The 136,063-nt window shown below is 36.2% G+C and overlaps 20 protein-coding genes, 1 long non-coding RNA gene and 3 other non-coding genes across 43 annotated transcripts in view; 12 read left to right on the top strand and 12 right to left on the bottom strand.

The window, feature by feature from the left end:
• The first annotated feature begins 9,673 nt into the window (after positions 1-9,673).
• Positions 9,674-13,910, top strand: LOC109172017 (two-component response regulator ARR11). Of its 6 annotated transcripts, none has more exons than XM_019321147.1 (6): positions 9,674-9,917; positions 10,091-10,284; positions 11,422-11,574; positions 11,694-12,034; positions 12,136-12,212; positions 12,805-13,910. In XM_019321147.1, exons 4-6 carry the CDS (start codon positions 11,698-11,700, stop codon positions 13,711-13,713), a joined length of 1,323 nt encoding a protein of 440 aa, XP_019176692.1. In that variant the 5' UTR covers positions 9,674-9,917; positions 10,091-10,284; positions 11,422-11,574; positions 11,694-11,697; the 3' UTR covers positions 13,714-13,910. The 6 variants fall into 6 exon arrangements, with proteins under 6 accessions (XP_019176692.1, XP_019176687.1, XP_019176688.1 ...); XM_019321142.1 differs by having other exon boundaries at positions 9,675-9,917; positions 10,065-10,284; positions 11,666-12,034; XM_019321143.1 differs by having other exon boundaries at positions 9,675-9,917; positions 11,666-12,034.
• Positions 13,911-14,274: 364 nt separating this feature from the next.
• On the bottom strand, positions 14,275-18,890 carry LOC109172015 (neurofilament heavy polypeptide). 2 transcript variants are annotated; one of them, XM_019321138.1, is made up of 11 exons: positions 18,531-18,890; positions 17,613-18,059; positions 17,176-17,538; positions 16,967-17,095; positions 16,814-16,933; positions 16,310-16,654; positions 16,171-16,223; positions 15,939-15,998; positions 15,005-15,107; positions 14,845-14,904; positions 14,275-14,756 (listed from the first exon to the last, which is right to left on the bottom strand). In XM_019321138.1, the coding sequence occupies exons 1-11, from the start codon at positions 18,603-18,605 to the stop codon at positions 14,532-14,534; spliced, it is 1,980 nt and encodes a 659-aa protein (XP_019176683.1). In that variant the 5' UTR covers positions 18,606-18,890; the 3' UTR covers positions 14,275-14,531. The 2 variants fall into 2 exon arrangements, with proteins under 2 accessions (XP_019176683.1, XP_019176681.1); XM_019321136.1 differs by having other exon boundaries at positions 16,814-17,095.
• A 1,371-nt stretch (positions 18,891-20,261) lies between these two features.
• LOC109172024 (small heat shock protein, chloroplastic-like) lies at positions 20,262-21,668 on the bottom strand. Its single transcript, XM_019321154.1, has 2 exons — positions 21,275-21,668; positions 20,262-20,815 (listed from the first exon to the last, which is right to left on the bottom strand). The coding sequence occupies exons 1-2, from the start codon at positions 21,516-21,518 to the stop codon at positions 20,355-20,357; spliced, it is 705 nt and encodes a 234-aa protein (XP_019176699.1). The 5' UTR covers positions 21,519-21,668; the 3' UTR covers positions 20,262-20,354.
• A 192-nt stretch (positions 21,669-21,860) lies between these two features.
• LOC109172022 (myb-related protein 315) lies at positions 21,861-23,932 on the bottom strand. Its single transcript, XM_019321152.1, has 3 exons — positions 23,794-23,932; positions 23,005-23,134; positions 21,861-22,428 (listed from the first exon to the last, which is right to left on the bottom strand). Exons 1-3 carry the CDS (start codon positions 23,924-23,926, stop codon positions 21,969-21,971), a joined length of 723 nt encoding a protein of 240 aa, XP_019176697.1. The 5' UTR covers positions 23,927-23,932; the 3' UTR covers positions 21,861-21,968.
• A 4,423-nt stretch (positions 23,933-28,355) lies between these two features.
• On the top strand, positions 28,356-31,083 carry LOC109172019 (cytochrome P450 71A1-like). Its single transcript, XM_019321149.1, has 2 exons — positions 28,356-29,532; positions 30,325-31,083. Exons 1-2 carry the CDS (start codon positions 28,657-28,659, stop codon positions 30,928-30,930), a joined length of 1,482 nt encoding a protein of 493 aa, XP_019176694.1. The 5' UTR covers positions 28,356-28,656; the 3' UTR covers positions 30,931-31,083.
• LOC109172023 (protein HHL1, chloroplastic) lies at positions 31,024-33,368 on the bottom strand. Its single transcript, XM_019321153.1, has 6 exons — positions 32,906-33,368; positions 31,980-32,117; positions 31,808-31,894; positions 31,644-31,691; positions 31,366-31,514; positions 31,024-31,276 (listed from the first exon to the last, which is right to left on the bottom strand). The coding sequence occupies exons 1-6, from the start codon at positions 33,185-33,187 to the stop codon at positions 31,270-31,272; spliced, it is 711 nt and encodes a 236-aa protein (XP_019176698.1). The 5' UTR covers positions 33,188-33,368; the 3' UTR covers positions 31,024-31,269.
• Positions 33,369-33,934: 566 nt separating this feature from the next.
• Positions 33,935-36,560, bottom strand: LOC109172020 (probable carboxylesterase 16). Its single transcript, XM_019321150.1, has 2 exons — positions 35,715-36,560; positions 33,935-34,896 (listed from the first exon to the last, which is right to left on the bottom strand). Exons 1-2 carry the CDS (start codon positions 36,434-36,436, stop codon positions 34,356-34,358), a joined length of 1,263 nt encoding a protein of 420 aa, XP_019176695.1. The 5' UTR covers positions 36,437-36,560; the 3' UTR covers positions 33,935-34,355.
• A 2,346-nt stretch (positions 36,561-38,906) lies between these two features.
• LOC109172018 (serine/threonine protein phosphatase 2A 57 kDa regulatory subunit B' theta isoform-like) lies at positions 38,907-42,848 on the bottom strand. Its single transcript, XM_019321148.1, has 2 exons — positions 40,794-42,848; positions 38,907-39,477 (listed from the first exon to the last, which is right to left on the bottom strand). The coding sequence occupies exons 1-2, from the start codon at positions 41,973-41,975 to the stop codon at positions 39,127-39,129; spliced, it is 1,533 nt and encodes a 510-aa protein (XP_019176693.1). The 5' UTR covers positions 41,976-42,848; the 3' UTR covers positions 38,907-39,126.
• Positions 42,849-44,990: 2,142 nt separating this feature from the next.
• LOC109172014 (probable thimet oligopeptidase) lies at positions 44,991-51,779 on the bottom strand. Its single transcript, XM_019321135.1, has 20 exons — positions 51,477-51,779; positions 51,161-51,282; positions 50,581-50,744; positions 50,278-50,368; positions 49,634-49,813; positions 49,377-49,457; positions 48,849-48,926; positions 48,669-48,761; positions 48,328-48,408; positions 47,962-48,124; positions 47,744-47,864; positions 47,581-47,650; positions 47,393-47,500; positions 46,461-46,558; positions 46,334-46,379; positions 46,130-46,226; positions 45,922-45,995; positions 45,740-45,844; positions 45,558-45,638; positions 44,991-45,295 (listed from the first exon to the last, which is right to left on the bottom strand). Exons 1-20 carry the CDS (start codon positions 51,604-51,606, stop codon positions 45,176-45,178), a joined length of 2,103 nt encoding a protein of 700 aa, XP_019176680.1. The 5' UTR covers positions 51,607-51,779; the 3' UTR covers positions 44,991-45,175.
• A 2,233-nt stretch (positions 51,780-54,012) lies between these two features.
• TRNAW-CCA lies at positions 54,013-54,084 on the top strand. The gene has a single exon. It is a non-coding gene; the product is annotated as a tRNA-Trp (tRNA).
• A 104-nt stretch (positions 54,085-54,188) lies between these two features.
• Positions 54,189-54,260, top strand: TRNAW-CCA. Its single transcript has one exon. It is a non-coding gene; the product is annotated as a tRNA-Trp (tRNA).
• Positions 54,261-55,115: 855 nt separating this feature from the next.
• LOC109172016 lies at positions 55,116-76,041 on the top strand. 3 transcript variants are annotated; one of them, XM_019321141.1, is made up of 3 exons: positions 55,116-55,129; positions 73,141-73,855; positions 74,529-76,041. In XM_019321141.1, exons 2-3 carry the CDS (start codon positions 73,154-73,156, stop codon positions 75,825-75,827), a joined length of 2,001 nt encoding a protein of 666 aa, XP_019176686.1. In that variant the 5' UTR covers positions 55,116-55,129; positions 73,141-73,153; the 3' UTR covers positions 75,828-76,041. The 3 variants fall into 3 exon arrangements, with proteins under 3 accessions (XP_019176686.1, XP_019176684.1, XP_019176685.1); XM_019321139.1 differs by lacking the exon at positions 55,116-55,129 and adding an exon at positions 72,295-72,638; XM_019321140.1 differs by lacking the exon at positions 55,116-55,129 and adding an exon at positions 72,343-72,638 and having other exon boundaries at positions 73,136-73,855.
• TRNAV-AAC lies at positions 55,150-55,223 on the top strand. Its single transcript has one exon. It is a non-coding gene; the product is annotated as a tRNA-Val (tRNA).
• LOC109172021 (glyceraldehyde-3-phosphate dehydrogenase, cytosolic-like) lies at positions 64,360-67,223 on the top strand. The gene is made up of 11 exons (XM_019321151.1): positions 64,360-64,494; positions 64,604-64,704; positions 64,789-64,904; positions 64,987-65,086; positions 65,584-65,730; positions 65,815-65,875; positions 65,961-66,058; positions 66,139-66,281; positions 66,548-66,631; positions 66,747-66,836; positions 66,931-67,223. Exons 1-11 carry the CDS (start codon positions 64,467-64,469, stop codon positions 66,974-66,976), a joined length of 1,014 nt encoding a protein of 337 aa, XP_019176696.1. The 5' UTR covers positions 64,360-64,466; the 3' UTR covers positions 66,977-67,223.
• A 379-nt stretch (positions 76,042-76,420) lies between the features above and the next one.
• On the top strand, positions 76,421-83,978 carry LOC109171803 (ATP-dependent DNA helicase Q-like 5). The gene is made up of 20 exons (XM_019320879.1): positions 76,421-77,722; positions 77,798-77,851; positions 78,110-78,222; positions 78,296-78,508; positions 78,607-78,685; positions 78,823-78,876; positions 78,980-79,054; positions 79,168-79,221; positions 79,726-79,770; positions 79,911-80,005; positions 80,081-80,210; positions 80,910-81,008; positions 81,292-81,347; positions 81,467-81,569; positions 81,873-82,001; positions 82,517-82,686; positions 82,789-82,813; positions 82,900-83,015; positions 83,222-83,350; positions 83,496-83,978. Exons 1-19 carry the CDS (start codon positions 76,526-76,528, stop codon positions 83,307-83,309), a joined length of 2,895 nt encoding a protein of 964 aa, XP_019176424.1. The 5' UTR covers positions 76,421-76,525; the 3' UTR covers positions 83,310-83,350; positions 83,496-83,978.
• A 177-nt stretch (positions 83,979-84,155) lies between these two features.
• LOC109172086 (uncharacterized membrane protein YuiD) lies at positions 84,156-87,744 on the top strand. The gene is made up of 6 exons (XM_019321256.1): positions 84,156-84,664; positions 85,175-85,331; positions 86,190-86,240; positions 86,407-86,499; positions 87,346-87,461; positions 87,494-87,744. The coding sequence occupies exons 1-5, from the start codon at positions 84,495-84,497 to the stop codon at positions 87,421-87,423; spliced, it is 549 nt and encodes a 182-aa protein (XP_019176801.1). The 5' UTR covers positions 84,156-84,494; the 3' UTR covers positions 87,424-87,461; positions 87,494-87,744.
• A 3,425-nt stretch (positions 87,745-91,169) lies between these two features.
• LOC109172026 (cyclin-dependent kinase G-2) lies at positions 91,170-95,263 on the top strand. 2 transcript variants are annotated; one of them, XM_019321159.1, is made up of 6 exons: positions 91,170-93,405; positions 93,821-93,956; positions 94,055-94,143; positions 94,229-94,251; positions 94,337-94,451; positions 94,555-94,665. In XM_019321159.1, exons 1-5 carry the CDS (start codon positions 91,658-91,660, stop codon positions 94,420-94,422), a joined length of 2,082 nt encoding a protein of 693 aa, XP_019176704.1. In that variant the 5' UTR covers positions 91,170-91,657; the 3' UTR covers positions 94,423-94,451; positions 94,555-94,665. The 2 variants fall into 2 exon arrangements, with proteins under 2 accessions (XP_019176704.1, XP_019176702.1); XM_019321157.1 differs by lacking the exon at positions 94,229-94,251 and adding an exon at positions 94,754-95,263 and having other exon boundaries at positions 91,172-93,405; positions 94,555-94,661.
• A 323-nt stretch (positions 95,264-95,586) lies between these two features.
• On the top strand, positions 95,587-96,556 carry LOC109172029. The gene is made up of 2 exons (XR_002052685.1): positions 95,587-96,143; positions 96,360-96,556. It is a non-coding gene; the product is annotated as an uncharacterized LOC109172029 (long non-coding RNA).
• On the bottom strand, positions 96,064-102,547 carry LOC109172028. Of its 4 annotated transcripts, XM_019321162.1 has the most exons (6): positions 101,637-102,547; positions 99,178-99,609; positions 98,669-98,800; positions 98,491-98,629; positions 97,739-97,873; positions 97,402-97,573 (listed from the first exon to the last, which is right to left on the bottom strand). In XM_019321162.1, exons 1-6 carry the CDS (start codon positions 102,117-102,119, stop codon positions 97,545-97,547), a joined length of 1,350 nt encoding a protein of 449 aa, XP_019176707.1. In that variant the 5' UTR covers positions 102,120-102,547; the 3' UTR covers positions 97,402-97,544. The 4 variants fall into 4 exon arrangements, with proteins under 4 accessions (XP_019176709.1, XP_019176707.1, XP_019176706.1 ...); XM_019321161.1 differs by having other exon boundaries at positions 97,402-97,551; positions 98,491-98,800; positions 101,637-102,545; XM_019321160.1 differs by having other exon boundaries at positions 98,491-98,800; positions 101,637-102,545.
• Positions 102,548-106,471: 3,924 nt separating this feature from the next.
• LOC109172025 (urease) lies at positions 106,472-115,607 on the bottom strand. Of its 2 annotated transcripts, none has more exons than XM_019321156.1 (19): positions 115,520-115,607; positions 115,133-115,288; positions 114,431-114,504; positions 113,976-114,021; positions 113,764-113,869; positions 113,398-113,540; positions 112,633-112,743; positions 111,770-111,933; positions 111,297-111,672; positions 111,098-111,206; positions 110,730-110,869; positions 110,240-110,377; positions 110,064-110,155; positions 109,851-109,980; positions 109,613-109,771; positions 109,292-109,459; positions 108,345-108,479; positions 107,920-107,991; positions 106,472-107,211 (listed from the first exon to the last, which is right to left on the bottom strand). In XM_019321156.1, exons 2-19 carry the CDS (start codon positions 115,256-115,258, stop codon positions 106,990-106,992), a joined length of 2,511 nt encoding a protein of 836 aa, XP_019176701.1. In that variant the 5' UTR covers positions 115,259-115,288; positions 115,520-115,607; the 3' UTR covers positions 106,472-106,989. The 2 variants fall into 2 exon arrangements, with proteins under 2 accessions (XP_019176701.1, XP_019176700.1); XM_019321155.1 differs by having other exon boundaries at positions 115,491-115,606.
• Positions 115,608-117,551: 1,944 nt separating this feature from the next.
• LOC109172089 (adenylate kinase 4) lies at positions 117,552-120,582 on the bottom strand. Its single transcript, XM_019321263.1, has 6 exons — positions 120,379-120,582; positions 119,576-119,721; positions 119,367-119,486; positions 119,109-119,276; positions 118,582-118,671; positions 117,552-117,915 (listed from the first exon to the last, which is right to left on the bottom strand). Exons 1-6 carry the CDS (start codon positions 120,488-120,490, stop codon positions 117,814-117,816), a joined length of 738 nt encoding a protein of 245 aa, XP_019176808.1. The 5' UTR covers positions 120,491-120,582; the 3' UTR covers positions 117,552-117,813.
• Positions 120,583-123,739: 3,157 nt separating this feature from the next.
• Positions 123,740-129,969, top strand: LOC109172030. Of its 2 annotated transcripts, XM_019321165.1 has the most exons (9): positions 123,740-124,010; positions 124,540-125,239; positions 125,596-127,505; positions 127,592-127,877; positions 128,003-128,221; positions 128,553-128,726; positions 129,011-129,202; positions 129,306-129,419; positions 129,502-129,969. In XM_019321165.1, exons 2-9 carry the CDS (start codon positions 124,562-124,564, stop codon positions 129,832-129,834), a joined length of 3,906 nt encoding a protein of 1,301 aa, XP_019176710.1. In that variant the 5' UTR covers positions 123,740-124,010; positions 124,540-124,561; the 3' UTR covers positions 129,835-129,969. The 2 variants fall into 2 exon arrangements, with proteins under 2 accessions (XP_019176710.1, XP_019176711.1); XM_019321166.1 differs by lacking the exon at positions 123,740-124,010 and having other exon boundaries at positions 124,268-125,239.
• Positions 129,936-132,861, bottom strand: LOC109172032 (OTU domain-containing protein At3g57810-like). Of its 3 annotated transcripts, XM_019321171.1 has the most exons (7): positions 132,721-132,861; positions 132,389-132,448; positions 131,682-131,803; positions 131,001-131,041; positions 130,725-130,823; positions 130,365-130,529; positions 129,936-130,200 (listed from the first exon to the last, which is right to left on the bottom strand). In XM_019321171.1, exons 1-7 carry the CDS (start codon positions 132,764-132,766, stop codon positions 130,173-130,175), a joined length of 561 nt encoding a protein of 186 aa, XP_019176716.1. In that variant the 5' UTR covers positions 132,767-132,861; the 3' UTR covers positions 129,936-130,172. The 3 variants fall into 3 exon arrangements, with proteins under 3 accessions (XP_019176716.1, XP_019176718.1, XP_019176717.1); XM_019321173.1 differs by lacking the exon at positions 132,389-132,448 and having other exon boundaries at positions 132,742-132,859; XM_019321172.1 differs by lacking the exon at positions 132,389-132,448 and having other exon boundaries at positions 132,721-132,859.
• A 1,502-nt stretch (positions 132,862-134,363) lies between these two features.
• LOC109172031 (U-box domain-containing protein 45-like) overlaps positions 134,364-136,063 on the bottom strand; it is a 4,668-nt gene continuing 2,968 nt past the window's right edge. For all 4 annotated transcript variants that reach the window (XM_019321167.1, XM_019321168.1, XM_019321170.1 and 1 more), the window contains 2 exons: positions 135,487-136,063; positions 134,364-135,314 (listed from right to left, as the gene is read on the bottom strand). The exon at positions 135,487-136,063 is cut by the window's right edge and continues 601 nt beyond it. In XM_019321167.1, coding sequence (XP_019176712.1) covers positions 134,528-135,314; positions 135,487-136,063 — 1,364 coding nt within the window. In that variant the 3' untranslated portion in view covers positions 134,364-134,527. The remainder of the gene's footprint in view (positions 135,315-135,486) is intronic.

The raw sequence follows: 136,063 nt of genomic DNA on the forward strand, positions 1-136,063 counted from the left end.
TGACAAAAGTCACTTATCATATTGTATTAATGGGTGTGGGGTCCGAAGTCTGAACTATGTTTTTTTTTTTTTTTTTTTTTGAGCAAAGGTTCTGAACTATGTTAATCAATCTAATAATGTAATAATGTATATATGCTACTTGCGTTTGCTCCACCTCATTGCTATTATACAACTTTAATTTATGCTCCCTCTATTATGTTTGTTGGATAACGAGGGAGTCTCCAACCACTAGTTAAATGTGTTGTGAGTAAATTTTACTTATGTGTAATATCTTGATAATTATATTATATATGAGAAATAAATTACATTAGGAAAATTCTGTACGACGGGTTCGATTAAGATGGTTTCTTTCTCTATTTTTTTTTTTAAATATTGAGAGAAACTCATAACTACTATCTTAGGGTGTGTACGGAGATAACTCTGTTCTCATGTAATAGTTCGCAAACTATTTTAGAGAGGTAAATTTCATTATAAAGTTAGACTTTATGTGATGGCTCGATTGAGAGGGGGTTGACAATTGTGCCCACTCTATTCTAGCTTACTAAGTCGCTATTCACATTTGCACACCTAGTTGAATTGACATGACAATATAAGAGTGACTTTGTTTCATAATATTTTTTAAAAAGTGATTATATATATATTCTCAAAAAAAAAAAAAATGATTGTATATACTTTTATCTTGTCATATAAAAAAATGATGGTATAAGAGATGGAGTTATTAATCATTGGTTAATCCCCTCAATTGTGAAAGAATCTTGTTGCTATCTCAAGCTATTTAACCCCATCGACCATCACCAATGTCACTCCTATATGGGCTGCCTCCTAAGAACCAATTTTCATGTGAGAAGTGTGGATTGGTCAATACAATATATTTTAAATGAGTAATGGCTAGATTTGAAAGGAAAAAACACGACTACTTCCTATTTATTGAGGAGCTCGTGCACAACTAAACCCTCAAATAAGGATAAATCAGTAAATGATATGCCCAATAACCAACCCAGGCCACAAAAGAAAATCTTATGCAACTTGCTATTTGTGACCCGCCATCTCCGAAACTAAAACCTACAGTAAACCACTACCCATACCCAAACTAAAAGGTATGATCAAACACAGTGTCGTCGGAAAATCATAGACAAAGACGAACAAATGAAATCGAAATACGTTGCACAACTCAAAATAATGGATTGCATAACTCACAACAACGGATTGCACAATCCACAATAACGGGATCCTGTGCAACTTGTCTTTTGCAACCTGTCATCTCCAAACTAAAACCTACAGTAAACCACTGCCAACACCCAAACTTAAAGTTATGAGCAAATGCAGTGTCACTGGAAAACCATAGACACAGGCAAACAAATGAAATCAAAATACGTCGCACAACATATAATAATGGGTTGCATAACTCACAATAATGGATTGCACTGCACCAGCCAATATTTTGCATCTTGTATAATATAAGTAATTTAATTAAATTTTGATAAAGTTTCATTTGAAATAGCTCTTTTAATGACGTTATGTTGTATATACATATATTCGAATTCATGACCTCATATATATTTAAACAACTCAAACTCCTCTCGCTTAAATCAACCTTTATCGTTTAAGCTTTTCAACTCTTTTTTGTATTGTTATAATTTTCATAAAGTAAAAGTGAGGATAGATGTAACATTTTGCATTATTAGAAGCTGACTTTAAAAGCTATTAAAGCTTGGTCTATCAATTTTTGAAATTACACGTACGAAATGTTTGAGCAGGACAAGTAACATCATTTAGTCAACTTCAAAATTTTGTAATTTACATCTTCTTTTTTTCTTTTTTGGTTACAATAATAGTTTATTTTAGTTTTGGTCAAAAGTGACCTAGCTAATCAGGGTTCATAGTATTATGAATCATACAAGACAATTTTAGTTGAGTTAATTGATTGAACAATTGACTTCATAATTATAAAATTTTAAGTTTGAATTCTTTTGAAGTACTTTTATTATGTAAATGTGTTATTAACTTGGGATAAGGTAAACAATAAAGAGAGATTTTTATAAAGGAAAATAACATTTTTTTTAATAAAAAAGATTAATATTTAGTTGTTCCTAACCAAATATTTAAGTCAATGGTTGAAAAAACTTATTCAATATTATATATATAAATTTAGTCTTTTTCTCTTCCTTTCTCATTGTTAGTTGTGTATACTTTAGGTTACATGGACATACACATTTTCAACTTTGTGTCAACTCTAGCAACATGGATGTTACATGTAAAGTAAGTTATCAGTCTGAGTCATCAAACAACCCAACTCTAGGCAAGAAAAATGCCTACACATTTTCTAGAGCACCTCTCATGTGTAATTAATGAATAATTACAAATAAAAAGTTTTTTGCACAAATAACTATAGTAATATACTTTCTGACATTTGAAGATCAATCAGAAATTTCATGTTACTAAATTACATTTTCGACATTGCAAAATTCTTGGAACAAAATGGCCTGTCGTTAACATTGTCAATAAAATTCGTCAAGGCAAGGACATTGTTGGTGTCAATAACACTTTTTGACGCACTACGACGTCAAAAATTTTTACAAATTATTTTTTTGCCAAGAAAAATTAGATTTAAATAAAGGAGAGAGAATACTCTAATTGCAAGCTAGAATGGTGGAATTTCGTTTTGGAAAATGCTTTTTAACCATCTTAAATTTTTTCTTCTGGTGTGACTGTCATTCATTAGGCGCTAGTGAATTGGCTGATCCACCACTAGTTAAAAAAATAAATTTAGTTAATAATCAAATATTTAAAAGCCCATCAAATATAGGATATGTATGTATGTATGTATGTATGTATGTATGTATTATTATTATTATTATTATTATTATTATTATTATTATTATTATTATTATTATTATTATTATTATTGGTAGTGTTAAATAAACAATTCTTTTTTTGGGTAGTGTTAAATAAAAAAAATGTTTATAGATCCAAGTTAGGGTTCTTGTGAGCGATTATGTATTATTGATTATTGGTGTGTGAATCTATTGGAGGAGTGAAGGTGGGACTTGGTGGAACATTTGTTAATTAACCATTGGGTGGAGGAAAGGAAGTGCAAAACATGGGTGTTGTGGACAATAGAGATTGAAGAAAAGTGCTAAGTGGAAAATTATTTGTTTCATATTGAGCCAAGTTTTTCAGGTCTCACGGTCCCTCTTTTTATGGAATTGACATGCATCCAATCAAAGACTACATTATATTTCAGTGGGATTGAAACCATCTTGATAGCTATATATATGTTTCTAAATGCTCACACATGTCAAGTGCACAAGTGTGAGGGACCTATAATTTTGAGTTTTCAATTTTTTTTTTATAAAGGTTGAGTCCACCTAAGAGCTCCTACCATTCCATCCTTAGTGTATATATATATATATATATATATATATATATATATATATATATATATATATATATATATATATATATAGAGAAGAGCGCTCATATGCGGTGGGGTCTTACCGTGCGGCGGTGCGGCGAAATTCCAGAATACACCAACAATGTTAACAATATGCACCAACAGTGTAATAAAAATACACCACAATGAAATGCAATAAAACATCACAAAATACACAACAAACTCAAAAAAATACACCATATAACTCACCACCCCCAATGATGTATTTTCGAACAGTGTATGGTGTTTTTACTCACACCTAATGGTGTGTGTTTGGTGATGCAGGGCTCTGTTTACTCTGTTTTGTGTGGTGTATTTTCCTAACGTTGATGGTGCATATTTGTTGAACTATTGGTGTTGCCGCACCGTAAGACACTACCGCACCTGAACCCGCCTATATATATATATATATATATATATATATATATATATATATATATATTATGATTATGAATTTTCTTAGTTTAGATATAGGTAAATTAGTATTCCACATATAGGACTGACTTTAAGTAAAGGCAGGCTGAGACCCTGTTCAGAGCTCATGCTTGAGGGGGTTCACTTGTGTATATATAATATTATATGAAGTATTTTCAAAAAAAAAAAAAATACTTCATATTTTTTTTTAGAATGCTATAGGTCTTTATAAGTTAAGAGAGGATTACAATTTTTTATTTTAACTTTTTATGGCGACACTGAAGTTTGGTTATGTGGTTAATAAAGTTTTATTCGCTATTAATAAACATGTAACCATTTTAGTAATTATCAATCTATAATTCAATAAAGTTTAAATGGCTTGACAATCTTGTGTGTTGAGAAAGATATATTAAACAATATTATTATTCTTGATGCGGTTATTTATGAGTTTGTTAGGAAAACACGTAGATGTTTTTTTTCATGATTAGTTTTGTATTTGTAAATTGTTGAAAAGTTTTTAATTTTATTTCAAGTTAATTAACATTAGCCTTTTTGTACTCATCTATTCAATTTAAAAATTGAATATGGAAATTTATGTTAACTTCGTTTACGGTATGTAACATTTTTTTTTTTACTATACCTTGGGTCTAAAAAAAAAAAAAATGATAGGACCAGTCCTGTCTACACACTTGTTCGTGTTAGGTAGGATCTCAAGCTAAGTGTGATAAAAAAACTCTCTTATGAGTAGTTTTAAGATAATTGTGTTTGCATTTTTAAGCTCAAACCTGAGAGATCTAATTAGTTGAAAGAGACTAATCCCATTTAGGGAAATAAATAGCCATATATGATTTTGGGATCTAGAGCTAGTTTGTCTAATTTATTATATAATAATGATGATGATGGTACTTGTCATTGTGTTTTATATTACATTTGGTTTTAAATGGATTGTGATACTACTAATTACTACGTAAGTAATAATTAAACAAATCCGAGACCAAATAAAGCAAGTAAATATTTCTATTGATCACGGTGAAGGCCCTAAGTACAATCTACTTGGTTGATCTGAGTACCGACTGACTGCGGTCGGGATTCTCTAACAACAACCTATCGATCGTCCAAAAAGTCCCTCACACTGTAGCTACTGTGGGTATTTATAGCCGCTGCGCCGGAGACACAAATCTGATCGTTCGGCATGCTCTCCACGTAGCCACCACGTGTCATCCTCCCGGGTGCCCTGTCTGTCGTCGCAAGGAACCGCCACGTGTCCTTTGTCAGCTCTCTCGCCAAAGGGCTACCGCTCGGTGGTTGACACTGCCGCTCGGGCAACTCCCGGTCGGACCCCGACCGGGTTCTTCACAAGAAGCCCGACCTGTTACCTGCAAAGACAAGAAGAAAAGGACAAAGGCACACCAGCCGGGGTAAAATTATGTCGGTCGGGATATTCCCTATCAAGAGCCCCCCAGCCCGGGCCTTTTTGACCGTCCGGGAAAAAATGGGACGAGATGAAGAAGCCCAACCGTCAGCCATCAAACCGACCAGCCAGCTGTCATTCCTTCCCTCGCCACGTGTCGGCCACTGCCGGCCTCTGCGACTGCAACAGTCGCTTCGGAATCAGCGCGGGTCGTGTTACGCAAGTGGACTCGTTTCCCGCCTAAATGCTCTCCTATAAATAGGCCCTTGAGGCCCTCATTTGAACTTTCTCCAATCTATTGCTTCGATCGGTATCCTCAGAGAATCCCGAGCAGAGCATTTCAGCAAGGCAACCAACCGTGTGGTCGTGGGTTCGTTTCCCACAGACGGCGTCAAAATGATACTGCTAATTACTACGTAAGCAATAATTAAACAAACCCGAGACCAAATAAAGCAAGTAAATATTTCTATTGATCACGGTGAAGGCCCTAAGTACAATCTACTTGGTTGCTCTGAGTACCGACTGACTGCGGTCGGGATTCTCTAACAACAACCTATCGATCGTCCAAAAAGTCCCTCACACTGTAGCTACTGTGGGTATTTATAGCCGCTGCGCCGGAGACACAAATCCGGTCGTTCGGCATGCTCTCCACGTAGCCACCACGTGTCATCCTCCCGGGTGCCCTGTCTGTCGTCGCAAGGAACCGCCACGTGTCCTTTGTCAGCTCTCTCGCCAAAGGGCTACCGCTCGGTGGTTGACACTGCCGCTCGGGCAACTCCCGGTCGGACCCCGACCGGGTTCTTCACAAGAAGCCCGACCTGTTACCTGCAAAGACAAGAAGAAAAGGACAAAGGCACACCAGCCGGGGTAAAATTATGTCGGTCGGGATATTCCCTATCAAGAGCCCCCCAGCCCGGGCCTTTTTGACCGTCCGGGAAAAAATGGGACGAGATGAAGAAGCCCAACCGTCAGCCATCAAACCGACCAGCCAGCTGTCATTCCTTCCCTCGCCACGTGTCGGCCACTGCCGGCCTCTGCGACTGCAACAGTCGCTTCGGAATCAGCGCGGGTCGTGTTACGCAAGTGGACTCGTTTCCCGCCTAAATGCTCTCCTATAAATAGGCCCTTGAGGCCCTCATTTGAACTTTCTCCAATCTATTGCTTCGATCGGTATCCTCAGAGAATCCCGAGCAGAGCATTTCAGCAAGGCAACCAACCGTGTGGTCGTGGGTTCGTTTCCCACAGACGGCGTCAAAATGATACTGCTAATTACTACGTAAGCAATAATTAAACAAACCCGAGACCAAATAAAGCAAGTAAATATTTCTATTGATCACGGTGAAGGCCCTAAGTACAATCTACTTGGTTGCTCTGAGTACCGACTGACTGCGGTCGGGATTCTCTAACAACAACCTATCGATCGTCCAAAAAGTCCCTCACACTGTAGCTACTGTGGGTATTTATAGCCGCTGCGCCGGAGACACAAATCCGGTCGTTCGGCATGCTCTCCACGTAGCCACCACGTGTCATCCTCCCGGGTGCCCTGTCTGTCGTCGCAAGGAACCGCCACGTGTCCTTTGTCAGCTCTCTCGCCAAAGGGCTACCGCTCGGTGGTTGACACTGCCGCTCGGGCAACTCCCGGTCGGACCCCGACCGGGTTCTTCACAAGAAGCCCGACCTGTTACCTGCAAAGACAAGAAGAAAAAGACAAAGGCACACCAGCCGGGGTAAAATTATGTCGGTCGGGATATTCCCTATCAGATGGTATGAACTTATCCAATTGTTATATTTTGTAAATTTGTGGTATTAAATTTTGTTTTGAATGATGGAACTTGACATTATTAATTTGGAGTCGAGTAAATCAGTTCAAGCGTAACTAATGAATTATAAAAAGTTTTAGTATTTAATTAGGATTTTGAAAAGCTCAATCCTTGTGTTGGTCCAGACCGGTAAAGGGGCCATGTCTAGTACTCGGTGATTGGAGGGATTATTGGGTGGGAACTGATAAAGTCTTTAAGGGTCAAGTCCAGCACCCAGCTTGTCTCAAACAATGTAATGACTAATTATAAGTAAGGAAATAAGTTACGTCTTCGCGCCGCTACTAGCTATAATTTTTTGCGTGAGCGGTAAGCGGTTGATTCTAACACCTAGTATATATGCTGCAGGGATCAAATAAACAAGCTCAATCAAAAATGTGTTAGTAATAATTGAACACATGACTTTTAGATATGATATACCTGATAATGCAGTAAATCAGCCTAGGTCGCCCGACCAACTCAAACCAATAATACTAATAGACCGCTCTTATTATGAGTCAAACTTGAAATCTTGTACGTGGTTACTAAGCCAATAACTTAATCAACCAATTGTTATATCGTGCACCAGGGCGCACAATGCATTGTGCGCCCCGCCCTGCCCAAAATGACGTCGTTTTGTTAAGTTGTGTGGGTAGTTGACGCAACGAAATTTATGTGTATTCAATTATACAATTATGTACATTCTATTATACAATTATGTACATTCGAAACATGAGATTTTTGTTTTAAGAGTTAAAGAGTTTATGTGTATTATGTTAAGAGTTTATGTGTATTATGTATTATGTATTATGTATTATGTTAGATTATGTGTATTATCTTTTCAAACAAAATTATGTGTATTATGTTAGGGGTTTACGCGTATTCTATTATATAATTATGTACATTCTATTATACAATTATAAACATTCGAAACATGTTTTATTTTAGAAGTTAACAGCAGACACGGGAATTAAAACAGAATTTCCAAAAAAAAAAAAAAGAAAAGAAAAGAAAAACAAATATAAAACGACGTCTTTTGGAACCAAGGTGCACAATACATTGTGCGTCCTGGTGCACAATATAATTTGTCCTAATCAACTTGACTAAAATTACCCCTTAAAAAGTACACATTACATTATTAGACACGATCATTATTTTTTTTTTTTTAGGATAATTATCTACATAATATTGTTGCGGAGTTCCATATGTTAAATAATTGGATTTATGTTGGATGGAATAATTCGTACCACTTGTGATGATCGAACACACACAAAATACATTAAATAATTTTTTTTTTTTGAATGCTACTAGCTCTATTACATTAAATAAATAATTTCTCTGAATTTTTAAATTTCAGGTATACTCTTCATTCTAACGTTGACTTGGGGATGTACTACACTATAACCCCCTGGCTAAGATTTTATGAATCTTTTGTTTTGGTCTTTTTTCCAAATCACCTTTGCATGTGCTAATAAATCTTTTAGTGGTAAGCGTGGTGGCTTTAGCTTTTGTATTGTCAACTAAGTATTTGATTAGAATGTTGTGTAGGGTTATGTTACGCTTGAGTTGTTCAAGTGTTGATAGATTAAATATTGAGTTGAGTTGTTCAAGTAGTGATTAAATATTGAGTTTGTGACATTGAAGTCAATTGAGTCTTTAGAAATATGTTTTACACATTGCATTGTTGGGCGTCGTCGAGTTCAGACCCTGCTTAATTTGAGACGTGGCGTTGTGGCATGGAGAAATGTATAGTTAAATAGTTAGTGTCCACCTATTTATCATCAATTGTTTTTAAGTAAAATATGACAATCAGATAGCCAAAGAACTCTGTGATTAAGCGTGCTTGGCTTATACCCATCACATAATGGGTGACCCCTAGGAATTCTGATGTATTTTTCATTAGTTCCATTATGATAGAAATACTAGATGTCACTGTGTGAAAACAAAAAATCAAATGATTTTTCTGTTCATAAACTACTTTATCAACTTAATAAAGCACAAAGAGTCAATGCCGCCTCCATTGAGGGTCGAATCCACGACCTCCCATATGGGAGTCTTGGTAGCATCGCAAGAATCTAAGCGTTCAATTTTTTTAGAAAATATAGTATAGACATATAAGATGTACTTGACCATGTTATCCTCTATTATTAATTGTAACTAGCCTAAAAATGTACACAAATATACAAATAGAAAGTTCTAGCACCCAATTAGGCACTTTGTCAAAATTCTTAACTGAGTCAACACTTGAAAAATCTTATTCTTACCCCAAGACTGAATTCTCAACCCTAATGAAAAATTTTATTCTATTTCTATTGAAAGATGGGAAAAGAGAACGATATTCTTATAATTCCTATCTTATTACTTATCCTAATTATTTAAGCGCTTAATTATATCATCTTGGAACTAAAAGTTCAACACAATCATAAGTAAATTCGCTATAATAAATTATTAGAAAAGTTAAATAAAAATAATAATACGAAGTACCTTCTAATGATAATTGAACTTATAACTGAATGGTGGATATATTTATTGGAGGAAAAGTAGAAACAGGAATAACATTATCCCAAAAAGTGGGCATTATACCAATACAAGTAGTGTAGATAAAACATACCAAAAAGTTGAAGTTACCCCATCAGCTCCAAGAATCACTAAAATGGCTAGACAGAGACATTCACCTCTCAGTGTATTCTTCTGTTGCCCAAACATCTGATTAGAACAAACAAAAGACACTTCCCACTGCCCACTTCCAATAATCCTTAGATTGAATTCTGGGTTGTGTTTGTCTGTTAAATACAAGCAAAAGAGCCATAGAGGGCGACCAAATTCCTTGCCATCTTCTCCTCTTGACCCTTTATAGCCACAGGTCTCTCAAAATTTATTTATTTAGTATTTTTGGGTTCTCTCTCTCTCTCTCTCTGCTGATTAAGCACATAATTTTTTTGTTTCTGTGCGTGTTGGACTGTTGGGGGTATCTTTATATATGTGTTCTTGATATTTATCCAATTTCCAGGTTCAAGTCTTGTCGTCTTCTTTCAGCTGAATCTGAGTTCTCTGTGGAGAGAGGGCAGCTCTGATTTTTTTTTTCTTGATGGAGAGTGTCATGGCCGGCGGGATCTTTCTCCCCAGGAGCAGCGAAACTTTTCCGGCCGGTCTCCGGGTTCTCGTCGTCGACGATGATCCAACCTGGTTGAAGATTCTTGAGAAGATGCTCAAGAAGTGCTCATATGAAGGTTTTCATCACTTGGAAAAATACCCTTTTTTGCTTTGTTTTTAACTTGGTGTTTCTGACAAAAAAGATTTCATTTTTAGCATGTAAACTTCATAATTTTGTGTTTTATGGCTGAAATCCTAGGTTGTCAACTCCATCTCCTTCCTTGATCAGTTAATCTAAGCATATCTGTAGTTTGGTTCTGTGTAATAATCTTAGCTTGGGCTTCTGTACCCTTTTTTTTTTTGGAATTCTTGGACTTTATACTCCTATCTGATCATGTTTGACTCATATCTAAGGAGACAAAAATGGCCATGTTTAGTGTTCTTAAACACAGGAACTTAAGAATCTTAGGCTTTTGAGGTTGTACTGATGGTGTTGCATATGTACAGTGCTTAAGAGCAAATAATATGAATTTAGAGGGTTTTTTATGCTATAAAATTTGGTTTCTTGAAAAAAAAAAAAAAAAAAAAAAGAATTGTCTATGAGGAATTGGACATAAAGCTTTCAAAGTCATTCTTGTCAGCAATTGATAACAGCAGAAATGTTATGTCTTCAATTCTTGCAGTGATTTCCATGTTTTACAACCCCATAGTTGAAAATTTTAAGGGATTTTTTATTTTTAAGTTCAGATTTGCATTTAGAATTTACAAACCGAATTGCTCCTGTGTAATATTGCAGCTGCAGGAGTCTATAGGTGGACCGAATCTTTCTTGAGATTATTCTTTCCTTTTTTTGACTGATGAGGGAAACCTGCAGCCATTACCCGAGGGTGTGCATTGGGTAAACCTCGCCTTGTGACCTTAGCCGGCAAAGGACCATAAAGAGGTAAACCAGTCTAGGTTGCCCATAGTTGACCGGCTCAAACCAGGAAGGCAAAAAACACCGGTCCTCCACCTGGGGGGGTGCCTGGACAATTTTATAAATATAAAAATAAAGCAACCATTTTCGGAGTATTGTTTGCTTTGTTAATGTAGATGACTAATATGCAAAAGCATTCAAAATGTGTTTGCTTTCTTTCAGCCTTGGCTGATGAGGATAACCCGTTCTGTAATTTGAGCTGTGCATTTTATTCCATTTCTACTTGGCATTCAAAGCTCGAACTCCATGTTTTCCAATTTGGTTGTGCTTCTGAAATGAAAAATCTCGGTTGTTTCAGTAACTACATGTGGCCTTGCAACGGAGGCTATTGGCCTGCTCCGAGAAAGAAGAAATGGATTTGACATTGTAATAAGCGATGTTAACATGCCTGATATGGACGGTTTCAAGCTTCTGGAACTCGTTGGACTCGAGATGGACCTTCCAGTTATAAGTCAGTTTACTATCCTTAACGCATTCTGCTTCTCTCTCCCTAGATTTGATTTAAATATTCGATATTTATAGTCCTCTTCTAATTGTTTCAGTGATGTCTGTTGATGGAGAAACAAGCAGGGTTATGAAGGGTGTACAGCACGGTGCATGCGATTATCTTTTAAAGCCTATAAGGATGAAGGAGCTAAGAAACATATGGCAGCATGTAGTTAGGAAGAGGATGCAAGAATCACGAGACATAGATAATCACGAATCAGACCAATTCGATGAAGCTTGGATGCTTAATGGAATTGAACTTCAATCGGGAAAGAAAAGAAAAGATTTTGATTACAAGTTTGACGAGAGAGAAACAAGTGATTCTAAAAGTGGCGACCCTTCCTCTGCGAAGAAGCCTAGGGTAGTTTGGACGGTAGAACTCCATCAGAAATTTGTCAAAGCCGTAAATCAGATTGGATTCGATAGTAAGTTTGTTGCACCATCACTTCCTCTTAACTTGGATCACTATGATATAATACTTGGTCGTGGTTGGTCCGAGAACATAAATTTCTTTTTCTTTTGGCAGAGGTTGGTCCGAAGAAAATTTTGGACTTAATGGGTGTACCTTGGTTGACTCGAGAAAATGTTGCTAGCCACTTGCAGGTAAATATCCTTCAAACTCTCTCACTGATAATATTCAGGAAGGCGGGAGTGGATTTTGCCAAAATAGCCTCTTCAAAAGGAAGTTATAATTGCTCACATACACTTATAATATGGAAACAGTTTCAAAACACGCCTTCCTAAAATCTTAGACAATGTTTATGATGGATCTCAGCGCTGCACTATGTTTACTTCTCATGTCTGCTGTAAGTCAAGCACGTTTAACCACATAGTTCTTTGGCTATTTGGTTGTCATATCTTACCTAAAACCAATTGGTGATAAGTAGCCAAGTAGGTGGACATTAACCATTTAACCACATCCCTCCATGGTAAGCCACAACACCACATCTCGAATCGAGCAGGGGCTGAGCTCGGCCGAAGCCCCACAGTTTAGAGACTAGAAAACAACATATAAAGTTAAGAAAATACGTAAAGTTTGAACAAAGATTTTCAATGGGCTTGGTTTTAGTTTTTATGATTTGTTTTGAAGAGATAATGAATGTATAAATCTATTGTTTTTCTTTGTGGGAAGACAAATCTATGAATGGGGATTGCACATCTCGATTTGTGAGAGTGGTCTTGTTTTGTTTTGCAGAAGTATCGCCTATACTTGACCAGGTTGCAGAAAGAGAATGAGCTTAAAGCCTCGTCCAGTGGGACAAAGCACCCGGATCTCTCTCCAAAAGAATCCTCTTCAAGTGCGTGCCTTCAGAATTTAGTTGACGTGAAACCAAGCAAGTCAACAAATGGAAAGTATTCTTTTCCTGGGGAAAATTTTTTCGTGCAAGAGGTTGAGTCCAGAAATTACGAGGGCGAGGTTAAGGCTGCTGCTTCGTTGTCAACAGCGGGCGTGAGTGATTCTCAGAAGAGTATCAGTTGTTCAAAAGCGAGCTGTGTACCGGTTGATTCTGTTGATCTAGAACACGCGGGTGAGATCCCTATACAATATTGCTGGGCTAGTGAAGTTTCCAAAACTGGTTTCAAACATGAATTCAAGCCACCGCAGATTCAAACAGAGGACAACGTTAACCATCTACCTTCACCGAAGCTTCCTCAACATGTCCAACTCGATCAAGCACAACCTCTCCTCAATCTCGCACCTCACAAAGACATAAACCCCGGGGAAATAAAGAGTAAGCCTACCAAAACTCCCGGGGTAAGAACAGTATCTCCGTTAGAATGTGCTGTAGACTTGTTGCCTGCTCAGCCTCAGAGTTGCTTGACAAATTTTCAAGCTTTCGAGCAAATTCCCAGTACTACATGGAGCATGAAGATTCCCGAATCCATAGAGGGAAACCTTTTTCTTGGAGGTGGATCATGGGACAAGGATTTTAATGCTGCTGCTCTTCAAGGTGAATTTCATTCCCCATGTGTTGTTGGCCCTCAAAGTTTAGAGCTTTTGGACTACAGCAACACAAACCTCACTGGTGAAATACAACCTTACTTGTATGACTATGAGTATGCCATTGATCCTGTGATAGATCATGGTCTGTTTATATTATGACCATGATTCTCTTCAACATTATTAGACTGTCATAGATTTCCATGAAAGATAAATCCTGCTACTGTGTTGGAAGCATGCTTTTTTGACACTGTGAATAATGTCTTGCCTGAAATATTTGTACCAAAGTGTTATCAAATAACAACCTTCTTGCTTGTATTAGTTCTGCACCAATAAACCCTTCTCTCTTTTGTTTTGTATTTTGTTTGTCTGTTTAGTTTATAAATCTTAGAAGTTTTTTTTTTTGGTGACGAGAGACACCTGTAGCCACTACTCGAGGGTAAACCCTAACCAACAAAAGACCACAAGGAAGTAAATCAGCCTAAGTTGCTCATAGCTGACTGGCTCAAACTAATAGGCCGCTTCCATTGGAAGTTGATAATCTTGTGGTTACCAAGTCATACCAAGTCAGTAACCTCACCAACTTAGCTGGAATTGTCTCCAAATCTTAGAAGTTAGAAGCATGGGGAATGACCTTGAAGATTTGGGGCTAGACTGGTTATAGTCGAAACTCAGTTAGATTAATCTTATTCTGCGGGATGTGAATACTAGTAAACTATGGTGGAAAACAAATTATATTCTACATATTAGTAAACCTCTGCAGAAATATTAATGACCATATAAGCATTACAAAATCATACAATATTGGTAAATTGGAACTGCAAACAACAGTTCATGTTTTTCCTATATGTCTGCTTGCTATGAGCATCCAGACCCTCAATATTTATAAGCTACACGTATATATGTACTAAAGATAAGTGTAGATATTAGAGAAATATCAAGCTCAGATGATCTGTAGTTCTGCAAATTCTTTTGAAAACTCATTGTTGGATATTTGGGGAAGCATTTTCATGTCTACTTTCTTTCAGAAACAATTTTGTAGAATGGATGACGGGCTTGTTAGTCTTTCCCACGACGTCTCTGAGGCTTTCAGATTTTCCTGGAAGCCGCCAGGGTGGTCTAGAGCCATTCTCCTGCACTCTCGCGTTTGGTCTAGCCCTTGGGGCACATGCACTCGATGCTGTAGGCTCGCCTGTTCTTTTACTCTGCAGAAACAAAACGAGAGTGATTAAATAAAAGTTTGGGCCAATGGAGGAGATTTCACCATCAAGATTAGCTATGATTAACACAGACCATTGCTTTGGTTTGCAACTGCTGCTCCTCTTTCAGCTTTTGTTCGAGCTTCTGATAGAACTGAAGTAGATAGAGGGGCAAAAAGTATAGCAAAGCATCAGAAGACTTATGTTACCAATGAGGATTGAAAATGCATATTTGTTACTGGTTGTTCGCATACCTCTTTACGTTTTATTGCTCTTTCCTCGCTCCTGAAGACAAATGTAGAACATGTAGTGGAAGGTTGTGTTTTACTTCCATGTGCAGCTGGAGATTTTGAATTGCTGCAAGAAACATTAGAGTTTTTTTTTAAGATTCTTACAGAATTGGACTTATTTCTATTTCAAAACTATGTTTCTGGTTTCTTCAAGTCAGGGCAATGAAGTTCAAGGAATAATAAGATTGAGAGTGATCAACTGCACATCTAAGAAGATATGACTAGGATGAGAAGCTTTCTTCTAGACAAGCAAGATGATCACCTTAGAGTAGTGGGATGCAGTCTTTAGCCAGTTAAAAAGGCCCAACTCATGTGCAGCAATTGATATATGGAGTAGTTCTTACCCAATTAAAAAAGCCCTCTAATCTGGTCAGGCTGTTGATTTGGTAACCACAGTGTTACAAGTTCGACTCCCAATGGACAACCTAGATTAGTTTACATCCTTGTGATCTTTTGCCAGCTAGGGTCACAAGGCGGGTTTACCCAATGCACACCCTCGGGTAGTGCCTGCGGCCTAACCTGGTCAGACTGTTGATTTGGTAATCACAATGTTATAAGTTCGACTCTCAATAGGCAATCTAGGTTGGTTTACCTTCTTGTGATCCTTTACCAGCTAGGGTCACAAGGCGGGCTTTACCCAATGCACACCCTCGGGTAGTGCCTGCGGCCTAACCTGGTCAGACTGTTAATTTGGTAACCACAATGTTATAAGTCTTGACTCCCAATGGGCCACCTAGGTTGGTTTACCTCCTTGTGATCCTTTGCCAGCTAAGGTCACAAGGCGGGGTTTACCCCAGTACACATCCTGGGGTAGTGGTTGCGGGTTTCCTTCATTAGCCCCTAAAAAAAAGGCCTAACTAACTCATCTGCAGCAAATAATATATGGAGTAGTTCTTACCCAGTGCTTGGTGTGGTGATTCTGCTCCTAGAAAGTGAAGAATCTGGTAGTGTTATTGTCCTGAAAACATAATATTGAATCATCATGGTAAAAACACATTGGATAATGCAAGGTGTTGCATGTAATAAAGCAGTCACCAACATCATGGAATCATTTACCCACAAGAAAAATATTTTCCAACACATACAAATTATGCAAGGTTACACATTACAGCCTTCATCAAAGCACTTACCTTCTGCTTTCTGGCTCTGATGTTACATGCTTCAATGATGAATAGCTTGATCCCTGCAATTCATATAAGAAATATCTAAGAACAATAATAACTCAAATTGGCAGAAAAGCAACTAAGGGAGAGAGGATTAGTAGTGCACCCTAAAAGGAGATTTTTGAGGTCTGCTCTCTCGAGTTGTATTAGTAATGGCTCTGACAAATTTAGAATTTACAATCCGCTGAAGCATTGGAGAAGATGGTTTGATGGGCTCATCGTGCTCAACGTTGTCAGACAAATGAAGCGATAGTGGAGCAGAATGTGATTTGATTGTGCAGCCTGTGTGCAAACGGCTTGGAGTAGAATGCTCGGTTTTCTTGGATTGAATGGATGGTTGCTTATCAGGTCTGTGCTTGGACAAGCCACATTTAGTTGATGGTTTCGTAGCCGTTGATGAATGAGTTTTTGTTTCATCTGACACCAATGAGTCTCCCTTTGTAACAGCACCCTAAAAGTTCAACATCAGCCCAAAGGGGAAGATTTGCATATTTAGCAAAGATGAAGTTTTTTTTGAGTACTATTGACTCTGTTACAAATGCAGTATCTGTTCATAACTACTTTCTCAACCTACTAGCAAAGATGAAGTAATTACTCATAATACACATACCCGTGTGTCCATCTTCTCATCTCGGTATGACATGTTCTTGTCAACGCCTCTATCAATTTCCTTCGGCTTCAGTGGTTCCACCGGATTGTTAGGTTGTTCTGTTTGCTTTGGAACAGCAGTCTCTAGGCCTCTTTGGTCACAACACCCATCAACATTAGGCAACTCTTCTCCCCGCTTTTCTTCAGTGACCACACGGTTTACATTTTCTGCTGATTCGGAGCCCATACACACACGAACATCTGGCTCGGGTGTTACATTCTTTGACAATGAAATGCCAGATTCCTGCACTTTGTGAAAGAACTTGAATCAACAGAAAAGCAAGTGAGGGTGGAGATTAGTCCCAAAGGAGAGTGAGAATATACCATAATAGGGGACTTTTGAGATCTGCTCTCTTGAATTGAATTAGTAATAGCTCTAACAAGTTTAGAATTTACAATCTTCTGAAGAATTGGAGAGGATATCATCTTGATGGGTTCATCGCGCTCAAAGTTGATTGGCACATGAAGAGGTCTTGGAGCAAACTGATTCTTAATTGCTGAGCCTTTCGCAGTGCGCTTAATACTCGTTGGAGTAGTAGAATGTTCAGTCTTCTTGGATTGAATGGATGGTGGTTTAACAGATAGTGGGGGCTTGGGCAATCCACATTTAGATGATGGTTTAGTAGTTTTTGATGAATGAGCCATCGCCTCACGAGACACCAATGAGCCATCGATTGCAACAGTTCCCTACAAGTTCATCATCAGCCAATGAAACAGATACAAAAATAATTACTCATAGTAGACAAGACAACTAGACACACCTTTGTGCCCATCTTCTCATCTTGGCTCGGCCTATTCTTTTCGACGCCTCTATCAACTCCCTCGAATATAGGCTGTTTTGCAATGGCTGTTTCTGCAGAACACCCATCAGTGACAGAAACCTCAGCATTAGAAGAAACTTCTTCTCCCTGCATTTCTCCAGTGCTCACATCTTTTACATTTTCTGCAGACTCAAAGCTCTGATTCACCCTATCATCAGCTCCTCCACTCGGCTGCTCAACCGAAGCTGCAGCCTTTTTGGCAGCAATCTTCTTGTAGCGCGCTTCAAAGAACGCTTTCTTCTCTGCAACAGAACCAGGCCTGGAGTACCTCTCAGCTTCTTCTCTGTACTTGTTATGACTGAATGCAGACCACTTCTCCCAAGCCAATGATTCTGACATGTATCTCCCGAACGAAATCGATGATGTTAGTGCCCGAAGAAGATCATCCTACAATGACAGCAGTGATTGGATCAGCAACAAATCCAAACCTCCCTAAAATCATATTCACCAAACTGGCTATTCAACAGCAAAGCAATTGATACAAAAATGTATTTGCAGGTTCTCAAATTGTGATTCAACCAAAACTGATCATCACCCAGTTCAAATTCCTTATAAAGTGGTAACAAAATCACCATAGCATAGCAAAAGAAAGTTCTGACATTAACATTTCCCAGTAATTACCAACAAAGGGATTGATATCAAAACTAAAATACCTTTTTTTTTCTTTAATTTGAAAGTAAACCTAGTACAGGCTGTAAAAGAAAAATCAATAAATTCACACTGCTAACAAAACCCACACCCCAAATTCATGAACCAAATTGAAAAAACCAGGCATTGATGATTGATGAAAACCCCAATTACACACAAAATTTCAAGACAGACAAAGACCAGTAGAGAAAAACTGTTTCTTGAACTGACCTCATGCCCGTCGTAAGACTTGGATGAAGGCTGGGAGAATGACCGCACCAAACAAGGCGAAGATGTTTCCGCCATTACACAACAACAAAGCCCCAAAAACCAAAAAAACAAAAAAACCCAAGCGATCCCTCTTCCCCTCTCCTTGATTCAGAGACTCAGCTGTTCTTGAAACCCCTCAAGAATTCAGCTTTTATCTGTTTCTCTGCAAATTTCGCGGAGAAAGAAAGCAACTAGCAGCTCTTGTGTGCTTGAGGAATCGTGGGTCGTCTTTGAAGGATGGAGTTATGATTGCGTCGTGTTTCTTTCCGACAGCGACCTGAGCCCGGTGGAGCTGAGCGGGTCGTAGGGCAAGATGGCAACTCCAACGGCTAGTTTCCTCTTTTTAAAATTGATACTTATAATTTTTAAATTTGTGCTAAATAAATAGAGGTTTAACGGCTTAACGCCCGGTAATCTGTTTTAGATACATCACCCCATTCCAACGGCTATATTTTCTGCCAGGATTAGCAATTTTCTGCCACGATTATTAGCTATTTAGGGAGGAATGGAAATCTATATACTTAGATTAAAATTTATTGCGACTAAGATTCCTTAATTATCTTGAAATTATAGTTCAAATGACTGACAAATGTTATAATTTATTAATTACCAAAACTTGAACGATATTGTTAGTTTTATGACTAACATAGTAATAGGTAGTCGACCGCCGGCCAATATCATCATTAAAATAACAAATGTATAAAGAGAATAGGAGAATAATATAGAGTAAATAGATGTTTATTATGAGAAATTGGTTCTGTTTTACCCCTTGAGAAGAGGTATTTATACAAAGAGGGACTCAAAGTCCAAAAAGAAAATTAAATCCTAAGATACCCTGTGTTACGGGACCTTGTTACATTAGCAATAGGTAACCTAGTCCTATTACGTCTCGAATTAGCCCAAAATATTTCACTCCTTCTCGCGTTGGGCACTGGGTCGTGAGCCTCAACCCGCCTGTAAAGCCCAATAGCCTCCTGGGATTGCTTATACCAAGCCCTAAGTCGAAGCTTCGACTAGTTACTGAGGGTGACTAGTCGGTTGTGCCTTAATACTTGATAAGTGCCAAAGATGTTGTATTTTGTGGGGTGTTGTGGATGCATTTTTGCGCTATAATTGTGCCCTTTGAGCCAATTTTATGCATTGAATAAGCTTAATTTGAAGTATAGGTGAAATTGTGCGTTTTTAAGGAATTTATATTGAGCTATATCAAGTGCATTTTGGGCATTTTGGAGCTCAAAAGGAAGAGGAGTCCAAGTCTATTGTCTGTATGAGTGTTGTACGCTCGTACAAAGATTCATGCTGTGAGTGACAGAATGTTGCATGCCCGCTGGTATGCTCGTACGAAGTGTAAACATGACAAAGAAAGTTGTACAAGTGGTTGTACATTCTTACTTCCTCTCGTACAGGCATGTACAATCGGAACTAATATATGTACAATCGGAACTAATATGATCTATTATAGAAATACAAAATGGTATACGCAAAAGACTATTACAAATTTAATTAGATAAAATTATATTAAATAATACAATAATTTGATAACACTTTAGGAAGTTGTATTGCAATATTTGCAAATGAGTGTACCTTCATTGGAAAATTGTTTGATCAGAATTCATGAGACACACAACATGGTATTGATGGTCTCAACGAACCTACGACTCTATGTATATATAATTGATCCCAGGAAACATATCCAAATTAAAACCATCTATCCCAGAAACAAAAAACCAGACATCATCATATTAATATATGGTTCGATCAATTCTTTCCACCATTATTATTGTTTCATTCCACATTGATATCAAAAACCTTGCCACTCACACTAGCCTTAGGAATGGTGATATACAGCACCCCATCCTTAACCTCTGCGCGGATCTTCTCGTACTCAACATTCTCAGGGAGAGCAATTCTGCTGCTATATCTCCCATAGCTCTTAGCAGACCATTCCTCTTCTTCTTTGGGAGCTTTCTCTGCTTTCAAAACCAGCATTTTCTCCTCCACCCAGACTTTGACATCCTCTCTGCTCATGCCCGGCATGTCGAACCTCATCTTGTATTCTCCCTCACCTTCCTTGATCTCCCATGGCGTCCTCCCCCTTCTGTACCCTCCATTCTCCGGCGGCATAGCAGGGGAAGATGAAGACGACCACCCTCCATTGTTGAATGCCAATGGGTCCTCTATCAACCTGTCCATTGTGTCCATCATCTGTTGCACTGTCCTCGCTGTTGGAAACCTATCCCATAAACCTGCACACCAACAAAACAAACATTGAATTATTGATAAAGGCCTGTTTGGTAAAATGAATGTTAGCTGATATCTGTTAGATGTTAGCTGATTGTGTTAATTAGAAAGTATAAATAGTTGATAACATTAGTTGATTGTAGAAAAGTGTGTGGTAAATTAGCTGTTAGTTGATAGCGGTTTGGTATAATTTCTTTCCTCAAAAAGCTAATTGAAAAAGTTGTTTGGAGTAGCTTTTTGAATTTTAGCCTTTTGGAGTTTCAAAAAGCTAATTAACCAAACATTTATATTGATATTTTAACTAAATCAAATAATTAATAGTGATCAAATAAGTCAAAATTAGAGTATAGGCCAATTTTTTACTAAATAGGGTCAAAATGATTGATAAATTAACTGTTAACTGATAATTGATTACGGGTAATTGGGTGAACTAACTTTCTTTTAAGGGTGGGATTGTTACATACCTATGGGTGCTGTAACTTGGGCAGGCCTCCTTTTAGGTTGGGTCTTGGTTTGCCTTTGCATGTGATCAAGGCTGTCTCTGCTATCTGCAGTAGCCATGGCTCTGCAGGTTCTTGTTCTGCCATTTTTACCAGAAACTGGAACCATAATCACTCTGGAAACATTGCAAGAAGATGGATAATTGGAAGAAGCTCTCTGGGATGCCAAAGGGTGGGAGACTGAGAATTTTGATATGCAGTGAGACATTTTCGATCTTGTTTGTTAAATTTCTCTCTTCCTCGTACAAGATTATGGATGTTTTTTTTCTTGTCGGGGAGAAACTCGACGCCATGGAAATTTATAGGAAGTAAAGGACATTTCTGGAAGAATGTATCAACCATTGGGAGATTGAATCGGTTTGGTTCTGGACTTCTCCAGAACCTCTCTGCTAGCTAGTTCTTGTGGATAAGAGCATGTCTCATGTTTGAGCATATGAAACGGTGTCGTATCAGGTTTTTTTTTTTTTTTTGAATTAATTTATAAGATGGCAGAAAATTTATTTAGAACATGTGGAATTGTGGAGTGAAAATATTAAAGACAGAAAATAAATTATAAAGAAAATTTGAAATTATGATAATTTAATTTACACTAATTACAGTAAAGCGCGCAGGCATAATGAGGATAATTTTCTCAACAAATTTGTTTGATAATTTTCACTCATAAAAAGTTCCCATCTAAATTGTTGAAAAGGTCCCATTGCAGAGGACTCCCTATCCAGGTTTGATAAGGTTCTTGCCTTTGATCATCAGGGTTATACATATCCATGGATAAGGTATCCATGTCTTCTGAGCCTGCCGGGATAATATTTGATTCCAATTCTAAACTTTCATCTAAGCTAGAATTGAGGGTCTGCTGAAGTGCATATTCATAATTAGGGATTGGGTAATCCTTCTTCATTATCATCATCATCTCTTCTTCTCCTGATGAGGAACTCTGCTGCTGATTATGATCATCCACACCGTTGATTTTTGCAATGGAACTCCCGGGTTGATCGAGAGGCTTGTGGGTCGTAGGATCTAATCCCCGGAGTTTTAGTTTTTTCTTAATGCGAGTGTTCCAGTGATTTTTTATTTCGTTATCAGTACGACCAGGAAAATGTGCTGCTATTTTCGACCACCTGTTATCAAACATCACATTTAATTTAAATACATATTTATAATGTTGCAGAAGGCGCTAGTCCAGTGCTCGGGAATGCCTAGCGCCTAAGCGATACTTAATAATTCGAGTATATTGTCTCTATTTTTCCCACTCAAGGCTGGAGTTGTTAGATTGTTATAATCTTCAAACTAGTCAAATGATATGTTCGATGGTTAGTTGAGTACATGGTTGGAGAAATATAGAAGAGGAGTAGTTGAGCAAGCAAAAAAACCACTTGGCCAAGTTAAGTGCCAACTCGGCTGAGTTGGCACCACCTCAGTCGAGCTAGGCGCCCGACTTGATCAAGTTATGCGCTCAACTCAACCGAGTTAGGCGCCCAACTCGATACCTAAGTCGCCTAATCGGCCGACTAAAAGTCACCTAGGATTGAGTCGTCTCGATCGACTAAAAGTCGCCTCGACCTAGGATCGCCTAACGCCTAGTCGATGCTTAGATTGCTGCCTAGGTCGATTTTTACAACTATAATATTTAATGACGTTGACAGTAAAAATAAAGGTTACTAAAAATAGAATATTATATGGAAGAAGAAATATACCTATTGCCTAGCTGAGAGTGGAGCTTGATGATCATTTCTTCTTCAGCTTCTGTTAATGCCCCTCTCTTTAGGTCTGGTCTAAGATAATTAATCCACCTTAATCTGCAACTCTTTCCACATCTCATCAAACCTTCAAAAAAGAATATTTTTTTTAAGAAGAAAGACATTTACATTTTAGTTATTTCTTGAAGAGTGAAAAACATTTCCTGTCTCTTAATTTTTGACACTAAGAGGATTTGAACTTTTGATATCAACTTATCACCTAAATGAAAATATTATTCTTTGATTTATGAGAAGCCTATTGTCGTTTACTAAATGTGCACTCTAGAGTCTAGATGAAACCCACCTTGTGATCTTAACTAACAAATTAAAGGACCACAAGGAAAACTAGTCTATGTTATCAAATCGAGGAGGTCAATACCCGGGGATATATATATAACAATTCGGGATCATATTTGTGTTTGTCTAGTAGGGAATGGCACAGTCAAATTAAATCAACTAATCGCTAACAATTGATGAATTAAAAATATATTTTTGCTTGATATGAAAATCACTTTGAATGTGTTGAGCATATACATATTTGATATATTTTCCATTCCACGTCGACATGATCAATCTGATCCTTTTCTCTTTTTCACTCCATATCAATAAAGTCAAATTCCGTCTTAAATTTAAATATGGCCAAACTTGTGTTAAGAAACCATTTAACATTGAAAAATATCACTCGAATTCAAAACCTCGATATAAAAGGAAAAAAAAAAAAGGACATATATTTAGAAAATGAATTACCAGCAAGTTTGGGAACAAGGCGCCAGCATTGAATTCCATTGTTGAGGATGAAGGTCATGAGCTTATGATCTTCTTCAATGGTCCATGGACCTCTTTTCAATCCTACTTTGTCACAACAAGGTTGTCTTCCCATGATGATTTTTTTTTTTTTTTTTTTTTTTTTAAGCTTCCAAAACACACTATATTCCTCACAAAATTTTGTATGGAAAACTTGGGAGATGAACCCATGGGATTTGCTTATAAACACAAACAAAGATTCTGCCAGCTCATGACAGATTGAACCCACTTTTTTTCTTCTCATTACTGGGAAAGAATCAACCTTTGCAATAACCACATAATATAAATTATTGTTTGTTTTGGTTTATTATCATTAGTTTTTTCTATGTAGAAATGTTCTAAATTAAAGTTGGTGCTCATGATTGCACAAATGATTGAGAGCCCCCATTCTCAATTTTTTTATTCTTGATGAATGATGACTGATGAGGGACTTGGTAATACCTTTTTTTTTTTATATATATAAATAACTCGGTATTTATAAGTTTTTTTTTTTTTTGAATTAATTCCTGAATCTCATGAAACCGTCATTAAAGTTCATGATGAGGTAAGTTGAGTCTGTCTAGTTTCAATAATGGCTAAGTAATACTTAATAACAAGCTATGGAGGAACTCGAATTTGAGTGTAGGAGGATTCCATTTGTGTTAAAGGTGGAGCGAAATTGACTAATTTCTGATAGTTAATAAATAAGAAAGTGATCGAATATTAGAAGATAAAATCAAGGGGGTGAAATAGCATTATTACTTCTTCTTTAAAAAAAAAAAAAAATTATATCATAGTTCATTTCAATTTCAAATTCTGGATCAACCTAAGATATAAAAGTGACAAACTGGATTTTCAATCGTTTGAGGGATCCAAAAAAAGTCTACCGATACATTACTGTTCGGAGTGCTTTCTAATATATAGTAAGTTATTAGAAAATTTGGACAAAATTTAATAAAGTGATTAAAATTTTCGACCACAACAATGGATGAAAGTTAAATTTTGTATTAAGGCAATGCATTTTTCAGACCACCACCCTCCATTGTCAAGAAATTAAAAAATTTCATTCACTTTTTTAATTGTTGAAAACATATGAATTTTAAGTGATGAGAGATAGATGCTTCATACCTGTTGATACTAACATATTATTTACTAGAAATGAAAGCCAAATTTAAACTCTTTTTATATACAATATTTTGAATTTTATTCAATGAGCAAATCCTTATTGATATCATTGCTGGAAATGTTTACTAGACGTGAGTCCTTGTCGTTGACAAGTTTTTTATTCTTTATTTTATACAATTAAAAAAATAAAAGATACATTCACAAAGTCTGCTCCAATTGAATTGTTCAAAAGTAAACCCAACAATTATTTTTTTAAAAAATAATTTGGAAAGATTCCTAATTGATCACCTTTCAGCTGGCGAGTTTCATGTATGGGGAGCAACTCGTTTTCTTCACCTTTAATTTTCATTTTATTATCCAAAACTTTTGGCATAAAATCTACTTAATTATAATAATGGATAATATTCTATTCCATTATGCATTTTAATTATTTATAAATTATAATTATTAATTTATTTACTAAATTATATTTATACAAGCCGATAGAGTGCCAATCCTCATCATTATGCTTTTTCTGCCATTTCTTTTTTAAATGCTAAATCTTCAATTCCTTTACAAATTATAATGGCTAATTTTTAATACTACAAAAAAAAAATTAAAAATTTTTTTTTTTAAAAACCCTGCATACGAAATTATTGGTATAAAATTCAAACATATGACTATTTATTCAGTCAAGATAGAAATGCCAACAAGTCGAGCGGACTCGTTAAGTAATTGAGTCAAACTCGAGCTTAATACTTTTTTTTTTTTTTTTTGTTCGAAAAATAGTTTGAACATGAACTTTATTTGATCCAAATGAACTAAGTCTAGACCTTATAATCTCTTCCTAAGCCCGCTTCTCTTTACCGATGTTATAAATTACTTTGCTCAAATTTTTATAATCCCCTCCCTTTTTCACCTACTTTCTTTTTACTTTTATTAAAAAAAAAAAAAAACAGGATGAAACGAATGAATTCTCAGTATGCTATAGCATTATGAGAAGACATAATTGTTTAAGCACAAAAGACAGGAACAATTATTCTGTATGGCAGTAGTGCTACATTAAATTAAGAATGCTCTTTTTCTGCCCACACCAAACGGTTCTTTTCAATGAACCTACGGTTCTTGTCAATGAACCTACGGTTTTCGAACAATGTATCTACGCAAGGGTAGTGTTTTTTTAAACATGTAGAATAGGGTACTTAATAAACACACAGAGTGGCTCAAATCATGAGTGGCGGTCCAACATTGCCTAAATTAAACACATAATCGAGTCAAGATTAAAGTTTGCAAAACAAATTTGATATAAAATTTAAAACTTTGTTTGAGTTTGATGGAATTTTATTTCTAAGCTCGAATTTAACTCAACTTAAATTTTGAAGCTATTCAAACATGAGTTTGATGGTGACATGGTGTACATATTTTAGTAACCGGAAAGCAGTGTCAAGACCTCAATTGTCGATGAGTTAAATTATTATCATACCTTAGTATTTTACTCTAATTAATCATACAAATATAACAAAATTGCATGTTGGCTAATTCCATTATATTACGTATGATTAATCACAAATTATGCCTAAATTTTATGCGATTTGAAAAAAAAAAAAAAATTAGTATACAACTTTAATTAAATTAAGAATATTGTGGTTACACCTCAATTAATAATATCATATATATTATCACATCGGCATGGATTTAAAGCCTAAAACAAATTATGCAATAATCAACATAATTTTCAAGTATATTCTAAAAAAGGTTGGTCAGAACAAAGCTTCATTAAAAATTGACTATTTAAATATGTGATTGAATTTAAATAATTCTTAAAATTTGCATTTGTAAAGGCATAAAATAAAATTGTACAATTAAAACAAAATATTATGCTTATTGAACTTACTTAAACTTATAAGCTCATAAGTCATAATATATATTATAAATTGCACAATCATAATTATTTTTAATATGAGCACTCAAAATAATAAAATTTAAATTCAAATAATAATTTAAATAGTAATTTTAAAACAATACATTTCCAATTCTTGAAAAACCCAATGGCAAGCCCATAGCCTAAAGAAAAAATACATATACAACTGAAAACCAAAGGCCCAAAAAAATTAATAGGCCCAAATGTTTTACAATTTTTTTTTTTAACATAACCATTTTTTTTTTTTACAAAAATAATACCGAGTAATTTTTTTGATAACACAGTTTTTCGCTTTGTCAGGCTATATTCTAGATTCATGAACCCGTTCTAGACTCATGATGAGATAAATTGAGTCAATCTAACTTTGTGACTTAACACTAAATTGTACACTTTTGCTCACAATGAATCCATATCAATCCATGAGACGGATAAAATCTAATAAAAATTGATCATAACATAAATGCAAATATATTCAATACTTTAAGTCTTATATACAATACTTTATATCATAAATGTAGCACTTTATAACTAAACTTTAATAGATAGTTTACATGAACCAATATTTTAAGTCTTATATACAATATTTTATAACATAAATGTAGTACTTTGTAGCATTAATGTAATACACATTTTGCATAAAATAAAGTAAGAACATAACATAATTGTTGATATCAATAATACCTTAAGCCTTATATATGAATACTTTATTGCATAAATGTAATACTTTTAGGAAGCTATAATAGATAATTTACAAAAAAAAATAAAAAAATAAAAAAATTACATATCAGAATTGCATATATAATCAATATTTTAAACCGTATTTATAATACTTTAACATCAATATAATATTTTATAGCAAAAATTGTAATAGACATTTTGCAGAAAATAATATTATTAAATCTATATCTCATAAAATTTAAATTCTTCTTATCTAACCCGTCACCCGGAAGATCACATAAAAAATTGCCATTAAAAAAACATGGTGTAAAACAAAAATAAAACAAAACAAAATTAAGTTGACTTAAGTTATCAATAATTGATTACAAATGGATTATGGGTCAAAAATAACCGCGTAGACGCCGCATAGAATGATGCATTATTTCATGTGACTTGATGATAGATTCAATCTTATAGGTGGTATAACATTGTCTTTCATTTAATTAATATTTTTTGGTCACACAAAAAATTTGTAACTATTACCTAAAAATGTGCATTGTATAAACTGAATTGTGTAATAATAACCCTCAAATCACACCACCCCCAAATACTATATGGCTCCCAGGCCTCCATGAGATAATGAGGGTAAATCTTATATTTTTGCCCACAATTTAGCACTAAGGAATTTTGTCTTAGTACGACTGATTTTCTCAATCTATTGAAGTACAAAGAGTCAATACCGTCCTCACGGAGAATCGAATTCATGACCTCACTTCGTGCCACTAGACTATAATAATGTCATTGACAAGAAAAGTTAACTTAAGAACCAAACTATTTTTATTCTCCGAAGTTTGTCTACTTGTGACTCTAACCAGTAACCAATCACATGGAATTGATAGCGTTGGAAAACTGTGAGCCAAACCAGCTCGCTCTATTCAATCTTCTTCAGCCCAATTAACTATAAAGCTAACCTAGCATTTATTCTAAGCTGACAACTTGACAACCCACAAAACATCATCAAAACCAATACCAAGTCAACTGTAAAACATGCAGTCAGTACTTATATAAACTCCTCAACTGTCAACACCTTCTTGCCTCCATTGCAGACAACCTTTGAAGGTGGAAAACCAGAGAGCAAGAAAAGGATGGAAAACTCCACCCTTCAACTCCTGTTCACATTAGCCATAGCCATAGCCACCTTCCTGTTTTACTACACCCTACGCCCGCCACAAGCCGCCACCTTTCCGCCCTCACCACCCCGCCTCCCGGTTATTGGCCACCTACACCTCCTCACAGACATGCCCCACCGCGTCTTTGCTCGCCTTGCTCAGAACCTCGGCCCCGTTTTTCGCCTCCACCTCGGGCAAGTCCCCACTGTGGTCATTTCCTCTGCCCGCCACGCTGAGCTCGTGCTCAAGAGCCACGACCACGCCTTTGCAAGCCGGCCACAGCTCATTGCTGCTCAGTACCTTTCATTCGGCTGCTCTGACATCACGTTCTCCACCTACGGGCCCTACTGGCGACAAGCCAGGAGAATCTGTGTAACTGAGCTGTTAAGTTCAAAACGAGTCGACTCTTTCAAGATCATAAGAGACGAAGAGGTTAACCGGTTGGTACACACGATTAACAATCGCTCTGACACTGAAGTTGACATGAGTGAGCTTTTCTTCGCCCTGGCAAACGACATTCTATGTCGGGTGGCGTTTGGGAAGAGGTTTAGACGCGGGGAAAGCGAGCTAGACTTGGTGAGTGTTTTGACAGAGACGCAGGCTCTGCTGGCCGGTTTTTGCCTGGGAGATTTCTTTCCAAGGTGGGAATGGATCAACACTATAAGTGGGATGAAGAGGAGATTGATGAACAACTTGAAGGATTTAAAGGAAGTGTGTGATGAAATCATAGATGATCATTTGAGAAAGAGTGATGAAGGAAGAGAAGATTTTGTTGATGTTTTGCTTAAGGTTCAGAAAAGAAATGACCTTGAAGTGCCCATCACAGATGACAATCTCAAAGCTCTTGTTCTGGTATCTCTCTCCCTCTCTCTCTCTCTCTATATATATAGGGGCAGAATTCTATGAGAACTACGAATAAGTCTCATCTATCCCTTTAAGATGATCCGGGGTTGAAATTAAAGAATTATTAATTACAAATTACAATTGTGCATTAGCATATAATTGATTGTGCATCTAGAAACATTCTCCAAACGTACTGTCAAGTATTTTCCTAAAAAATGAAGTGAAATTTCTATAATTATAATGGTGCATCTTGTAATGCCTGATTGTACATTTGCAAACTTTTCTCCAACTTCACTATCAACTATTTTCCAAATGCATAGTCTCGTTTTCAAATGTACAACTGTAATTACAAAATTGTAACCGCTTTTTTTTTTTTTTTTTTTTTTTTAAATTTCAATCATTGATCATCTTAGATGCATAGATGAGATTAGTTCTCACATTCTCACGAGGAAGTAGTTCTCACTCCAATTGTATATATATAGGCTAATATTCAAGTTTATCCACCTGTTCTTGTGAGTCCCGTGAGACCGTTCGGAAATGCACATAGGCTACTACACGAATGCACACAGGATAGCTTGTGTGCATTCATGCACACAATCTAGTTCATGTGCATTCGTGTAGTAACTTCTGTGCATTTATAAAGGATCTCACGGGATTCACAGGAATAGGTGGTCTCATTTGATTATTACTCTCTCTATATATATATATATAAGGGTTGTGATCAAGCATATGCTAACAACAGCAAATGCTGCAAAATCTTGTTATGACAGTGACACTGATAAGGTTGTTCTTCTGTACTAGGACATGTTTGTAGCGGGGACAGACACAACATCGTCAACACTAGAATGGACGATGACAGCGCTAGCTAGGAATCCTAGGGTAATGGCGAGGGCACGAGATGAAGTAAGGAAGGTCATAGGCGGAAAAGGGAAGGTTGAAGAGAGTGATCTTCAACACCTCCCTTACATGAAAGCGGTGATAAAGGAAACCATGAGACTATATCCACCGGTTCCCCTACTTGTTCCTCGAGAATCCATGGAGAAATGCACTCTCGATGGCTATGAAATACCCGCTAAAACACGGGTTCTAGTAAACACCTATGCCATCGGGAGGGATCCCGAGTCGTGGGAGAATCCTTTGGAATACTACCCCGAAAGGTTCTTAGAACGGGATATCGATTTCAAAGGGCAAGACTTCAAGTTTTTGCCTTTTGGAGGGGGAAGAAGGGGTTGTCCAGGTTACTCCTTGGGATTAGCAACTATCGAGCTCTCATTGGCTCGTTTGCTATATCACTTTAACTGGAGATTGCCACCTGGACTACGAGCAGATGACGTGGATATGACCGAGATTTTTGGACTAGCTACTAGGAAAAAATCAGCTCTAAAACTCGTCCCATCTTCAATGTAAACAATGCTATTCTATGTTTCTTCCACTATCCTTTCCTAATTCCTACTCAACTTATGTAAACATTTTGACACGATACACGCCATTGAATACCCGTTTCCAAATTGTAACGATTTCATAGACCATGATCATGTTCCTCAGTATACAGAAAAAAAATAAAATTCAAACAGTAAAGTAGCTACACCCGTTTTACCCAAGTTATAGGGAGTATAAACAAAGTAGTCGAAAGAACTAAAACGAAACTCACTCCGTGTTTCAGTGTCAGAGGAGACGCTTTCTGTTCGATGCTGGTAGTGACTAAACACGATCTCCTTCCTCCTCTTTAGGATCGTTCTTTTAGCCTTAAACCCTGGTAAACGAACAAGCACACGTTGTCTAGTACGAAAGAAAAAAAAATGCAAATAACATCAAGTTCTGATCTGCATATGTATGACTCACATTGTCTTTTCTTTCGAGTCCTCGGAATCTTCCTCGGTTGATTCCAATTCTGAACTTAGGGACGTCAACTTCCCAAATGATTCCTTAGCGCCTCCAAAGAAGTCCTTCACCTTATCAAGAACAGTTTTAAGCTCCTCTTGTCGGGGAAGCTGCAATTTCAACGTTTTAAAATGAAAGTCACTTTAAACAGTATTTCACATTAAGAAATTGCCCGAGCAAATCTTAAATCGGCTACTAGAATAAACAGTATACTATACTATGGCCTTATCGACTTTTACCTCGATGATATTTGTGGTAGAAAGCGCAGTCCTCAAATTATTATTCTCCTGCATATTTCGACAGACAAATAGACGGTTCGAGTTGTTAAGTGAAGAAGAAATACTAATAAAATATAGGAATCTTTGAACGACTCTCAACTAAGTAACCGAGGCTAGGAGCATACAACAAGTTTGTATCCATATCTAAAATCTGTAGATGCCCGCAGGACACGAAACTGTTTCTTTGCCAATTTCTGCAGTTCCTTTTCATCCTGTTCCAACAATAGAAAGATAGTAAACGCCTTGAACATATAAGCAAAAACCGTAAAAAAGTCATACAACTTGGTAGCCACTTACTCGGTAAATCACAGCCGCTAGATTCCTAGCTAGAGTATCCTTGTAAATATACTTCCCGAGAAAGTTGTCCTTTGCAGCAACCATAATTTTTGCAGTTGTGCCACCAGTAACAATATTAAGGGGGTACCAAAGATCAACCTGACAAATATAAACAAAAAACATGTGCATCAAAATAGCCAAAAGCCTTGATTGAATAAGGTCTTAAAGTCACCAGCTTTACTACAAAATCCCTTCTTAATTCACACCCCAATCCCCATTCTTCCACTGCAAATTTGCAACCCAAACTTTCATTCCTGACTATTCAACCTAACAAAACCCCAACTTTTCATTGCAAAATTCCATACCATACAGTACTTTTCCCCACAACCAAACCTCTCCCCTTTTAGAGGGCAACCCCAGCCAAATTGGTCAAGTTGTTGACTTGATAACCACAAGGTTTGAGCCTGTCAGCTATGAACAACTTAGACTGGTTTATCTCTTTTGTAGTCCTTTGCTACCGGCTAGGGTTATATCGTGGAATTTATCTGGCGCACACCTTCGGGTAGATTTGGTAACCAGAAGGTTAAAAGTTAAACTCCCCCGGAGCGACCTTTTGGGCTTCTTAGTTTGAGCCTATTAGGTATTGACAACCTAAGTTGGTTTCCTTCCTTATGGTTCTTTACGGGTCACAAGGCGGGATTGATCCGATTCACACATTTGCTAGTGGTTGCGGGTTTCTCTAGTGACTAAAAAGAACCTCACCCTTTTAGTTAGCTAACTTGTTTAACATACTGAATACCCCATTGAAAGGATAAGAGAATTACATGATTGTTTTAACCCATATCATCATCATTCAAATACCCAAAAGAGTAGAGCTAAATCAAGAAAATGTCTTCACAGATAAATACATATATGAGAAAGAGAGAGAGAGAAGAGAGGGGTCTAACGTCGGCCATGCGAATGAAGATGACGAATTTGGGGTTGCCATCATCCTCGAGCTTGGGCAGAGGAGGAGGAGCATTACGCTGGTACTGACGAGCTGCCATCCCTTTCTTCCCCTTAGCCTCAACCACCATTAACCGCCCAACACGCTGCCTTTTCCGGGAAGGGACGGCGGTCCTCGTGGAGGAGATTGAGTGGCGAATAAGTGAAGAAGAAGACCCAGAATCCTCCATGGGATTCCTTCGAGGTAGCCTTACTAGAGAGTTGAAAGACATAGCCACCTCCATTTTTTGCTTTTCCGGAGCTGCAGATTACTGCCTCTGTGTGTGTTACTATGAACTGCGAATTAAGGAAGTTCTTGGTGGATGGAAAGACAAATCATCAAAACTGTCTGAATTGTTGAGTTGAAAAATACTTGGATTATCTTATCCACAAATTTTCTTTTTCATTTTTTTTTTCTCTTTTTTGAGATTTCCATTTTTCATTGCATTATGGGAATATAAATTAATATATCCACCATTCAAATGGCAGGCTAGGATAGAAATTGGCCCCACTCAGAACTTATATGGAGTAATAAAAGAACTAATTACATTGTTTCAAAAAATAAATATAAATATAAATAAATAAAAACTAATTACTGGAAGCAGCCTATTCACCAAATGACCTCAAGTTACAAGTATAATATGTTGGTCCCAAATTACAAGATCGACTATTGGGAGTGATTTATTTGACTTTTCACTTTGTTTAAGTTAATTTATTTCATTGTTACTATTCTTTTATCGACTAGAGACACAAAACTGATATACTCAATACAAATTCTCGAGTGGTGATTTTGGGTTTCATCGTCACTTCAAAAAATAAAAGAACTAATAACAGTTTTTGAAATAAATTTATTTACAAAATCATGCTTTATAAAATTATACATTGTGCTTTACAAGATGTACTCTTATCAAATGTATCTCAAACAAAACACATAGTACAACTTTATGAGGCTCGCGGCTTATAACCCACAAGGTACAAAGATCAAATCAAGGTGAAATAAGAACATAATCCCTTGAAGGCTGCCCAGTTCAAAAAAACAAACTCTTTTAAGGATCAAACAGATGAAAGAATTTACATGTTGAATTTCCCTGTCCTTCACAAAAGAAAGCCTCAGTAGGAAAAATGAACATATAAACAAATTTTTTTTTTAAAAAAAAAAAGTCTATTATGTTGACAACAACCTACCATGTATATGATACATAAAAGTATGATTTGAAAATTTTGAACTAGGCCCTGCAGGCAGTGTTGCTAATGCACAGATAAGTCATCAAGAATCCCAGCTTGTCAAATTAGTTTTTGATGCTACAACAGTCTCTTCCGTTCTCGACTCGCCCGTCTCTCTCCATTGTTTGCTAGAAAATCAAAGAAGATTTGCCCCAATGATCACTTCATATCTCTTACTGGCTAGTTTATTCAATAAGAGAATTCATGGCCCCTGAGTGAGATATACTTTTTGACCCATATAGAAATGTCCTCTAAGCAAGCCTGGGCTTGTGGTGTCTTGAGCAGCACGTCGAGGGTAGCAAACTCATGGACTGCATCCTTATAATCGAGAAGAGGGGCATCCACATTAGCTTTTCTAAGTTCCTCCGAGTATGCAATTGCCCTATCCCGCATCCAGTCATGTTCTGCAACCACTGTGAGTGTTGGCGGCATATGCTTGAGGGGAATCTCCCCTCTTACAGGGACAAGTGGATTGGCAGCTGGATGGTCCAAACTGAACTCCTTTTCGGGTAAGAAAAGCTTCCATGCAAGTATGGACATAGCTTTGTCATAGAGGTAGGAATTAGCCAATTTAATCTCGGATCGTGTGGGAGTGTTTCCGATGAAGAAAGGATAAAAAAGGATTTGAGCCACCAACTTCACGGGATCCAAATGCTTCCTAGCCTCAATAGCATATCTCGTGACATAGTTTGCAATATTAGCACCACAGCTGACTCCAAGGACAACGCACCTATAAGAGTATAAGACAACTGTGTTACAGGATAGCTAATACTCACCAATTACCATCAAAACAAGGGGAAAGAAAGCCGACTTTCATACTAGGAAAGCACTGATTCACTATTCAGCAAATTACTTGTGCCAAGCTTCACCCTCTTTCTATGCTAATATCTCCCTAATCTCAACACAACTAAGTAGGTCTGCAAATGGTATACAGTAATTGTTCGACGCTAAATCAAACCTTTTCCAACCCAACCTAAATCAGAATTCAAACACCCCAGGTCTTACTGAGTTCAGTACCAAAGATTGCAGGTGGTTTAACACTTTTATAGACGGGAAGTGCCCAAACATTCTATATTTCTATTATCATCTGGATCTCCAGTCCTTGCAAGCAAAATCCAAAAGGATCACGTTTGGGAACCAAGAATTAAGAACATTTAGGTTATATTTAAAGAGGCACATTCAGATTAACTTGTAACTAGTTTGCTAGTTCATCACAATACACTCAAACTGAGATATAGCTCAAACAAAGGATCTTCTCTAAAACAATTTGCTGTGTATGTCTCATGTGTAATTTTATGCATATACATGTTTAGAGTTGCATAAAAATATATTGCTTGCAACTCATGGATGTAAGCATATTGCTGAACCACGTAAATCTAGTTGACATTTTTATGGTTTATTATTCAAGTTAATCTCAACACAAGTTACAAGTGCTAGTTCATCAGTAATGAAAGTCTGCCAATTAAAGAACTAGATTAAAGTTATACAAGAATTGAATATTGTAAATGAAAGGTACTATAGCCAAGGAAAAAGAATTGATAATCGTACCTAGAATGATCAGCATGGGCAGCTAACCAAGGCTCAACCATGGAAGACCCGAAGCCATCAACTATTTGTCTTCTTCTCCCATCTTCACTGCTCACCATCCTCCCATTCAGAAATGACCTGCTACACTCAGCTAAATTCGCCTGTTTCCCGAGCCAATTCAACGCCTTCAACCCATCCTCAAACGCCGCCGGGTAACGACTCTCCGGCGCCAACCTGTATCCGACGGCTATAACGATAGCATCGCATAATTTGGCAATTCTCCGGCAGAACAAATCGTTGGCCGCGGTGTCACTGCCCCCAGTCACCCATCCACCGCCATGAAACTGCAATATCACCGGCAATTTCCTGCAGTTCCGCGCGTTCTTATCCGGCACGTACCCTCCGTACCCTTGATTCAGACTGTTGTCCTTCCTTGAGCTCAAATTCCCCGATGAAACCCTAGCTTTCAGCTTCGGGATTGCGGTAGGCGAAGCGACAGCTGAATCTGGGAGGAAAATCCTGAGGGAGAGAGCAGTCAAGGGGTCGATGTGGAGATCCTTGGTAGCGACGCCGTCGTCGCTGAAGCTGGGGTTGGCGGCGGCGATGGCCTCGTCGGGGCGGGAAACGATGCCGTATAGAGGATCCGAATTGGGGCTGATCAGATACTCGCTCGAGGCTTGCAATCGGCGCTTAAGCAAGAATTTGAACAAAACGCTGTATAATTTCACTGTCACGCTCGGCATCTCCGAAATGAATTACCATAAGGAGGGTATACACACATCAATATATACATGAATTAGGGTTTTTGAATGAGAGAGAGATTGATTCAAATCTCTGAATTTTCAGACAGAGTCATACATCTCAGAAGCTTCCATTTTTTGTTTGAATTCTTTCGTTTAAAAAAAAAAATCAATATGATGACGTGGAATATTGCCGCGTTGTACGCCGACACGTCAGTGCAGCTGTCAGCTTGGACGAGGTGGCATTGCCTGCTTTCGCAGCCTTCTTCCAGTACACGTTCCAATTTTTTTACTTTTCCAGATCTAACGACTAAACGGCGTCTAATATTTTCTTTTGTTTTTTTTTATTATATCTTATAAACACGAGTTATAATTTATAATAATAATGGTGACAATCCTAGCTTATATATCGGACAATTAATTTAGTAATTATAATGTCTCAAATTTAATTATCTTGGAGTTATTTATTAACTTAAGTTAGTCTATCTCTCTCGGCGGGATCAAATATCTATACGAATCTTCATATTTCTTGTACTTCACCATTTTTTTTATTAAATTAAATTTGTATAAAAGCAGTTATGTCTTATCATACAAGATATATTAACTATTTATAAGTGTTATTAGTGCATTAAAAGTTATATTGATATTTTAATTGGGTTGAAATATTATAATTATTTTGTTAAATTCAATGTATTTATAATTTTTATTTAATAAAAAGGTAAATTAGCTAGATTATAGGTGTACTAAGCTATTATTTATTGGTCATCATATATATAAAACTTGGTTTTGAAGATGATGGGAAGGTAATGAGTCCATGAATTGAATAATGTTTATTCCTTTTGACTTAAGGATTTTGGATTTTACTAAAACATTCCATGTGGTCATACTATACCTACATAATTCATTGTCAATATTGCCATAATTTGATCTAGAAAATTTTCAAATGTTAAAATAATCAACATTCAAAACCATTCAAGTAATACAATGGTGACTTTCCTATGAACATGTTTCATCATACATTTTTAACTCTTTAAATTACAATTGTTTATAAGTATTGCTTTGTTAACTGTTACAAGGTGTAAGATTCGAATCTAGTATATATTTAATTTTTCAAATGTAAGTATATATTTGATCTTGTTATTGATCTAAGGGCATCCCCAATACAAGGATTTTGCACAAATTTTAATAAATCTTTGGTGAGGTGGAGGAGAGCAGTATAAGAGAGAAAGGGTTAGAGATGGTCCTGCAAGGAAGGAATTTTATCAGAAATGCTGGGCCTCACAATTTTTCTTGTAACGTACGCAAAGCTCGCGTGCACTGCTATAAAGGTGCCCAGGGCGCATGCACCCCCTGTGCGTGTTAATGGCAGTGCTTAACTTTATTTATTTAATTCTTTTTTCGAAATCAGCATTTGTTTTTTTTCTTTCTTTTTCTCTCTTTTTTATCATCTTATCTTTCCTAATCACACCTACAAAAACTGCCTCAAAATCCCCACTATTGAAGATGCCCTAAGAGCATCTCCAATAAGGATTTTTGTTCGATTTTTTAGGAAGAATTTTGGAACTAATGGGAAGGCTGAGTTTTAGAAGGTTTTTTATACTGCAAATTTTGGTTTTTGGTGGGTCCAAGTAGACAAGTAAAAAGATGGTAGGAGAAAAGACAACTTAGGTATGTGGCGCAATATTCACGCTCAGTAGGCGCATGTGCGTATCTAATACTTTTTGTTTTTTTTTTTTTTGTTAGATTCATTTTTTTGTTCCTTTTTCTTTTTTTTTTTTTCCCTCCCTCCTCTCTCTCCTAATTGGCACCTAAAAAATCGTAAAAAATCAAGAACTGACGAGGATGCTCTGGCTGATGTGATGCAAGGTTTTTAAGCCAATTCTTTCTCCCGAAAAACAAGATTTTTTGCAGGAGAATTAAAAAAAAAAAAAAAAAAAAAAAAAAAAACGTCGAATTGCACGTTAGGCGCACTTTGCGCCCATAGCAGGCGCATGTTCCACATGCACACGCTGGGCTGCGTCAGAGTAGCCACCAGCTGATGCCACAACGTTTACTTTCCTTTAAAAAAAAAAAAAAAAGATTGTCGGATTACTTTTTCTTTTTCTCTTCTACTTTTATATCTCCTACATGTTACCTAAAAAATTATGTAAAATTTTCAACTGATGTGGATGCTTTTAGAGTCTGTACGTCAATTGAGACACATCTTACGATTTATTTTGCTAAAAAAAAAAAAGATTTAAGTTTAAATCTCATAATGGAATAGTCACTTCCATCTAAGTCCATTAATGCCTACATTTGAACCACAAGGAGAAACAAAAAAGGCATGAATGTGGGAAGTAGAATATGCAGAAACTTAGAGAGATTTGAACATTGTGCCTAGTTCAAGCTTCAAAGTTGCATTTATATATATATATAGAGAGAGAGAGAGAGAGACTAAGAGAGAGAGAGAGAGAGAGAGAGAGAGAGAGAGAGAGAGAGAGAGAGAGAGAGATTTATATATAAATGTGAATGAATAAATAATAATCCTCAGAGAGCAGCTGAGTAGGGAAAAGAACTCAGAACAGGAACACAACTATTCCCTTTGACAACTCATCTCAGCTGCAATTTTTTTTCTCTGATAACAAAAAAGCTTTCAAGAAAATACAATTAAAAGCCAAGAAAGCGGAAATCTAAAAGCCCCACCCCCACGGGGATCAAGTTCGAGGAATCCCTAACCGAGGCACGAGCACAGCTTCATTACTCGCAGCGTTTTTCGCCGCAAGTTCTTCCAGGCGTTTCCATTGGGCTTCGCGTCTTGACCTAACCTCTTCTTCCTTTGATTCATCTTCCTGGAAATTGTGCAAGCACTCTTTGACGAGATCGGGGTCGAGATCATAGAAGACCTTGCGGATGTTGAGCGATAAACAATGGACAGCCTGGTTCCAATGGCTTCTGGCATTTTTCTCCAGTGCGGGGAAGATAATAGGCAGGACCACCTTTCGGTTTTGTTTTATTAGATTGTCAATGTGATCATTGTTCCATAAGAACAAAGCCCTCTCCGCCACCTGTACCAAAGATACCGATTAGTCTCCAAAATCACATCAAGAACAAATAGAGACACGGGAGACAAAAACGAAGACACTACTTAACCTTCATTTTGCACGGGAGAGATGGAAATATTATTTGCTATCTCATCAGAAGAGGAGTTCAGGCCTAGACCCTCACAGTATACGGTATATGAACACTATTGAAATGTTTCCATTTGTGGGTAAAAAAACACCAGAGTATATGAAGGTAGAACATCATTTCTTTAGCATTAAAAAAATTAAAAAATTAAAAAAAAATACACCCCGGAACTTGGATCCAAATCAAGAGGATCTTATGTGCTAGAAACCTAGAAGTTGGCTAGTTAATCAATCCATAAGAAGTATATATAGAAACCTAGAAGTTGGATCCAAAAAAAACATACTAAGATTACGCATTTCATAACTCATTACTACAAATTGGAAACCTAACAATGACCTTAAGCAACATCCAAGTTTCAAAGACAACTGCCACCCAAATTTTCTGGAACATGTTGCATTGCCGTTGGCCCTGTTGGTCAAATAGTTAGCCTATCAGCCAATTTTGGCTTATTTGACGACTATTAATTGTTTGACTTGGTTAAAAAATCAATATAAGTGTTTGGTTAATTAGCTTTTTGTAACTCTAAAATGCTAAAATTCAAAAAGCTGCTCAAAGCAACTTTTTCAATTAGCTTTTTGAGAAAAGAAATTATACCAAACAGCTATCAGCTAACAGCTAATTTACCAAACACCTTTCTACAATCAGCTAATGTTATCAACTAGTTATACCCTCTAATTAACCCAATCAACTAACAGGCATTTACCAAACAGGGCCACACCTAACCACCTTTATTGCAATCATGTATATATCACTTTTAAGGGGGGATGAACCTACTTAGTTTCATGAACTAGCAACTCTTATCATTATTAACATTGGCTGCTTCTACCCGCCCATAACCTCCACTCCCCAAAAGAAAAGAAAACAAAAAGAGGGAAAATCAAAGAACAAAAATTAACTCCAATCAAAAACTTCTTTTATGTCCTGAAATTATCAATCCCTATAAATACCCTAACCAGAAGGCAACATGTCAATATGGGGATGAATTCAACTGTTGGAAGTTTTGTCTAACAACTTAAGAATATAAAGCTGCAACGAATGGCCTCTTTAAGAATACCTTTCAGTGGAAGCAAATAGAATGTAATGTATACTTTAGTACAAGATAATAACCTCGATGTTTTAGCCATAAAAGAATTGTTCAAACATGAAAAGATTTACAAAAGCAGCAGTGATTATGCAAATGCAACGAATCAATTACCTGGAAGTGAAAGCTACTCAAACAACGAGCAATTTGGTGAAATAGAGGCACTACACAACGTTGGAATTCCGGTGGCTGGGTTGCTTCTAAGATTTCCTCCAGTTCACCGAGGAACATAACTTCCTTTGAGCTGTTGGTCACTGGCCAATACTTTAGTAATCCCCTAATAACGGTATCAGCAAGCTTGCAATCTTTTTCCACAAACTGTGTAATACAATAAGATAACTGCTGATGGTACATAGGTAAGCATTTTGGCTTGTGCAGGGGGATCAATGTCCTCACGAGGAAAAGTTTGTGCTCCTCTTTCAGTGGCAAAGCAAATCCATTGATGATGCTACCCAAAATTTCCAATAGTTCAGCAATACCATTATGCTTTTCAGTCTCAAAAATAAAGCGATAAAATATGTTGTTTATAGCTTTGCGTATGTAAGGCCTGTGTACCATAAACTTCCCATAGATGCGGTGTACTATAATTTTCAGATACTCTCTTTCTCTTGGATCTTCAGAGTCAAAAAGATCAAGAAATCTGAGGACAAATGAGTGATCTATGTAACGTTTGGCAACCTTTGCATCAGTTTCAGGCGATGCAACAAATCGCAACAGAAATTCATACACAATTTGCAAATGTGGCCATGCAGGATCCATGGCAGGCTCATCATCTTCAACATCAAAAGCTTCCACCTTGTTCTCTCGTGGTTGAGGTTTGAGTTCCCTGAATAAATTTGCAGAAACCATCTTTACTGCTTCTAGCATGACCGTTTCTGTAAACTTCATATTGGCAGAAGTAACATACTCCATAAGCTCCAATAATGTCTGTCTCTTGACCTCTTTCTCTTTGAGATTCTTTGTAGGCTCATTGAATGGAAAGACAACACAACACATGTTCAGCTTTCTGATTAACAAGCTCTGCTTCTCAGAACTAGGAACATCTCTGAAACTTGGCAATAATTCATATACAGCCACAACAGCATTCCTATTTATTTTTGAATTCACATCTCCAGTACTGTGTCCCGTACTGGAAACAGAAAAAGGAGATGAAATAACAGTATTGGACGAACCCCCCTGCTTCTTATTGCCTCCATCACTTCTCTTCGAACTTGTTGAAGCATTTGAATCGGAGGTATTGTTTCCACCCGACTTTTGCTGCTTCTTAGGGATCTTACCAAATATCTGCTTGATCATATTTCACACCCTAAAGTCCACCCCCCACCACAAAAGCATACTATAAAACTAAACTCAAAGTGCAATCAAAACTGACCAAGGGCATTAATGATCCCCGTCCCCCGATCGTTCTTTTATCCACAGGTATGACACAGGAAAACAGAGCTAGCTATAAATAAACAACCACAGTATGACAACACATTCTAATTCCTCATCAAAAGGTAGAACACCAGACCCTACTTTCATCCAAAAGATATGAAGCTTGCTCCATGATCAAAGGAAGAAGGAAAAGCATTCCCTTTTTCATCTAAATAACAACTTTGACCAAAAGCATCAACAAAGAAAACTAACGTCTTAATCAAACCAAATCCCTAGTTTACAACCAAGCCCTTCTCAAAATTCCTAGTTTTCCCATCAAACCCCAAACTCAAAATTCCAAGTTTCCCATCAAAACCCAAGCTCAAAATTCCAAACTTTTTTTCACTCGAAGCTCTCCAATACAATGAAAATGAGCAAACCGCTTTAAAACAGAATTCACAAAAGAAAACCTTTCCACTTTTCCACCCCGCCCTTATTTTTCCTCACAAATTAACAATACCCCAAGATATCAATCCAGAAATCAATAAACACCCAGAGATTCTTACACAAACAGACAGCTATACACACAAATTCTACAGAAATATATTATTGTAAATACACGTAAAGCGTATGTAATAGATTGTGGGTTTCGAGGGTGGCGGAGAGAAGTATCGGCGATGATGCTTACAGCGAAAGACGAAGCGGAAAACGTTGAAATCGAAAGCACCTTAGACTTAGAAGACGGTTCTGATTACTGGGCTTTCTTGATTTGTCTTTTCTCTTTTTTGCATTCGATGCCTTTTGTTGACTCGGCCAAAATTTTCTTTCTTCATTACGTAGAGATTAGTTTCCTTAATCTGACCCAGATTTTGTGAGCTTCTGCAAAACGACACCGTAGTGGTCTTCGTGGTCTTTTTTGTGGTTTTCAATTTTCTTTTTTCTTTAATATTTTAATAACTACTCCGTATTTCCCTGTTTTATTTATTTATTTTATGCCCGCGCTTATGGAAAATGTATACTCCGTAGAATTGTGGGGCCCCGTGGGAATATTTTTTTTTAATTATTTTGTAAATTGTAAAATAGAATATGAAAATTGATGTTTTTTTTTTTGAAATATATATGGTGTTTCATTAAAAATAGGCCGAAAGAATGTCTGGTGGGAGCAGATCCCAATACATAGTAGCAGTTTGCTGGTAAGCCGTAGTTGCTAAAGCATGAGCTAAATAATTATCTAATCTAGGAATTAAATGAAACGAACAAGACTGAAATAAAGATGAAGTAAGCCTGCAGTTGTCAATGGCATAGCCTAAGTACGTGCGCAGCACAACGGTTGGTGTAGTAAGATAGTGATGCAGTGCCAAACAGTCCGTATATATCTCGACATTCTGTTCTCCCCGATCCTTCAACCATGATAGAGCCTCTTTACATGCGAGCGCCTCGGCCATAAGTGGCGAGGAGCATCCTCGTAACGGTCCGCTGCATGCCGAGACGTAGCCTCCGTTCGTGTCTAGTAAGACCGCCCCAAATGCAGCGTTGGCCGTCTCGTGCATAAAACCCCCATCCACACGGCATAGCCTCCTCGGCGGACCATGCGACGTCTCGGTAGTGTGCAACTCGACGCCATGCTGCCCGGATCCCACCGTCCCGGATGATAGCATAGCAGTTCGGGGCGTGGGCAGTGGGTGCGTCCGCGTCCACGCTAAAACGGCAGCAGCTGCGGCCTTGAGTACCGACTCGGGACGCGGTAACGTTGCCTCCCAGACCGCCCTGTTCCTTGCTCTCCAAACATTGTAAAGAATTACTGCTGCATATAACATTCCATCAGAGTCTAGAACATTTAAGAGTTCACTAAACCAATCATGAAAAACATTTGTGACTATATTAGGGATCGTGAGGTTAGATTTTTCCCAAATGTTTCTTGCATAATCACACAACACTAAAGCATGCATTGTATCCTCTTGAGATATTCCACACATGGCACATTGTGGATCCACATCCACCCTCTTTATAAGCAAGTTTGTAGTGGTAGGCAATATATCACTAGTGGCTCTCCAAAGAAACATTTTCCATGAAAATTGATGTTTATTCACAATAAAATGTTTATTTTAGTCTTGGCTTGTAATATTGGCTTGTAGGGTGGTGAAGGTTAAGACTTGAAGTATTCTGAAAGGACTTTAATTTACGTGAGTAAAAGGTATTAATCTTCTTATTTGATATTTGATTGTGCAGTTCGTCGTTACCAAATAAGTGAATAACTAATTAGAAAAGACATGAGCACACTAAGACTTGATCATTCTAGAAAATCTAGCAAGCAGTATTCATGGGAGGCTCTTTAACATGATAAAGGTTGTAATGAGGAATGATCCTTCTCTTTTCTTGGAATGGCTACAATGACAAATCACTCGAATATGTCTTGACAAAAAGGAATGTCTATTTTAAATAATTAGTTGGCTTATAGCTTGAGGTGTCCCCTTTTTGTTTTGTATTAAAAAAAATAGAATGATGTTTTAATTGGAATTAATTTTTTTTAAACGGAAATTACATTTAATCCATTAATTATCTTCTACTAGTTTTAGTTCGCAACCAGACTAATTGCCCTGTGTGAGCATGCCCACAAGGCAGCATTCGTGCAAGCATTGTGCATGTTTTTTTTAATTAAAAAAAAAAGTAAATTATTATAAAAGAACTTGATCTTTCTCTCTTATACTAGTCTATACCACATCAGCTCCTCTTTTCTGCAACGCAACAGAAAAAACTCTTTAAAAACTCCCCGTTGAGTATTTTCTTATTATTTTTAAATTTAATTTGTTGCGTTTAATATTATTTTATTGATGTTTTATACTCCGTATTTTATACCACTTGTACGCTCAACACCTCGCCCATCAGGCATGTGAAGTGTTAAAGTCTGGGAGAAGAAGAAGTGTTAAAGTATTCATATATTAATGAACTCATATAATGGGTGCACAAAAAACCATATTAATACATTATAATTTGTATAGAAGAATTATAGTTTACCCACAGTATTTTTGATTTTTTGCGACATACTGCTTGTGCAAAAACAATAAATAAAGGGGGAAAAATGCAGAATTTTTGCTAACTAGTAAATCATACAGGATTTGAACGAAGAAAATCACCTTGCTCCATCAAGATAAAAACGAGCTTGAATCAACTTTGCTACTCAGAAACGCTTTTACTGACGGTTCTCTCCCAAGAAAATCTGATAACAGTTGAAGGGGATCACTAGCTCCTCCGGGAGCCAATACCTGGAACATAATAATGAGAATTCAAATACCATCAATGCGATTACGAATTGATGATTAACTAATGAATATCTAGAAAGCATGGCCTTCAAGAAAACGGCAGCACCATTAATTCCACATCTATAGTAGTCAGGTTATCAAAATTATAGATTTGAAAATGTGAAAATTTCTGGTGAGATGGTGATCTAGCATAAATTTAGACTTGTGAATTTTAGAGCTTCATTGCAAGGAATTATCATATTCAAGAGTGCACTTGGTGGGTTACCTTGTCCCTGAATTGCAAGCCTGATTGTTGGTTAAAAATATCATCCCGAAACTTTTGGGTGAATATGTCAGCTGCAAAAACCTATTAGGAACGAAGAAAATTTGTCAGAAAGGTATTCCTAGCTAGTCGTATATGTATGGGTATTAATGGGGAAAAGCTTTGGGAGAAATGGGAAATCCAACCTCGCTCCATATCCGACTGTAGCAAGTAGCTTCATAGCCAATAGCAGTTTGGGGAAAACAGGAAGCTGGATTAATTCCTTCTAACATTGGTAAACCTAGCATGACCTGGAGAGATAGAAAACTGATTAGCAGATAAAGCTTAGGGATTCCATAAACAGCCGGACACTTTTGGAAGCACATACCTTTGGGTAGAGATGTTTGAATAGCCCAATTATATCAACATTCTCAGTTGAATGAATAATTTGATCAAAAAGACCTGACAGCAGACACATTCAACCTCAGTAAATGATAGGGGGATAGTCACTGTCAGAAGTAAATGTGCCGCCTCACGACAGGAAATCCAACTTTAGATGATAATGAAGCTATAAGTTGTCTCCTAAACAAACTTACAATAAAATATCTCCTGTTTTAATTTCAATGCTGAGAAAGAATATCTCCATTTCTTGAGTGCTTTACAATGTTCCTCCTTGATAGGCTTTGTGATATCCTAATAATCACACATTACCAGATATGTGTTAGGAATATTCTATAAATTTTTTGCTTTCAGGGAATGGGAAAATAAAATAGAAATTGCAAATTGAACATATGCATCACCTGATGAAAACCAGATATCAGCTTCAAGCAGAGGCTCTCGTAACACCTAGCACAGAGATTTACAATTTGATTGCAGGAACAAATGACTAACTATAATATCCACAAACAAAGTTGGCAATAAACAAACCAATTCTCAAACAGCAAGGCAGGAATCTCGACAAAATCAGGATCCAGGCGCAACCCAGAGAATTTGGGGAATGATGCACGATTGCACATGTGATTTATCTGAATGTTCACCAGCATCAAATAACAGAGACATAAGCTTGGTTATGGTGAAATATAGGCTAATACTTGGATTTGAAGAAAAAGGGGAAACAAACTTAAAATGCTACTTGAAACTTGAAAGGTAGGTTTATAGTCAATTGAAACTTTGCCAAAGCCTTATGATCGACTGATCGAGTGGTATGAATCTATAACTCTAGATAGGTCACAGGTTCAACCCTCAACCCTCTTAAATGCACCAAAAAATATTCAATTCAAACTTTGGCCAATATTCAACGGACTAATCATGGGTATATATGAGCAAACAAAACTGAGCTTGTTTAGTTACAATTTTTTGTTTTCTATTTTTCATCTCCAATTTCTCAATCTTTTTCAAGTTCTCATTTTTTTCTTGGAAAAAAAATATATTCAAATTAAACTATTTTCCAATTTATAAAATAAATTATTTGGATCCAATTGTTTTATTCATATAAAAATACAAACACCAATGGTAAATGACAATGATATTGATTTGAGGTAGGTAGATGCAAGTTAGAGTAAAAAATATAGTGGATAAAGTGATGATAATAATGAATCTAGTTGAGGTAAGGTGAAGGTAGCCGCACGAGCGGAGGGGAGGGGGGGGGGAGGGGGGGGGGGGGCGGGGGGAAGAATAGTTAAATACTGATAATGGTGATTATATAAGTGAAGCTCAATAGTTTTTGTATTTACTAAATTTGAAAAACATGATCATTTCATAAGTTGGAAATTTTGAATTTAACACCGCCCCACCCCCACCCCTGTTTTCTATTTTTCCCGAAAACAAGAAATGATGTATTCAAACTTAAATTTGCATACCACATGACCAAACTCATGGAAAAGATTGACCACTTCAGAGAATCTCAATAACCCTGGAGGAGCTCCAATTTCCTTATCAAATTGAGAAACAAGCAATGCCACGGGAATCTGGATTCACAAAAAATTGACAATAAGGGCAAAAAAGATCAATATTGAACAGCCACTCAACACTCATACACTACCATCACCTGTCTCGTGCCATTGATCAGTGAACCATTTTGAAGAGATACAACACAAGTATGAGTATATTTTCCTTCCCTGCACACCAAGCAACATGACATCAGTTTCTAATAGGAAGTTATACTGTGAAGGATGAAAAAATAAAAAACAAAACAAACAAAAAAGTTGGACCTGGAGTACAAATCTAAGAATAAATATCCAAGAGGCTCTTTAGAACTCAAGTCAGAAACAGAAAAAAGCTTTACATCAGGATGCCAAAGCTCGACACCTGCATTTTCCTCAAATCCTAAACCTGTATAAAGCAAACAGCAAACAGCTACATTAAATCAGAATAAAAACATAAGAGACAAGGGATCAATGCTATCATGAAATTTACATCGCATACTTACCAAACAGGTCTTGGCATATTTTAAAGATCCCTGATAAAACCAAATCAGCAGGAAAGTACTGTCTAATCGCTCCAAAGTTGAGATCACATTGTTGTTCTTTGATCCTTTTGGTGTAGTACGGAAGGTCCTCAATACCAAAGGGCAATTCTCCCTCCTCTTTCTTCTAAACCATCAATGTAATAAATTGTCAAGAGAAGACACATTGAATGGTGAAGTCATGATCCACAGAGGAAGGCTTTAAACAAATTGAAACACAGACTTCTCATAACCAAACTATACAGCTGAACCAACTACCCCATCCACCCAAAAAATGAAGGAAAAAAAAATAAAAAAAATCTAAAGGTGAAGTCCCGATCCACAGCATACCTTTAATTCTTTTAACATTGCAAGTTCTCTAGATGCCAAATCAGTCAAACTGGCAGATACATTCTCCAAGAGCTCAAAAACCTAAATTCAAGAAGCAGAAAATAAAGATTTTCTACTTTGCATTATAAATAAATAAATAAAAGGTATGTCGCCATTATCAGCTTGATCATTTAGTGAATTTAATTTTTCTGACAAGATAAAAGTGGTATCAGCGTCTTGCTGTAAATGTTTACCAAAGGAAAAGAATGGTAAAAAGTTTAATAAGGATGAAGAACCATGATTTTATGATGAAGAAAGAATATATAAACGGCCACAGACAAGTGAGGTAGCTTTGGACAGACCTTAGAGGATGAGCTGGCCATTCTAACATCCGTGGAATATTCAGCAAAATTAGCATAGCCAAGCAATCTTGCAAGTTTATGCCGCAATTGAATCTGAAAAAATCCAAGACAATAAAATAGCACCAAGAAATGTAAAAAAAGATTGCATCAAGCCTCATAAGTGAGCAACAAGGTAAATACCAGTTTTTCTAAGACAGAGACGTTGACTTCACATCTCCTTCCATAAGCCAAAGCCACGGCTTTCCTGGTTGATCCTACCTTCAAAGTAGAAATAACTTCTAAGGAAAAAATATTTAACATAATAAAAGTTAAAGAAGTATATTAATGAGAGATTCGTACAAAGAAGCTAGAACACCAACCTCATATGCCTAGCCTAAAGTTAGAGCTTGATATCTTCCTTTGTTTTCAATATGGATTTTTTACCTCAAAGGTACCATGCATTTCTAAGTACTCTAAGCAATATTATATGGTGTGCGGTATGCCACATGCATTTAGTAAGTATTAAATTTACCCTTGCAAGATTAATGTTCTCCTTATAATTATACATATTTCTTCTTTTGCTAAGCTATGAAAAAGTTCAAGGATAGTAACATCATTTGTATTTGCATGTTTGACTTCAAAATTACATTAATGAGAGACATACACTGCAATTGTAGATTAGATCATACTGAAGGGCACATTAAAAAGCATAAGCTTGGATAACCTTACCTTGCAGAGCTCTAGAACTGGCGAAACATGATGGCTTCTCAAAATGATTTTAAATTTTCCATTTTCTGCCTTTTCTAAGGTCTGCATTAAATTTTGAAATATATATATATCAGGGAGGAAGAGATTCAGAAAGTTTTCTTGGCTGATATAAATATATAATAGATATAGTAGGTTCAGCCATGTATGTTAACAAAGCCTTAAGCTTCTATCAGATGAAGGTGGCATTAAATATGAAGATAGAAACATGTATATCTAACCTCAAGGAACTCTGGCGGCAACCCTTTTAGCGCTGTCTCACTAAGAGTAAGAAAAGCAGTATCATCATTCAGATTTCGGATATATTGCTTGCATAGCTCATCTATTTGAGTCCTTAAGCGCTGCAACTCCTCTCTCTTGGTTAAGGTAAGATTTAATCCATTTCTTTCAAAGTCTCGAACCTTCACTGAATATAAAACAATAATTATCCAAACTAGAAAAGTAGAATGTTGAACCAACTTCAAAAGAAGAATTAAAAAGGGAAGGTCTGTTACATTAGTGACATATGAGAAAGAGCTGGGAAGTTATTGTAATATTATATGTAAATATGTAAACTCAATTTTGTAAAGGTCTTTCCTTATTTCTTATTTTGGGAGAATGAATTAATTTTTTTCTGGAAAGATAAAGATGTAAATTCCTATCGAAGTAAATCAAGTAATAAAACACATAGTTGCTCCACATTTAAGAACTTTTGCTCCAGATACCAAGCATAAAATACAAATAAAATAAGAGAATGTTGAAATTTAGCATAATAGGAAGTTCCAAAATTCATCTAGGACAGAAAATTATCTACAAAGTCTAAGTTCATTTAAGCATTCCAGAAATCCAAAACAATACAGCAAAATGTTTGCTCCTATTTTCATACCAGGATCTGAGTCAATCTTTTAGCTTCAGTGCTCATCCTGTCTACTCTTGATGCCAGAGCTTTAACAACTCGGTAAACATCTTCACGTTTACTGTAGGATACATGAATATATGACAAATCAGAAGTCATAGTAAACAGAAAAGAAATGTTCCTAGGAAAATATTGGAATAGACCACTTCTGTAGTTCTGTTTCAACCATTTACATTGCAATTCAACTTGACCTTTGTTTTTTTAGATGTGGTAGTAGGCAAAAAGGGATCAAGAATGAAGGAAGGAAGCAAAACAAATTTATCATTGTAAAACCTGCAAATTGAAACATGAGCATCGATTCTTCTCTCTGCTTCAGCACTAGCTTTGCGAACATCTTCAGAAGTGGAAACCCACTTTGGAAAGAGACATGACTGTATCAGAGGGAATTGCTCTGCTTCCAATTCTGCCAATGGTAAAACCACATTTGCACAACTGACCTAAAAATTTGAATAGAGTATCAGCAATTGGGTCACATTACATCCAATATACACTACTCATATTTCCGTTAAGAAATAACTTAGTAGATTCAGAAAACTATTGTACAGTCATATTCTTAATTGTCAGTCTACCCAAATCCAAGTAACTGAAAAATAAGTTCCTGAGAACAAAGGTTGAGTCAGTTTTACTTCTTATACACCATAGATGACCTATTGAAGTTTCCAAAAATATATAGTGTAATTGCAATTTTCACACCATCATTTTTCTGTTCAGTACTTTAAGTCTAGATTTCCATCTTTCAATTGTTACACAAGAGTCCATTAACTTGCATTGTCTCAATGTTATTGCAGATGGCAATAGTACAATACACACAAAAATAGACCAGCTGAAAACAACTGTCAGTGAAAAGCAGTACCTTGTCGAGAGGAACAGAAGCAACTGCATCGTGAACCTGCTTCGATTTGGCAATTATGTGGTCGGCTAATCTCAGAATCTCGGAAGCAGATAGATTTACTCGAACATTTAACCCCGGTATCTCTAGAATTCAGAAAAAGATCAACCAATTCAAGTCAGACAAAAGGAACAAGCAAAGTGTTATTACAGTGCATATGAAACAACTGCACAAGCTCCGGATTGCTTCCGAGGAAAGCATCACCACAAAGAAATAAACGAATGCCTCAACAATTATATAAGCATATATACAAAGATACAGTCAGATAGTCAGGCGAAACCTTTTCTCTTGCGATTCCTCTTGTGAGAGTTGAAAGCTGTGATGGCGAAGTTGACGGCGACGGCGAGAAGAGCAGCGGCGCCGGTGATAGCAATGAGCTTTTGCTTCTCCCTTTTCTGCTTTGCCTCCATTCTCACTGTGCTTCGTCTTCCGCAAGCTGCCAAAACCTCAAACCCTCTTTCACAGTCTCTCTCTCTCTCTCTCTCTCTCTCTCTTTCTCTCTCCACCCTTAGCGGCAAATGCAAGGAGGGAAATTTTATGTATGCTCTGAAGTGGCGGACTCGGGAAAGTGGACCTTTCAACGTCCGACAAATCTTTCCGACGTCACGCGCCACTATATTTAATTGTTTGGTCATGGGCCGGTTTGGTTAATGGGCCTTTGTTTCAAGTGTAAATTACGGTCCTAGTTGACTTTTTTTGTCTTTTCCTTTTTTCTAGCAAAAAAAAAAGAAAAAGAAAAAAAATCTATAACATGGATCAGCATCGAAATTGACCGTACAATATACAATTTTGTAAAAATTATAAGAAAAAGTATCAAATTGACCAATTAAATTTAGCAAATAGCACAATTTTGTTCTCTAACTGGAAAAAAAAAAAAAACAAACAAACAAAAAAAAAACTCTACTAAAGTACCTTGAATGATGAAGTTATTTCAACTCCCCCCTCCCACCCATTGACCCAATTCAACATTTTTTGAAATTTAAGAAAGTCTCAACTAACCCTAGGTGCTTAGCATAGTGATTCAACATCTGAATTAATGTTACAATTGAATGCGACAATGTATGAATTTAAATTCTACTGAATCATGAATTGAAAACAGACACATGATGATCGAATGTGTATATTGGATCCCTTAAAAGACTAATGTCTGACCAGTTGATGATTGTGCGATTTATAATTTACTTTTGTAATAACTCTAAAAACAGAGTCTTGTGGACTTATAATTAGTCTGACGAAATTGGGATCAAATAAGTTAAAAATCCAAAAAAAAAAAAAAAAGTCTCAACTAATTTGAATTTGTTTGTAATTGTGACTAGGTGGAGTTGGTGAATGAGTAGGTAATAGGTTGGGTGGTTGAGGTGTGAAATTCAATATTCAACCATGAACCATGTTATTAATGTCTTCACCTCTCTCTTGATTGCCCAACAGGGCAACAGATGGCAAATTATATATCCAATGTACCTGACAGATTTAGGCACATAAAAAATAATATTATAAGTATTTAAAAAATTACACTATTTAGTGAATTGATTTATTTACAGTAGTGAATTTTTGTACCTACAATAATTGATTTATGTATTTATAATGGTAACTTTTATGTCCATATAATTTTCTTTGAATTTTTTTTAATTAAAATGAATTTCATTTAAAATATCTCAATTATACTTTTTATTGATTTTATATATTTATTTTATTTTATTTGTATAAACAATTTATGAGGTGGAACTTTTGAATGCAACATTCAATATTGCACTTCTTTTCTTCAATGGAAACTCCGTTAAATTGGTTGTTGTGAGCCTTTCCTTTCCTTTTTAATAAAATGGTAAATATATTATGGGGTGTTGTTAGCTGATTGGGTTAGTGATTTGACTAGTTGATAGCATTAGTTTATTGTAGAAAGATGTTTGGTAAATTAGCCGTTAACGGATAACTGGTTACATACAAAATGATTTTTCCCAAAAAAGCTGACCATAAAAACTGTTTTAAGTAACTTTTTGAATTTTAGTGTTTTTAAACAATAAGTTATTACCAAAAAAAATAAAAATTAAAAATTAATTAATCAAACAGTTGATTGTTTTATCGAGTCAAACAAATACAAGTATATGAAAACTCGTGTTTTATAGTTATAGTATTCTTCAAACCAGTATACCGCAAAGATAATACAAATGACAGTTATACGTTTGACCACAATCTTGTTTATCGGATACCCTACACTGATAATTTAACATAGAAAACAAAAAGTTACGAGAAGAAAAAGGACTAAACGCATCTAAAAGTCTAAAATCAATAAAAATTGGGTCGTACTTGTGTGGATCCGTGAGACGGGTCGAGTCAATATGCAACTGTAATATTTATACCGATAAATGTAATACTAATTAAGAATAAAATGTTTGTTATTTATATAAGAGAAAATGTAATATTTTGAGAACAGATGTAATACTTTTACATTTTGATGTAAAAATATTATATTTTCTCTTATAAATAATGAAGGGAAAATAAAATAATTTTGATTAAAAAAAAAAAAGTACCCCGTAATTCTTTTACATCATAAGTATTACATTTACCCATATAAATAATAAATAATTTATTCATAATTAAGTATTATATATATATTTTTATTATAAGGAAGTGGGATACCCTACATATACACACTACTTCCCTCAATTGAGGTTCGAACTTATCACCTCCCACTTAGGGAAGCAATCGGGTACATTTCATATTAACCCGACCTCTCTCTATGGGAAAGATATGTAAGATGAGTTCAGACAAGTGTTTATACTAAGATTTATAGATTTTGGTGAAGAGAAGAATACATTGGATCCGTGGCGCAATGGTAGCGCGTCTGACTCCAGATCAGAAGGTTGCGTGTTCGATTCACGTCGGGTTCAAATTCCCCGATCCAGCACGGATTATCTTTTCTCTATTTTGTAATGAACCCAGCACCTGCAAATGGATAGTAAATGATATGTTTTGGCGAAGTTAAGTACACATCGGATCCGTGGCGCAATGGTAGCGCGTCTGACTCCAGATCAGAAGGTTGCGTGTTCGATTCATGTCGGGTTCAAATTCCCCGATCCAATCACGGATTATCTTTTCATTCATTTTTAATGAACCCTGCACCTGCAAATCGATAGTAAATTCACTTTCAACATTTATTATTATGTGCTAAAAATAAGCCGAAATTGAGGAGTAAGTGAACCAGAAACTACTTTCTGCATTTCCTTTAAGCTTTGAGCACACTTTCAACGTTTATTATTATATGCAAAAAAGAAGCCGAAATTAGAAGTAAGTGAACCAGAAACTACTTTCTGCATTTCCTTTAAGCTTTGTGCACACCTTCATCTAACCTTATTGGATTTTTCTCTTAAATCAATGGAAGAAATTAAGAAGAATGATATTTGAATCAAAGCACAGTGGGTTAGAGCTGGCTTTGATCCGTTTAGAAGCCATCTTATTTGTGGTTGGATCTTATTAGCTGCAAAACCTTATGAAGCTTTCTGTTTATTGGTCTTGTTGTGTCCTGCCATTTCAAATCTCGGTGGTATATTGAAGAATAGTGAAATATTAATATATATTATAAATTGATTCTATAAATATTTTTCGACATTGTAAATACTCTTATATATTTTTTTGTGATGGTTTAATTCTTACCAACATTCTTATAATCGAACCCGTTGCATGTGGTCTTTCTAGTGTGGTTTAGATCTTCTATGTAATTTGCATGCTTTTACACATAAGCAATATTTATTTTGTATACACGATAGTGGTTATGGAATCCATGTTCACCTAAAAATAAATAATTGTAAATCTCTTTATAAGTCCTCTAGAAGGGTATAACAAAGACAAAAACAAAAACTGTTCTGAAATTGATATTTAGGGCTGCTGGATAATTACGCAACCTGTATCAAAAGTTTATATTAATTGATTGTTTTTGTAAAGATCCTGGCCGAACTGGTGTCGTGGTGTAGTTGGTTATCACGTCAGTCTAACACACTGAAGGTCTCCGGTTCAAGTCCGGGCGATGCCAATAGAAGGTTCTCTGTTTTGACTTTAATTCTTTTATTTTATAATTATGTATTTATTCTTTATTGATTATTTGCGTGATTGAGGCGTGGAATGTGACGTTTACATTGAAAATATAAATCACTCCCCATATGGCATACTATTCTCCTATTAAATTAATACTCTCGTTTTTTTGTTTTGTTTGTTTATTTGTTTGTTTGTTTGTATTTTTTATTTATTTTTTTTTTGTTTAAAAAACAAATACAAATTTCTTAAGTTTTTTTTTTAACATTTCAACATAATAATAACAAAAGTTATACTCTATATATAATAGAGGTTTAGCATAATTGAGCCAAAATATTTAAGCAGAATGTTTGACTTCTTTTTCCTATTTGTTTGTTTGTTTTTTTTTTTTAATTTGCTCATAATTCTAATGTATCAAACAATATTAACGTTTTTTTTTTTTTTTTTTTGGCTACTTGATGCAACCATACATAATATGTTTTTTTTTTTAAATAAAATTTTGTAGCGAGGATTTATAGTACTCAATATATTTCAATATATATATATGATTGTATTCATGAAGGTGCGAACAAAATTGCGTGAGTCTTTTCTAGTTTACTCATAAATTTTGAGTTCAAACTTTATGAGTGTAACTATCTTAAAACTCATAAATGAGTGCTTTATCACTCATCAATATCATATTAACTCAATTAATCTCAGTGTGTGAAGTCTTAGTGTATCATCTTTGACTTAAAAAAAATGGTGCCTTTATATATGTGTGATTTTCTTTTCCCAAGAAGTTGAATCCCCAACACGGACCCGACAAAATATTTGGCAAGATGTAAATCACGGTGACTCAATAGCTCAGGACATGGCCAAATGTTGATGCGCACGGGCAAATGCCTATGCACACAAGGGATATGTCCACTTTGAACATAATTCCCACAATGCCGTTGACAATGTTCGAATCTTAGTATTTTATCAAAAATATCGCATACTAAATCAGTGAGCTAATGCCGATGCGTACAAGTGATCCTATATGTGTAATTTTATTTGGTAGAGAATGTACTAATGCCAATTAGTATAGTAAAAATTTTCATATTTATTACAATACTAGTCTTTTATATGCGCGATGTGCAAAAACATATATCCAACATTTATATTTTTTAAAATAACTAACAAATCATTACTAATTAAAATCTATATAAAATCAAATTTATTTATTATATTAATTCAATATATAATGTCTACGAATATTATTATCATCAAAGAATATAAAAAAATATATGATAGATGAATGTGCATGATAATGGTAATGAAAAAGATAATGAAAGTTATAACGGTAAGAGTATTTTTGTTCAAAAAGATAATTCTAAAAGCATAATGTACAAAATTATTAACACTAAGAGATATAATTTTAATTGAGACTTATTATGTTTTTAGATTGGTATATATTAATTGTTGTGACTTGTGAGAACAAAAATGGATGAGAGTACAATTATTCTTGCATTTAGTCATAAACCAAGCCTTAGCGTTGATATGACGTATTTGAAGTTGATTTCATACCAAAATGAGCATGGAGCATTCAAGAATCGAGGTTGACTGACTTTTCCAGTTACCCGAATTCAATTTTTGTACCACAAACAGACAAACTCATGTCTGCCATACAACCGGCTGGCCTTTGGTTTTGTCAAAGGCTCAAAGCCCACGGGCAGCGCGCAGCTGCCGGTTTTCCTCCCGTTACTTTTTGTTTTTTTCTCTTTTTTTTTTTTTTTCCAGAATATTCCGCGGTATATGATTTCTTCTTTCCCAAACAATCATCATTTCAATTTTTGCAAACCCAACCCCACCACTATGTATCAATTTAGATTTCAATTGGGTGTTGCTATTTGCACCCCTTTTACTAAAATGGAGTATAAAGTACATTGAAAATCTAAAAAGGTGAAAAATTATAATAAATACATAGGTGGTGCAAATAGCTTAATGAGTGGTCAAAATGCTATTTGCACCTCCTTATTCAAACCACATTTATTAGATTTAAATAATAATTAATTAATTCAAAATTTAATTCATTAAAAAAAAAAAAAACCAAAACCTCTCCAGTCACCTTCTCCGGTGAGAAGGCAGTTGCCTTCTCACCGGAGAAGGTGACGCTAAGTTTTTTTTTTTAATTTTTTTTATTTTTTTATTTTATTAATAATTTAATTATAAAAAAAATATAAAATAAATATTAGTCTTTTGACCACATTAAATAATGTGGTGTAAATAGCATTTTGTAGTTAGCACCACTTATAAAGTAGTTTGACCTATTATGTAGGTGGTGCAAATAATAAAAATGAGGGTGTGAATAGAATTTCCTTTCAATTATCATTTTTATCAAATTAAATTTTTGATTTTAAAATTTTTACTTAATTTCGTCATTCTGTCAATTTGAACATAGAATGACAGCAGTTGAGGAAATTTAATATAATAAAAATTAAATTAAAATTGTTGTGGGAGATTATGCCCGTTGGCCATTTAGCTCCTAACCGGTGAATACAGTTGCAAGTGACACAAAATAAGAAAAGTAGAAGAAAAGTAGAGACAAGATAAGAGACAAGGAAGTTTTATTAATCTTGCATCCAAAACTCTATCTATACAAGAAGGTATTAGCACATATATATAATGTACAATTGTAACGGAAACCATAAGTGTGGTCATAATCCTCCGACCGTTACAAGTGTTATAAACACTATAATAATGTCCACTTAATATTATTTACAACACTCCCCCTTGGACATTATTTGGCCACGACCTTGCCTCGTTAAAACCTTGCTAGAAAAACCCGGTGGGAAAAATCTAGACAAGAAAAGAGTACAATAAAAAAAATATATATTCATGCCTCATTAAAAACTTCACTAGGAAAACCACATGGGAAAAACCTAGTTGAAGAAAAGAGTACATGATATATGTAAAAACATATATTGTATTTGGTCGCCTCATTAAAAACCTTAACTTAAGAAAACCATGTGGGAAAAACTTAGTTAAGGGAAAAAGAGTACAACCATAAGCCTTTAGGGCGCAAACCGCATAATCTTCAGGATTTTAGGGTTTGTCCATTTAACCAATTATTTTGCAACTTTTCCTCATTGTCATTACTATATCATACTCATGCCTCGTTAAAAACCACACTAGAAAACCCAATGGGAGAAAACTAGTGAGGAAAAGAGTACATGATATTCATGTATTTATACGTTGCAAATAGTGCGCAACTGTTAGTCTTTTATGACTTAATCTTCAGGATTTTACGTTCAATGTTCAATCTTCCGGATTGATTCGAGTAAATGTACTTCCAGTCTCCCCCTGAAGATAACAATCTTCAAGTTCTACATATATTTCAAATTTTGAAGAGATGGATTGGACAAATCTTCTGGATTGTCACTTAGAGTAGTGTACAATAATCTTATGGCTCTTCTAGAGCTAATATAACATTTGTGCAACACAAGTGTTATTGTCCTCATTTTGAACATTTAGGGAAATTCATTATATAACCAGTTTGGACTTGGCATTGCGGGGATCAAACAAAACAGCCAGTACCCAAGTAGCCTATTAAAACCGTATCAGGGTTTCTTACATAAATGTCATGTCTTTGTATCTCGAAGATACCGGAGGATATGTTAATCATTATTCAAGTACTTCATTTGTAGGGGGAGCACTAGATTTTGCTAGTAATTTCATCGCAAATATGTTGCGATTATGGAACTTCTGGTTCTATAATGGTGCTCCAACGATAATGAAGTAAGGGACTTCGAGTCCAACAAGGTTCCTTATCTGCTTCAGGAGATTATTAGGCAACCTTTAGTTTGATAAAACATGACACTTATATGCATATAGACATGTGAAAAAGCATTTTTAGATGTAGGCTGACTGGTGTATATATAAAAAAAACTTCAAAGAAAAACTCGATCTTCAAGTCGAGATAATACTTATATCTTTCACAAGCTTTTTATTTCAAAAGTCCCAGTCTTTAAACATGAACTGACACTATCAAGCTCTTTATATATTTCATTGATGTTTACACCATCAATCTTGACTGAGATAATAAATAATAAATAAGTTCATTATCAACCCTTTATCGAGCACACAATGGTACATATTATTCCTTCAATGAGGATATTAACTCCATTCGCAACCCTTTAAAGAGTAGATAATGACACATAATAATACTTAAAAATGAGAATTATGAATCCATCAGGGATTTCTCAAGATAAATTTAACTGCATATCTAAATTTATTATTCTGCCAATTGTATTATGTAGCGGAACTTAATGCCATTTACCGTGGGAGAGTATATTTGATTAAAATCAATTAAGGGTCTCTGCGTGAACCCATAGGCTACAAACTCGCTGCATATCATATCACCTTGTTATTCTTACTTCTCTTTCATGCACATACCCATTTGTAACCTTCAGGGTTAACGCTTAATGGTGTATTGTTATAAAGAGAATTTATTCATATTAGCGAGTCGAGCTATGCCTTAATTGCTCCTTTATATATTAAATAGTCATGGCACTTCTGGTGCCTAACTCTGGATCCAGATTATCATATAACGAGCAATTTGTGATGGCAATTGTGTTGTCGACAACTATAACCTTTTTGTAAAACTCCCATATCTGTAAAAGTAATGGCAATTTCTAAAACAACCAGATTCTAAACATTTCCCAAAGATATTTTGATATGGTCGTTCCGCATCCCTAGTATTACGTTTGTTTGGTGCACCTATAAGTCTTACCAGGATTTTTCGTCATCTGGACGAACGTCTGCAGGACATAATTATTCAAACTATTTCAAGAGTGACAATATTTCTTTACTAGATCTAGTATTATGATCCATATCTCTTTCACCGATAGATCTCCTACACTTCTAGTGTCAAGGAGTATAGATAGATATGTTTGGTCCAAGGATATGGGACCTAGTCACTTCTTTTATGATCATTATGATCAATAGATGTATTTGGCAGATTATTTGCTAAAATCGCAAATAGATTATCTTTTGAACTTCCAGTTCAATCTAACTAGTACATAGATTTAAATAATGAAGATGTTTTTATTCTTATGAAATTTCTTGGCATTCCAAAAAGCTACGGAGTAGTATATTATCTCCCCCTAATGCCGAGAAACCATCTTCATTAGGAATGCAGTCAACGTACCCAATTATATGTATTGATCCTCTATCATGGGCTTTCGGTATTTAATCAATAGACGGAGGTTTCTTTGATAGCCCTTTTAGAGGTACGTTGTGGTGGTGATATAAAATAGACTGCGCAAATAAAATAACGCAGATAGGGAAATGTTACTTTTGAAACCACGTACTAGGTGAAAAAGGGGGTATAGCAATCCTTGAGGGATTGATTTGTGATCTGCAGTATGTTAGACTTAGTAAAAAAAACTTGACTCATAGTAACGTCAAGCAATCCTTCGGGGATTGATGGGATAGGTTGACCATTTTTGGTCAAGAATTCATTGTCACGATTCATCCTAAAAGGTTCATCCTAAAAGAATGGGGATGACTTAGAGAATTAAAATCCTTAATCTACCTTCTGGGCAAATAAATATACAAAATAATGAGGGCTATAAATTTAAATATCATATGCCCAAATCTCATGTCAAAGAGTTTCTATAGCAGAAACTAGCATTGTAAACAAGTCATAGCCTTTAACTATTATCACATGCAAGCTAAGGTTTAGCAATGATAGGTGCAACCTAACCATATTGAGAATTCATGATATTGCCTCACTTATAAGTTGTGTGATGAATTTCAATAGCTATGGCCTATAGCAAATCATAAATTGCCAACAAGATAAATAACAAAATCTCTTATGTGAACATAATCAAGAGATTATATGCTAAATGTTGTCAATTAAAGATAAGCACATGCAACATGTGATATAATTGTCCCTTATGTCTTGGACACCAAACTCTCAATTGAGTCATGCACATCCATTAAATAAAGAGTATTATGTTTGGTACACACAAGGCATGACATGACAAGAGATATTGTTTCTTAATTCATAAATTAGAAAAAAGAGAGAAGTACCGTTCGCCGAAGAATAATGAGCACATGTTCGCTGCCGGGCCCATTCATTCCTATTTCGGGGAGTCAAAAATAGAACTTTTCCAAGCAAGTTCTCATTTTATTTCATAGTTTCATATTAGCATGAAAACATCACAAAATAGCAAGATATACAAGCTGAAAACGGCAGAAAATTTTCAGAATTTTGACCTGGATTGCAGAATTTTCTTGGGGAAAACGGTAGCACATTTTGACACAAAATTTGGCAGATATGTAGTTCAGTAAGTCTAGAACGTACATAAAAATTTTCATGTCAATCCAAGGTGTGGAAGTATTTTTTCTGAAATTTTTTACAACATTGCTTCAGGCAGAAAAATAATTGGCAGCACACTGCCAAAACTTTACAATTTTTTCTGGAATAACCAAAGCATATTTTTAACAAAATATTTTCACAGACATCAAATATCACGAGTCTAGGTTCTCCAGAAAAAAATTTATGCCAAAAGGAGTTCAACAAGTATTTTTCACGAATTTAATTTTCAAACTGCGCCGGTCAGAATTTTTAGGCAGTGATTACTATGTTAAAAAAATCACAACTTGTTTGCTTCAGGCAAACCAACATGATGTGAGTCAATATTGACTTTTGGAGAGTAGCATAACATTAGAAATAGAAGTTGCAAACTTCATTCATGAGTCATTAGTCACCTTAAAGATCAATCCACATTCAGGGTCTTCCAGACCTTATTAAAAAAATAGCCCAATGACCAAACACTTAGCATAATTTTGTCATGTACTACTACTGGAGTACAATGTGACAATCATAACTGACGGGCAAGATAACGAGTGACAGATAAATTAGTGCTTTTGGTTTACCTTCTGGGCAAAACCATATTAAAAAAAATTAGGTATTATCATTTCGTTTAAATACTTAGATTTGAGATCTATTTCAATGCCAAAGACTCATGTGAAATAATTTGTATAACAAATTAGCACCATCAATTAACTTTTAAAACAATACAAAGCCAATTTTACATTGGGGAAACCGCACTAGTACTGTTATTTTTAATTTGTGCCATGACTTGTTGCCTTCTGGGCAATGCTATATTTAGAATTTTGGCTATAATCACTTGTTGATCAAAACAATCCTTCAGTGACAGTCATATAATAAGTGCTTCATTTCTAGGCAAAAATTACATTAAGATTTAAGAAAAATCTTATAAACATTAAGAGCATTAACACTAGGGCCAACACCTAGCAACACAACATGCCAACCACTAACAGGTTCATTGAAAGCACATGCACTGCCACGAATTGGAACATGGGGCTAGACCAAAGTATTTAAATTATTAAAGTATTAATTGTGACATAAGAGTCACGAGACGCTATGGCCGAACTGGCAGCTTGACGTGCACCATTATTAGTCACGCAAGTAGGTGTGACCCTAGTCCCCAATACCAACACTAAGTGATTCATTAGCAGTGGTATTCACATTAACCAGGAACAATAGCACTGTCACTAAACAAAGCAAGTACTGGCAGTGTGGTTTGATAAGTGTGGTTACATCATATGCTAGAAATAATCAAATTGGATAATTTAAATCAATAATACTATGCACTTAATTCGATTATATGCATAATAATAATCTTGAATTAAAAGTATGAATATGAGAATAAATCTAAATATTCATTCTCAACCAACATGGATATCAAAATCCAAGAATAATGATGATAAGGTTACGATACATGAAATTCTCAATTGAAAAAAAAATATTACTTAATAGTAATAATGTTATATAAACATTTTTTTGTGTATCGTAACTGAAAATCATAATATCATCATTATTACCACATAAAATTTGAATAAGCAATTTCAATAGGAATTCTAAAATATGATTCCCATATCATAATCAAGATTATTATGGCAAATCAAAACAAATGCAATATCTAATTGCCACAAAACAATGCCTTTTCCAAAACCATGATACAAAATCACATTTCTTAGCATTTAATTGAAGGTCAAATTTTTTTGTTTTCAATGTGAGAATAGTCATTGAAACAATTTGGTTGCACAAGGCACATCATTGCTAGCTATATGAACTCAATATTAAAGGTAATATAAGGAAGATCACTACAAGATGACAATCATCTTTAAAAACCATCTATGATAAGGAAGATCACTAGCAAATCCATTCTCATATTATGGATTTTGTTTGTACTCCAATCCAAGGTTTTCCCAAAAAAAATTTTTAATACGAAACATATACATATACGCAATATGTAAAAGAAATACCGAAAAAAAAATATTTTTGAGAAAATCGTAAAGCATATGAGATAATATAAATACCATTTTTTGTGGTATCTAGACAACTATGATTAATACGGGAAAGAAAAATGTATATCATGCATTCATACCATACGAATTGTCTAAAAAGCATATAATTCAAGAAATATATCCACTGATCATAAAAATGATAGTATATGCTTTAAACGAGTATAACGTGCATTAGAATAACATAAAATTACCGTTCACCAAGTTTGAGCGTGCTGATAACGTGTTGTGGGAGATTATGCCCGTTGGCCATTTAGCTCCTAACCGGTGAATACAGTTGCAAGTGACACAAAATAAGAAAAGTAGAAGAAAAGTAGAGACAAGATAAGAGACAAGGAAGTTTTATTAATCTTGCATCCAAAACTCTATCTATACAAGAAGGTATTATCACATATATATAATGTACAATTGTAACGGAAACCATAAGTGTGGTCATAATCCTCCGACCGTTACAAGTGTTATAAACACTATAATAATGTCCACTTAATATTATTTACAACAAAAATTAAAATATCATTAATTAAACCGATCATTTTTCTTATTTTAAAATAGAAAAGTCATATTATTTGTACGGCATTGTTCTTCTCGAATATCGACATTTCCAAGGTGGTATTTGTACAGTAGTGAACTAGTATTCTTCTTTCTTTTTCACCAAGACATCAAAATCAAAAATAAGAAAAAAGAAAAAGAAAAACAGAAAACAAAAGCACGGCACTAGTCACGTGTCCCTCACACCTAACCCTAACCCCCCGCAACCGCTCCTCTTTATATACACCGAATCCCTTTCTCCTCCTCTCCTGTCTCACTCTCTATTACAGTCTTCAACTCACTTTCTCCCTCTAAACTTTTCAAACTTTCATCTCTCTAAAAGCTTCAATCCTCCGCCATGGGGAAGATCAAGATCGGAATCAACGGTATAGATGGATTCTAGCTTGTTGTTCCAATTCATTTTATTTTATTTTTTGTTTGCAACGGAAAACGGGAAGAAATCTGTGTGCTTATTTGTTTGATGTTTTGTTTCAGGATTTGGAAGGATCGGACGATTGGTCGCTAGGGTTGCTCTGCACAGTGAGGATATCGAGCTCGTTGCAGTCAACGACCCGTTCATCAGTACTGAATACATGGTACTATAAGATTTAGAGCTTTTGAATCTGTGGGAGCTTAGATCTGTTCAGGAGTAATGGTTTTATGTGATTTTTTGTGTGTAGACATACATGTTCAAGTATGATACTGTACACGGACAATGGAAGCACCATGACGTGAAGGTCCACGATGAGAAGACCCTTCTGTTTGGCGAGAAGTCAGTTAAGGTCTTTGGATGCAGGTACGAGATTGTAGGATTGCGTTTTTAGATCTGTGATTTTGTTCAGTTTTTGAGCTGATGATTGTTCGGTATGGATTTCCAGGAACCCGGAAGAGATTCCATGGGGTGAAGCTGGTGCTGAGTTTGTTGTGGAGTCTACTGGAGTCTTCACTGACAAGGATAAGGCCGCCGCTCACTTGAAGGTATAATGCTCATCTGGTCTATTTTTAGGTTTATTTTTTTATATTATACTTCCTCCATCCAATTTGATGTGTTTGATTTTATTTTAATTCAATTTTCGTGATATTAGGTTTTGTATTAGTATATATAAAATTTACATTGAAAAAACGATTAGACTGGTAAATTTGCTAAATAAGACAGGTGACAGAGTAATATTTTTGTTTAATTAATCTAAATTTTAGGTTCATAAGTTCATTATGTTAGGTTACTACTTTATGTCCTTTTGATTCATTGTTTCATTTCTGTCTGTCTGCTATCCCACTGTACTATGATCCTATTTTAAACGCATATATTGTGATTCCAGTGATAGTTTTTGTATAAATCCCAAATTAGTAATGCTCTCTGAGCACTATAATTTAGTCCAATCCACATAACATATTCAGAACTTAATGATATGTGTACTTTTGTAGATAATGTTATTTGTGTGTAATTGGTTGATTGATTTTTGTGGTATGAACAGGCTGGTGCCAAGAAGGTTGTGATCTCTGCTCCTAGCAAAGATGCTCCCATGTTTGTTGTGGGAGTTAACGAGAAGGAATACAAGCCAGAGCTTAACATTGTCTCCAATGCAAGCTGCACTACCAACTGTCTTGCTCCTTTGGCTAAGGTAATAGCTGCTTCAGCCTCTTAATGTTTTTGCATTTTCTCGTTGGCTTTTGATTTACGGGTTGGTTGTTTTGTATTGCTGCAGGTCATCAATGATAGGTTTGGCATTGTGGAGGGTCTAATGACCACTGTCCACTCCATCACTGGTGAGCTAATGCTCTTTTGCTTACAGTAGTCATTTGCTTTGTTCTTTTGTTTCTTGCTAATTTGCTGGTATGTTTCATTGTTTAGCCACTCAGAAGACTGTTGATGGTCCATCCATGAAGGACTGGAGAGGCGGAAGAGCTGCTTCATTCAACATCATTCCTAGCAGCACTGGTGCAGCCAAGGTAACAAGTCTGATCATTTTGTTTGCGTTTTCAATACGTTTTGCATGTTTTACACCCTGATTGGATTTACGGTTATGTAGGCTGTTGGAAAAGTTCTCCCAGCTCTTAATGGGAAACTGACTGGAATGTCCTTCAGAGTTCCCACTGTGGATGTTTCAGTTGTTGACCTCACTGTCCGAACTGAGAAAAAGGCTACCTATGAGGATGTCAAGCAAGCCATCAAGTAAGTTCTATTAGAGTATTCTGGTCTAGTATGTCACTAGAATTATGAATTTTGTTATACCGGTTATTGATCATTACATTACTATACCATGGACTACACTTATACATTGGAAATATTGTATTCTGTATGCTCGTTATGATAATTAAGATCATGATACTGTGGACTGCACTTTCACATTGGAAATATTGTAAAGTATTGAATTTCAACATGCTGCCATGCTGGTACTGGACATTAGATCATGGATTTGTATTTTCCTTGTTTCTCAGGGAGGAGTCGGAGGGTAAACTCAAGGGCATCTTGGGTTACACCGAAGAAGACTTGGTATCATCAGACTTTGTTGGTGATTGCAGGTAAATATTGCTTTATGTCCTGTTTGTCCTCGTACCCATAGATCTTCGATGTCTTGATAGCTTAGACATCCTTATGGCCTGCATTTCACATTTGCAACTTGGTTTATTAATCCAGGTCAAGCATCTTCGATGCCAAGGCTGGAATCTCTTTGAACGAGAACTTCTTCAAGGTTGTTGCTTGGTATGATAACGAATGGGGTTACAGGTAATGCCGCTTTTCCTCCTTCGCTTAACTCCACCCGACCTGCATTCTTGTCATCTATCTTTGTTTGTTCTGATGAGCATTCTTGATTCTGCAGTTCCCGTGTGATTGATCTGATCCGCCATATGCATTCTGTTGCTTAAGGGCTTAATGCTTCCAACATGTAGGCAGCTTGTGGAGCACCCGAGGGGTTTTTTGAGTATTGATTCTGAGTCCTGCAATTCTGAAAAAAGTTTGTTTTTGTTTCTCTGATTTTGTTGTCAGTGAATAAACGAGAAGAGTCTTGTCTTGAACAGGTTTTTCCCCGGTTCTTTTGAGCTTGTATAATTTAACAACTTACCTTGGGTTGCTAAAAGAGTAATAGTCACTTTTGTTGAGTATATTCTGCCTTCTTATATGTGGATGGATCTTTTCTTTAAAACTTTATTTTTCTTTGGTATTTAAGCCAATCTAGTTAGAGTTTTGGTCGACTCTAATTGGGGTAGTAACTGATAAGAGTATAAACTCTTCACGGCTCTTAATAATTTATCTGAAAATATAAATATGCGCTCTTTCGCTAAGACCTTGTGGTTTAATGACATCCGAGTTGAACTCCCAGATGTGAGATAATGAGTTTGAGCCTCAGTGAAGACGTTGAGATAATGAGTTTGAGCCTCAGTGAAAACGTTATTGGCTCTTTGTGTTTAAGTAAGTTGAAAAAGCATGAATAAATATTACATTATAATAGAGTTTGCTCTTTCACATTGCCACTTTACGGAGTATTATAGAGAGAGAGAGTGACACATGGTGTTACATGTTTGATAAAAGTAACTATTTATGATTAATTGTTAATATTTTAAAAAATATACATATCCTATGTGTACATTTTATAATAAAAAATTAATTAATAATTTTTAATGATAAAATACTTAAATTTAATAAAAATAATTTAGATGTAGATATTTAAACAATTATTATATAAAAATAACTGTTAATTATAAAATTTAATAATTTATTATTAATATAATTATAGCAACCTCCGTTGGAATGCAATGGGGATGCAGCAGCCCATGTGAGGGGGCATCCCATGACAGCCCCAGCTGGACGCGCAAGATCCCATAAGATAGAGGATTATCCCTAGGTTACCCACCGAGAAGGTCCGCTCCCAGCTTCCCACACAAACTATGTTGAAGCAATAGGATTCAAATCTTGACTTTTCATAGAGTCAAACGCATAATTTATCAACTACTCTAACTCATATTCTATTTATATTTATCTATTTTCTTGTAATTATATTAAAACATGTACAATATATATATATATTTATATATATACAAAAGTTATATATGGGATAGGGAAATGATAGTTGCCCACTTGTCCCCAGTTTCACTGCCTCCATTATAAGTTTATAACTCTGCCCCTGCTTATAATTGCAACAGTGAGTAATTATGTCATGACTTATGTAGCAGTTAGTTTTTTTCTTTTCTTTACATGTATTTAAAGATTTTATTTTATTTTTATTTTTTTAAAAATTAAACTTGATCCATTCATATTGGCCATGCAAAAGTATGCTGGAAGCATACCTAGTAATTTACAAAGGACTAAGACAAATTCATTGTCATCATCCAGCGGTTGAAATTATGTCCCTATTCCTCCCAAAAGATTGAATCTCAAATTTCAAGGCTCTCCATATCTTAGTCCTTTAATCTTTTCTTTCAAATAATGTTTATTAAATTACTGAGCTAAACTCGTTCGGGCTATGTCCTCCACTTTTAATTATATACTTAGTTTTTTTTAGTATATATATTTGTTTTTATGTAGAATCCAAGTATATTAATTATTATTTTTTAAAATATTAATACACATTAATATTTTAATCCACATAGTATCTTATATTTACTATACCAATCACTTACTACGCTCGTAGAATTGACATATAATACAAAAAATTGATGTAAAATTATGTTTTTGTAGTAGTGTTTGTTAATATATTTTGCGTCAATCGATCAAAAAAAAATCACAATTTTATATTTAATAAGTCTAATATATGTATTGAAAGTAATACGATTTATAAGTACACTTGTCATTTTTTGTAAATTCGTGTATGATTACACATCATTTAATAGAAAAATATATAAAAGTTCATGACATCATTTATAATTTATATGGAGCATTAAATTAGACTTCCTTTTCAGGAAGATATGAGTTCGAAATTTAATGTCCCCAAACTTTTATAACATTAAATGTGCCTATATTAAATACTTTACTACATTTGACAATATTAGTCAATGATGATGTTAAAATTTAAATAGGATTTACGGGCGGCTAATAATACACATGACTAGTCTAAAACTAGCATAAAATAGAATAATAAATAAAATAGCATAAAGAGAATTAATATAAAACTAGGAAAACTTATATGACTAGTCTAATCAATAACCTACAATGAAAAACTTTTATTTATAGACTCTATATTTATAGACTTTATTATATTTTAATTTTTAAAGTATAATTACACTTTTAGTCCATAAGTTATAATGCAAATTTAGTCTTTAATTATTAGAAGTTGTAATTTTGGTCCTTAAATAGTTTATTTTCACTGTTAAAATTGTTTATATTATAGACCAAAATTGTAACTTTTACAAGTGACACCTACTTTTGTGACTAATTAAGAATTAAAATTGCAACTCATGATAATTAGTGACTAAATTATGATTTATAACTTAAGGACGAAAAGCTGATCTAAAAAAGCTATATTCAATAGCTTTTTGAATTTTAGCATTTTAGAGCAATAAGTTGTTATAAAAAACTGATTAATCAAACACTCATATTGTTTGTTTAACCATGTCAAACAGCTAATAGTGGTTAAACAAGTCAAAAGTCAATAAATTAATTATGTTACCAAACATGGCCTATATGTTTAATTTGGATGAAAATGGTTGGATTTCAATATAGATTTATTGTTGGTGATAGTGTAAATTAGATCATGGTAGAGATCTAGAGTTAGTGAGTTACATTACGACAATCAAGATTAGGATATGAGAATGTATTACTAAGAATATTACAAGTCGGTTAGTTGGACTGTCTCTCATTGGTTAGAGTAGTTGTTTAATTTGAGTGACTATTACAATGATATATATATATATATATATATATATATATATATATATATACACAAGTGAATGTATATACACACAAGTGAATGTGTGTAAAATATGATCAATCAAACGGGCATATGAGATCTATTTGCTGGCCAACGACATGATAACTAGTGGCAAGTAAGATTGATACGACGCACCCCCCTTAGAAGAGGAAAGTAGTTGGTCAACCGACTTGATAGTCACACTAGTCAACACGTCTATCAAGTATTAACCTATAGCGTACAACTACTTTGAGAACCTATGAGTTTAGACTCTCATGATCAGTCAGAGCGTGTATAGTCAGTTGAGCAACTCTCTCTTGGGCTGACTCTTTGGGCTTGTGTTACTGGACTTTACTGCTCAGATTATTGGACTAATTGAATTGTCCTATAACCCCATCAATTAAAAAGAAATAATGTATCATTAATTTATACTCTAAACCTTGTATTCGTATATTTGTATTTTTAGAATACGATCATTTGTGGATTAAGAAAATACTATGATTAGTGGTCGGACTTGACGATTACTACTATGTTTAATGATTAATGAAATGCTAACTTTTAGTAAACAAATTGAGCTAAAACAGTATATAAAAACACAGGGCATTTCGCACGCCATAACGTTGATTAGGTCATTTCGCACGCCCAAATCGTTGATGATGATGATGTTGAATGAAGCTTGATGGAATAACGGATCCGGAACCGTTCAAATAAATTATCGCCATTTGATATTGTCCCTTTACTCCGATTAAAAAACATCATAATTTAATTTCAAACATAATTGAACCGTCTTTAATTTTTTTTTTTTTTTTTTTTTTTTTTTGTGAAAGTTACTGGCTCTATTACATTGTAGTATGAACCGTCTTTAATTATTTAGTCTACATATAACAATTTACAAGTATCTTTCAAAGAGGTGAATCAGGTGATCTTATCTAACTTTATCGACCCTATTCGATCCATGGTAAATAACATATTTCTTCGAGAGTAGTCTAAACGTCAATGACAAACTATAAATAAACTAGTAGCATTAAAAGAAATAAAATTCTTGACTTGCTCATTATAATAATTCTATTATAACAAAATTCGTGAGGAAATAAAATTATTTTTCATACGAATTAATTACACATCATCAAAGTTAATCATTATGTTTGCAAATCTACTGATATTTGATTTATGAAAAAAATTCAGAACAGCTACTCAAAATGTACCCTGACACAATTTTATTTTATTATACCGTCACATTTTCGAGAGGCATGATTTTGGTCTTAGGCCTCCGTCTAAAAATTTTTGGGCTCAAACTCGTGACCTTGTTCTAATACCACTTGTTAGGATCAAGTATTTACCATTTTGCAAAAGCTATAGCTCGTAGCGAAGACACATTTTGTTTTCCTTATACTGTCACATCTTTTAGAGGTATTGGTAGGGAATATCCCGACCGACATGCCTCCATGTTTTATTCATATTTGTACAGGTTACAGGTCGGACTTTCTTAGAAGAATCCGGTCGGTTCCCGACCGGGTATCACCCGACCGACGTCTTCGATTCTCGATCGACAGCCCTTAGGCGAGAGAGCCGAGAAGAGACACGTGGCAGCATTACTCGCTGACAGGCAGGGCCCCCGGGAGGAAGACACGTGTTGCTACGTGGGTGACATGCCGGACGGCCGGACTTGTGTCTTCGGCCCAGCGTCTATAAATACCCGCGGCTGCAACAGTGTGAGGGACTTTTGGACGATCGATAGGCTATTGTCAGAGCATCCTGACCATAGCCAGTCGGCCCTCGGAATAGTCAGTGTAGATTGTATTTAGGTCATTCACCCCGATCAATAAAAGATTTACTTGCTTTGATTGGACTTGTGTTATTTATTTACCGTTTACGTGGGAATTAACACTATCAGGTATAGTGCTGAACTTGACCATTCGGGTCTTGCCCAACAATCCGCTAACTATTGGTGTTGGACTGGACCCTTCATCGACCTCCACTCAACAAAAATAAACAGCCAAAATTACCCACATACCATAACTAATCTACTCAAATAAAAAAGGTCAATAGACAACTTTCATAAAGAGATACACCGAGTCGACCCCGGTTAAAGAGCAAAGTGTTGGTCAAATTGATTTTTTCATATGAGAAAGAATTCAAACTTTCGATCTCAAGAGGTAAGAGCACAAGGTCAGTGACGGCTCACATTAACCAAGCTGGTTATTATCAAATCAATTTGATTGTGGCCACTGATCCTACCACCAGAAACATATTCATTATATCAGTTATAAAAAAAACATTGATGTATCACAGTATCAGTACTACGATAGTGCGAGTGTGCACTCACGCAAATGCCAATACTTGTAATTAGGCTCAGAGATTAACAGAAAGACGGCTCTGGAAATAGCGGACACAGTTTTTGCGTGTCCCTGGTGAGGTGGTGTGGTGGGCAATCACGGGAAAAGAATCTTGAAACTTCCGAAGCCTGTATTTTGCATTGTAGCCACTTGCCGTATCTGTTAATGTGTACCAGATAAACATAATCAATATTCTCATTATACAAACGTGTGGCCTCTTTCCTTTTGTTGTTATCTGCTAAAAAACTAAGCAGAGCATAGATTAAAGGATCTGGGCATCTCCCCCTTTTCCCTCACTTTCTCAACCCCCTCCCCCCCCTCTTCTGCTCTGCAGCTTTCTTGAACCTGGTAATTTCTTGATCCCTATGCTCCTACCTTTCTGTGCATCTTACTATTATTATATACTTTTCAGTTTTCATCTGTTTCTAGCTTTTATTTTTGGGAATTCAAGAACCAATTCAGTCTTTTTGGGTCTTCTCAATGTGCCTTTAAAGTGGGTTTTGCTGAATTCCTAGCTGAAGTTATGGTTTTGAGGATGTAAAGGTGTAATTTTGCTTTGTTCATACTGCTTCAGTTACCATTTTCTTGCTGGGATTTGTGTTGGGGTTTGGGGTTATGTGTGTTTTTGGTGTTGCTAAATTTGCAGAAATTAAGGGTCTTTGTTGTGTATGTAATTGTACATGTACATGGTTCTAGTAACCTTGGATGTTTTATTATCTATCACCATCAGAATTAATAAAAGAGCAGTTTTCCCGTGGATTTAGGCACATTGCTGAACCACGTAAATATGGTATTCTTTACTTTCTGTCATTATTATTGATTCTTGTTCTTGTTGATCTGAACGGTTTAGATTGGTTGTTTGAATGCCTCCATCATACTTTCCTCTGAGGTGGGAGAGCACGGGGGACCAATGGTGGTTTGCGTCTCCCATAGATTGGGCTGCTGCCAATGGGCATTATGATCTGGTGAGGGAGCTTCTGCACCTTGACACCAATTTGATCATAAAACTCACATCTCTGAGGCGAATTCGCCGTCTAGAGACAGTTTGGGACGATGAAGAACAGTTCGATGATGTTGCCAAGTGCCGGTGTGGAGTGGCCAGAAAGCTCCTTCTCGAATGTGAAACCAAGGAGGGTCAGAACTCTCTGATCAGAGCTGGCTATGGTGGCTGGCTTCTTTACACGGCTGCCTCAGCCGGGGACATGGAATTCGTTAAGGAATTGCTGGAGAGGGACCCGCTTTTGGTGTTCGGGGAAGGGGAGTTCGGGGTCACCGATATACTCTATGCCGCGGCTAGGAGTAGGAGCTCCGAAGTCTTCAGGCTGCTCCTCGACTCTGCAGTCTCGCTGAAGCAGCTCGGGAACAGTGGAGAAGAATCAGAAGAGGATGTTTTTCCTTCGAGTTTCAAGGCGGAAATGACGAGTAGGGCTGTCCATGCCGCGGCTAGAGGAGGGAACGTGGAGATCTTGATGGAACTTCTTGGGAATTGCTTGGACGCTTTGATGTTTCGAGATGGTTTGGGATCTACTCTCTTGCATTCTGCTGCAGGCCGAGGGCAGGTCGAGGTTAGTTATGTTGAGCATATAACCATTAATGTGCAATCCAATTATCAGCTTAGGCTTTTAGTTGAGATGGAGCACATGCAATTAGTTAGACAATCACATTGAACCACATTTTAGTACCTTAAACCCCAATGTTTTTTCATATGTTACTTACAATATTACTCGTAGTTACTTATGCTATTATCTACCAACTTTTTGTACCAAAAAGCAAAAGAAATATATTGCTAGCTGTTCATGTTTAGCTTTTTAAGACTGATGAATTTTTTAACCATAAAGGTACGATCTTTTTCAAGATGGTAATCTATATGTCCCATTCAATTAACACCTTTCTGTCTTATATATGCAATGATCTGGACTGCATATACGGTGGAGATTTAATTATAATTTATAAGTAAATGTAAGATTTGTTGACCTGATTTAGATATAAGTAAATGTAAGATTTGTCTAGCATCGATTTCTAAATGTTTCTGCATATGCTGAATAGTTTTCGTGTAACAATAGGACTAGATTGGTTGACGGGATTTGAACGAAATTAGTTTTGTGTGTTTCTTGAGATTAAAAAGGATGTTTTTGTTTGTACCATGATTTGTTGCTATAGCGATCTAACGAAAGAACCAAAGATGACTAGATGTTGTTCTAATGCTTTCGATATTTCTCTTCTGCAATTATTGCTCAGGTGATTAAGAGTTTACTAGCACGCTATGATGGCATTATCGATTCGAGAGATAACCAAGGAAACACCACGTTGCATGTGGCTGCTTACCGGGGTTACTTACACGTTATGAAAGTTCTCGTATCTGCATCTCCTTCGTCTACCTTGTTGACAAACAACTACGGGGACACGTTTCTCCATATGGCTGTGGCGGGGTTCAGGACCCCGAGTTTTCACAGATTGGACCGACAGATAGAGCTGATGAAGCAGTTGGTGCGGGGGAAAATTGTGTGTATAGAGGACGTCGTTAATCTGAGGAACCATGACGGTAAAACTGCTCTTCACATGGCGGTTACCGAGAACATTCGGACTGATTTGGTGGAGCTGTTGATGACTGCATTTTCGATCGATTTAAATGTTCGTGATGCTGATGGGAACACCCCGTTGGACCTCCTCAAGCAGGGCCCAGGATGTGCTTCCTCCGAGATATTGATTAAGCGGCTCATCTCGGCTGGTGGAATTTCTAATTGTTGTGATCATAAGAGGAGAGGTGTTCTGGCTTCACATCTGAGAATTCGGGGCATTGCAGGCAGTCCCGGGACTTCTTTTAGGATCCCGGATGGAGAGATATTCTTGTATACTGGCCTCGAGAAAGGATACGAGGCAAGCACGGGGTATGCTTCCTGCTCGGGCGAAATAAGCCCGTGCCATTCTGCAGATGGCTCGAACTTGTCACAGAAAAAGAAAGCGGTTTCGGGAAACAGCGCTGCCAGACGCCTAAAGTTTCTTCTGCAGTGGCCGAAGAAAAAAGACTCGACCGTTGACACCAACTCCGTTGAATCTCTCGCGCCGTACTCTTCAAGCTCGGGGGAGAAGCCGGTCCCGCTGCGACACAAATTCTCGAGAGGTTCCTCTCTCCCAAACAGCAAAAGAGTTCTCTCGGTCTGCCAGAGCCTCCCGAGCCCATCCACCAAGAAGAAGTTCGCTGCCGGGCTAAGACAAGGCGTCATTCAAATAACGCCACAATCATCTCTAGGATCACCCCCGACTGCCCCGAGCTCTTTCTCGGGATCACCGTGGGCATCTCCAAACTCCGCCGTTCAAGACAAGAGCTCCAACCTCGCAAATGCCAGCAGCACAGGCGCCTCGAGCTCCAGCGATTTGCGGGGCAAACAGAAGTCGAGACTCGGGCAGAAACGTGACTCGTTCAACATGAAGGTGATGAACCAGTTCTTCTGCTTCGGTACTGAAGGCCTCGCGGTGGATAACCCGGTGAGATTCAAACCGCAAGATCAGTGCTACAAACATGCAGTTGCAACATGAGTTTATCAAGAGCATTTGACTTACTACACACTGCTGCAATGAAATCAAATGTATATATAACTAGTTGTTTTCTATGTTGTCTTTTCACCTTAACTGTAATAAAAAGCTGTACTTGGAGCTTGCAGTTTTTGGACATGTTTTTGAACTATTGGTTAAATTCAAATGTTAGTAACTGGGAAACCCATTGAATTTCATATAATTTGATTTGCTGAAAGTTTAGGCTTGAGGACTGCAATGGTGACAAGAGGAAGAAAATAAGGGAAATTATACATTTCATCCCTCGGTTTAGTTCATCATTGTCAATTTTAAGAAATTTTGTCTTTATTAGCTAAGGCCACAAGGGGGGTTTTACCCGTACCTTTAGCCGCTTAGCGGCTTTACCCAAATAGAAGGTTATGGGCTCGATACGATTCCCAGTGAAGAGAAAGTACTATGTTGTAACAGAATCAATTATACTAAAAAAAAATCAAAAAAGTTATAACATTATGCTTAGATGAATAATAATATGATAAACTTGAGTGGCCTATCATAGGCTTATTATAACTTCGGAGTTTCCGAACAGTGACGATTTTGCCCCTGATCTATGCTTCAAATTACAAAAATGTCCTGATATTCCCGCCAGGTAGAGAGGTGGCGGGAAATTTGAGCATAAAATTTTCGCTCCCAGCTTCATTTCGACGTTTCGTCGAGCACCTTCCATGGATTCCGACTCTGACTCCGATGGGTCCCACATCTCGGCCACACCACCGTCGTCTCCGCAGCAGAAGCCGCGGCCGGCGCCACCACCAAAAGCTCTTCTTCTGTCGTCCACTAAATTTAGAACTAAACTCAAACCCACCGGTGCAACCGCCGCCAAAGCTTCCCGCCCAATTATAAGACCGAAATCCTGCAGAAAGCCCCAAAAACCACCCCCAGATTCAATTCCGGTAGAACTAGGGCCCGAAAAACCACCACCGCCGGTGCAACCGCCGCCAAAGCTTCCCCCTCCAGACACCGCCAACCTGCCCTTCCAAATCCACCGTTCAACTTACTCAAACCAAGCATTTGCTTCTACCACTAACGATTCCATTGAAACATTTATTCCAGGTGATTTACGCCCCTCGAAATTCGCCTCTTTTTCCAAAATCCAGAAGAAGGAACTCAATTTTGAGTCAGTGGAGCCTGATTCCTTTGGCACCTCTTCATTCTCAGCCTCCCAATTGGAAGCTGAGGCCGGCGAGGCTAACATTGCGCCGCAAGAATCGGAAACAAAAGTTGCTACTTCTGGAAATTCTGCGAAAATTCTAAAGAGGTTTCCTAATCTCATTGGGCGTGATTCTTCTGCTTCATTGCCTGTGAAGAAGCCTAAATGTGTTAATGAAGGCAACTTTGTCAAACTGAACATCAATGGCTCTGGGAGAAAGTATGCATACAAGGGAAAAAGAAAGAAGTATGGCTCCTGCAGTACTGGCAGAAAGTTTTACAGAAGTAAGAGGAAGTTTAAGGGTAAGGGTCAAGGAGAGAAGGGGGAGGGCGGGGTGTATGATGAAGAGGGATTGGCTATGAATTTTAAACAAAGAGAGGAAATTTTGAATTATGATGAGGTGTTGATTCAAGAGGCTGTGATGAGTGTTAGGAATGAGGCATCTGATGAGAACTTGTTGAGGTTGTTGAAGGTGACTTATGGTTATGATTCGTTTAGGAGTGGACAATTGGAGGCAATCAAGATGTTGCTTTCTGGGAAATCAACAATGCTGCTTTTGCCAACAGGGGCTGGAAAGTCTCTGTGTTATCAATTGCCTTCCATGGTGCTTGAGGGGATTACTCTGGTCATTAGCCCATTAGTTGCCTTGATGATTGATCAGTTAAATCAGCTGCCTCCTGCACTCCCCGGTGGCCTTCTTTGTAGCAGTCAGGTTATTTCTACCTCAAATTTAGTGGTTTTATGTGCATAGTGGGATAATTCTTAATTTTAGTATCTTATTGTTTAGACACTAGAAGAGACCTCAGAAACTCTCCAATCTCTGCAAGAGGGATCAATCAAGGTTAGCCTTTTTATTTGTTTCTAGAAATTTTCTGGCCTATATTTCCTTCATATCTGTTAACTTGGCTCTATAGTAAGTTGTTTCATGGTTCACCTTTGGTCATATGATTAAACGTCAAAATAACTCGAATAGCCTAAGTAGCAGGCCCTTAATAATATTACCTTTTGGTTGAAGACAGGTATTAGGTGCATGTAAATCCATTTCTGTATGATCTCTTCTTAGCATGGTACTTATAGCTGACTGGCCTATTATGTCCAGGTTCTTTTTGTTTCACCAGAGAGGCTTCTGAGTTCAGATTTTATTTCTATATTCTCTAGCAGTCCCCTTATATCGCTTGTGGTGGTTGATGAAGCTCACTGTGTATCTGAATGGTGAGTGTCACTCCGGGCATGTGTGTCTTTGATACTTCTGTATGAACTATAAGTACTTTAAACATTTTGGCAGGTCACACAATTTTCGGCCCTCATATATGAGGCTTAGGGCATCCTTGCTGCGTGCTAGGCTCAAAGCTGAATGCATTCTTGCAATGACTGCAACTGCAACAGTCAAAGCATTGCACAATGTGATGCAAGCTCTTGATATCCCTTCTACTAATCTCATCCAAACAACCAAATTGAGAAACAATTTGCAGATGTCAATATCAATGAGCAGCAATAGGTGCATGTACAACAAATTCTTAGATTTTTTCATCAATCTTACTTGGTGTAAACTGAATGCCTAACAATAATCTCCTACAAACCACAAAATGCTGTTAGGCTGAAAGATTTAATGGCATTGATAAAGTCTTCTCCCTACTCTGATGTCAAAAGCATTATCATTTATTGCAAATTTCAGGTTAGCTTTCTTTATATTCATGGCACATGTAAATGCATTTTTTCTCCTTGAAAAACTTTACTAAGAGAAATGAGTCACATTACATTGAGTCGCTGACTGCTTAACTTATTCATTTTTCCCCTGCATGTATTCCAAAGTCTGAAACAGATCTCGTATGCAAATATCTCTGTGATTACAATATTTCAGCAAAGGTTTGTATTACTTTTATCTGGGTAAATACACTTTCGAATGATGCAGGGTTTTATTGCATCTGTTGCATAATGCTATGAGATTGGTTTATGTGTTGCTTTTCAGAGTTACCACAGTGCCATTCCTGCAAAAGATAGAAGACGGACGCAAGAGCTCTTTTGTGCAAACAAAATTAGAGTGGTGAGTTACTTCGTTGTGATTTGGCAGATATTGCATTCTTTATTGAGGTATCATAATAGGACATTTACCGCACCTGTCACATTCATTGACTTTCAAATTTATGTTTCTAAAAGGTTGTTGCAACAGTGGCATTTGGCATGGGACTTGATAAGCAGGATATTGGAGCTGTAAGAACTGGAGCTCTGCTTCATTTTCTTATTTACTTTTGCTCTTGTATGTGCCCAAATTTAATGAATTTCCTATATACGCAATCAAGATGGTAATATTAATTCAACATGTGCAGGTAACTTACCATTGTAGATAGTTGGTTTCAGTTCTCAACTTTAAACTCATGCTGTAACAATTTGTTGTTTTAATTATGAATTGTCAAAATAAAACCTTTTAAAGATATATATGTGAAATTTTTTAAAAATGAATTAATTTTGTTATCTTCCTGTACATAAAATTCACTTGGTATAGTTATATTAGACTGCCTATCAATGTCAGACATCATTTAATTCAAGTCCAAACTTCACACCAGTAATGTTGAAAATGCTTGAGTTCAGTTGAATAGTTGTGACATTGATAATCCAAAAACTTCCCATGCCATATTGTGGCATAACAATGTATAGCAATTTTGTGTGGCACCCCTGTTGTGAATATAATGAAGCTATCCATTTCCTTCTCTTTAGGTCATTCATTACAGTTTACCAGAAAGCTTGGAAGAGTATGTTCAGGTTGGTAATAATTCCTAAAGAGCTCCTCTTTTTTTTTTTTTTTTTTTTTTTTTTTTTTTTTTTTTACCTAGTATTAAGAACCCTACAAGATATACCTGCTACAGATTTATTTAGCCATGAAGGTTATGTGATCTATGCAGGAGATTGGTCGTGCTGGACGTGATGGTAGACTGTCTTATTGTCATCTCTTTTTTGATGATATCTCCTATTATAAGCTTCGTAGTCTTATTCATAGGTATTGATACTTGCCCCTGTATTGTCAAATGTTTTTTAGCAGGGAAGATCTAAACTGACAAACATTTTGTTTCAGTGATGGTGTTGATGAGTATGCTGTGAACAAATTCCTCTGCCAAGTTTTTAGCAACGGCACAGGTTCATTTGGGAAAGTTTACTCAATAGTTAAAGAAGCTGCATCCCGAAAATTTGATATGAAAGAGGAGGTGCTTCTCTTTTCTTTTCCTCTCTGGTTGCTTCAATCATGTTTAGTTTGTTAATGTAAAATAAAATGTCTATTGGGTTACAAGTGAAAGTGTGAGCATATATCCATTAATGTGTATCCAACTATTAGCTTAGGCTTTTAGTTGAGATGGAACACATGCTTCAATTTGGTATCAGAGCCAGACCAAAGGTCAAGGGTTCGAATCTCAACGCCACTCGTAAGCGACTACGGTTTACCGGTCCACGTGTTGGTTGGAATCCACCATACACGTGAGGGGGCGTGTGAGCATATATCCATTAATCTGTATCCAACTATTAGCTTAGGCTTTTAGTTGAGATGGAACACATGCTTCAATTGAAAGAACATTTGAGAATTTGAGATTGCAAACAAAAGTGAAAGAACATTTTTATATAGAAAATCCCTAAGTGGCATTTTCCGACAGACTGAATAAATGTTCTATAAGCGTAGTTCCTGCAAGTCTGCAACTACTATAACAGTAATTTTTTATCTTAATTAATACTCTGTATTTCTATTTGTTTCAATATGGTGGTGTAGCTTTCAAAATTTTTACCATTGGTATGAAAAAATTATGGTTGATAAGGTATGAGGTGGATATTATGTAGGAGCATCTAAAAGTTGCATCTTTTACTAATCTATCTTCATAAATGATGCTGATGGCTGGGTTTACATATCCTTCTAGGTGTTGCTAACAATTTTGACACAATTGGAGTTGGGGGAAGTGAAATACTTGTGCTTGCTTCCTGAAATGAATGTAACTTGCAATTTGAATTTCCACCAGGTGAGTTGCAAACTTTTTTCTCCTTATTCTCCCAAGAATGAACTGGTTTTCACAGTATTTGGGAGTGCTATAGTTTGCTACTTTACTTACTGGTTGGAAACCTCTTAATTTCATAGTAGTGAATGACTAGAGCTAAAATAATGATAAATCTCACCGTGGTTTTGTAATTGAGTATGAACTAGAGTACTAGACAAATAGTTATTGTGGTTTTGTTACCATTTTGTATCTTATTGTCCTTTATTCTAAACTTGAGGATGATAACGATGATAACAATGTATTGCAGACTTCGCCTGCACTGCTTGCTGCTAAAGATATAGTGATTGCTGCAGTCATGAAGAAGTAACTCTTTCCTTTCCAATGATTAAACACTTAAAATGCTGTTAACCATTTTTATTGCTTTGTGAATTTCAGGTCTGAACTTATTTTATTTATTCATTTTTTTGCTTTGTGAATTTCAGGTCTGAAATTAAAGATGGGCAATATGTGTTTGACATACCAACCATTGCAAATAGTATTGGATTGCAACCTGCTGACTTGTCAAATCACTTGCAGAGTCTAAAGGTATTACAACTGGTCTCAAGTCTTATCTCTTGCTTTATTCTGTGTTGTCATTGTTTACAACTGCTTCAAGCTTCACACTTGCATTTGTATACTAAACTACATATATGTGTGTGCACACAAATTAATTGATAACTTCCTGATTTAACGGTTTCTTCAAATGATGTCATTGTTTGTATGGCAAAATGGCAAATGGAAGCTTTAAGACCATTCTTAAAATGTAATTTTTGTTATTTCAAATTTTGTTCCCTGAATTATATGTGGAATCCCATTTTTGCCTTAACTTTATATTTTTCTTTATCTTAGTTTAAGGGGGAAATTACCTATGAGCTGAAGGATCAAGCTTACTGTTTCACAGTCATGGATATCCCCAAGGATATTTGTTCTTTGGCAGCACAGCTTACGAACTGGCTTTCAGAGGTTGAGAGATGCAAGGTGATTCAACTTCTATACAATTTTTTTTTTTCTTTATTCCAACAATCCAACTTCCTTTATACTTCCCCTCTCCCACCCCTCCTCTGACATATTGAGTGTTAAAACTTTATCACCTTCAAGATGTGCATGTACCTCAACACAATCATGGGCTTACCTCTGTATTCTTTGTTTGAAGACAATTGATAAACTGTGAACTCTGGCCTACATATGTTCTTAATGAATATTATATACATGTGTTATGAACGTTAACAAACAATTACTTGGACTGCTATGAACACTGTTGTGATGAACATTGCTTGCCAATTGCCATGCTCAGTAAGCTTGCTTCATGATATAACTTGCCATAGAAAGAAGCCCATGTTATCATCAGATTGCCTTCAGCATAGCTTTTGGCCGTGATATTGACTTGTTGAAATACTTCATCAAAAAGTATAAAAGTCTACATATATTTGTCTCTATTTTACCATGCAAGTAATAATCTAGAAAAGATGTATGCATATTTTTCCTTTAAATAGGTGCGGAAGATGGATACAATATATAATGCTGCTGTAGCTGCAGTAAAAGGGTGCGATAAGGCGCATGGTTGTAATGACAAAGATCACACTCCTTGCTTGCAAAGGAAGATTTTGGAATACTTCGAAAACAATGATGACATTGATGTCCCCAACAAGATGGCTCAATGCAGGTTTACTCATTTGTCTCAATTATTTACTGTGCCTGTTCATTAGACAGAATCTACAATGGCATTGCTCTAAAGCACTAATGTGACCCTTTTTTGTACTTGCAGCCCCTTTTTGAGAGCTGACATAAAGGTAAATTGTGTTAGAAAGTGCATTATTTCTGCCAGAGAAGAATGCTTCCTGCAGTTTTAATGTCTTCTTTATTTCGTGTATAACAGGTCTTTTTACAGAGCAACTCACATGCCAAATTTACCCCCAGAGCTGTTGCAAGGATATTGCATGGCCTTTCTAGTCCAGCCTTTCATTCCACTTTTTGGTCAAAATGTCACTTCTGGTAATTTTGCTAAAGAGCACTATTCACACAATAATGGAAGCTTTACTCCTATAGTCCTATCAAGCAAGATTAATCGATATGACAGCCTTGACCTTGTATACTCGTCTCCTTATATACTAGTTTCCTACAAGATGGGTCTCGTTATATATTGTTCATACAATATTCTCTTTGGGCAACTTCACCTGTCTTACACCAACTTGTTTCAGGGGAAGATATATGCAGACAGATTTCAATGTTGTGATGGAAGCAGCCAAAGCAGAGCTGATGGGTTTTGTTGGGAAGGATTCATTGTAATTGGTACCAATAAAGAGATGTTATTTTCAGCAAGCGAACTGGTAATGTTTCAATTGTATGGTTACACAAAAACTGGTAATTCTTCATTCATGATCCTTTTACTTCACTAAAGTATAGCCTGTATTTGGTACTTTTGTGGTGTATATAAATCTGCATAAGAGAATTCTGGCATTCTACTCTACACAGGTAAACAGCTGACTGAAAGATGAAAGGAATATGCACCATTCCATCTGCACTTCTATTGGCATTTGGCACCAATGATCCTATAATATGTACTAAACAAAAACCTATGATGCACGGAAACTTTTAAGGGTAAGCGTTTTTAGGTTTCAGATATGTTTCAGCATCAATGTAGATGCGGCAATTGACAACGACAAATGCTAAGATGAGATTTGGCAGCATGATCAGAGATGCAAATTGGAGGTCCAATGGAATGGTATTTTTTCCCTAGGGAGGCAGAAGCAACAGCCGTAAGAGAAGCCTTGAACTAGATTAAGGACAGGAATATGGACAACATTCAAGTGAAAATTGATTCTTGCAAGTGTTAGGGAGTGTCTTCTTTCAATTTAACCCGTACTGTACCTAGACAGTTTGGTTGTCGACTTGTCAGAGTGGTTTTTAACCCTCCTTATATGTGTAATGTTTTACCTTCGGACTTGATTTAATGAATTTTTTTTTTGAAGAAGAAGATTATATATACATTTTCCTTTTCTTTTTTTGTCATACATATAACAAATTGTAATTTAAAAAAATATTTTTAAAGAATCATTTAAAAAATGGAAAATTCTCAATTGGATGATGGAAGTACGAATAAAAACATCGGCAGAAGAATATTCCAATGCGGCCAAAGATCGACAAACAAAAAAACACCAACGATGAAAATTCAGACAAAAGAAAACATTTTTGTACAAACGTAGAGATTTTCATTTCCTCTTTGCTTCCCCTCCTTGCCGTGCCCGTGAGATCATTGCTAACTGGTTCAGATTTCGCAAGTCTCTTTCTACGCAATTTGATTCTTCATATCTCTACACCAACATACAGGAGCAAGTATTCAACGTAAATCCAAATCTTGGGCATATTTTCGCGACCAAATCGAGGACAAGAATCTCAAGTTTGGTTGAAACTTGTGTAAATCGGAGGTGGGCGGCGGCGGCGGCGGAGGTTGATTGGTGAAGGCGAACGAAAATGGCGGCGAGATCAACTGTGTCGTTGATCAGGAAAGCAGTTCCAATGGCAAGGACAACAGCAGCCGCCACGACGTCGTATATATCGTCCTCAATTTTCACGAATTACCCTCTCATCTCTGCTCTCGTTGCCTTCACCGTTGCCCAATCCATCAAATTCTTCACCGTCTGGTAACCCGCAGTTTCATTTCGCCGCATAGGGATCAATTTGAGCTTGTTTTGTTCCATGAAATATAGAAACTTGCCACTATTTTGTTGCTGGATATCTATATTGAAAGCTCTTTAAACTATGAGCTGCCCGTGGAGCTAACTCCATTAGAAACCTCTTTTCCCCTCTCAATTTCATTTCTGCTCAGAGTTTGTAGTTTTAAGCAGAATCTGATTGAGAATGAGGTTTGTGTGTGTATGTTTGGGTGGGGGCAATTAAGATCTCTTCTTTACTGGGAGAATGCTCACTAACCAGATAGTCTACAAAGATAAAATCTTGGATGGTTTTAAAGATAAAACTGAAAAGGGAAAGTTATTCCATATTTAGATACTGTTTGAATCAATAAATTAGTCCATTCCTGCCATCAATCAGCTGAGAAGTGTTCTAGACTTGCATGTACGAGTCAAATATTAGGCTTATGTTTGTAGCAATAGAAAAAGGTTCAATGAGTATTTACCCGAGTAAGCTTGTAGGTACAAGGAAAGACGGTGGGATCCCAAGCAACTTATTGGATCTGGTGGTATGCCTTCGTCCCATTCAGCAACTGTAACTGCTCTGGCAGTTGGTGTCGGTTTGCAGGAGGGGTTTGGAGGTTCACTCTTTGCTACATCATTGATTTTAGCATGTGTGGTATCATCTCTCTCTCTCTCTCTCTCTCTCGTCTTGATTTGATTATATTCTGTGCTCTGAAGTTGTGCTCAGCTGCTTTTAAATTGGTGTGATCAAGATCATTAGTTGTTAGGTTTTTGCTTTTACATTGGGGTTCTATTTTTAGGATTTATGCTATTAGGACATTTGTTCTTTCGAATTTCATTTTCCAATGGCTTGTGCACTTTAATTATGGCTATCCTTTTTTACGGTGCATGGCTAGTTGCCTTGTTTTCATGCCACCTCTATATTGAATTACTCCGTAAATGATCAATATATTGCTACTGCCTTTAATGCAGCCCTTAAACATTGCATTACATATTGGCTTTGTTTGGCAGAGTTTATTTAGGAGCTTATAGCTTATTTTAAGTTACTAATAACCTATAAGCCCTGTTTGGTAAGCTAGTTTTCGACTTATTGTGAGTGTGTTTCGAAGCACCAATAAGCTAGCTTTCGACTTATTGACTGGGTCAGAAAGCTAGTTTTTGCGTTTTAGAGGTGTTTGGTAAGCAAACGTTTAAAAAAAAAAATAGTTAGCTTATGAGAAGCTATACTATTAGTATATATTTCATGAGAAGCTAGCTTTCAATAATTTTAATTTTTTTACCCTTAGCTTTTTGGATTAAGGACATCTCAATCATTAAAACGTTTAAAGTAATTTCACATTTATCAGCTATGTCTGCCAAACACTTCCAACTCAATCAGTTAGCTAACAACTAGTTCTGCCGAATAGATCCTATAAATTACTCTTACCCATTCAAATGCATGTTATTGTGTGTTGGTGTGAGCTAGCACACTTCTTTCCCCTTTATTTTGATTGGGTGAACGCTCTTTTGGCAGGTGATGTATGATGCTACAGGTGTAAGATTACAGGCGGGACGCCAAGCAGAGGTTTGATACCGTTTCTGGAACATTGTTTGTTTGAATGCATATAGAAGCGTGTCAAGGAAAACAGTGTCTCAAAGTTTTTTGTGATTTCGAATTTCTTGTTGGAACTTTATTTTGAATTTCAAACTGAACTATTTATTTACTCCATTCCAATCTGGTTCATTCTTAGGTTCTGAATCAAATTGTATATGAACTTCCTGCTGAACACCCTCTTGCAGAAAGCATACCATTGCGTGAACTTCTGGGCCATACCCCCCCTCAGGTTTGTCATTTGTGTTCATTACAGCCAGATAGAACACATCCGGGAATTATATGTTTCGCACAAACAAGCTTCTGTTTCCTCAAAATACAAGAATTAGGAGGCAACCCCAGCCAAGCTGGTCAAGTTGTTGACTTGGTAACTACAAGGTTACAAGTTCAAAACTCCCAGTGGGACGACCTATTGGCCTTCTTGGCTTGAGGCGGTCAGCTATGGGCAACCTAGGCTGGTTTACCTCCTTGTGATCCTTTGCTGGCTAAAGTCACAGGGTGGGGTTTACCCAGTGGCACACCTTCGGGTAGTGACTACGGGTTTCCCTCGTCACCCAAAATACAAGAATTAGGAGGCAACCCCAGCCAAGTTGGTCAAGTTGTTGACTTGGTAACCACAAGGTTACAATTTCAAAACTCCCGGTGGGAGCGACCTATTGGCCTTCTTGGCTTGCGCCGGTCAGCTATGGGCAACCTAGGCTGGTTTACCTCCTTGTGATCCTTTGCTGGCTAATGTCACAGGGTGGGGTTACCCAGTGGCACACCTTCGGGTAGTGACTGCGGGTTTCCCTCGTCACCCAAAATACAAGAATTAGGAGGCAACCCCAGCCAAATTGGTCAAGTTGTTGACTTGGTAACCACAAGGTTACAATTTCAAAACTCCCAGTGGGAGCGACCTATTGGCCTTCTTGGCTTGAGCCGGTCAGCTATGGGCAACCTAGGCTAGTTTACCTCCTTGTGATCCTTTACCGGTTAAAGTCACGAGCTGGGGTTTACCCAGTGGCACACCTTCGGGTAGTGACTACGGGTTTCCCTCGTCACCCAAAATACAAAAACTAATGTAAGCGCTATGCTGCAGGTCGTTGCCGGTGGATTGTTGGGAGTTGTCACAGCAACAATTATTCATTTGATTACATACATTGGAACTCAAGCATGATGATAAACTAGGATAATCAAACTGCAGCGCTTTTTAGCCAATCGGTTCACTTAGCACAGGATCACTGTCACAAGTTCCACAGATCTGTAATTTCGCTTCTAGACTGTTTGAGATGGTGTTTCTGTTTTACAGTGGACATTCTTGTGTGCAAATACCTTCTTTCCCTTAAATACAAGGGGAGAAATGATAATGGCAGTTCACTGTAACTTGTAAAATGTTAGGGTACCTCTGATGTTCACCACATCAATATGAAGTGTCCAGTAGAATCTGTACTGATGTACTTTACATTTATTTTTAGATTTAATATTTAAAAAAAAAAAAAAAAAAAAAAAACTGAATATCTATCCTCATTTCTTTGGGTCCACCAGAGTTTACATGTGCACATGGTTTACACTCTAAAACAGAGAAGCATTCCAAATCATCCATCCAAAAATGGATTCAAAACTAGAACAGAAGAACATGGAGGTATCTCATGTCTGTCAATCATTATACCGTGGACCACTGGCATAATGTTCATTTTTAGTATACTGAAACTTCATTTTTAGTATCAACAAACATTGCCAATCTACTCTTTCATTTTTATTCATACTTCTTTCTGTAATAATTCTTATGTGTTGTGCCTTTTATTCATGCTTCTTTCTTATGTATTGTGCCATTTATTCATACTTCTTTCTTATGTAATTCTTACTATGTTGAGCAGTGAAAGATTTGATGTGGTTAAATAAGTCATCTCTACTCACTAGTCATCCCTAGATTCATTAGTTTAGTGGTAAAAACATCCTCCCATGAATGCTAACATGGTATCCCATGATATCCTGTCATTTTTCGGTTTTTCCTGCATAAAATGCCATGACAGAATATAGTGTCACAGGTCTAAGTTCTGTATTTTTGAGTTGAATGCCACGAGGTATCAGTGAGGATGAACGGGAAAGATCTGTCATAGCTCCGCTGGGATGATTCAGCTTCCCGAGGAAACAAAGATGGTTAACTGTGATGGAATCTGTTTGGAGGATCGGTTGTTCTGAATGGTGGTTAGATCGACAAATGTGAGGGATATGGGGACAGAAATGACTCGAAATGGCAGTTCAAGAAGGAAAGGTGATCTAACCGAGCTTCAATAGTTATCTGTGTTACATATCCGTTTGATATACATATACGCTGATGAAGTCATGAGCCATGAATCTGCAGGTATAAGCGCGAAGAGGTGAAAATACAAGCCTGGGAGGATGATGAGAGAAGAAAGGCTAAAATGGAAATGCAAAGAATAGAGGTATTATTACATCTCACCTTTAACAACAAGCCAGTGGGAACAGAATCTACATTAACCTTTTTCAACTCTCTTCATTTCTTCTACTTGGTAGGCGAAGGACCACAAGGATGTAAACCGGTCTACCAACTCAAACCAGGTTACTAGCTGGCTTCCACTGAGAGCTGAACACGAAACCCTGTGGTTATCAAGTCAACAATTGAGATTGCCCCGATCTTCCCTCATTATTATCCTTTAAGCTGGTCATCAGCCAATTTTAATGAATACAATACTATTCATTAGTACTAAAAAAAAAAAAATTAATAATAATAATAATAATAATAATACTATTTTGTAGTTCTACATTTGTGGAGTTTGTGGAGTTTGAACAAATCCAGTGTTATTTGGTGAATGTCCCACAATTTAAATATAGTGTTATTATATTAATTTAAATCCATGATTTAAAAAAGATGCCTATAACTATAGGAAATAAAATTTCTTACCAAACATGAACATACTCTACTTAAATGATAACACAATCTACTATGAACTTGCCAAACATTGACATACTATTTAAAAGATGACATCAAGTGATTTTGATTATCCTTAAGAGGTTAGAAAACATTTAGAAACAAAACTTAAAGTTTTCCAAACATCTATTTACAAAGTAAATTATAAAACAAAACTCAGTAACTTTTAAAATTAGTGTTTTTGCATACAAAGAAAAATATGATATGATAATAACAAAAGTATTATAAATCTATCTTTCTATTAATTCGCATAGCAATATATTATATTTATATTGTACGCTATAAAATATATGCACTTTTTAAAAAATATATAATTGTAATTACTGCTATAATTATACACCTTGATTGCTACCATAGTTACTCATTAAAAGAATATTTTTAAAATTTGCCTAAAAACATACATATAGTTAAGGACTACATTAACCCATGAAATTTTTAAATTTAAAATTCTTTTACTTTTCAAATGCAATTCGTTTAACTATAATTAAGGCAATATGAAATATAATTAAGGAAATGAAATTATAAAATCAATTAAATGTGTATTCATAAATATTTAGAAATATGCTTAAATACATAAATGTGCACATATTAATCATAAAAAAATTAAAATACTAATTTTGTAATTTATAAATTTAATTATCTTAATCTTAATTATAATTATAGTAATAACAATTATAGTTAGGATGATTATATTATAAAATTTGTCAAAATACATATTAATAAATATTATGTGCATATACAATCATATAAGGAAATATGTAACCGCGGCAAGGATGGTCGACGACACTGCCGCAACCGATACCGTCAGCCTCCCACTGCCGCAGCCGATACCGTCGGCCTCCCACTGCCGCTGCCACCCGACGCTGCTGCCTCAACGTCTACAGCTGTGGTGAATGCGGCTGCTGCACGACCAAGGAGGTGTTATGTAGAGCCGGATATCATCATTCCATAAATTCGGCCACGGTGTGTGCGATTTTGCTCGACGAGGACGGAAGCTACATAGCGGCATTCAGCGCCCCCTTACCAAGTTGTTTATCCCCACTCATGGCCGAAGCAGTTGCGTGCAAAGAAGCGTTATCATGGTTACGAGCGCGTGGTGAACATGCCATCCAACTTTATACAGATTACCATACATTGAAGTGTTACTTATCCTCACCATGGACTCCGCCTCGATCATATATTGGATATGCTATTCATAGCTGCAAAGCTAGCATGTCTACTTTTTTAACCTGCTCAGTTAATTACTTAATTTTTGTTCATAGATCGCAAAAGTTCATACTCTAGCATCCGCAACATTTGATCAGAATACGACTATGTATTGGGACTCTGCCCCTCCTGACTCTATTTCGATTTATCTCTAATATAACCACATTGGTTTGCCTTCAAAAAAAATCATAAGGAAATATGTCCGATTATGATATAAATCCATTAAGAGGAATTTTTTTAATTTACATCTTTTGATTTGTAAGTATAATCTCCTTAATTATTATTCTTATTGTTAAAATTATAATATATATGAAATACAATTAGAAATAAATCAATTTAATTATATAAATTATCTAAATATGTACGAAGTACATGATTAAGGACAATAGTAATTATATAAATTTTTATTTATTTTTTTACACTATGAAAATACATGACCAAATATAATATATGCGAGGTTCAATTATATTATATTATATATTGTATATTTAATATATATATTTTTTGTATTTCTTCTAAATTTTATATTTAAATTTATAATAGCATAAATTATTTCGTATTACATGGGTAAAACACTCGTTTCAAATTTTAAAATATAAGTATTTTCCTAAGATGGTTGGGATTAGATTTATGTTATATAAATATGAGGAAAGGCGCAGAATGAAATTGGAAGAAAGATTAGGGGGGTTTCAGTAATTCTCAAAAACCCATTAAAATAATTAAGGAAATACAAAATCTGAATTCCCAAGGCACCCAATTTAACAAACGCAAAGCCAATCAGAGAAGCCCTCTTTCGACGAGGTTTCCATATCGCTTTATCATCGTGCGAATACGCGAGAGAAGGAGAATAGCCCCCATATCTCTCTCTCTACAGAAGCCGCGTCGCCGCCGCCGCCTCTCCATCCCTCCTAATATATATACACATATATCTCTATCTTCGCTGCGGTAAGGCGTTTTTCGATCTCAATCGCGTTCGATAGAGAAACTTTTCGACTTCAGACTCCTAGGGTTTCTGTTTCTGCGATTTCTGTAGTTTGCGATTCCGAAAAAGCAAAAAAAAAAAAAAAAAAAGTTCGATTTGTTGCTGCTTTTGAATTTGATTGTGGTTTCTGATTTTATTGGTTCGATTTGTTGGGTCGATTTAGGGTTTGGTCGGTAGGAGATTGAATTGACTTTTTTTTGGGGGGGATTTTAGGGTTAGGGTTTTTGGTTTTGAGGTTGAATTTAGGGTTTTGTTTGCGTTAACTTCCGTATGGCTGCTGGAAGGCACGGAGGTTACAGAGATAATGAGTTCAGGAGCCGGGAGTCAGATTTGGATGTGCCCAGGAGGGAATTTGGGTATTCCAAGAGGGATTATGATCGAATCAGGGATGGGAATCAGGATTATGAGAGGGTTCGAGTTCGTGACAGGAATAGCCGTGATAGGGGTAGGGTCAGACAGAAGGAGGTAAAAGAAAGGGAAGTGATGAATGGAGAGCGTCGTTCTGTGTCTAGTAGGAGTGACTCTGGCAGTAGCGAAGGTGGAAGCGGTGGGAGTGCTGGTGAAGCTGAGAGATCTGGGTTTGTAGTCAGGGATGTTGACCGGGAGCCAGGGGAGCTGTCTAGCGATAGTGGTTCTGATGGTGCTGTGGATACAGATTCAGAGTTGAAAGATGTTGTGGCAAAGAAGTTGGTTAATGGAAATCAGTCACCTGTCCAGAGTAAGAAGAGGAAATTCTCTCCTATCATTTGGGATAGAGATGATAAGGAAGTGAGTAGAACAGTGAAGACAGTTAGCTTACGAACTACTTCAAGCCTTCCTCCTCAGCCTCCCACGGTAAAGTCCAATCCCACTCCCACACCTAAACCTCATCAGGATATTGCTGTACAGGATTCTCCTACGAAGGAGAGCAAGATTCAGCATTCTCCTGTTGCTCCTGCTGAGCCAAACATTACAGTTGGAACTGATGTTGCAAGTGTTGCAGAATCCCTGGTTGATGTAGCTTTGCCCCACAATGAGGAACGCAGTGGCAGTGAACAGGAGGCTCAGACATTTCAGGAGGCTCAAGATGATGAGTATTTACCCACTCGAACCATAAAGTTTTCAAGGTGGGCAACTGATGCTGATTCCCCAGCTGATGAAGGTGAAATCTCCAATGATGATGAAATTCCTAAATCGAAAAAGAGGAAGTCAGCACCTGAGTCCACGGAATTTAAGGGGAACCGTAAATCGTTGACCCCAGAACTTGGGGAGCTCAGAAGAGATGCTGAAGGAACTAGGACAAGATCATCAGGATCTGATGAGCGAGTTAGGTCTTCCAGTAGAGATAGTTATGCTGACAATGATGTTGACAACAATGATTACATGGATGTGGTTAAGGATCGTAATTATGATGGTACTAGTGCTAGCCAGTCAGATACAGATTCTGAAGATGACCATGTCTCGTGTGGTACACCAGACCCTGCACCCCCTCAACAAAGAAGTGTAAACATGCTTCAAGGATGTAGGAGTGTTGATGAATTTGAGAGGCTTAACAAGATAGATGAAGGCACCTATGGGGTAGTCTACCGGGCTAAGGATAATAAGACCGGAGAAATTGTTGCTTTGAAAAAGGTTAAGATGGAGAAAGAGAGAGAAGGATTTCCATTGACTTCTCTAAGGGAGATAAATATTCTTCTTTCATTTCATCATCCCTCTATAGTAGATGTTAAGGAAGTAGTTGTTGGCAACAGTCTTGACAGTATTTTCATGGTGATGGAATATATGGAACATGACCTTAAGGCATTGATGGAATCAATGAAGCAGCCATTTAGCCAAAGTGAAGTAAAATGCCTTATGCTCCAGCTTTTGGAGGGTATCAAGTATCTCCATGATAATTGGGTTCTTCACCGAGATTTGAAGACTTCAAATTTGCTTTTAAATAACCGTGGTGAGTTGAAGATCTGTGACTTTGGGTTAGCTCGGCAATATGGGAGCCCTCTGAAACCATACACTCAATTGGTGGTTACTTTGTGGTACAGGTGAGTATCAATCTGTCTGCATTTTTTCTAACCTTTTTAACAGATCGTTTTGATCCCATATTGTTATAGTCATGTCTTCATATATTGTGCGTCTATGTATCACAAGATATTTTGGTTCTGCACCTTCTGTTTGTAGATTTTATTTAGGTTGTCTCTGTAGAATTTATGATTTAGTGTGCAACATTGGTGAAGTTAGTATCTTGCATTTAGGTAGCTTTGAGTTTCTTCGAAAGGTCATAAGAATATAATATACTTTCCTTTGTTGGGTCTTTAACTGTAGCTCTAATATTATGTGTGCATACATATTCCTGGGGAGTTTACTTATTTATTTTTAAAAATAGGTTATCTAGATGTTGTGTGAGGTTCTGCTTAACTAATAGGTTATCTAGACATTGAAGAGTTCATTTGCTTGCAGGGCACCAGAATTGCTATTGGGAGCCAAACAATATTCAACAGCAATTGATATGTGGTCATTGGGTTGCATTATGGCTGAATTGTTATCCAAAGAACCATTATTCAATGGGAAATCTGAGATTGAACAACTTGATAAGGTAACTACTGTTGTGTCTGTACTTCTCCTTTAGAAGGAATTGGTTGTAGCTGTATTTATTCCCACCACATAGTTCTAATGTGCTTTGTTTACCTTCAGATTTTCAAAATCCTCGGCACACCCAATGAAACAATATGGCCTGGTTTTTCTAAACTTCCAGGTGTCAAGATCAACTTTGTGAAGCATCAGTAAGTATCTTTTCCTTGTAAATTCTTTCCATACACAAAATAACTTGAGATTTATGTTCTCTGTTTTTTGCCACTGTTTTCCCAGGCTTCCAGCTTTGGGTGATACTGGTCTGGCTTTCTTGCCTCCTCTGACGACAATATCAGTTAAATGAGTATTTCATTTTTCTTTTAACCTGGTTCTTATTTGTTTCAGGTATAATCTATTGCGCAAGAAGTTTCCAGCCACACCCTTCAACTTTGGGTCACCAATACTTTCTGATGCTGGCTTTGACCTGTTGAACAGGCTTCTAACTTATGATCCCGAGAAGGTACTAAATAGACTGAAAAAAACCTTCACTTCCTCCACTAGGGTAACTCTCTATTTGTCTTCTGTATTTGATATTCTAATACTATTGGTGTAATAAATTGCAGCGTATAACTGCTGATGAGGCTCTCAACCATGAGTGGTTTCGTGAAGTTCCTCTCCCCAAGTCTAAAGAATTCATGCCTACATTTCCAGCACAGCATGATCAGGACAGGTGATATTTTGTTTGATTGTGTGAACTATCACTGTCATAAGAAAATTGCTATCTTGTGGAAAAGATTTCATTGTTTCCTTTTAATGAATTAGGCGGGTGCGAAGAGTACACAAGAAGAGTCCAGATCCCCTTGAGGAGCTGCGTAGAAAGGAGTTGCAGCAAGGTGAATTTGGAAATGGTGGTTTGTTTGGTTAAGAAAATTCAGCATTGCTCATTTGTACTGTTAAGATTTGCTTTCTGCAATACTCGTCATTGATAAGGTTGAGGTGAGAGAGCCATCTACTGTGAGGAAGTTGCAAACATTGTTTGTGAGACGATCACTCGTGCTGTTTTTTAGCAGGCACATTTTACAAAATAGGTGGAGGAAGGATTATTTTGACACAGTAGTCAGATGTGTTGCAGGTAGACTTAAACACACGTCTGCCAGACTGCTTGCCTTGCAGGGTGGTATGCTGAGCCCTTATACCGATCGATTTCGATTGTGTCTCGTGTATGTAACATATTTCTCATTTGCAAATTGTAAACAATTTCTATGATGTTGGTTCTGAATAGTAGAGCTTATGGATTTTATTGGTGTTACTGTTTATGGGTTTTCTTGGTAATTTTATTTTTTATCCAATTTAATCTTCACATTGTGTTTGCAAGAGATGGTGGTGGTGTAAAGCGGACAGGGTGTACTATCATTTTCATTGAAGAAGACCTAGACAGAAACTAATGAACATTTGAAGGTAATTATTGGATCTGAATACATGGATGTAATCGAGGATCACAAAGTTCCTTTCCCTTCATGTGGAATTATTTCATTTGCCAATATTGAAATAGGAATGTGTTTGTCTTTCAGAAATGTTGGTTTCACATGCTTTCTCTTTTACTTTTTATCAATGACATCCAGAATCTGGATCAGCAGGTAAACCTTTCATGCTTGCCATCTCAAAAATATTTGTGTGAAATGCCGTTGTTTCCTCCCATTATTTTTGGACTTCTTGTTTGGGGTTTTTACATGAGGAAGTCATATCTACTGTATGTTAGAAAATTGAAGATTAGACAGTCCTAGACAAGCTAAATCTCTCCCTGCACTATACATGGTGGATTCTTGTTATTTTGCACAAGTTGGTAGTGATAGTTGATGTTAACCAGTTAAGCTTTGGTGCATTTATTAGTGAGAATTTGGCTATTGACCTGAGATTTCTTGATTCTCTTTGGTCATGTATTTTTTTCCCTGATTTCTTGTAGTTTGTGTTTTTCAGCTGGTTTAAACATGTATTTTCCTTGCCATCTCTTTTCTTGTTAGACCCTTTTCCCTTTGTTTTGTTGATTTTTATTGTATGAGCAAGATTTGGGTGTGCAGTGGAAATGAAAGATACGACACTCATCTGCAAAATGTTACTGCAGCAGTATCAAGCAAAGCACAGGTTGAGGGAGCCTAGTTGAACAAAACAATCTGGACAGGCAAACATTTTTGTCTGTCAAGCTCTCAACAAGGTATCTTTCAACACTAGCTATTCTTAGTGTCTGTATTTTGCCACACTATTGTCGGGTTTCCTACTTCCTCGTATCATGTGCCATGCTGGTTGGTAGGGTATGTTTTCAGGTCCATCGTTGTATTGTTAGATGATGATGGTATGTGGCGGTGAGTTGTTATGAGCTTTGTGGTGATGATGGGGGTAACTAAATGGTTTTATTTTGGCATTTTGCCAGTTGCAAGGCAACGAAGCATGCATGCCCGATTTAGTTGAAATTTGCCCCCACCAATTAAGTTTAAAGAGGAAGCTCTGCTGCCTGCTTGGAGATATAACCTTATACAAATGAGCAGGAATTGTGTAAAACCCCTTAAATTGGGTGTTCAGGGAGGAAATGTACTGTTTTATGGACACACCACTCTGTTGCTTCTCTTCTCTTCAGCGCTTGTAGTCTCGTGTAGCTTTACTTGCTGTGTTTTTTAAAGACTATTAGCTCTGCAGTTGTGTGAAATATTAAAAAAAAAAAAACACAAAATCAACTTGACAATATATAAAACCCAGTTTCCGGCACTGTGTTAATATAATGAACTTTTTCGTGTCATAATATAATTTTTGTATGGCAAAAGTGTTAAAATAGACTATATTGAACTTCATATTTTTGTGTAATTTAGTGACTAAACTTATAAGGAGTATTTTTATTTTCTTTTTTCCGATAAAATCTAATCATATATATATATATATATATATATATATATATATTTGAAAGCTATCATATTTATTTATATGATGATATGTATTAAGAATTGTCATTTCTTATTATGAAAGATTAAAATATTTTTAACTTAAATTACATGAAAAATAATCATAAAAGTTACGGAGTACATATTTACTTGTATACTTTTTAAGTTTAATGATTTAATTGTAAAAAATAAAAATAAAAATTCGGTAATGTATTTCGTTTGTATTGCGATTCTTGATTTAGGATTTCTGCATTATTCGTTTCAAATGTCCCTCATACACAATTATGTTTGGGCATATTTTTGCTCATGCTAAAGAAATTAAATGATTCTCTATATCATTTTTTGTGTATGAAATGAAGTTTGATTAAATTATTTACATTTTTTTTATAATGTTGTTTAAATATTAATATATATATATATATATATATATATATATATATATATATATATATATATATATATATATATAAGTTTTATATATTTAAAAATTACATTGAAAATGCTATTAAATACCAACAAAAAAAAAGTAATTAACCAATAAATGAAATAGAGGCAGTAAAAAAGTGTAAGCCAAATGGATGCAAAATTCTTTACTTTCTTTTACTTTTTATACATACAATACAACACAAACCGTATATTCCTTTCTTCCTTGAGGGGTCTGCCTTCAGCTACGAACTCTTTCTTCAATTCCTGCTAACAAACCAACCTGGACCTTTTCAATAATTCGTCAAAAATCACTTGTATAAGCACCGTGTTCATACATCATTAGCTCACAAATGGTGGTCTCCGTAAGCAGCAGCAGAGCTGCTGCTGTAACTTAGGGTTACATCAACACAGACCGCTCTCGAGGGAGTGGAAGGTCCTTTTGATCATGCACCTGTGAATACTATCGTCTTCCCTAGCACGAACAGGATGAGCGAGAGCTCTATGAAGAAGATGGTGTTGATTAGGCCTCGGTCCACTGTCCATCCGTATATGGTTATTCCTCCTCGATTGCTCTGCAGATACATCACTGCATAACCGCAGCTTAAGTGAATAACATATGTGCAAGACTGCAAGTGCCACTATAATATATGACATAATAACACACTCAAAAAAAAATGTATTTGCATCAGAATCTTGAATGGACCCGCAATTATTATCTGAGAGTCTGCACTAGGTAAATCCTGTCTTGTGATGCTAGCAGGTAAAGTACCACAATGAGGTAAACCAACCTAAGTTGCCCATAGCTAATCGGCTCAAATCAAGAAGGTCAATAGGCGGCTCTAACTAGGAGTTGAATTTGTAACCTTGTGATTATCAAGTCAACAATCGAACTAATTTGGATGAGATTGTCCCTATTTACTTAACTCTTTGCCCCTCGTTTCCAAATATGCAAGTAAATGTTTTTTTTTTTTTTCATTCTCCAGTTCTCCATTTTTGTGGTTAGTATCTCCTTATGAGATGTTTGATGTGTCAAACATTTCTTAGCTGAAAGTGTACATTTACTAGGGAAAAGATTCCGTTCTATTCATAGTGTGGTGACAAGGTAACAAACACGAAGTACATTTACTAGGGAAAAGATACCGATCTATTCATAGTGTGGTGACAAGGTAACAAACACGAAGAAATCAGCCTCTGAAAACATACCTAAGGATTGTCGTTTCTGGTACGAGGACATAGAAGAAGCCAAATGTGTATTCGTCGGCATCATCATGAAGTCCACGGACTCCAAATCGCTTTCTGAGCCGATCCTATAGAACGAGCTCGTGATATGAGCATTGGTGGCCTCTGAGTTCCCATTGTTTGTGTTTCTCATTTGAGATGCCTCGCCAGAACCGCACGTCGCTAGAGCATGCCACCTGCTCGCTAGCGATCCAATGCCTTGCGCCCTGTGGGATATTTTCGAAGCAGCATTCAAGCAAAGAATCACCCCCACCACCTGAACAATCGAGGAGACCTGAAGCCCCCAAACAAAAGAAGAGTAAAGAATCCATCTTTAAATGATAGTGTAACACAAAAGCTATTCTGCAAAGACAAATGCGTTGCAAGCAACGAGAACAGTATTGTGTGGCAGCTAAACACGAAAAGATCGGACCAAGAAAAACGTTGATGCATAAAGTTAAGCACGCTTATGCAGCCTATCTGATTCAGAACAATACTGTTAAGATCAAACGCTTACCACTACGCCAAAACCTAAAGCTAGTAGTAAAGACGCAACCTTATTTCCTTATACCTTCACATTTTCGAGAGGCAGAGTGCTGGACTTGGCCCTTCAGGCCTCCGCCCAACAAATACAAAAAGTATAGACCAAGAAATGCAGAAGTTTGAACTTACCGCAAAATCTCCACCATTGACACAAGTTATTATACCATGATATGCTGTTGTCTGGAAGAGCGTTACAAACTGGCTCCCAGTGACAATTGTGAACTCCAGCAGAAGAAATATTCGGAATCTGTGGCTAATCTTTGATAGATTATACCGGAGGCGCATATGCTCTTTCATTAGTAGCAAAACATCAGATTCTCGTTCCAAGAGGTTTGCATAATCATCAAAATGTATGATTTGCAGATTGCAGACCAAGTGGAATAGAACACAGACCGAGAGAAAAATTGCAGCAGCAAAAGTCCACGACATAATAAAAGCTAATAAGATAGCGGTGGAATGCCACAATGATTCTTGATGCACATACAAAACGCGGATGATTTCTCGTGCAGTCTTCAAAACGAGACACGGTAACACCCACAATACGAGCAAGCGGATTGAATCCTGTTAAACCATCACCCCCCAAGAAAAAACATTAAGTTCTGTATTTTTTTAAAAAAATTAATTCTTGTAAGATGATTATGTTTTGGCTACAAATTATGAATCTGTGAATCATGTAACGCATACCTAAACAGCCAATCACTTCCTTTCGTTGCCAAACATATTGCAAAAATCATAAATAGGATCAAATATAAATGCAGAATTCAATTTCAGACCACTTGAAAAACTTCAAACATATAGTTCCCAGCATCACAGACTAAATGGAATTCAAAAGTCAGAAGATTAAAGCATAGTAAGCTGCAAAAACTACATTAACCCCTTTCATTCAACAAAAAAGGAATAGTTATATCAGAGGACATTTATTCCTCTTTTCTACCGATATTTTCCCAGGAAAGGAATCGCAATAACAGTATTTCGATTTCAAATAGAACTAAAACTCTAGCCTCAACTTGATTCACTATAGATTATAGTCCCTGATTGGCAAGACTCACCATAATGATGTATGCTTATTGATTATCCACCCACTCAGAGTTATTCATGGATTATTGGCTCAAATAAGCAAAAAATGTGGCCAAACATGTAAAAGGCAGATAAGTTAATCTATAATTGGAATAGTCAGATTAAGTAATATAGTTACGAAACACAGTGATATGTTCTTTACTATTAGAATTGATTTAGTTCCTTTAGAAATAGCAAATAATTATGGTAAGGAGCTTTAATGATTCTCCTTTCCTTTTATGTTTTAGTTAGTCTTTGTTTCCTTTTTCTAGATCAGTTTAGTTAGTTTCTATATTAGCTTATTTAGTCTAAGTTTCCTTTTGTTAACTTTAGGAAAGTGTAACTCTCTGCTATAAGAAGAGAGGTTTGTGTTGCTAATGAATTAAGCCAGAATTTATAAGAAAACAAGGAGAAGGAAACTCCATAAAACCCTCTTTATCTTTTCTGTACTTCTGCTGTCCAATGCCTCTTCCACCATAGGCAAACCAGTGCCAACCAAATCACCCCTCCCTCGCCCCTTGACACGTGCTTTTGCCCGGGAACACAACACACAGCATTGCTAAAATATGTCGGCAGGACAACTCTAGCCAAGTTAGTAAGTTGTTGGCTTGATAACTACAAAGTTACAAGTTTGACTCCCATCAAGAGCTGCCTATTGACTTTTTTAGTTTGAGCCAGCTATGAACAACCTAGGTTGGTTTACCTCATTGTGATCTTTTGTCGGCTACCACAAAGCTATAAGTTCGACTCCCATCAGGAGCTGCCTATTGACTTCTTTAGTTTTAGCTAGTCAACTATGAGCAAACTAGGTTGGTTTACCTCATTATGATCCTTTGTCGGCTAGGGTCGTAAGATGAGTTTACCCAGTACACACTCTCAAGTACTGGCTGAAGTTTCCCTTGATCACTCAAAATCTATAAGCGGGGGCAACACCACTCCCAACAGGAGTAGCCTATTAGATCACTCAAAATCAATAAGTGGGGGGCAACCCCACTCCCAACAGGAGTGGCCAATTAGAAGCTAACTGCGGTTTCATCTAAGTTAGGAAGCTACTAGGTTATTTTTGAAACGCCTACTTTATAGTAACGTTTCAAAATAAACTCTTATTTTAAGCTACTAGTTTATTTTGAGAACATTATCAAAGCTTATAGCTTATTAGTAGCTTAAAATAAGCTATACGCTACTAGTTTATTTTGAGAACATTATCAAAGCTTATAGCTTATTAGTAGCTTAAAATAAGCTATACGCTCCCCAAACAGAGCCAAAATCTATCAGCAGAGCAAGAAAACACCACATTCATAGAAAAAATTTTAAAAAAATGAACAATGGCACATAAACTAAGAAAATCTACTAGTTTATTTTGAAAACATTATCAAAGCTTATAGCTTATTAGTAGCTTAAAATAAGCTATATGCTCCCCAAACAGAGCCAAAATCTATCAGCAGAGCAAGAAAACACCACATTCACAGAAAAAATTTTAAAAAAATGAACAATGGCACATACAGAAGATCCAAGAGAAGCAAAAGACTCACAGAAATCTTCTTAATATACTCCTCACTGAACCGCTCCACATGCCCACTGTACCGGTCCACAAACAGGAACTTCCGAATACCATATTTCCGCAAGTTGTGCGAAGCGCAGAGCAGAGAAACAGCCGCTAGACAAGCCTGAGACACCACTATGTCCACTTCAAAGCTCTTGATTTGACCCTTCTGGCACCCCCGGCAATCGGAGAGCTCAAGAATCACCACCGGGACAGCCAAACCCAGAACCAAAAACAAACCCCAGGACACCACAATCCTCAGAACTGAGCTCTGATTGAACCCCAGCGCCCCCAGAAACCACTCCAATCTCTGCAGAGCTTTATCGAGATCGGTGGCCACGTGATCACGCCCATCAATCTCCTCTCCATTCCCTTTTTTCTCTTGATTTCCAGGCTTCTGGGGCAGCGGGGGGAGCAGAGGAGTGGTCTCCAGGAGGCTTGATTCATCCACACGCACAAAACTCTCAGCCATTGCAACCAAAAAAAGGCTTATTCTTAAGGATAAATCAAAAAGGGTCAAGCTCAAATTGGTTTACAAATCAAGATTTAGTGAAAGCAAAGACTTTGGGCGATTCCGGAAAAGGAAACACTACAGATCGCCGAACTGAACTACCCATTTTTTAAATATTATTTTGTCTACGACGTTGCTTGTCTGAGTCTGACAAGTTGAAAATATGAAAATGTAGAGATTTGGGCAGGCTGTGTAATGTGTATGGCTTCATTCATGGCCTGCAGGAACATTAAATAAGTGTTGCATGTAAAGATTTTGAGTATTCTGCAATTTTCTTAAATACCCAGCAATTATACGTCTATCTCTTACTTTTTTTCCTTTCACGCTTCAACGCAAGGGAAGATTAATAAAGGTACGATAAACGTGTTATATGAAGAGAAATTCTGGCATATCTAGAATGAAAAGTGTTAAGGAGTATACATTTAGCTCTCCTGTATAATTTACGATTATTATACAAGAGTAGGAGTAAACGAGCTGAGTCAGGTAGGTTTGAATTCGAAAATTGAAGTTCGAGCTCGGCTAAGTTATGAAATCTACAAATTATGTTGTGCAACCGTGTGCACACGGAATTGAATTCATAATTTCTATATTATAGATTCATAATTATTGAATTCTATATTCACAATTACAAAACTCTATTTTTATAATTTTCAATGTTTATATTCCCAATTATTGAACTATGTATTCATAAATCACTGAACTATATGTTCATAATTTGATAACTATATAGTTTAGAAATTATGAATTTTTAGTATAGAAATTATGAATCTACATTATAGAAATTATGAATCTATATATAGTATAGAAATTATGAATCTATAGTACAGAAATTATGAATCTATAGTATAGACATTATGGATCTATAGTATAAAAATTATGAATCCAATTTCGTGTGCACCTTGCATGGTGCACACAGTTGCACAGTATAACGCTCCTATGAAATCAGCCAGCTCAAGCTCGAGTCGAGTTTGATCGAGTCGCTCAATTATATATATATATATATATATATATATATATATATATATATATATATATATATATATATATATATGGTTCGCGAGCGGCTCGATGAGCCACGAGTTTAAAACATTTGAGCTCAAGCTTGAGCTTAATTATGAAAGGAGTCGACTCGAGCTCAAAATTGACCAAGCTCGAGCTGAGTTTTGACCGAGCCGCTCGCGAACTGCTCGACTCATTCACATTCTTATACAAGAGCAGGTTCAGTTTAACTAACATGGTTGGCGTGATGATTCAGCACCTCGTCCCTTAAGCATAAGGTTGGGAGTTTGATCCCCACCCATATGAATGGAGCAAACTATTTAGCCAGTCCCCAATAAGAGCAGGTTCAGTTTACACATCAGAACGAGTTCTTTTCAGTTTATGTCTTTAGGTAGTAATTGATGATTTGTGACAAGGTGTAACAATCATTATTGTGTGGACCATATTTTGTATAGTGTAAAATATTGTACATTCAATACAAAAATAATATACATTGTATTCAGTATAATGTACATTCAGTACAAAAATAATGTACATATAATATATTAAAAATGTACATTTTGTTATGATCCACATAACAATGTGTGGACCATGATCCACACAAAATTTGCCATTGTTTAAATAGTTAGATATGTTTTTTCAACACAATGTGGAGAGTTGTGGTTCCTAAATTTGTGTCACGTGAATAAGGTTAGCATTTTTAAGTACATCGTTATAACATTTTCAATTATATAATTTTAATGTAATTTTATACTATTAATTCATAATATGACAGGATAATTTTTGAATATAGAGAACATGCAATTTTCTATATTTATAACAAGTCAAATACATATATGTAAAGAAATTCTGATTATTAAGTATTTATTTTCTTGAAACTCAATTTAAAAAGTGATATTATTATTTGTGATGATAAGAATAAGAACATTATGATTATTTCAATGATTTTTCTTCTTTTTAGAAAGTTAACACACCTCTTGTTAGAGATCTGGTGTTTTTTTTTTTCTTTTGCTTTTTCAATTCCCCAATGAGTTGTTTGAATCGTAGGAGTGACTGTCATCCCAAAATTAAGATAGGTAGGGTTCTCATTGAACTTCGCAATACTAATATTGTGGATGACTCAAATTGATTAAGTTTACTGTTCTGTTTTGATCATTCTGTTCTTCTGTAATGTCTCCTTTTGAATAAGAGTTATTAGTCTCTTTCCTTCTATTAGTTCTGCTGTATCTTTGGTATTTAGTTGTTAAACTCTTGTATAAATAGTGTTCGTTATTTTGTTAATAAACACAACAGATTATTTCTCCATAAATAATAAGCAACCTTCAGTGGCGAGCGAAATTTACAGTCATTACAAGAAGATGTGCACTATATAAATTATATTCATGTGTAATAACATGTAGAAATAAGTTTTTATTTTTATTTATTTATTTTTTATGTGAGCTGACTTTTAAATAACTTTATATTTTTTTGCATTTATATAAGAAGAATGAAGACTCAACTGAGAACACCTAACTACAATCAAAAGATTATGGTGTTTGATTATAAAACCTTTGATTTATAATCCATTTGGGAGAGTGATAAAATTAGGGTGAGTAAAATGAAAGCAGTGAAATTGAAGCTATTAAATTGCTCCAAGCTTACAATTGAAATTTCTATAGTTAGAGAAGTGGACCACTTCAATTACAGATCATCCAACTAACCCTTCAAAAAATAGTTGGAACCATAAATCACTTCAATTACTACAATTGTTCTCTCAAATGCATCCTTTGATGATGTTACATTAGTTGAAAAACTAGAACTAGAAGGCATGAAGACAACATAAGAGGAAGGATTGTGACTTGTGAGTGAATGTTAAGAAACTCAACAAATTCTTAATTTTAAATAGTATCATGAAACAGTTAGTTTTCAATTGACTCACTTTTTTCTTAACTACCTTATTTATGAACCTTTTACTCTTAAACAACGGGAGTTATGTCCTATCCCCCAAGGTTATGCCCGATTTCAATTGAGGAGAATGATTGGACCTAACCCTTTATACATGCTTGCTTCTTTTCCGGTCCGGTTAGTTCGCAAAACCTAGACTCCCATAGCTCGCTTGGAAAACGTTCGTACGTTGCCACATAACTATAACCAACTAATAATGAATCATTGCACACCTTTATGTTTAAATGTCAATTGAACAAAAATTTAATATAGCTATAACCAATCATTACACACTCCTACATTTAAATGTCTATTGAATTCCCAACCATAAAAATAATCTCAATTAAACGATAACAAAAAATAATTTTAAAATTTTTTAACTTTCATAAATCATAACTGATAACCTAATTTTTAGTCAATTTAATTATCAATACTTATGCGGTGAATAACCCTTTTTTGCTCACCCCTACTTTTAATTGTGTCACTAAAATATCTAAGTAATTGAAAAGTAATACTAACTCCCCCTATGTTGACGTTATGCGTGTTGATGTTACCATTATTATTATAGGCACATGTTGGGAGTAAGTGTTGATGGTAACCATTTAGTTTATAAACTATGGTTATTTAATGGAGAAAGGGATCACGTGTACCCAACGACTCGTACAGACAAAACTTCAATAATATGTAAAATACTCCATAGTAGTAGAGCTCATTTTACATGCTGGAAGGGTAGCTAAGGCATATCAAAGTTATTTATTCTCAATTTTCATGAGACAAATTGATCGAACTTGATAATCATCAAGTTTTAAACACAGACACAGTGACTAATCCCCTGAATTGTAGGCACATCTTTCGAGTAAGACAGCTGCGTCAGCTGACCTGGAAATTTAAGGCTGTTCCATAAATATTGTCTATTGACTTACTTAATTTCAACTATAAAAAACCCTTAAACTAATTTACTTGTTTGTGATCATTTATCAGCTATAATCAAGATTTCACTTGAAAGCGTACTTTCGAATAACAAGCTTTTCATAAAATTAATGTTATCAACTCCAATTTGCAGATATTAGTGTCAAATAGACAAATACCAATGATTATTCAGACAGTTGTGTACTATAATCAACATAGGCAGTGGAAACCCCCCAACATGGCATGGCAAACTAGTGGGGGACAACAACGTTTCAATGGAAAATACCACAAACCAAATTTAAGGAACGAGATTGGTTCAAATAGATTACAGGATTATGTTTTTTATTTGGATCAATCTCATCCCGTCAATATCATGGTAAGAGTGCACAAATTTGATCATTCTAACATGATCCCTACCTGTAGTAACATATAAGTTAAATGAAAAATAAACATTTATCAACGTTGAAATATAAACCATAATTCAAAGTATAATTTGCTGAATTTCTTTTAGTAAGACTTTTGGTTCAAAACATCTCACATGACCCCATGAATGCAAATATTGTAATCCTTATTTGGTTTAAGGAGATGTGAAGTCACTAAGAAGCGTGATATTCTCAAACATTCATTTTGTAATTTTTTTTTTCTTTAACATTCATGAGAATCACATTGCCCTAACATTCTTAGATTATGTGGGCTTTTCAGGAATGTTACATTATCTATAATAGATTCCAATTCAAGAGAATGAAACTCTTAATCATGCGTCCTAATTTTGTTCAAGAAAGAAAAAGTAAGAATGGTAACTAAACCCCGAGAAAGAAAGTTAAGAAGTATCATAATTTACTTCCTTGTGGTCCTTTGCCAACTAGGGTCATAAAGCGGGTTTCACCAGGGAGCGTACCTTTGAGTAATGGCTGAGTGCTTTCCCGTAAATAATTTGGAAGTAGCGAATGGAATACTTTGTATAACCGAGAAGTAATATTACCCGGTATTATATCTTGAACTAGAAAAGGAAGTAATTCCGAGAAAGGGGGACAGTAGAAGCAGGTGGGCATGCAAGCTCAGTGTGATCTGCAGTCACCTTGTACGTCTCTGGACACACTGATATTTCAGGAAGTGCATCGTTGAGTTTCATGTCGAGTTTTGTGAGCCTCCTTACACCACTCACAGCTTCCACTCTCTTCTTCAGTTGATACCGATCCTTTACTCCATCATCCAGAGCTTCCTGTTTGTGTGTTAGTGTAATAATTAGGAATATATGTGGTCAGGATTAGTTTGACTTAATTGGTAGCCTATTGTATAGGAACAACTACATTACTTGTATTCTGTATTCAGATATTCAATCATTAACAAACTCTCCTCTCATCTTGTGAGGATGGAGACGCACAAAATCAAGCACTTCATATTGTGTACAAGTATCTGTCTGTGTGGGTGCTAGTGTCAGGAGCATGGTTGAAAAAATCCCTCCTTATCGGCGTTTAGGGGTTCGTGTATTTTTTTTATTTTATTTTTTAAAAATTTGTTTAATTTTTTTAATTTTTTTTAAAAAATTAATAATTATAAACTATTTAATATTTTAATAGTTATATTAAAATATTAAATATTAACCTAAAAAAACATTCAGAGTTTGAACAATTTAGAGTTATTTCACTCAAAACAATGTTGTTTTGAGTTAAATAACCCATTAAAAAAAATAAAAAAAAAAAAAAAAACAATAGCTCATCGGCTGACTAGGCGGTCTAGTCGGCACTTAAGCGGCCTAATTGGCCGGCCGCCTAGATCACCGATGATAGTGATACGCTAGGCAGCTGGTAGGTACCTAGTGCCTAGCGCTAGGCGCTAATTAATCGACGTGTAGGCGGGATTTTTGCAACACTGGTCATGAGAAAAAGAGGGGATGGGCATGGGGAGTGGGGCGAGAGAGGGAGCGTACTTTGCTGACAAAAGCAATTGAATTGGAGCTTCCAGCCTTTCCAAATGCTCCAAACATAGGTCTCATTATCACCTGTATTACTTTGAGGAGGATTAATTAACATGAAAGAATTCCGCTCTCGAGTTCTATTCAAGATTGTGAAGCAATAAATACAGAGTATCACATATGAATGGCCACAAATACAGAAGCTAAAACATAGAGCATATTCAATTCTTTTAAGTTTAATTTAAAGCCTGGATATGAATAGAAAGATGGCATGGCTTTAAAAAGTTGCCCTGGAGTTCATAAGACAAAGGATGACCTAATTGGTCATGGTAATGGAGACAGGTTTAGCATGACAATATGAAAGCCAAACGAACAAGAGACCTAAGCAGCAAGAAATTTCATAAGTATAGTCTGAAGACAAATTCAATATTAGTGATTACCGGTTCAGGAGTGGGGATGCTCGCATTTGGGTCCCCCATGTTTGCCCATGCTATTGTGCCGCCTTTGATCACCATTTCTGGTTTTGATCCAAAGAAAGATGGCTTCCAAATGACAAGATCGGCCAACTTCCCTACCTGTCAGTATTGTTTTCAAATTACAAGAACAGATACTAATAAGAGTTTTTGGATATTGAACCCAATAATGAGAGAGAAGATAGCCAAACCACACTAAAAGATTGAATCTAACGTATTAGTTAGTCTAACCCATGGTCTTATAAACTCATATATCCTCTCTTATTCTATAAATATGGGACTCTTAACACTACATATTTGGAAAGCAAAAGATTGATAAGATTCATTTGAAGAATGAAAATAAGGAAACACTTAACACACAAGATCAGCACATGAGGAAAAGATTTGGCATGTCCAATTGTTGTTTATGACAATACTTTAACTCGTCCTGGGACTTGAATCAAATTAAATCCCATCATGCAGATGTCCCCATGATGGGAATTATGTATTTCTACATATTTGGAAAGCAAACGTTTACTAATATTTGTTTCAGAAATTAAAATGGGAAACACATAACACACGAACAATATATGAGACCAGGATTTGGCATGTTCAGTTGTGGCTCATGACAATACTTGGTCTATCACTTGACCCCGACATGAATCAAATTATCCGTGCTTCCACTTATGTTCTAGTATTATGAACATGCAAATAAGACTCCTCTTTAGTGTTATCTGATTATCAAAATAAAGCAACTCTCTATATTGTAGGATTACAATTAAAAGACATAATAATCTCTTAAAATTATTACAAATAAAAAGACATTATAACCTCTCAGCATTCAAGTGTTCACAAGTGCCATACAGCTATAAGGGGACATTATACTTATGCAGTCAATCATGCTTCTAAGTGCTCAATGATGGTCAAGTTCATACCTCAACAGACCCAACATGCTTGGAGAAGCCATTAGCAATTGCGGGATTTATAGTGTATTTTGCAATGTATCTTTTGATCCTCAAGTTGTCGTTATATGGTTGGTTTATGTCAAGTGGGCCTCTAAATAATTTCATCTTGTGGGCAGTCTGCCATGTTCTGCAAATTACCTGGTAAGTAACGAGTCTGTTTATATAAGTCCCACCATTCAAATAAATTCTAAACTTAATTCAAGTACCGAAAAGGGAATCATCAATAACAATAATTAATAGATCAGAAATATTTCTGGACCCTGAAAGATGATTAGATTAGCAAACGAGAACCTCTCCGATTCGTCCCATGGCCTGTGAATCAGAAGCTATAATGCTGATAGCTCCCATATCATGCAAAATGTCTTCTGCAGCGATGGTTTCAGCTCGAATCCGTGATTCAGCAAAGGCTACATCCTCCTTGATGTCCTTATCGAGGTGATGGCAGACCATCTGCATACATTCTTTCAACGTTGAGAATAGATTTCTGATAGTATCAGACCCCTCTAGGCTCTAACTAATCTCTTCTTACCAGCATGTCAAGATGCTCATCCACAGTATTCACGGTGAAGGGACGTGTAGGATTAGTTGATGATGGGAGTACATTTTTTATGCCACAAACTTTAATAATATCAGGAGCATGCCCACCGCCAGCACCTTCACTGTATAAGTATCATATTTATACGTATATGTAAGTACTAACTGGACTAGGGATGGAGGAATGTGTTATATTTTCATGTCAAACCTGTGATAGGTATGAATTGTTCTATCTTTGAAAGCAGCAATGGTGTGCTCCACAAATCCAGATTCATTCAAGGTATCAGTGTGTATATTAACCTACATAAATGTAATTTAATCAGCTTTTAAACTTCAAAATTGAAACCTCGAAATTGTCCAAGAAATTTTTTTTTAAGTAGCTACCTGAATGTCAAATTGATCAGCAACCTTTAAACAAGTATCTATTGCCGCAGGAGTGGTTCCCCAGTCCTCATGAAGCTTCAGTCCCATTGCTCCGGCCTCAATTATTTTGTGCAGTGCAATCTCCTTGGCACTATTGCCCTATAGATGAGTTACACCTCATGAAATTACATTACGCCAATTGTCAAACAAAATGGATAATTCTAGAAAAGTATGCAATAAAAAAAAAAAAAAAAAAAAAAAAAAACGACTATAATGCACATGGGCCAAACCACACTAAATGATTGAATCCAACCATTTAGCTAGTCTAACTCATGGCCTTATAAACTCATATGTTCTCTCTTATTTTATCAATGTGGGACTCTTAACACAGACAATAGCGACTATAGGTTTATTAAGCAGGCCCTTCAACAGTAAATCTGCAGTGGGTACCATGCACATGTATGTGAATGAAATAGGATAGCTGAAAACTCATGAAAGAATAAGCAATTACTTTTCCAGTGAAACCAAAGTTTAAAGGTAGCTCATCCGTTGACTGCAACATTAATTTCATATGAAATGCTGATGGTGTACATGTAGTGGCACGAGTTCCTTCTGCAGGTCCTGTTCCACCTCCTACCATTGTGGTGATCCCTATAAAATTTGTAAAGCAAGATATTTATTACTTTATAGCAAACAAACCAAAACAAAACAAAACAAAACAAAAAAAAAAACAAAAAAAAAAACAAAAACAAAAAAAATTAGGAATCACACTTATAGAATTCAAGCATTGCTTTGAACATATTAATTACTCCATAAAACATTGTACAAAAAAAGATACGAGAAAACATCAATGGTACTTCTCAGTATGAAAATCCCCACCACTGGATATTGCCTCATAAGCCAATTGAGGGCAGATGAAGTGAACATGGCAGTCTATTGCTCCTGCGGTTACAATCATCCCTTCACCAGCAATAACCTCTGTATTCAACTGATTGCGGAAAAGCCAAAAGTCATGAAATTTAAGAGTCAAAAGTCTTGAAATTTAAGGATGTTTTTATTGTTTGTTTGTCGGACTCACCCCAATTACAATGCCCTCTGATACATGCATGATATCCGGGTTCCCTGCTTTCCCCAGGGAAACAATTAAACCATTTTTAATTCCAATATCAGCCTTAAAAATTCCTGAATAATCAATGACTACAGCATTTGTTATAACAGTATCCAAACAGGAAACTGCATGATATCCACAAGCCTGACCCATTCCATCTCTTAGAACTTTTCCACCTCCGAACACACATTCATCACCATAAAGAGAACAATCTCTTTCAATTTCAGCAACTAATTCTGTATCACCAAGTCGAATTCTGTCTCCAATTGTGGGTCCATAGATATTAGCATATTCCTCACGAGACATCGTAAAGGAGAAAGCAGATCCTTCTACACTGGTACCTTCACTGCAAAAGTTTTCAAGCTGAGATATATAATTTTGTCAAGCAAAGGCGCAGCCTTGTGCATAAAGCAGGAAAAATAAGTTTGGGCAAGTTTTAAGACCTGGCATTTGTTTCTTCCAAATGACAACATTTTCTTTCATCTATAGCTTCCATCACAGCTGTTGTTATTCCGGCACCAACTGGACCATCAACAATCCCATGGCCTCCCCTGATTATTTTGTTCCCATGAATACTAACTAGAGTAACATTTTTTGAATCCCCTGGCTAGCAACATTCACACTTTCGTTTAGTTCAAAATCCAAACATAATTTGAGAAAAACAAGCACATATAACAACAATAATATGTTTATGCTGCCCGCATGGGCAACTCAATTGGTCACAGGGGTGAAGTTTGGGAACAATGACCTGGGACCGAGTCTCACCAGCAGCAGTGTGGGAGCAACCTCTCAAAGTGAGGGGGGCTCCTTGTGCGCAATAAGCAACCATGATTGACATCCTCCCAGATGCTCTGTCAGGCCGGGGCATGGGGGGCCCTTGGGGTTGGGGATTCAACCTTTTGGGAACAATAATATGTTTATGATCATTAACTATTTAAACTTTTAAATGAAGTGGATCACATACTTTAATACTTATACATAAGCCAGAAGATTTTTGAAAGAAAAGTATAAGTGTTGGAAATATTAGAAAATGTGTTGAGCAGTCCACCTTTACAGCTTTATTTACTCTAGTAATTAAAGCCTTGGGGAGAGGAGTAGTTTCCTTCTTTATTATTATCTCTTCTCAATGCTCTTGTATGCCTATATATTAATCTATATTCTGAAGTTAGAAGTATGAATGTGAAACATTTATAGCCTTTCAACAATAAGAAACAACAGATGTTGGTAACTTCTCGTGTTGGAAGGGAAAAGATAAAATCATTAATTAATTATTTAATTTCAAACACAAATAGGTCAAAGTGGTTACCTCAAATCTTACTGCTGTCCCTGCAGGTATGTTTAACCTCATGCCATGCGCTTTATGTCGATCAAACTCCAACAATGGGTTCGCCTCAATGAAGTTATAGTGGCTGCCTACCTGGACATCAAAGACCTCCTTAAAGTATTGGATAAAAGGAATATGTCAACTGTTTTGCATTATTTTATTACATCGAGTCCTTCACATGTTCACATTTGCACCAATTATGTGAGTCTAAAAGCTAATTTCTATTTGTAACCCACACACACACACACACACAAAGGATGAGAAGAAAAGCTCTGAAGAGATGATTCTTATCTATAATACGAATTCGGGTTAGGCCAAAGTAACTATTTTGAATATTTTATAATTGTCAGTAACAGACTTGAAATTTTAGCAGCCAAAAACTCTAAAATGTTTAGACTGAATGAACTATGGCAGGGAACATTTCCAAGTATACTAGATATCTCAGTCAAAATTGACAATTTCATAATTTCACAATGAACATATAATTGATTTCTTAACCCTGAATCTTAACAGCAAGCTACGATAAATAAACATCCTGATCAAATATCATGTAACTTAAGCTTCTAACCTACCCAACAAGGCACACAAAAATACTCCACTCAACATGTACAAAACGAAAAAGAAGGAACCTTTCCTACCATAGTTCTTTTTTTTCGTTCTTTTTCCTCCCTTTTAGGGTGAGGCATGCTTGTCAGATTACAAAATTCAGAATTTAAAAAAGAAGAATTGTATATACATGCCAAGCACCTGAATTGGTCTATCTCCTTTGTTAGTAACTTTGAGAGTGATTGCTTTTCTTCCATGGTTCAGTCTTATAAGTCCCTCTCGAGAATATAATTCACCAGGGATTCTTCCATCTTCTACCATAGGAAACTTGTCTAAAGAAGGAACTGCAGAAATAACATTCTTTAATAAATCATCTTTGTAACTGAAGGAATTCATAAGGATCATGCTGGAAATTAGAAAAATAATCAATAACTTCCACAAAATGGCATATATAATTTAGAGCTTATTAACATGCTCTGTTAATTACCACATACATCAGATCAAGAACCAATTATTACTATGATGAGAAGTGTTTTCTGATGCTTTGTGAGTTTGTGATATAATTACCAGGAAGAAAAGAACCATATAATGCTAGCTCCAAATCCCCATTCTCATGCGCAATAGGATCATGGATGGTGATTAACTTGGTTCCATCAGGAAAGGTCCCCTCAACCTAAACGAGGATCGTACATTATCTACTTGGACTCTCGAATTGCACATGCAAGAAACTTGGAAACAAAAGACATCATGCTTATATACAGATTTAAAAAGTTGAGTACCTGAACAGTTTCCAAGAGGTGCCGAACAGGGGGAAGAACTTGTCTCCTGACAACAAAGAAGGAACTTTTCAAACTCCTATTCGCCTAGATGCACGTATGCACCACTGAAAACACACCCACTATTGAGAACCCTCGAAAGCAGTAGCCAAGCTGGGAGGAAGTCCCGGTTTTCCGAGAAAGCCCCATTAGTGGTATAAGCGAATAAGATTTAGAGAAGTTTTAAGCACACACCCCCCCCCCCCCCCTCCCCGCACCCCTTACCCCAACATAGTTGATCTTGCATAGTTGCATAGGTGTTTCACCTATTTGTTCATGATGGATAATATATCTTTGATCCTTATAAATCTTATTGTATTATTTTGGCACTAAAAATAATTGCTCTGTGTAAATGTATGCTATTGAAATTAAACAAAATGATCTTAAAGAATATAATTGAGAACTTTGAAAACTAACACCTTCCAAGCAATTGTCTCCCAAGGTTCATCAACTCTGCCACACTCCTATCTCCATCTCGAACAAACTCCAAAACCTAATCAAAATAAATTAGTCCAACACAATCTATGCAGTTCCATATGAAGCAGCATCCACCAGTTCATTCATATCCATCATAGCACAAACAACCCATATAAATATAATCCTAAACTTGACATAAAAATATTTTAAAAACAACAATAGTGCATCTAATGAAGGATGGGAGAGGTGGGATTCTGAGAGGCCTATTACCTCCCAAGGGACCTGACTTACCACTAAATTATACTGTAAGACCAGAAACTTTGAAAAGATAATAAAGAATTAATCCATACATAGACACAATATTTCACTTGAATATTCATTCGCAAAAAGTGTATATATATAGGGAGAGTTAATTCCACCAGAGGACCCTTGTCTTTGGTGGCAATTGACTATTATTTTTTTGGACACTTTTAGTCATTCTAATGACTTTTACTTTTATAGTAAGGGCATTTTTGTCTTTTCATATTTTTCTTTCCGGTCCGACAGAGGTGTTTAGACCTTGGTCATTCTTCTCAAACTTTACCCATATAACCAACTGAACTGCCCGTGAGGACTGAATCACACTATCATGCTTTACCTACTTACTGAGTAAAAAATCAACTAAATGAATACAGCTATAGAAGAAGGCACGAGATGTTGAAAACCTGAGATGCTATAAGTGCAACAGCTTCAGTGTAGTTGAGGCGCAGGCCGCGAGCAAGACGTTTCTGCGCGAGATGCCCTGCATTGTGGAGCATCAATTTCTCAATTTCTCGCGGGGACAATTTCATTTTTCTGCTAACTTTTCGCTCTTTAGTTCACTGCCAACCACCATCAAAATCAAAACGTACAGAGATCAAAGAGCTACCAGATTGAAATTCAACGAGAAGCATGATTAAAATTTTCAGTAACGATATCAGGAGCATTTCTACAAAGTAGAGAAAAAAAAATGCAAAAACGACGCAAATTGAAATGAAATAACTGATAAAGGATAACATAGAAACGAATGTACTGGAAACTCACCGGAGTTCCGGTGAGATGATGAAGTTGACCTTTGTTTTGGCTTTGAGCTTCGCTTTCCGGGAACTGAGCTTTTGTGAAAGCTCATTCGCTCATTCCAGGGATGATATGCAAACGGTACTTCCACAGTCCACAGTACTACTTTAATCGTCATTAATAATTTTTTAATTAACTAGTTTATTCTCATCATTTAATACTCCATAATTTTTTTTAAAAAAATAGTTAAAATAGACCTTCAAATTTTAACTAAAAAGTCAATTAATATCATAAATTTTTAATATATGTAATTATATTCATTAACAATTTATTTTAATGCAGTGAAACTCAAAAATCGATTAATGACTTGCTAGGTTATTAGGGTTCCAGTAACCTGTCAGCGAGATTCCGGTGAAATTTCATACAACAAAGTGACCGGCGATCGTTCGTTGGTCATTTGGTAGCCTGAAATTTTGTCAGAATTTCGCTGACAAGTTGTCGAAACTCTAATGATCTGTGATAGTATATTATTAAGTGGTTTTTGAACTTTGTTGTATCAAAATAAATTGTTGATGAGCGTAATGACATATTTAAAAAGTTTAGAGATTAATTGACTTTTTAAATAAAGTTAGATAGCATATTGGACTATTTTTTCTAATTTTTTCTTTTACATTGGATTGAATGAAGCCATGAACGTTAAACAAAAATTCAAACTCAATTATAGTATCTATAAAATATTACATATATTAACTACTCCGTATTAAGCAACAAAAATTAAAAAAAAAATACTTAATTAAACGTAAAAGGACAACCTCCGAAGGTTCGTCAAATTCATGTAAGAGTCTACTAGACTACTACATGTACTCCATAATCTTACTCTTTAAATTTTTTTTTTGATGTGATGGATTCTGATAAGTTATTTTTTTTATGTGGATCTCAATATAAGTGTCTATATCAAGATTTTGTGTAAGTTGAGAGTACAAAATGGGAGTACATGTAACATTTTTCTTCATGTAACCTCTGTCCGCTTTTATCAATGCATGCAACTCCAATCCAATCACCTTATTGTACGCCTATGGAACTTTGCTACGCATTTATGAGGTTTACTATATCTATCTTGAGTTTTCTTGAACTTGTACATAGCATCTCATAGCTTGTAGAATAGTCTAAAGGCAGGTATATAGCAACTAGAGATGTAGAGATGATTAGAACATTCAAGAACCTCAGACAATCCTCAAGCTTGTATAAAGATTTTGGAAGGATTTTAGAGAGTAAAATCCTAACCGTGAGTTTAAGTAGATCTCCACCATCTACTGAGGAAAGTGGAATTAGTATAAATACCCTCAAGGGGCCTCATTTGTAACCATACAAGAGTTCATGCAATCTAAGTTCCTTACAAAACTTTCAAGGGCTTTCTTAAACTTCTTTTTGTGATTTTTATCTTACTCACTTTTTAGTCATCCCATGATTTACTTAGACTAATGCAATTGTAAAGTCAGAAATTTATAACTTCTCATGCAATTCTAAAATTAGAGGCATATACCTTTCCTCCAACTAAGATGATAATCACTTTCCTTTGTTGACTCAATTTCACAAGAAGTTCATGAATGAGTTTTTGTCACTCATCAAAACCATAAAGTTGAAGAAACAAATAAAGAGTTCAAACTCACTCGAACAAAAGATCTTTTATTTAGTATCGAACAAAATGCCTTTAAAAGCTCTATTTCACCTCACGAAAAACATCTCTACGTACAAAGTCTTACTCCAAACTCATCTTCCATCCAAATTCTTGTAGTAAACAATAAGAGAAATCTCACTCCCAAATTCATTCAGTCCAAACTTCTTGAAGTAAATAGACAAATAATATTTTAAAAAAAAATGTCCGAAACACCCCTGAATGTTTTAAACTAAAGGACCATGCAATAATATTGAAAAAAAATGCCTAAGTGTAATAATATTGAAAAAAATACCCCCTATGATGTGAGTTCAACAATGTGCTCCTAGCCTTAATTGGCCAGAGGTTGAAAGCAATACAAATTCATATCATAATCTTTTTACCAGCAGAATATTTCTACAATAGATCACATAAAATATGGCAAACCTATGCCTCATCCTTCATTTCAAATTCAAAATGAGCATAACAACCGCGAAAAGTCAGAGATGATCATAAATTTATTAGCAAAAAAATCTACCCTGGTACAATTTTGTTAACTCCTCGGAAGATGACAAGCCGCGGATAAAACAACAAAAAAAAAATTATAAAAAAAGTAGAATTTGTCCTTTCAAGGATGTATCATAGATAATCAACAAGCAAATACAATTGAAATTCCAAATTCCGGTTCTAGTCTTTCTAGGAGGACAAAACTTTGTGAACTTGTGTTGTGACCTCCATTGGTGGTTTCTCGGCAGGTAGGTTAGCAACAATGCCCTTCTTTGAGTAATAATCTATTACCTGTATTCCAAACAGTTCAAATTTGCATAAGATACATGAATACCAAGTTTAATGTAATATACAGGTAGACTATGACACTATGTAATCTGTTTCCATGGCATAACGAACTTAATAACCTATAGATTTTCTTGATGAAGGGACAATAATTTTCAATCATATAAAAGGTATAGAAAATTAACTTGGGACTAGGAGGAGTCTAGAGGACTAGAAATATAAGAAAGCTAATGGACTACATAAGAGAACAATAAATGGCAAAAGACATAGAATCGCATAGCAAAGTAAGACTACTATGCTTCATCAATAGAATATACTTGATGACAGTGCTGGAAGATTAAGAGTAACTTACTTTTATGATCTATAGGCTCATGAAGATACCTTTATCACATTACTTTCAAGAGATATGCTCCCAAAACAAGACATTTTAGATATGAAGGTATACAAACATATAGTGGAAGACTAGTACCCTTCATAGCTTCATGTTTAAAATGAATATTGAACTCAAAATATTCGTTAATTAGAATTAAATTGAGAGATCTAACACACAGAAGACAAAATTCTGTTACTCAGACTACAAAAGATATATGCAACAGCAATATAGCTTTCAACTTTGAAAAATAAATAATAATAATAATAAAAACAAAACCAAATGGAATTATAAAAGCCCACCGGCTCAGTTTGGCGGTGAAAGGCCTCAAGCCTTGACTTAAGAACAGCAGCAGTATCATCTTTACGTTGAATGAGAGGTTCTCCAGTGACCTACAGGAAAAAGACCCTTCAGTTAAGCTCAACAATTATTAAGTAGCACTAGCAATGGGATACAAAAACATCTCTCTATAGATATTAAATACTCATAACCATATCTCTAGCAATATGGATAATTTTTACATAAATGCACTTCAGTAATTCTCAGATTTTAAATGGTAAGCTTGCTAATCAATTGGTGGAAAATTTTAAGACCAACGTATTGGTATATTAAAATTATAATCCACAGAAACAATTTTAATTGAGATGCTTTTCATCTAGAAACAGTATTACAGTAGTAGGCTAATTTTGAATTTTTGATGCAATACAATTTTATTCAACAAATGCTAATTGTTACCATTACTACTTCAAGTTTTGCATCCAACATCCCCTGGCCCCAAAGAAAAGGAAAACTAAAGTAAAAGAAAGAAAATTGATCAATTCAAGCTTACATCATCAACTCCAGAAACTTTAGGGGGTGCAAACTTTGTGTGGTAGGTTCTTCCACTTGAGGGGTGGATCCAGCGACCAGTAATCCTCTCTTCCAAGATAGCATCATCAATTGCAAAATTCAACACCTTATCCACCTTGGCACCCTGCTTCTGAAGCATTTCATCTAGCTGCATCCAATAAAAAATGAAAATATCAGAGGGAACCAGAAACAAGGTGGAATTATCTTTAAAATGCACATAAAAATATTAGCCAACAACCTTCTCTGCTTGAACCACTGTCCTGGGAAACCCATCAAGAATGAACCCCTTTTGACATGAGGGTTTCTTCATAGCTTCATCAATGATACCAACAACTAAGTCATCAGAGACTAGTTCACCCTAAAAGTAACAAACATTTCACCTATTAGCAACCAACCAATCATGGCAAAACAAAAGTCAAATGAACTTCCAATAAAACTATGATATACCTTGTCCATGGCTTCCTTGGCCTTGATGCCAAGAGGAGTTTTGGCAGCAACAGCAGCTCTCAACATGTCACCAGTGGCCAAATGGCATAAACAGTAGTCATCCTTAATGATGGGGGACTGTGTACCTTTCCCAGATCCAGGTGGACCTAACATTCATTCAAATAACCATTTCATAAAACAATTGTAACAAGTTCCACATTCATGGTGAAAACAGGGTAAACCAACAAGGAGTACAAAGAAACGAGTTAAAAGCATCATGAACTCACCAATAGGTATTACCTTCAGAAATGAAAATGCATCCAGAGAGTAATAGATGCTAAAGCTCTCATGACTTTTTTTAGACAGAAAAAAAAAAAGGAACTTTTTTTTTGAAGGAAAAATACTCTTTTATTAAAATAGATGCTCAATTACATACATTACTAATTGATATCTAACAGAAATGAAACCAGCTTCAACAAAGTATGGTTTTCAATGACCTTAATCCATACACTAAAATGGGAGAAAATACAGAATAAGAAAACGGCTAAAGGTCTATCAAAATTTCAAAGGCTCCTTTTTTAATCTCATAAAAAACCTTAGTAACTTAGGGACAGAAGCGTTAATGACACAACACAACTTCAAATTTTCAGTACTTCTACGAAGCAAATCTAGGAATCAATACAATTACGTAACAGCCGCCAAAAAGGAAACACATTCACACCAAAACCTCCAGATCCAAGAGAAAACAGGCACACGAGCCCAGCAAACACGCAATTATATGCAAAAAAACACACAGGGGAAAAAATTATAAATGAGAAAATTACCGATGAGAATGAGGCGCTTGTCAGGCTTGGAGGAACACTTGAGCCGGCGGAGGAGCTCCGTCATGATGGACTCAGTCGGGACGTCCTCCAGCGACACCGTCGAAGCTGCCATGTCTCCGCCGCTTGGTGTTGTTAGGGGTTCGGTGTTTCCGATGGTTTTGACGCAAACGAGAACGGGAAACGGTACGCTAACAAATCTATATATATAAATAAATATATAAATGTACGTATCGGAAGCCGGGCAGTAGGTGAGATGACGACTGTTGACTGAGCGGTTGAGAAGTGCAGGCGAGCGGCAGGTTTTGGACTTCGGGCCAACTTTACTTTTTCTTTTGCAGTTGGGCCGGACCAAATAATTATTGTAAAAAAGTTTTTTTTTTTTTTTTTCCGGGTGTGTTACGGAGTATTATAATTTATGATGGTATGACGGTTAACCGAACTTTGTCGGTTCGGGACTTCGGTCGATTAATCGAAAATTATTCAAAGTTTACACATCCCTATTAGTATCAGGTTGCTTCTTTAAGTGGGATGTAATGAGTTTAAGTCTCAGTGGAAAGTAGTAGCTCGTATGTTTGGATGTTTCCTTTTTTAATAAAAAAAACAAAAACAAAACATAATATTTACAAAATCTACTAAAATATATAGATTGATTACATATATGTTTGGGTATTCCCTTTTTTAATAAAAAAATAAAACATAATATTTACAAAATCTATTACGGAGTAAAATATATGGATTGATTACATATTTACATAGGTGTTACAACTTGCAAATTTGGGAACGTGATGGGTTCAAGCCTCAATGGAGGCGTAGTAGCTTGTATGTTTGGGTATTTCCTTTTAAAGAAAAGACATAATATTTACAAAATCTACTAAAATAATTATGTTTAATTTTAATTTTTTTTTTTTAATTCGAACACTCTCATTTGGTCCTAGTATTATTGTGACAGTATCATTTTTTGTCTTTCGTCAACAAAATCGTTGAAATGTTGTTAAATACAAGGGCATTTCGATCTTTTTATGAAGAGTGAGCTGACCCAACTAATTTTTATGTTTTTTTTTTTTTTTGAAAAATCAATAATTGAATACCAAAATGCTTTTTGTATTTAACAATATTTAAATCGTTTTATTGATAAAGGACAAAATGGTCATTCCACAATAATACTAGGACTAAATAAGGTTTGTTTGGTAAAAAATGACTAAAGCTAGACTGTCAATTATAAATCTATGACAAAGAAATGGAATTAACTGGACACGTTGCGACACACACACACAAACAAGTACTGCACCCATTCATACTAATTCCAAAAATATGTGCAAAATGAATGTGAAAATTGTTTATGAAACCAGACACATTCCGACAGTAGTATTTGGACTACCTGTAAAGTTATTGTTGTTACTATCAAGTAAATAAGTTATGAAAATAAAACAAGAGGTACTACTCGTGAAACATCTACAAATATAATAATAATAAATAGGAATAAGGGTCAAATAGGCCACTGAACTGCACATCAAACTACAATTAGACCATCGAACTCAAAAAATATACAATTAGATCCCTGAACTACACAAATTTATGCAATTAGGTCTAAATTGACATGTTTACCTGCCATGTAGGTTTTGGATTTTAAAAATAATTTTAAACAAAAAATTTAATTAAAAAAAATTAAAAAAATACACAGAACGGCCGGAGACGAAATCGTCTCCGGCCGTTCTTCGTCTCCATGGCAGGAGACGAAGGTCTTTTCGTCTCCCTGGCCGAGGAAACGAAGGGAGACGACCTTCGTCTCCATGGCTGGATACGAAGTTCTTCGTCTCCTGCCATGGAGACGAAGAACGGCCGGAGACGAAAAATCGTCTCTGGCCGTTCTGTTTTTTCTTTTTTTTTTTTTTTTTTAAAAAATTTAATTTTTAATTAAAATTTTGTTTAAAGTTATTTTTAAAATTCACAACCTCCACATCAGCAAAATATTAGGTAAACAGGTCATTTTAGACCTAATTGCATGAATTTGTGTAGTTCAGGGATCCAATTGTACTTTTTTTGAGTTCGATGGTCTAATTGCAACTTGGTCTACATTTCAATGACTTATTTGACCCTTATTTCTAATAAATATTAATATTTTATTCAATACTTTCACATGAAACATGTAGGGGGGAACTACAATTGCAAAATATCAACAAGCGCTTACAAGATCAAGAGTTCATAGTACGACTAAGATCCAGTCATAGTTCATAGTACAACTAAGATCCAGTCATATACACAACAAGGTAAATTCACAACTTTCTACACCATAATCGCATAGCATGATGCTACCATATATGCTATCACCCGTAACCCAATTGAAAATGAAACACTACCAACAAAAAAGAAGATGACAACTAGCAAAGATGAAGACAATGACTATACTACCTAAAAAGTGTATTAAGAACACAGAGAAATTCAAACCAAAGGTATTATTTATTTAAACTATCTTTTTTTAGACTAAGTATTTGAACTATTAATTTTTCAAAGTTGTAAACATTTATTTTAGTAACAATTATAATAAATTTCCTATATTATCTTACATTCATATACTTTGAATTACATATTTAAATAAACAAATTTGGCATTCAATTACATATATATGAACTTCTCCAGTATTATATTGCATTGATATACTTTGAAATACTTATTTAAATATAAATATTACGTATTACCCTATTTGCACAATGCACACATAAAATTAGTACTATAATAATTATAGGGCTGAAAGTAAAAAATGTTGTTATAATTTATGAATCTATGTTAACATAATCAATACAAAATATAGAAAGAAAAAAAAAAAGACTTATATGAATTGATTACATAGGTGTTACACTTGTAAAATGCATAGAATTGAGTAAATGGGGAACCATTTATATTTTTATCGTGTACAATAACAAAATTGTTCAAAACAAGTCATACATTTAATTATTGTCAAAATTAGTTAAGTTTGTCACACCAATCATTAAATCCTCATAATGTAGGTTGATGTGATTTACAATTTTACAGGTTACATATAAACAAAGTTTATTGTATGTATATTCTCATTTCTCTCATCACCAATAAAAATAAAGTCAATTTATTCATATTGATCAAATAATTAACTTAGTAATCACAAAATTACAATATTAAATCACAATAAAAACAATTTATGATTTTAATAATCACAAAGTTACGACATTAAATCACAATAAAAACAATTTATGACTGATTAATATCAAACACGAAGTTTATTCAATGGCACATATGCCACATATACAAAAGTTGTTACGGAGTACAATTTATTTATTTGAATAAATATTTTGTTCTGGAGACAATTGGGGGATGACGAGCATCGATCCAGTCACGAAGTTGGACTTTGACAAACAGAGAAAATCACGTTCTTTCGCACCGCCAAACCGCGGCGATCTTAACATCTTTCCTCATCTAACTTTTCTTCTTGATTAATCTTCTCAACTTTTCTTCATCGACTACCATAATCAAAGAGTTTAAAAATGGTAATAGGCCAATACAAATATTGAAAAGTCAGGAAAATGGACATGCTGAGGCAGTGAGGCTTGCATTTTGGCTTCTCTTCTACATTGCTGTAGCGGCCATTGTCTACAATCCCGGTAAGCATCATCCATACGCAGTGAAAGCAATCCTGAGAAAATAATGCATTTTTAAAGCTTATTTGATGCTTAGAAGCTTAGAACTGGCATTGATGTTTGCATGTTTTAGGTTGAATTTTATTTGTTGTGATAGTTTACTTTTAATAGTGAATGTAGGGTTTTAAGTTTTAACTTTTCTGTTGTGATGATTGCGACACTAAAACACACAGAGGAATAATGGTAAAATTGTACAATGAATGGTCGGTTTGTTTTGTCAGACTGTCAGTGGATGATGAGCTCAGTGACTGGACTTGAAGATGCCTAAGATGCCATTATTTAAAATTTGCTTGTTAAACTTGCATTTGAAGGATACATTCATACAAACAAGAATGGGCCCTTTCTGACAGGGTATCAAATCAGAGGATGTTTCGTCTGTTTTGATGTCCTTTTATGTGTGGATAGTGTGCCTATCTTCATAATTTGAACTTGGGAGTAGGTTTTTCTTTCTCGTCTTTAGGTTCCTTACTAAGGAGTAGTGTTTTTCCTACAGCATTTGAAGTGGATTTTAAGCTATGGTTCTCGGGCTGAGATCGAGGCACAAGAAGGGTGCTTCTGTTCAAGTAGATTTTGTTATCCATGTGGAGGAGGTTAAGCCTTGGCCGCCATCGCAGTCGCTTAGATCTGTTCGGTCTGTGTTGCTCGTCTGGCAGAATGGTGATCAGAACTCTGGGTCTTTCATATCTAATGTAGGGGATGCGAGTATTGAATTCAATGAGTCCTTTGCTCTCTCAGTAACTCTATGTCATGAAAAGAGGGCTCGTGATAAGTTCCAGAAGAATTTGTTGAATCTTTACCTATACGAACCTCGGAAGGACAAGGCGAGTAGAGGGCAACTGTTGGGGACAGCCACACTAAATCTTGCAGATTTTGGGGCTATTGAGGAGGATATGAGCATTTGCACTCCTGTGAACAGCAAAAAGAGTTCAAAAAGCTTTGAGCAACCCAGCATGTTCGTTACAGTACAGCCTGTTCACAAGGATAGCTCAAGTTCATCTTCTAAGGTCAGCTTATCAAAAAGAACGTCCACTGAGAAGGATGAGCAATCTATTGCAGATTCAGTGAATGGAGGAAATGATGATCAGTCTGAGATTGCCTCTTTCACAGATGATGATGTGTCATCACATTCATCCCTGGATGTCACTTCATCTTCCACAGAGGCCGCTAAGGCTCCACCACCTCAACATGAGAAGGTAGTTAAACTGGTTCTATTTTGCACCTTTTCCCAATCACATTAAATCTTTTACTAATTAGTTGATTTCCCAAGCACATTGTGATTGGAATTCTCATTCAAAGTCACAGTTTCATCTTGTCTTGTATTGCTTACTGAGACAAGATGGAGAATTCCAGTTGCTTGTACACTGGCTTAAGCACTAGTCTGAATCCTGTGTGATGCATGAAATTACCAGAATTAATTCTTATCGTGTAACATTTGGAACTTGCTCTGTGCCTATTGATGTTCTTTTCCTCTTTCCCCCAAGTTCTCTGTCTTGTTTTTGTGTACGTTTGAAGGGAGGTAATGGCACTTTTAACGTCACAAAAAATGCAGGATGGAGTTGAATCTGCAAAAAATAACTTTGGCAGGGAACATATCGACTCTGATACACTTCAAGCACTGGTCCCTGCAGCATCGCTTGAGAGTGTTCCTTCTAGGTGTTTGGAGAGTCCAGCTGAAGGTACAAGTGGGAAGTCCAACATTGTGAGAGGCCTTGAGCATAAAATCACAACTCATATTGAAGAAGTTGATAGTAGCAAACACCCAACTAAAATAGATACACAACCTGTCGAAGACAACTGCTTTGATAAAAAAATTTCCAGTGTTGAAAATTCAGATGGTTGTATCCAAACAAGTTTGGATCTGGACCCTGGAAGGACTCATGACCTTCAAGAATCCCAAGGGAGAAAAATGAGCCATGCTGAAAATAAATTTGTTAGTGATTTACATGTTGGCCTTGTGGGTGGAAAGGATATAAATAATAAGCTAGAAACTGAACAGGATGAAGAGAGAATTCCTAGAGAAGATTTGCATGTTGGTCTTCAAGAACTTGAAAAGAGAAAAATGGACCATCCCGAAAGTGATGTCATTAATAATTTAAATATTGGCTTTCTGAGTGGGGAGGATATAAAGGAGAAGCTAGAAACTGAACAGGATGATGAGAGAATCAGAAGAGATGATTTACATGTGAATCTTAAAGAATCCCAAGAGAGAAATACAGGACATGCCGAAAGTGAAGTCGCTAATGATTTACATGTTGGTCTTGTGGGTGGAAAGGATAAAACTGAACAGGGAGAAGGTATAATCCCAGTGGATCATTCACATGTTGGTCTTCAAGAATCCCAAGAGAGGAAAATGGATCATGCTGAATATGAAGTTAGTAGTATACATGATATTTGGGGTGAAAAGGATCCAAAGGAGAAGCTAGAAATTGAACAGGAAGAAGATAGAATCCCAAGAGATAACTTAGATGTTGGTGGTCAAGAATCTCAAGAGAGACAGATGAAAATGGGTGAGAGTAAAGTCATTGATAATTTACATGCTGATCTTGTGTGTGGAAAGGATATAAACAAGAAACTAGAAACTGAACATGAACTGAGAATCCCTAGAGATGATTTACATGTTGGTCTTTGGGAACCCCAAGAGATAACAATCAGTCATGCTGAAAGCGAGGTTAATAATTTACAAGTTGGCCTTGCTGGGGGTAAGGATATAAAGGAGAAACTAGAAACTGAGCAGGATGAAGAAGCAATCCGACTAGATGATTTAAATGTCAGTCGTCAAGAACCCCAAGAGGTAAAAATGGACCATGCTGAAAGTGAAGTCATTAATAGTTTACATGTTGGTCTTGAGGGTGGAAAGGATATAAAGGAGAAGCCAGAAATTGATCAAGTAAAAAAGAGTCTCCCAGGAGATGACTTACACGTCAGTGTTCAAGAATCCCAAGATAGAGAAATGAAAACGGGGCATGCTGAAGGTGAAGTTAATAATTTACATGCTTGTCTTATGGGTGGAAAGGAGGATGTAAAGGAGAAACTAGAAACTGAACGGGATGCAGAGATCCTGGTTGATGCACAAAATTTGTCAGCAATTAACTCAGCCAGTGGCCATAATACAGAAAAGGCAGCAAAAATAAATGTCACTGAAGATGCCAGCTCTAGTGCTAACGCCGAAAGAAATAAATCAACAAATAGGCTTCCTGACCAAGAAAATGAATGGAAATCCAGAATTGAAATTCTTGAGGAAGAATTAAGGGAAGCTGCTGCTGTTGAGGTTAGCCTTTATTCTATAGTTGCTGAACATGTGAGTTCTTCAAACAAGGTTCATGCTCCAGCTCGCCGCCTCTCAAGGCTCTACTTTCATGCTTGCAAGGTGAAGTCTCAAACTAAACAAGCAAGTTGTGCAAGAACTGCTGTCTCAGGTTTAGCTTTGGTCTCTAAAGCATGTGGAAATGACGTTCCCAGGTGCATATTCCTTTCCAAAATCTCGTTACACTTTGCTTTACAAGTTATGCTTTAGCAACTTGAGGTTTGAAATATTCCGTTTACAGGTTGACTTTTTGGTTATCAAACACAATCATGTTGAGAGCAATTGTTAGCCAGGCTGCTGCAGACACAGTAGACAAGAATAGACCAAATATCGGAAGCCCTGGTGATAAAACTGGGGACAAAGGCAGATATTCGGAGCAAAATTGTGAGTTTGATTACACTAATGAAGGAAGGAAGAGTGTAACAAATGAACAGACTGACTGGGGAGATAGGGATGTATTTACCCTTGCACTCGAACAAGTTGAAGCTTGGATCTTCTCCCGAATTGTTGAGTCTGTGTGGTGGCAGGTTGAATTCCGTGTTGCAGTTTTTAACATTATTTTCTTTCCTTAGTAATTCAGTTAATCAGTTTGTAATCAATAAGCAGTTTTTTTCAAGGTCAGTGCTATAGTTTATTTTGTGTTACACTCCAGATTTTCATTCCACATATGCAAAGAACTGTTGCAAAAACAAGTGGCGGATCTGTGAGCTCAAATTGTAAGAAGGGAACTAGGCATGGTTTTGGAGATGAAGAGCCTGGTAGTTTCTCAATAGATCTTTGGGAGAAGGCTTTCCGGGATGCTTGTGAAAGGCTGTGCCCAGTTAGGGCGGAAGGACATGAGTGTGGCTGCTTGTCGATGCTGGCAAAAATGGTATGTTGATAGTGTGTGATATACTCGAATTTGTACATCAAGTATTCAAGTGTCACAGAGAGAATATACTTGACTTATCTACCAACTTATCCAAACATCTAAATAATAAGGCACTATGCCCCACATTGCCCCTTTTGTCTTTCTGATAGATAGACTTCCTATCTATTAAGAAACACATTTGGGGTTTATTTCCCGTGTTCATCTGACTGCAGGGAGTGCCTTAGTATGTGATCATTATCAGGATCAACAGACAAGCTTGCATAAGCAATTTGTTGTATTTGCTGTTTTAATTGATGACTAACTTCATCACACTTCTGTTTCAATTGTGTAGGTTATGGAACAGCTAGTGAGTAGACTGGATGTGGCGATGTTCAACGCCATTCTTCGTGTCTCAGCTGATGAAATGCCAACAGATCCTGTGTCAGATCCCATTAGTAATCCTAAGGTCCTCCCAATCCCTGTTGGGAAATTAAGCTTTGGGGCTGGTGCACAACTAAAAAATGCTGTGAGTAGTCATTTCTTTCTATTCAATATTACTTATTGTCAGCTTCATCGGTAATATGATGGTTTTCGCTTGGCCTGACTGTTGGAGTATAATGAGAGTGAATTTTGTTGGATCTATGAACTCCACTTAGAATGCATTCTTTGGAAATTCTCTCTATAGGAACCAAATAGAGGTGTAGTTTCAGAGTGACATTATATGTATTCTTTATTTGCCACCGAGACAGTGAGACATCGATTATGAGTGGTATTATTTGAACATTTTGGTTGCTTTCTTGTTGCTGACAGGTTGGAAACTGGTCTAGATGGCTGTCTGATTTATTCGAAACTGAAGATAACGAGTTTCCTGATAGTAGCAACACTATGCTTGTGGAAGACAAGCAACACGAGTCTCACAAGCCTTTCCGCCTCCTCAATGCGCTAAGTGACCTCATGATGCTACCATTCGAAATGCTGGCCGATCCATTAACAAGAAAAGAAGTGAGTACCTTTCTAGCTAGTAGCTTGTGTAATCCAAACATCAAACACCAGTACTGCATAAACACATTAATGCTCAAATTTTTTACATTTTAAAATTTTGAAGGTTTCCCCATTGTTCAGCCCATCGCTGATCAAGATAATTCTCAGCCTTTATGTTCCTGATGAGTTCTCCCCACACCCAGTTCCCGAAGAAGTATTTGTGGCTCTCGATTCTGAGGTTAAAATACTCTCCAAGCTTCATCATTACTTGCAGATTATTATTATTGTTGTTGTTGTTAAACTTTTCTTCCTTTCTCAAGGATGATATGGATGCTTCCAGTGACTCTTTCACTATGGTACCATGTACTGCCACCCCCACTGTTTACTCACCCCCAACAGCAGCCTCGGTTACTAGGTTTATGGGAGAGTCTGGAACCCAATCTTTAGCACGAAGCGCGTCATCTGTTCTCAAGAAATCATACACAAGTGATGATGAGCTAGACGAGGTGGACTCACCCCTGACTTCAATTATAGCTGATAGATCACGGGGCTGTCCTACTTCAACAAACATGAAATGGACTCCGGGAGTAAAGGGCGGTCGAAATCTTATCAGGTATCAGCTACTTCGAGAGTTATGGAGAGATGGTCAGTGAAAACTGGTGCAAGATCAGGTAAATTTGTACAGAGTTTCCATTTGTTATCATGAATTTCCTTCTGAAAATTTTGAGTTCCCAAAGAAAGAAGAGACACATAGTAATCCAGAATAAGAGATTAATCATTTTGAAGTATCTTATATAGTTATATTACATGGCATTGAGTTATAAAGTTGTCCTGAAAATAATGAAGCTAATAGGAACACATAGTGACTATCATCAGAGCTTCAAAGAAAGCGTACTTTTAATTCCCCCTTCAAGTCCCTTTTGTCCTGACAGGGTTTTGAGGCTCAATAGAATGGAGATCTCTAACCTCCATGTGCTCCCAAAGAATTATATTACTGAAAAAACCTTTTTGCTTTATTCCTGCAAAAAAAAAAAAAAAAAAAAAAAAGAGAGATTAGCGATGATGATCTTACGTGCTCAGATATCATACAGCATATTTTGAAGCACTGAAACCTGTCAATAGGTCCAAGGAATGTTAGAAGTAAGAAAATGTTTGGATTTGTGATTATAGAGGGAGAGATTACATTTTTGATAGTTGGCCACCAGAATGGTTTTGCAGTGCATCATAGTGGCCATAGCCATGATATAAAACACAAATAGGCTTGTCCTTCCCATATTCTTGACCATATTCAGCTATAACCTTAAGGCAAGTAGTCTTCTTATCCCACATGTACACTGTGATGGGAGACCTGCAAAGTTTCAACAAAATTCAAAGATGGAAAATAAATGCAGGATGCAGGAATATATCTTAGGCTCTTAGCATCTACTAAAACTGATTAAGAAACTATGTGTGCATTTACATTTACATTTACATTTACAAACCCAAAAAAAAAAAAAAATCATTTTTCTTGAGAAATGAAAAATTAAAGAAGCAAAAGACCTACTGTAGAACATGTGAGGACATCAGCAGTTCAGGTTCACCTCCCCAGATATGGGGCTGTCTCATCTGTGTGACATATGCATCAAAATCACCTTCAACAAACCTGAACCAAAATTGTATTAACGATTTACTAAGTTTCTTGAGTACTAACAAGAACCCTAAAAGTTAACAATCAAACTTCGTTTCTTGAGAATACATGTAGTATTACACGATTTCTTACAAGCTATTGTAGAAAAAGCCTTGGCATATTAAAATTTGAGAGTATACAAGAATAAACTACCATTCAGCATCTGCTCGTCTCTTGATAAACTCCTCCACAACCTGTAAAACAAATCGATGTTTTTATTGGTAACTAATGAACAATGTGCAAGCATGTTTTCAGGGTTTTTTTCACTTTTGATTCCATGATTATGATATCATTTTTACATTTAGTTCCCGTTTCACATTTGGTCCCATAACTTTATAATCCTTGTTACATTTAGTCCCTACAACTTAATTTTTGATCACCGACTTATTTTAAAGGGTAAAATTGTTATTTTCTATTATTTTTTTTTTTAAAAAAAACTTCTAAAGAAAGGGATTGAAAATGACAATTTTGCCCTTTAAAATAAGTCATTTGCCTGTCCTGGCTGTCCGTGATCATAAATTAGGTCGGAGGGGCCGCGGTAAATATTTAAAATTTGTGAGACCAAATGTGAAAAATTAATAATCAGCAACCAATTGTGGAAACGGACCCACATAGTTGTGAGACCAAAAATGGAAAAAACTCCATGTTGTCATTACTTGGGGTAGTAAGAACAGCACTACAGTGAAGTATAGCCAGGCAAAATATGCAGAAGTTGCTCTCGCATAATAAGGATTTCAGAGTAGTTCAAAATAGAAATGCGCCATTGGGTTGTCAATAAAGAATACATCGTGAGGATCTATAACTCATTTAGATGTAAAGATAAAGTTCTCTTACTTTTTCTCTGAGCTCATCAGCGAGTTCTCTTTCGTAGCTTTCACCTGGCGATGGCTTTCCTTCTCTTAGCCGAGCCCCATGAACCACTGAACGGAACAAGCATCTTCCATCCCCTGGTATCCCTGCACAATATGAGCAACATACATCATCATCATCAATATACATGTTTACTCGTTCAAACCCAAAATGGATTTCTTAGCCAAAACCAACTTGCAGGAGGCTACTATGATCAAGATAAGCCTATCCTATAAGATTATACAATTTCTACTTCCATGATGAATATCAACATGTACCACATAGCCAAGAGAATGCCTAGACCTTAACAAAAATGGATTGGCAAACTTGTGCATTTACTAACCATAAAAATTCTTTATTTTTCTAGAAAAATAGAAAGCTAGAGAGAGAAAAACAACAAATGCATTTCTTTTACAGATTATGCCATACTTATCTTAAGTCCCCAAAACCCATGCCCATGAGTCAGAAGAGGTAAATCGCGACTAATGACCCCCAATTCCTAGTGGATTCGAACCCCTACACCGGCACCAAAGCAATATACTTTATCTTTGGAGAATGGAAAACGAAATGAAAAACAGAGAAAATTGGAGTAAAGGGTGATATTTTTCACACAACAATCAATTCCTCATCATCACCAAAACATGAAAAGACCATAACCAAGCAAGAGAAAAACAGTAGGTGGGATTTCATACCCAATCCCTCTTCCATATCAGCTACCAAGACTTTCCAGAAACACGAAACCTCGCAGTAATCTCGTTATAGCATTAATAAAGTTAGTTCTAAAAGCAAGATGACTAAGCTACGCAAAAGCAAGCCTTCTTTTCACGAAAAGAATAAGAAATCCATCAATTAACTCAATCAATCCATTCAAGGCACGCAACAGTCTATCAATGCAAGACCCAAATACTCATTCCTTAAAATTAAAAAAATAAAATAATTACAGCACAGTAAAACTTCTGCAGCATAAAGAAAATACATGACAAGAACAAATTGAAAAAAAAAAAACAAAAACAGCAAGACATACAAATGGTACGAAGATTGTTACCGGCCGAAAGTTGTGGTTTTTGCATGAATACAAACAAGAAATTTCACGCATCAACAACGGAATTCATTGCATAATTGACTTTAAATAGAACAATTTGGTTTTTTATTTTTCTTTTTGTCATTTTTACCCGATTCTGATTCTTCTGACCTCGAAAGAGCGACAATGAGAGGTGTGAGAGGACGCAGAGCGCTTCAATTGAACTGAGATGTAAAGACGAAACACTGAAAGAGAAAGTGATTCGAATCGGATTCCATTCCAGCCTTTCCAGGACCTCCCCCGGAGTAAAGCGCGGGGAACTGGAGAATACGACCCGGTTAGTTACTCGATCGGATGTTCGACCCGCCTTTTTTTGCTTTCTAACTTATAAAATGAGAAGAAATTTTTTAATTTTTTTTTTTGAATATCAAGAATTTATAATAGTTCTATAACAACCTCGAGGGGAAGGCCAAATTTAATTTTTTTTGAATGTCACTGGCCCTATTACATTGTAGTATCTGTTCATATACTTTCTCAACCTACTGAGACACAAAGAACCGATAACACCTCCACTGAGGCTCGAACTTGTAACCTTCCAAATGAAAGTCCAACCCGGGTACCATTAGACCACATAGTCTTGGTCAAATTTAATTTGAATTAGAGTTTTTTTTTAAAAAAATTAGAGTTAAATACTTGATTTGGTCTCTCGACTATTAGGATTTCACCACTTTAGTTCTCGATTTTCAAACTTGCTTAATTTCATCCTCAACTATGCAATTGTTAACCAAAACGGTCCTAATCAAAATTATTTTAATTTGGATAAAAGACTAATTTAGGTAAAAAATTATATAATTGAGGATAAAATTAAATAAATTTGAAAGTCGATAATTAAAATGGTAAAATCTTAATAATCGGGGAATCAAATTGGATATTTACTCTTTAAAATTTAAATTAATAGAAACATCCAAGCTGGGCATAATTTCCAAAAAGGACTCAAAATTTTGTTTCTCACGGAGGTTACAAACCTCACCAATAACATAATTCATATTAATAAAGATAACTTAGATGACAGAATCATGTTCTACTCTCTGTTTAGTGTCTTTAGCCTAGAAAAATCTTGCTAAATACAAGTTGAATTTATTTTTCTCTATTGACCCCTTCAAATGATAAACAAAATTATTAAAGATATATGATTTGCGGGTCATTATTTTAATTATTACTATTTGCTGTTAAAACAAAACCTTGTAAATTGTAATTGTATTGATATAGTTATCATTTTGTATGTTTGAAACTTAAGACTTCTCATAACTTCTGCCTTAAGACTAATGGATGAAGTAAATCAGGGGATTATGCGCCTCAACTAGCTAGTAAGATTCGTATGTGCCTCAACTAGCTGGTAAAATCTGTATGTGTCTCTCTATTGGATGGGTAAGACTCAAAACCAATCTGTATGTGTCTCTCTATTGGATGGGTAAGACTCAAAACCTATATCGCACCATTGCTAGCTAAGTTTATAAACTTATTTTTATTTTGATTGCTAAGTTTATAAACTTATTTTTATTTTGATTAATTGACCAGTTGAATTGTGTCCGGTATAACTATCATTTGTTGAAAAGAGTAAAAAGAAAAACATGGTTCAGAGCATATACGTGTTGGAAACTTTAACCGGTTGGCTATTCTAAAACGGGAGAGGAAAAAAAGATCCATATATTACAACTGTACATCTCTTTTTCTGAAAGCTAAATAGCCTATTGGGGACAGGTGAATATATATAAAAACAGAGAGGATTTTACAGGCTAAACAGAATAATCTAACACTGGTATACAGAAAAACTTTTGTTCTTCCACAAAAAACTCAGAGCTTTTCCAAGTTTTCTTTTCGAGGTCGACTTGGTCAGTGGTTTCGGGTTTTCAGCAGGCGTGGCAGAATCGCTGTCCTCAGGCTGAGTTGTCTTAGCTGCTGTTGAGGGTTCTTTCTGTCGCTGTTCGCGGAACAACATCAAGAGCTTCTGAGCTTTCTGTTTTCCTCGCATCGTTCCGTTCACAGACATTGATACCAAAGAAGGTATCACGCCTTCTTGGAGGACCATCTGGCTGCATTTCTCGTTTCCATTGCAGAGTAATACAAGACACGCAGCAGCTTGTTCCTGTTCCGGAGGCTCGCCTAAGTCCAAAATAGACGAGAGCCTGCTGATGAGGCCGGGAGCTGATATGATTTCATCTTTTGCGGGCTTGCTTGAAGCCAGGTTGATAAGAACAGCTACGCATTTTTCTGCCCAGGCATGATCATCGGAGTGTGTCATCACAGCGAGAAGACCATCAGTTATCCCGGCTGACATAAGGTGCGGTATGTTGGTTGGAAGGGTGGAGAGGTTAAAAAGTGTGTGGAGAGCATCCAGCTTGCACTGGGGATCAGTCTCTTGCTGAAGGACCCCGATCAAGAAGGGCACAGCTTCGCTGGTTCCAATAACAGGCTTGGCTTCTTCGTGGCCGGAAAGGTTCAGGTAGAGGGCCGTTGCTGCAGCAATAGAGCTAGAATTAGCAATCATTTTCTCCAAAAATGGAAGTACTCCGGCTGCCAACATCGTTTCTTTGTTTCTGAAAAGCAAGTTGTAGAAGTTCATTAAAAACTCTTTCGAGCTTCGTGACAAAGGCATAAAAGGAAAACAAAACACATTGACTTGAACACTAAAGAATTGAATAAGCAGGACGTTTTCACCATAAAAGCCTAAATCTATAATTCTAGAGCCAATTATATAAAATATCATACCTATTATTATCTACGCCAAGGTTGAAGAGAGCCATGGCTCCAATTTCCTGAGCCATCTCGTTTCTAGCTTGGACAGCAGACTCCAAAAACAGCATCAAAGCCTCAATAAAACCATTTGCCCCCATATACATCCTGACTTCTTCATCATCCTTTACCAAATGTCTTATCTGTTCTACCACTTTGCACTTTTTCCTTAAATCAACCTCTTGGTCTAAAATGGCTAACAAATCATCATATCTTTCAATGGCATTAGACTGGAATTCATCGTCAAGTGCAGAAGAATCTACTTCGTTCCCTTCGGCCTCCTCAATGATACCACTATCCTCCAAAGGGACCACCTTAATACCCTTGAGCTTGCAGGAGCCAATGCTTTCAATTGATTGGGAATTTGCAGATTCACTTTGAGAAAATGCCAGCCTCCAGTAGTTGAGGTCAAGAGACTCAGGTGGGCCATCTGGAATAGGAACTCCATTGTGTTCACACCAACTAGCAATCAAACCTTTCACACAGTAATTAGAAGTCAAACCAAGATGAGGAAGCTCCTGTTGAGTTTTAGGGCATGTGTTGTGCCCATCAC

This window comes from Ipomoea nil, unplaced genomic scaffold, assembly GCF_001879475.1.
Source record: "Ipomoea nil cultivar Tokyo-kokei standard unplaced genomic scaffold, Asagao_1.1 scaffold0382, whole genome shotgun sequence".
Taxonomy (NCBI): domain Eukaryota; kingdom Viridiplantae; phylum Streptophyta; class Magnoliopsida; order Solanales; family Convolvulaceae; genus Ipomoea; species Ipomoea nil.

Bases quoted from the DNA above. Each gene is read 5' to 3' on its own strand.
- LOC109172016 (XM_019321141.1), top strand. From the start codon at position 73,154: ATGCCTCCATCATACTTTCCTCTGAGGTGGGAGAGCACGGGGGACCAA. The intron at 73,856-74,528 runs GTTAGTTATGTT...ATTATTGCTCAG, and splicing joins CAGGCCGAGGGCAGGTCGAG to GTGATTAAGAGTTTACTAGC.
- LOC109172014 (XM_019321135.1), bottom strand. From the start codon at position 51,606: ATGGAGGCAAAGCAGAAAAGGGAGAAGCAAAAGCTCATTGCTATCACC. The intron at 51,283-51,476 runs GTTTCGCCTGAC...TCTGAATTCTAG, and splicing joins GAGGAATCGCAAGAGAAAAG to AGATACCGGGGTTAAATGTT. The intron at 48,927-49,376 runs GTAAGGTTATCC...TCTACTTTGAAG, and splicing joins CAGTTCTAGAGCTCTGCAAG to GTAGGATCAACCAGGAAAGC.
- LOC109172021 (XM_019321151.1), top strand. From the start codon at position 64,467: ATGGGGAAGATCAAGATCGGAATCAACG. The intron at 64,495-64,603 runs GTATAGATGGAT...GTTTTGTTTCAG, and splicing joins GATCAAGATCGGAATCAACG to GATTTGGAAGGATCGGACGA. The intron at 65,087-65,583 runs GTATAATGCTCA...TGGTATGAACAG, and splicing joins AGGCCGCCGCTCACTTGAAG to GCTGGTGCCAAGAAGGTTGT.
- LOC109171803 (XM_019320879.1), top strand. From the start codon at position 76,526: ATGGATTCCGACTCTGACTCCGATGGGTCCCACATCTCGGCCACACCA. The intron at 77,723-77,797 runs GTTATTTCTACC...CTTATTGTTTAG, and splicing joins GCCTTCTTTGTAGCAGTCAG to ACACTAGAAGAGACCTCAGA. The intron at 81,348-81,466 runs GTAACTCTTTCC...TGTGAATTTCAG, and splicing joins ATTGCTGCAGTCATGAAGAA to GTCTGAAATTAAAGATGGGC.
- LOC109172020 (XM_019321150.1), bottom strand. From the start codon at position 36,436: ATGCCGAGCGTGACAGTGAAATTATACAGCGTTTTGTTCAAATTCTTG. The intron at 34,897-35,714 runs GTACGATTATCA...ATACTCTTATAG, and splicing joins GCCCATGCTGATCATTCTAG to GTGCGTTGTCCTTGGAGTCA.
- LOC109172023 (XM_019321153.1), bottom strand. From the start codon at position 33,187: ATGGAGGTGGCTATGTCTTTCAACTCTCTAGTAAGGCTACCTCGAAGG. The intron at 32,118-32,905 runs GTTAGACCCCTC...TATATTTGTCAG, and splicing joins TCTTCATTCGCATGGCCGAC to GTTGATCTTTGGTACCCCCT. The intron at 31,515-31,643 runs GTAAAAGTCGAT...TTGAAATTGCAG, and splicing joins CTACCACAAATATCATCGAG to CTTCCCCGACAAGAGGAGCT.
- LOC109172032 (XM_019321171.1), bottom strand. From the start codon at position 132,766: ATGCAAAAACCACAACTTTCGGCCGGTAACAATCTTCGTACCATTT. The intron at 131,804-132,388 runs GTATGAAATCCC...CATATTGTGCAG, and splicing joins TGATATGGAAGAGGGATTGG to GGATACCAGGGGATGGAAGA. The intron at 130,201-130,364 runs GTAATCTCTCCC...TTTTTTTTGCAG, and splicing joins GGTGGCCAACTATCAAAAAT to GAATAAAGCAAAAAGGTTTT.
- LOC109172026 (XM_019321157.1), top strand. From the start codon at position 91,658: ATGGCTGCTGGAAGGCACGGAGGTTACAGAGATAATGAGTTCAGGAGC. The intron at 93,406-93,820 runs GTGAGTATCAAT...ATTTGCTTGCAG, and splicing joins GTGGTTACTTTGTGGTACAG to GGCACCAGAATTGCTATTGG. The intron at 94,662-94,753 runs GTGATATTTTGT...TTAATGAATTAG, and splicing joins GCACAGCATGATCAGGACAG to GCGGGTGCGAAGAGTACACA.
- LOC109172030 (XM_019321165.1), top strand. From the start codon at position 124,562: ATGGTTCTCGGGCTGAGATCGAGGCACAAGAAGGGTGCTTCTGTTCAA. The intron at 128,222-128,552 runs GTATGTTGATAG...TCAATTGTGTAG, and splicing joins TGTCGATGCTGGCAAAAATG to GTTATGGAACAGCTAGTGAG. The intron at 128,727-129,010 runs GTGAGTAGTCAT...TGTTGCTGACAG, and splicing joins GTGCACAACTAAAAAATGCT to GTTGGAAACTGGTCTAGATG.
- LOC109172086 (XM_019321256.1), top strand. From the start codon at position 84,495: ATGGCGGCGAGATCAACTGTGTCGTTGATCAGGAAAGCAGTTCCAATG. The intron at 85,332-86,189 runs GTATCATCTCTC...CTCTTTTGGCAG, and splicing joins CATTGATTTTAGCATGTGTG to GTGATGTATGATGCTACAGG. The intron at 86,241-86,406 runs GTTTGATACCGT...GTTCATTCTTAG, and splicing joins AGGCGGGACGCCAAGCAGAG to GTTCTGAATCAAATTGTATA.
- LOC109172018 (XM_019321148.1), bottom strand. From the start codon at position 41,975: ATGATCAAGCAGATATTTGGTAAGATCCCTAAGAAGCAGCAAAAGTCG. The intron at 39,478-40,793 runs GTAATTGATTCG...TCTTTGGTACAG, and splicing joins TGAGTAGCTTTCACTTCCAG to GTGGCGGAGAGGGCTTTGTT.
- LOC109172017 (XM_019321142.1), top strand. From the start codon at position 10,143: ATGGAGAGTGTCATGGCCGGCGGGATCTTTCTCCCCAGGAGCAGCGAA. The intron at 10,285-11,421 runs GTTTTCATCACT...CGGTTGTTTCAG, and splicing joins CAAGAAGTGCTCATATGAAG to TAACTACATGTGGCCTTGCA. The intron at 12,213-12,804 runs GTAAATATCCTT...TTTGTTTTGCAG, and splicing joins ATGTTGCTAGCCACTTGCAG to AAGTATCGCCTATACTTGAC.
- LOC109172022 (XM_019321152.1), bottom strand. From the start codon at position 23,926: ATGGGAAGACAACCTTGTTGTGACAAAGTAGGATTGAAAAGAGGTCCA. The intron at 23,135-23,793 runs GTAATTCATTTT...TCTTTTTTGAAG, and splicing joins CCTTGTTCCCAAACTTGCTG to GTTTGATGAGATGTGGAAAG. The intron at 22,429-23,004 runs GTATATTTCTTC...GTTTGATAACAG, and splicing joins CACTCTCAGCTAGGCAATAG to GTGGTCGAAAATAGCAGCAC.
- LOC109172015 (XM_019321136.1), bottom strand. From the start codon at position 18,605: ATGGCGGAAACATCTTCGCCTTGTTTGGTGCGGTCATTCTCCCAGCCT. The intron at 18,060-18,530 runs GTCAGTTCAAGA...CTGTCATTGTAG, and splicing joins AGTCTTACGACGGGCATGAG to GATGATCTTCTTCGGGCACT. The intron at 16,655-16,813 runs GTATGTGTATTA...TTGAACTTTTAG, and splicing joins ATGAGAAGATGGACACACGG to GGTGCTGTTACAAAGGGAGA.
- LOC109172025 (XM_019321156.1), bottom strand. From the start codon at position 115,258: ATGAAATTGTCCCCGCGAGAAATTGAGAAATTGATGCTCCACAATGCA. The intron at 111,673-111,769 runs GTCTTAAAACTT...AAACTTTTGCAG, and splicing joins TTGGAAGAAACAAATGCCAG to TGAAGGTACCAGTGTAGAAG. The intron at 109,460-109,612 runs GTTCTCGTTTGC...GTTACTTACCAG, and splicing joins CCATGGGACGAATCGGAGAG to GTAATTTGCAGAACATGGCA.
- LOC109172024 (XM_019321154.1), bottom strand. From the start codon at position 21,518: ATGTCTCACTGCATATCAAAATTCTCAGTCTCCCACCCTTTGGCATCC. The intron at 20,816-21,274 runs GTATGTAACAAT...GTTGGTGTGCAG, and splicing joins CCAAGTTACAGCACCCATAG to GTTTATGGGATAGGTTTCCA.
- LOC109172019 (XM_019321149.1), top strand. From the start codon at position 28,657: ATGGAAAACTCCACCCTTCAACTCCTGTTCACATTAGCCATAGCCATA. The intron at 29,533-30,324 runs GTATCTCTCTCC...CTTCTGTACTAG, and splicing joins ATCTCAAAGCTCTTGTTCTG to GACATGTTTGTAGCGGGGAC.
- LOC109172028 (XM_019321160.1), bottom strand. From the start codon at position 102,119: ATGGCTGAGAGTTTTGTGCGTGTGGATGAATCAAGCCTCCTGGAGACC. The intron at 99,610-101,636 runs GTGAGTCTTTTG...ATGGTTTAACAG, and splicing joins AGTATATTAAGAAGATTTCT to GATTCAATCCGCTTGCTCGT. The intron at 97,874-98,490 runs GTATGTTTTCAG...GCGGTTATGCAG, and splicing joins CCAGAAACGACAATCCTTAG to TGATGTATCTGCAGAGCAAT.
- LOC109172089 (XM_019321263.1), bottom strand. From the start codon at position 120,490: ATGGCAGCTTCGACGGTGTCGCTGGAGGACGTCCCGACTGAGTCCATC. The intron at 119,487-119,575 runs GTATATCATAGT...TGTTACTTTTAG, and splicing joins CCAAGGAAGCCATGGACAAG to GGTGAACTAGTCTCTGATGA. The intron at 119,277-119,366 runs GTTGTTGGCTAA...TATTGGATGCAG, and splicing joins CAGTGGTTCAAGCAGAGAAG to CTAGATGAAATGCTTCAGAA.